General features: G+C 53.7%; 6 protein-coding genes and 1 long non-coding RNA gene across 19 annotated transcripts; 4 read left to right on the forward strand and 3 right to left on the reverse strand.

The window, feature by feature from the left end:
• Positions 1-13,813: 13,813 nt before the first annotated feature.
• Positions 13,814-41,116, reverse strand: GABBR1 (gamma-aminobutyric acid type B receptor subunit 1). 2 transcript variants are annotated; one of them, XM_027051918.2, is made up of 23 exons: positions 40,814-41,116; positions 40,393-40,483; positions 39,614-39,817; positions 38,740-38,925; positions 37,457-37,477; positions 36,188-36,348; positions 33,010-33,144; positions 32,590-32,760; positions 31,554-31,655; positions 30,831-30,896; positions 30,219-30,410; positions 22,339-22,581; positions 21,687-21,750; positions 20,247-20,324; positions 18,498-18,648; positions 17,942-18,074; positions 16,763-16,879; positions 16,565-16,672; positions 16,149-16,242; positions 15,441-15,568; positions 14,882-15,010; positions 14,601-14,744; positions 13,814-14,400 (listed from the first exon to the last, which is right to left on the reverse strand). In XM_027051918.2, the coding sequence occupies exons 2-23, from the start codon at positions 40,481-40,483 to the stop codon at positions 14,227-14,229; spliced, it is 2,892 nt and encodes a 963-aa protein (XP_026907719.1). In that variant the 5' UTR covers positions 40,814-41,116; the 3' UTR covers positions 13,814-14,226. The 2 variants fall into 2 exon arrangements, with proteins under 2 accessions (XP_026907719.1, XP_053079298.1); XM_053223323.1 differs by lacking the exon at positions 40,393-40,483.
• A 19,243-nt stretch (positions 41,117-60,359) lies between these two features.
• Positions 60,360-70,049, forward strand: MOG (myelin oligodendrocyte glycoprotein). Of its 6 annotated transcripts, none has more exons than XM_027051915.2 (8): positions 60,367-60,627; positions 61,698-62,045; positions 66,331-66,376; positions 67,288-67,308; positions 67,524-67,544; positions 68,811-68,927; positions 69,132-69,152; positions 69,430-70,049. In XM_027051915.2, the coding sequence occupies exons 1-7, from the start codon at positions 60,546-60,548 to the stop codon at positions 69,142-69,144; spliced, it is 648 nt and encodes a 215-aa protein (XP_026907716.1). In that variant the 5' UTR covers positions 60,367-60,545; the 3' UTR covers positions 69,145-69,152; positions 69,430-70,049. The 6 variants fall into 6 exon arrangements, with proteins under 6 accessions (XP_053079299.1, XP_053079302.1, XP_053079300.1 ...); XM_015082245.3 differs by having other exon boundaries at positions 60,376-60,627; positions 66,263-66,376; XM_053223325.1 differs by having other exon boundaries at positions 60,361-60,627; positions 66,263-66,376; positions 68,811-69,152.
• On the reverse strand, positions 68,392-91,335 carry ZFP57 (ZFP57 zinc finger protein). 4 transcript variants are annotated; one of them, XM_027051911.2, is made up of 6 exons: positions 91,173-91,335; positions 88,288-88,363; positions 73,504-73,947; positions 72,537-72,663; positions 72,050-72,133; positions 68,392-71,388 (listed from the first exon to the last, which is right to left on the reverse strand). In XM_027051911.2, the coding sequence occupies exons 2-6, from the start codon at positions 88,345-88,347 to the stop codon at positions 70,163-70,165; spliced, it is 1,941 nt and encodes a 646-aa protein (XP_026907712.2). In that variant the 5' UTR covers positions 88,348-88,363; positions 91,173-91,335; the 3' UTR covers positions 68,392-70,162. The 4 variants fall into 4 exon arrangements, with proteins under 4 accessions (XP_026907712.2, XP_026907713.2, XP_026907714.2 ...); XM_027051912.2 differs by lacking the exon at positions 91,173-91,335 and adding an exon at positions 90,815-91,166; XM_027051913.2 differs by lacking the exon at positions 91,173-91,335 and adding an exon at positions 90,668-90,807.
• A 45-nt stretch (positions 91,336-91,380) lies between these two features.
• Positions 91,381-93,831, forward strand: POLR1H (RNA polymerase I subunit H). The gene is made up of 4 exons (XM_027051916.2): positions 91,381-91,668; positions 91,767-91,867; positions 92,065-92,174; positions 93,617-93,831. Exons 1-4 carry the CDS (start codon positions 91,533-91,535, stop codon positions 93,639-93,641), a joined length of 372 nt encoding a protein of 123 aa, XP_026907717.1. The 5' UTR covers positions 91,381-91,532; the 3' UTR covers positions 93,642-93,831.
• A 2,200-nt stretch (positions 93,832-96,031) lies between these two features.
• On the forward strand, positions 96,032-100,183 carry PPP1R11 (protein phosphatase 1 regulatory inhibitor subunit 11). The gene is made up of 3 exons (XM_027051843.2): positions 96,032-96,306; positions 97,237-97,345; positions 99,962-100,183. The coding sequence occupies exons 1-3, from the start codon at positions 96,238-96,240 to the stop codon at positions 100,162-100,164; spliced, it is 381 nt and encodes a 126-aa protein (XP_026907644.1). The 5' UTR covers positions 96,032-96,237; the 3' UTR covers positions 100,165-100,183.
• A 908-nt stretch (positions 100,184-101,091) lies between these two features.
• On the reverse strand, positions 101,092-105,533 carry RNF39 (ring finger protein 39). The gene is made up of 4 exons (XM_027051842.2): positions 105,171-105,533; positions 103,736-103,758; positions 103,451-103,542; positions 101,092-102,351 (listed from the first exon to the last, which is right to left on the reverse strand). The coding sequence occupies exons 1-4, from the start codon at positions 105,531-105,533 to the stop codon at positions 101,777-101,779; spliced, it is 1,053 nt and encodes a 350-aa protein (XP_026907643.1). The 3' UTR covers positions 101,092-101,776.
• Positions 105,534-105,593: 60 nt separating this feature from the next.
• Positions 105,594-121,376, forward strand: LOC113596873 (uncharacterized). 4 transcript variants are annotated; one of them, XR_008298827.1, is made up of 5 exons: positions 105,594-107,569; positions 110,691-110,932; positions 113,970-114,062; positions 117,535-117,650; positions 119,589-121,376. It is a non-coding gene; the product is annotated as an uncharacterized LOC113596873 (long non-coding RNA). The 4 variants fall into 4 exon arrangements; XR_008298828.1 differs by lacking the exon at positions 117,535-117,650; XR_008298829.1 differs by lacking the exons at positions 117,535-117,650; positions 119,589-121,376 and adding an exon at positions 114,382-114,747.
• The last annotated feature ends 15,566 nt before the right edge of the window (positions 121,377-136,942 follow it).

Here is a 136,942-nt window from a genome sequence, read left to right on the forward strand (position 1 = left end):
CAAGTTCTTCTCTGCCGGGAGACACTCTGGAGTTGAGCACATTGGTTGCACACCTGGTGAACATATTATAAACCATGAAGTTGCACGCTTTAAATTGGCAAATGTATAAATATATCTCCACAGAAGAAAACAAAGGAATGGTTCATTAGAGATTCAGCGTGGTGTTTGCATCTGGGGCGTGGGCACACTTGGAACATTTGCTCAGCTCTGTAACCTAGTTGCTGGTTGACTTTCTTACTCATTGAACTGTAGACATGTGCTTACTCACACTTTCTTGAATATATAAAAATATGGAAAAAAATTAAAATATGTCCTATAAGAATGATGACAGAAAAAGAAGAAAACCAAGTATGATACAGAAACAGAAACATCCAGAAGATGTACAGCAGGCTGGGAACCAGTGTGAGGAGATGTGGAGGCTGCCCTGCCCTCCCCCTCCCTGAGTGTGGAGGTCACCTAAGGCCAGGAACCCCTGAGTACTTGTCTCTCAACTGCCCCTAGCTACAGCCTCCTGCCCCATCTGAGTCAGCCTTCTATGCCCCAATACTCCTCTTTTCTATAGAAGAAAGAGTCACCTCCTCTAGGAAGCTTTCCCTGATATATCCACCCAAAGTGGTCTTTCACCTTATTACAGACCCTATTCCCTCATTCACTCAGTATGTTGGAATTACTGACCTTTATATTTTTCAAAATGTTTATTCATTTATTTTTGTAAGGGGAGGAGTGGGAGTGAGGGGCAGAGAGAGAGGGAGACAGAGAATCCCAAGTGCCCTGGTATTACTGACCTTTAGAGCTTGGGGTCTCATCAAGATAAAAAGCTTCTGCACAGCAAAGGAAACAATCAACGAAATAAAAGGCAACCAACAGAATGGGAGAAGATATTTGCAAATGACGTATCAGATAAAGGGTTGGTATCCAAAATCTATAAAGAACTTATCAAACTTAACACCCAAGAAACAAATAATTCAGTGAAGAAGTGGGCAAAAGACATGAATAGACATTTCTCTAAAGAAGACATCCAGATGGCCAACCAACACATGAAGAAAATGCTCAATATCACTCCTCATCAGGGAAATACAAATCAAGACCACAATGAGATACCACCTCACACCTGTCAGAATGGCTAAAATTAACAACTCAGGCAACAACAGATAATGGTGAGGATGTGGAGAAAGAGGAACCCTCTTGCACTGCTGGTGGGAATGCAAACTGGTGCAGCCGCTCTGGAAAACAGTGTGGAGGTTTCTCAAAAAATTAACAATAGATCTACCCTATGACCCAGCAATAGCACTGCTAGGAATTTACCCAAGGGATACAGGAGTGCTGATTCATAGGGGCACTTGTACCCCAATGTTTATAGCAGCACTTTCAACCATAGCCAAATTATGGAAAGAACCTAAATGTCCATCAACTGATGAATGGATAAAGAAATTGTGGTTTATAAATACAATGGAATACTACTTGGCAACGAGAAAGAATGAAATCCTGCCATTTGCAGCAACGTGGATGGACCTGGAGTGTATTATGCTGAGTGAAACAAGTCAGTGAGAGAAAGATATCATATGTTTTCACTCATATGTGGATCTTGAGAAACTTAACAGAAGACCATGGGGGAGGGGGCAAAATAGTTACAAACAGAGAGGGAGGGAGACAAACCATAAGAGACTCTTGGATACAGAGAACAAACTGAGGGTTCATGGGGGTGGGGGAGAGGGAAGAGAGGGCAAAGTGGGTGATGGGCAGGGAGGAGGGCACCCGTTGGGATGAGCACTGGGTATTGTATGGAAGCCATGAACCACGGTAATCTATGCCAAAAACCAAGAGCACACTTTACATACTGTATGTTAGCCAATTTGACAATAAATTATAATTTTTTAAAAGCTTGGAGTCTTTGATAATGTTTCTATGATATTAATGACGATTTAAATGTGCTTGTGGCTTGCGTCCTGCCTGTGAGCGTTTCAGGGCAGTGACAGACCCGTCTGTGAACCGGGTCGTTAGCCGCAAAGGGAAGACCTCTCTCCTAGATACAACCTCGGTCCCTGACGAGCCCCCTCTCCCCCCCCCCCAACCCCTACAAGGAGGACGCACGGATTATAAGCAGCCCCACAAAATTCCTCTGACAAATAGAGAAATGATCCACTCCACAGACATAGCTTATAACCCAAAAATCCACTCAAAACACACATGACTTTGCTGGTTCTTCTGGCAAATGCGCAGGGAGGCACAGCTCCCCCAGCAGCACTCAGAGCACAGGGGCGGCAAGGGCACGCAGTGCTGGAAATTTCCACTAGCCTCCTTCACCCGCAGCCCGCCAGCCCCAGGCCCCGTTCGAAGTTCCACCCCTCCTTCGGGACGCCCCTCCCTGTGCCCCTCCTCCGAGATGCCTCACCACCGTGCACTCTCCTCCAGGATGCCCGCTCCCCCACCTCCGCGCGCCCCTCCTCCAGGACGCCCCACCGACCTGGTGCACCTGCCAGACCAGGTGAGTTCCGTCCAGTCGGGACAGGAACCGGCCGTGCCAGCAAGAGCTCCCCGGGGGACTTCTCTGCACACCCAGGGCCCAAAGGAACCCCCTGTGCAGACCCAGGGGGGGCAGCACCCGCATCATCCTGCTGTCAGTGCAGGCCCCCAGGCTGCACGCCCTGAACCTCTCCTTAGATCTATGCTTCAGCGCAAGCTGCACCGCCCAGATGCGGCCCACCTGGGGCGAATACTACCAGCCTCCTGGGCTGCCCATTCCTGGGGACCACAGAGTGCGTCGTCCTCACACTGATGGCCTTTGACCGCTACGTGGCCGTCCGCTGGCCCCTGCACCATGCTACCCCTGCCTGAGCCAGCAGCTGGCGGCCACCACCTGGGCCACTGGCCTGGTGGAGTCAGCGGTCCTGACACCACCCCCTCTCCGTCTGCTCTTGTGTCCCCACCGGCAGGTGGGTGATATTTTTGTGTGAGGTCCCGGCTCTGATTGCACTGTCCCGCGGAAACACCACTTACGGTGAGATGCAGGTGGCTGTCGTGGTCCCTCACTGCCCCTGCCCGAGCAGTGCTCAGGTCAAGTCTGCCACAGGGTGGAAGAAGGCATTCCGGATGCACCCCTCCCACTTCGCGGTGGTCACCCTCTTACGACTCAGTCATTACTGTCTATCTGCAGCCCCCAAATCCCGACGTTCAGCAAAGGGGCAAGTTGTCCAGTCTCTGCTATGCGGCAGGCACTCCAGCATTTAACAACCCTCTCGTTCACACCCTGAGGAACAGAGGGGTAAAGGGGGCACTTGGGACGCTGCTTGGGAGGCACAGGGACCCAAGGGAGTGCTGAGAGCTGCCTGGGTGCTTTCCAGTCCCCAGGGAATCAGCCTGCTTCTGTGGGGATGCCTTGTGCCCCACACCACGCCCTCCTCACCCAGGGCGCCACAGGGCTGGGCAGTAGCTGTGTGTGTGTTTGTGCGTGCACACACGCGTGCCTGTGTGTGCGCCCTGCGTGTGTCCGTCTGTGTGTGCGTGTCAGTCCGTGTGCGTGTCAGTCCGTGCGCATGTGTCTGTCTTTGTGTGCATGTCCGTCTGTGTGCATGTGCATCTGTGTGTGTCCATCTCTCTGTGTGCGTGTCTGTGTGTACGTGTCCATCTGTGTGTGCGTCTCCGTCTATGTGTGCATCTCCGTCTGTGTGTGTCCATCTGTGTGTGCATGTATGTGTGTGCATGTCCATCTATGTGTCTGTGTGTGCATCTCCGTCTGTGTATGTGTGTCCATCTGTGTGTGCTTATAATCATGTGCGTGTGCGTGTCCATCTATGTGTCTGTCTGTGTCTGTCCATCTGTGTGTCTGTGTGTGTCTGTGCGTCTCCGTCTGTGTGCGTGTCCATCTGTGTGTGCGTGTCTGTGTCTGTCCATAAGTGTATCTGTGTGTGCATGTCCATCTGTGTGTCTGTGTGTGGGTGTCTGTCTGTGTGTGCGTGTCCATCTGTGTCTGTCCATCTACGTGTGTGTGCATGTCTATCTGTGTGTGTGTGCATCTCCGTCTGTGTATGTGTGTCCATCCGTGTGTGTGTCCATCTGTGTGTGCTTGTAATCGTGTGCGTGTGCATGTCCATCTATGTGTCTGTCTTGTGTCTGTCCATCTATGTGTCTGTGTGTGCATGTCCATCTGTGTGTCTGTGTGTATCTGTGCGTCTCCATCTGTGTGCGTGTCCATCTGTGTGTGCGTGTCTGTGTCTGTCCATAAATGTATCTGTGTGTGCATGTCCATCTGTGTGTCTGTCTGTGTGTGGGTGTCTGTCTGTGTGTGCATCTCCATCTCTGTGTGTGTGTCCATCTGTGTGCATGTGTCTGTGTGCATGTCTGTCTGTCATGTCCGTCTGTGCGCCATGTGTGTAAGGTAGAGATGGAAAACCTGCTCAGAAGGCACACACCTCCATGCGAGGTGAGACTATAGGAACCATCATGTATCCGTCCTCTTTCCTTTCTTCCGTCCCGAACTATCCCCATCTCCACACCATGTGCCTGGATCACCGGTCATATCACTGCTTCACCCCCACGTCTGATCCCTGCCACATCATTTTGCTTCTCCCTCAAGTTGTTTCCACTTCTTTATGTGTGTTTGATATTTCCATCCATTTCACCCTCTCAGATGACAGCAGAACAGGGGAGCCTCAAGCTCTGAAACCAGCCCAGGAACACGCAGCTGACACCTAAGACCCAGGCCCCGCAACCTCTCAAAGGCACTCAAATGTCACAGCCTCCTTAGGCCTGGGGCGAGATGAAGCCCATACGCCAAGTGGGGGTGGTCACCTGGGCACCTGCACCCCGCTCCCAATGCCCATGTGTTACCTGGGCACCAGCATTTCTCCCCGCCCCCTCCCGGAGTCCACAGGTCGCCTGGGCACCAGCGTTTCTTCCCAAGCATCCAGGGGTCACCTGGGCACCTGCATCCCGCCCCCAATGCCCATGGGTTACCTGGGCACCAGCATTTCTCCCCCGCCCCCCCTTCTCCTCCCCACCCCCGCCCGGGGCCACGGGTCACCTGGGTACCTGCATTCCCCACCCCACACCCACACCCCCCACCCCCGCCACTCCCAGTGCCCAAGGGCCCTGCAAGGATCCGCAGGCCAACCTGCAAAACCCCCAGAGCCCTGGCCGCGCGGAGGCACGGGACCGTTTGCACAACGCGGGCTCTGGCGCCCTCTGCCGGCTGCACTCGGCACTGCGCCTGATGTCGGGGGAGGGACCTACCTACCTGAGGAAAGGTGTGTACAATACACGTAGCCGTACACATTTCAGGTACCATTTAAAGTAATTTACACATATTAACGCATCAATCCCTGTCACAACACCACGAAGCAGATACTAGCTTTTTCAGATGCACAAACTAAGAAAGATATTTTGGGGCGCCTGGATGGCTCAGTCATTTGAGCATCCAACTCTTGATTTCCACTCAGGTCATGATCTCAGGGTTCATTAGATCGAGTCCACCATCAGGCTCTTCGCTGATGATGCAGAATCTGATTGGAATTCTCTCTCTCCCTCTCTCTGTGCCCCTCCCCTGCTCTCTCTCTCTCTCTCTCTCTCCCTCTCTCTGCCTCTCCCCTGCTCACTCTCTCCCTCTCTCTCTGCCCCTCCCTGCTTACTCTCTGCCCCTCCCTGCTCATTCTCTCCCTCTCTCTCTGCCCCTCCCCTGCTCACTCTCTCCCTCTCTCTGCTCACTCTCTCTCTCTCCCTCTCAAAATAAATAAAAATAAGCTTTAAAAAAAAAAGTAAGGCACAGTTTAAGTAGCAGCTGAAGAAGGTCAGTGATTGGTACCCAGGTGGGTGGAGTCAAGTCTGTGTTCTTAACCCTGTGTTTTGGTACAAACAGTGCCTCTTTAGCCCAGGTAGGAAGTCTCAGCCTTTCAGCAAACTTTGAGGAAATCATCCCAATCTAGAAATCTGATTTTCCACGTGAAGGAGGTTTCCTCCTGGGAGTGAGAGTTTATCACATGCCTCAAAGCTGCTGGAAGTTTTGTTACAGCTCATGGTTTGTGTTCCTGGCTCACACACACCTCCACCCCTGGATTTCAGGCTCTCAGAAGGCAAGGACTGAAATGTTGCAGAAAATTGGCACCCAATTAATTCTATAAATGAGCAAAGGATTAAATAAATAAATATCTACCAAAAAATGTGTAAAGCTTTCTGGAAGGTCCTAATCCCACAGATGTGGTCTCTTAGCTTTTCCATGGCAATGGCAATTCCAAGTTCTCTTTGGTACATGCTGATAAGAAAAAGAAAAATCCTATGTTAATTCTAGTCCCAACACAAAGTGGCTTTGGCTGAACATGCACAGAGCAGCTGTGTTAACTCTCTCCATCCTCCTCTTTCCAGCCATCCGTCCAGAGTAATTTTATTGTCTCCTCCACCTCATGTTAGACTATGTCCTGATCTTAATGTAGATCCCCCCCATCTTATATTAATATCCTAATCTCATCCCCACAAGTAATGTTGGCCTTAATTCCACTTTTCAAATCGCTTAGGTAATTTCTTTTTCCCATAACCACGTCTGCCCTCTTCCTCTCATTGGCATCTGGAAACCTCCAGTCTTTCTGCCTCTTTATCAGCTCTGTTCACACGGAGGCCCTGGTGTGGAAATATGACAGAGAATTAAATGAAGCAGTCTAAGAAACTTTTAATGAAACCTGATTTGTTGAATAAATGCTTTAACACAGGCTTAAAACTAGCATCTCGTTCTGAATTAATTCTATGTGTAAAGTTATCTACTAGAAACTTCAGGAGAAAATCTCTACTAAGATTAGTCAACCACAATCCTCAGTGTCCAGAGAAGATACAGATGCTCAGAGGCATATTTCTAGGCTGATTAAGCACCACACAAGTGACTTCGAGGCTCTTGGCCTTAGTAAAAACTGCCAGTCATTTTACCAGCACAAGGAAAAAAGAGAATTACAATCTGGGACAAACAGGTAGGCAAGTCCAGGGGACAGAGGAGAGAGCACACATTTTAAGGACAAAAGGGATGAGGTGGATGAGAAAATGTTGGTTCAGAGCGAATGGTCAAGAAAGACTTCTTTTTAAAGCACAACTTCCCTAGAACTTAATGTAGTTGGCTTTTTTCTTTTTTACTTTTTTTAACGTTTATTTTTGAGAGAGAAACAGAGCATGAGTGGGGGAAGGGCAGAGAGAGAGGGAGACAGAACCTGAAGGAGCTGTCAGCACAGAGACTGACACAGGGCTTGGACCCATGCACCATGAGATCATGACCTGAGCTGAAGTCAGACGCTTAACCAAGTCACCCAGGCACCCCCAGGATTCTTGAGGCATCTTCAGTGTAAAAACATGGTTTTATTAAAGCACAGGAACAGGACCCATGGGCAGGAAGAGCTGCACTAGGGTTGTAAGGAGGGACTGATTATATGGTCTTAGTGGGGATAAGTAAATCTGTAAGGGATTTGGGAGCAAGGTTCCCAGGACTTTGAAGGGATAGCTCCTGTTAGGAAAAGGTCATTGACTACAGAGTAGTAAAATCTCAGTTATGAGACCCTCCAGATGTGTATCAGGGGCTATAAGCTTGGAGGATGATTGCCGGCATATACCTTGGGGCAGTTGAGATCAAGGAAGTTCCCAAAGGGATTGTTAAAGGATCCTGGGGGTTGAGATAATGTTAAAGTTTTGACATCAAGGCAGCTGAGCTCCCAGAAGAAGGTCACTGTGCGTGTCTCAAGGACTTGTCAATGGGCTGCAAGTTGCAAAGAAAATTATTTTCTTTTGTCTTTGTTCCCCACATCACGTTGAGAAGGCTGTTATGAGCTAACAGTCCACTGGAGTAAACTGGGAACTTGGGAGTGTGGTGGCTTCTCAGTGCCTGAGCTGTTGGGGGAGGGGGGCTCCTGCTGGAGTAGCTGAATGGTATCCACCTGCAAGGTCAAGCCCCCCTCTTCCTATCAGGTCTGCATTTGACCAGCAGTGCTGGGCCTGAAGCGCCCCTTGCCGGCCTCTGGACTCCATTGTGGTGAGATTTCTGTTACTAATTTTCAAAGGCAAACAAGAGGTCCAAGGAACCCAGAATAAAAGAACAAAGTGTATGAGTGCTTGGGTGCCCGGGAAGCAGAGGATTCTTCTGAGAGGTTTGAACCACGGCAGAGAGAGCAAAATTAATAGGAGATATTCACTGATTTACTGCATGCAAAGAGCTAATGCATGTTATGCATGATGGTGGGAAGATGTGGGAGGAGTTACATCAGGGACTTGAATGATTAAGGAGGAAGGTGGACATTATTTTAGGAATGCATGGAAGCTACTGAATTGGGAAAAACTGGGAAGTGGGACCCTTACAAATGCTTGAAGCCTGTAAGACTTAGGTCCCACGGGGACAGGCACTTAGCCATCCACCTGGTACAATGCTTGAGCCAGAAGTATTTACGAGTGTCATTCAAGAACCTCTGGGTTTTAGTTGCAAATTCAAGTCTGGCCACTGGTTCCCTTCTGAGGCACCCACTGGATAGTTAAGACACTAACGATGGCAGGGGTGGGGCAAGCTGAGGGCCAGGCACAAGCTAGCACCCTCTCCCCCCCCCCCACCGATGGGATACGTGCAACATTCCTCAGCTTGCACCTCCCCCCCCTCAGGTGGGATGTGTGTGCTATTCCTCAGACAGCACCACTCCCGAGGTGGGATGTGTGTGCTATTCCTCAGGTTCTCCTGCTGCCCAAGGAGGAAGAACAGAAAACAAATAGTTAAACTGATATCACCTCCATCAGTTTATAAACATTTTAGTGATATCAGGGGAAAAGGGCAAACTTATCAGTAGCCTAATCTCCAGGAACTCCCACTGTCTTATGTTGATGCTTTGCTAGGCGGAAAACAACCTTAGCCTGAAGACAGCCAGGCCTCCAGTAAGGAGTCTTCCTTAACATATGGAAATCTCTTTAAGAAAATTCGTCTTTACTTTACCTCCCCCAGCTCTGTAGCGTGTAACCAGTCACTCTTCTCAACCCCAGTGCAGCTCTTCCTGCGCATGGGTCCTGTCCTCGTGCTTTTACTATTTTATAATCACCTTTTTGCACCAAAGACGCCTTCAAGAATTCTTTGTTGGCCATCAGCTCCCAATCCCACCATCACCCCAAAACCATGCATGGGGTCCAGCTCCCACTGCATCACAGAGCCAGGCTTCCCGTTTCTCCCATGCAGAATCAATCCCTCACTCCTGAAGGGCACCAGAACCCACAACCAAAATAGGCCTCTTTGGCATATGGATTATTTCGAGCCAAGGCCGTTGAGGACCAGCGGTGCAGGAAAAGCGCTAAGCAAAGGTAGGCACAGGTCCCTTTGCATCTGTGAGGATGCCTCCCTCCCTAATTCCAAGGGGACTCCACAACTTTGATCAATGAAGTCATTGACTTAAATCTGCAAAACAAGCCTGTCTGTGCAGTCTGCTTTCATGCCTTCCCTGACTTCCTCCCCCAACGGGCTCAGAAGCCCAAGCCCCTTGCCCTTAGTGCAGCCTAGAATGGGCACTAGCGAGCTCCTAGGTCACTATGAGCATGATGCAGTCACTGTGGGAAAACGTTTGTCATTCTCTGTAAGCCTGTCTCCCGCTAGCTGGAGACCTGGAGATGGGTAGAGGAAAAAGAGAATTTTTCTTCCCCCTGTCCCCACCGCTCTCCACACACTGGGAGGGAACATTCCACCAGCCCACCCTCAAAGCCTCAGCACGTTCACGGCAGTGGCTGCCACCACCGGAGCCCGAGTTTATCTTCCAGGAGAGTCTCTAGTGTCTCCTATCTTACTCCACAGGCCATACGGCGGGCTGCCATATTGGTGACGGGTTTTGAACATCACAGCTGTTTGAGGATGAGTTGGGGGGGGGGGGACCCTTTCTCTGATTTTCCCTTATGTTAATGGACCATGAAGTGCAAAGAATTCCCTGCTCCAAAAGCCTGAGTGAACAAACCAAAAGGCACCAGTCCAGAGGGGCCCGAGGTCACAAGGACCATGGCGGCAACCAGCATTGGCAGAAAGAGCCAGTGAGGGACTCCGGCTGGCCCTGAAGCATCCAGAAGGCAAGGTCTAACAGGAGGCTGCATGATCCATCAGCTTGGGGTGCAGACAAGCAGTATGAGGAGGTACCATGAACCGTCTCTGGAGGACGCGGACCACACACAGCAGGTGATGGGTCACTCTTTCCAAAGGCAGCTTCAACAGCACATTTATCCTGTCCCATGAGCGTTTTTACAGTGTGACATTCATTCCAGGACGTGGGGCCTGTGTTTCTGGCACTTGAACGTGCAAAGCCTTGGGACGGCCTGGACCAATGGGACACGGCAGAAGTGACACCATGTGACTTTCAAGGCTGTGCCAGAAAAAAGACAGCTTCAACCTGGCCGGCTGTCTGCTCCCGTGTTTCCCAGGATGCACACCTTTGGAGCCCAGCCACCATGTCATGAGCAATCCCAGGCCACATGGAGAGGCCACGCCTAGGGCTCCACCGGACCACCCAGCTGAGGTCTCCACTGATGGACATCACCCATCTTTGGGCCCTTCTGACGACCTCAGCCCCCAGCCTTCAGCTGTCTCCAGTATCTCCCCACTCTCCCCTGCGTGAGCTCCTGACCCACAGAAACCCGGAGATCAACAATTACTCATATTTTAAGCTGCTGTTTTAGGGCAACAGGTTGTGCAGCAACGAACACCAGTACGAGGAGTCTGGCTGCTGGCTCTACTCATTAGCAGAGTGATCCCGGACCCCAGACCAGGGCCACGCTCTGCCCGAGCCACAGTGTCCTCGCCAGATGAGGGTCTCGAGAGCACGACGCCTTCCTTACGGGCTGTCCTGAGCCTCAGAGCTGTCACCTACACACCTGCCTACCTCCTTTCTGCCTCCACCTACACCCTCACTCATTAGAGAACGTGCACCCAGGAAGCCTGTGTTGCTCGCTGCGCCCAGAGGAGCTCCCGCCCACGTGTTCCCAGTCAGAACTTGTTTGTAGAAACACCACCAACATGGCATAGAGCTCTCCCGAAATTCTCTGATAGTGGGTGCCCAGGCGGGAAGCACAGTGCAGCCAGGTGGGCAGTCCAAAGCCCAGGGCACTCCAAGCTCAGCGTCAAGGTCACACGCCTGTGGGAGAATCCATCCCCACAGAGGCAGGGCTGGAAGCACCTGGCTCTTCCAACTTCCTTCCAGCAGGGCATCTGCTCAGCTGGTTTCCTGATTCCCACAGCGTTTAGCTCACCCTCGACCTCTGCAGAGCTGTGCAAAAGACATCTGAGGCAGCAATAATGGTCTTTTAGGGTCTACCCTGGGGCTGGAACAGCACATTTTCCACACCACAGGCTTGCCTACCGCACAGGCTTCTTGCCTTTCCCTGAGAAGGAGCCGCTGTGGGAGCAGGGGAACTTGCAGTGCGTGCAAATGGCCTGCAGTGAATAATCACAGTGGACTGGTGTTCAACCACTGCTCTGGGACTTAACCCACAGGAGCTCTCCTGGGACTTCAGAAAGGCCTTCCGAACAGGACGATGAAGTGAGAGGACCACCCAGGCCTCCAATCTTCCACAAAAATGTGAGCATTGCTTTAAACAAACAGTACCAAAGGGAAACACAAAAGCTGAGCTGCAAAGAATCGCTTCACTCAGACAACTCGGGGAATCATTCCCTCCTCTCAGAAAACTCGAGAAATCACCTGCTCCTCTCAGAGAACTCAGGGGATCACCCGCTCCTCTCAGAGAACTCCAGAAATCATCCACTGCTCTCAGAGATCTCAGAGACCTCAGAGCGAAATTATCCGCTCCTCTCAGAGATCTCGGGAACCACTCACTCCTCTCAGAGAACTCGAGGAGTCCGGAGTCCCCAGGGTTCCTTGCCCTAATGGACCACTCAGTACTTTCTGTTCTCTGACAGCAGTTTCCTTGCCAGCTGCTCAGGGTTCTCAGAGACTGAAGGCAGGGGGTGCTCAGGGGCCGCTAGGCCCAAGGTCACCAGCACCCGCCATTCTTCTGTGGTGCTTGATCCTTAGGAGGGAGGGTCCTCGCGTCTTCTCAGGCGTGTGCCCCAGGCTCCAGTGAGCACCCAGCACTGTCACACACGTCCTTGAACAGCAGCGACAGCGCCTGGCACTCACCAGCATCCTCCGCGGGCCAAGGACCACTCCAGGCCGCGGTCCTGGCACCACTGGACAAAGGGCTGAGTGATGATGACGAGCAGGACGAGGCAAGGAGCTCCAGGCACCTTTCCGCAAGTGGTGGTAACGGACGCTCTGCCGCGACTCCAGAGCCCCCACAGTTACGCGCTAAAGTATCACTGACTGGTCGCGGCCCAATCCTGTCCTGCTTTGAGAGGCCCTCAGTGGACCAACAAAACCTTCCTCCCACCCCTCTGCTGTGGGGCCTTTTCACCAGCACGGAGCCCCCCCGAGTTCCCCTCCTGGGACTGAAGCCCAGTGTGTTCTCAGTAAGGGATGAGCTGATGAGTCACACTGTGCACTGGTTTATTGAGATTGGGGGAGATCCCTCCCCAAGAGACACCACAGTGTGAAGGGGATGTCACCTCCTGCCCAGAGTTCCGTCTGTCCACCCGGGGAGCCTTCCTTTGGTTGGGATTCTCAACCATCACCTACAGGACACAGCCTCCCAACCTGCCCTCACTTCTTCTCCCTTAAATCCCCCCAGAAAAACGCACGACCAGAGGGAGCAGTTCTGGAAAGAAAGACTGTAAGGCCTGGGGAGGGTGAACATAAGCAGGGGGACAAGGGGAAGGGGTGACATGAGCAGAGGGTGAAGGGAAGTGGGGACATGAATGGGCGTGGGGGGGGGAGAGTTGAGGGGAGGAGGAGGGGAAGGAGGGGGGCAGAGGAGGGGAAATGAGCAGGATGGCAGGGGAGGGGGGACATGAGCATGGGGGAGGAGGGGAGACATGAGCGGGGGAGGGGGCAGGGGGAGAGGGGAGTTGAGGGGAAGAGGAGGGGGACATGAGAGAGGGCAGTTGAAGGAAGGAGGAGGGGGGAGGAGGGGACAGGAGAGGGGGGACATGAGGGGGGCAGTTGAGGGAAGGAGGAGGGGGGAGGGGGCAGGGAGGGGACATGGGGGGGGCAAGGGGAGGAGGGAGTTGAGGGGAGGAGGAGAGGGGTGGGGGGGCAGAAGAGGAGGGGACATGAGCAGGGGGGCGGGGAAGGGGGGACATGAGGGGGAGGGGGACATGAGCAGGGGGGCAGGGGGAGGGGGAGTTAAGGGAGGGAAGAGGGGTAGAAGGGGGACAGGGAGGAGGGGACATGAGCAGGGGGTGGGGAAGAGAAGGGGAGACACGAGGGGGGGTGGGGAAGGGAGTGTACATGAGCTGGGGATGGGGGGGAAGTTCGGGCAGAAACCAAGTGAGTGGGAACTGGGGACAAGGGCATCACCTTGTGCAGGGTGGGCACCTATAGCTCTGCTGGGAGGGTGCCATGATTTCCAGGTGCAGAGGGGAGGTACCCAGGCACCACAAGCACGCAGGGAATGCGTCTGGATACACACGGATGCGCCCCACTGGGAAAGACCCGCCTCAGCTACACATGCACACGGGCCAGGAGAGCTTGGGGTAGCAAGGACACGTGACCCCAGGGGGGAGGAGACAGCACCTGTGCGGAGCAGGTGTGGGCCAGCATGAGCACACGCAGGTTGAGGCGGGAAGAATGAGCGCCAGGAGGAGGCAAAATTCAAGAAGGACGAACCTAGTGTGAGGGGTGAGGAGTGAGGGGTGAGGGGAGAGGGGTGAGGGGTGAGGGGTGAGGGGTGGACCCGGGGAAGGAGATTAGGCGAAGGTGGTAGTAGGTGAGGGTGTGGCAGGAGAGGGGTGCAGAGGTGGGCGGGGCGGAAGGGAGGGAGTATCAGGAGGTGGGCGGGGACAGGGCTGAGGTGGGGGGGCGGGGGGGGCGGTCCAGGAAGGCGCGAAGGGGAGGGAGCACCAGGAGGTGGGCCCAGGCAGTCCAGGCAGAGGTGGGTGGGGGCAGGGCAGAGGTGGGCGGGAGCGGGGGGAGGGAGCATGGAGAAGTGGGCGGGGGCAGGGCGGAGGTGGGCGGGCAGGCAGGGTGGACCGGGTGGGGGGCGCAGCGGCGAGGCACAGAGGGGACAGCGGAGTCCAGTGGACGCAATTTGGTGAGGACACAAGAGACACCGCCAGTTCCCAGAGTCGGAGAGTCCGAGAGGCCACCCGGCCTCACAGAGGGGGGACTTCGTCCCGACCCTCCCCTTCCGTCCCCCCTCCGAGCCTCACTTGTACAGCAAATGAACCCGGCTCCCGTCACAGCTGAGCCGGTCAGGGGGCTCATGGGGCCCCCTGGGCAGGCCCCCAGAGGGGTCTGGGGGCGTCGGGGGGTGGCGCCGCGGGCGGAGCTGCTGCCTGGACCGGAGCTGGTGGCGCAGCTCAGAGACGCGCTCCTCCTTCTGTGGGAAGAGGACGGGAGAAGGGGGAGTGAGGAGCGAAGTCGGGGGTGGGGGTGGGCAGGGACGCAGAGGCAACAGTGGACCGAGGAATGGAGAGTCAGGAAAGAGTGCACAAGGGGGGGGGGGGGCAGGGACGAGAAGGGACCAGAGAAGTGAGGACCAGGGACGGGAGGGATGGTCCGTGCGCCCCCACCGCGCACCTCGGCAATGATCTTCTCCAGCTCCCGGTTCTCCTTCTCCAGCAGCCGGGACTTCTCCTCGTCGTTGTTGTTGGTGGAGGACCCCGTCTTCATGGTGTCCTGAGCCTCTGACTGCCACTCGCCGCGGGTGACCAGCCGGCGCACCTGGGAGGCCAGTGTGGGGGGTGTGGGGTGCTGGAGCGGGGGAGGCCACGAGGGGGGCAGGGGGGCAGGGAGCAGAGGCCCAGGATGAAGGCCGCTCGGGCCAGACCGCGGGGGGCGGGGGCCGGGGGGAGCCTGACCTTGGGCACGAACAGTACCACCAGAGTGATGTAGGAGGAGAACACTATGGCGAGGGACGCGAAGGCAAAGGCGGCGTCCTGCTGGCTGGACAAGATCATGGTGACGGGGGCGGTGATGAGGCACAGGACCTGCGGGCGAAGGAGCTTGGGACCTCCGGGCTCTCCTCCCCCAGGACGGCCCATGAGGACACATGCTGGCACAGCTACCCTGCCATAGGGGCCCAAATGTGAGGCCACCCTCTTGGGCTCTAGGTCAGCCCTTGCCTCTCCTGCTACCATTACACACATTCAGTCCCCGAGTGTCCCACACCTGGTGGCAAGCCGACCTGGCCAGGGAACCACACACAAGCCATCTAACCTTTCTGCTTCCTCGCCCGTGTAGTGGGGACAGTACTGTGTGCCTCATGGGCGGTCACAGGAAGATTAATGAGACAGTGTCTGCAGTGTGCTTTACCAACTGTAAAGTGCTTGGCAAACCTGGGGCATTAAAAACTATTTAAGACTTGCACCCACTGACCCCAGGCAGCCCCTGGGGTCAGGGCCAGGTGCTGCGGCTCACCGCCACATTGTAGATGGCCATGCCCACGGCCCTGTGGTCGTTGATCTTCTCGGTGGACACACTCTTAGTCTCATAGGCAAGAAAGATGCCCAGCAGCAGTAGCAGCCCCTTGTAACCATAGAAAATGCCTAGAACGGCAGGAATCGGTCACATGGGCAACAAGCCCTCCAAGCGTCCACCCCTGCGTCCACTCTCCGCCCACACCCCCCACCTACTGCAAACAGGGCTCCCCTCCCGTCGGCCCCTCTGACCTAGCACAGCCATCCCCGTGCATCCCCCAACCTGACCACCTGACCACCTCCTCCTGGGACACAAGTGGATGACTGCTGACAGCAGCTATCCACCAGCCCCAGGGCCACACAATGTCTCACCCCCTCACCCTCCAGGCTGAGGGTATGTTTTACGCTTTGTGGTAAAACCACAAGACCAGAGCAATGTTCAGGAGGCCAAAAGGGGCCTGCCCCAGGCCCTCACAGCTCTGGTCTTCCTATAGGGAGCAGACCAGACGGAAGGGGTCAGGCCATCCCCCCTGGTCCCTCCGCCACACCCCTGCTTTAGCCCCCCGCTCCTCCTGGAAACAGTCCAACTCTCCCCCATCCCCAGAAAGGGTCAGTGCAATGACACAGAGGAGGACACTCTTCTTCTGAAGACCCTTGTCCCCACCAGCCCGCTGTCCCTGCCCCACCCCCTCCCCCACAGCCCACACACCGAGCCACGTATTCATCTTCTTGGAGCTGCAGTGCTCCAGCTGGGGCAGGATGGACACATCAATGTCTTCCTTCGGCTCCTCCTTGGCAAAAGTCTAGTGGAGAAATTGGGCCACCAGAAGGATGGCAGTCACCCTCCCGCCCACCCCTGCCCCCCCTTTTCTAGGAGACCCTGGATACTGATGCCAGGCCCCGTGCTAGGCCCAGGGGTGTTTTCATGAACCCCAGCTTTCCACATGCCTGGAAGGTCTACACATCCCTCCTGGCTCCCCGCTACTGGCTTTCATCAAGGAACCTCGGGGCACGATGCTGGACAGCGCTCTCCCATGAGTGGCTGCACGCCTCCAGACCGTACTCAGCCCAGACACCAGCGAGCCCCACTCGGCCCTGGCCTCAGTACCTCCTCCCAACCTGTACCTCAATGGTTCGATGCAGGGGGTCCACAATCTGCCAGATGGCGAGAGTGACCACATCCATGCCCACCAGCAAGCCCACCGTGGCATACAGCTTCCAGGGCTCCAGCGTCTGCACAAACAGAGCACAGGCCAGTCGGAAGAAGCCCTCTAGGCCCCGGGAGCCAAGGACCTGAGGGCCGAGGAACAGCAAGCAGCTCACCTTCCTCCACTCCTTCTTCTCCTCCTTCTTCGTGAAGACCGTATGCACCCACCAGATCTTAGTGAACATGGAGCCGTAGCCCAGACTGAACCCCAGACCCAGGAGCCAGAGGCGGGCCTGGCACAGGACGAGAGAGCAGGGCAGTGTGGGGCAGAGCCTCGGGAGGGAACAGGGGTACAGCCGGTGGGGATGGGGGTGTGGAGGGCCAGCAAGGGAGTCCCTGCCTTCAGCAACGTCCTCCCATCCAGCAGGGCGACCGGCCACAATCTCCTGGGGTTACTGGCCAATCGGGCGGGTTACAGCCCCAGACCCTCCACAACACAGCCCCACCAACCTCTGCAGGCCCATCTACGGGGCCTTTGCTCCCCCTGCTCCAGCCACACTGACGTGCCCGCCTGAGATGCTGGCTCTTCTAACCCTGCAAACCACGTGAGTGACCACCTTTATCTCTCCAGCTGATAAAGCCCACGTGTCCTTCGATATTCAAATGCCACCCCTGCTGGGGTCCAGCCATGTCCTGAGCTGCTTCCTCTCTGCTTCCATAGCACTCTGTGCAGACACCCCTCCTAGATCCCCCTCTGTCTACCTCTCCCACTGCTTTCTCGTTTTACTGGGGACATACAGCCTCTGGCGGGGTGCACGTGCACAGCTGCAGGGTCGGGACAGGCACACAAGGAGGCGTGAGGAGGGCAGGGAAAGAAGGACTATTTCCCACCAGCATAACAGAACTACAGAAGCCAGCCTTTCCCCACAGCCCAGGACCTGCCATGCCCCGAATACCAAGAACGTCCTCCCTGCCCCCACTCCCTGCTGTTAGTTCAGGTCTCTGAACCACAACCAAGGCCACCCTGGGAACCCAGTTCCTTCTCTCAGCCCCACACAAGCTGCCATTGTTCAAGGGCTCTTTGCGCAGACCCTCCTTCACCCTCAACACCTCCCCTCTTGTCCATGAGGCCATGGCAACCTTGGAACTGACAAGAGAGCCACACAGTGAGAAGGTCTGGAGGACAGAAAGAAGGAATGGGGCCAGGCAGGGACCACAGGGGTGGCATTAGGGGGACAGGGACAGTCGAGGAACAGCAGGGACCACGGCCTTCCGGGCCGGGCTCCTGGGTGGGGGGGTGGGGGGGGGGGAGGACAGCTTCCTCCTGTAGGGTGTCCGCCCCACATCCTCCTTACCTGACAGACAAAGGGGAACTGGCTTCTGCCAATGTGGTAGCCGTCCAGCCCAAGGGGGAAGACGGCAGCCAGTGCCAGGGCACAGCCCACAGCAGTCAGATTGTTCAGGTGGGGCTGGGAGTTCTGGATGTAGCTAGGGGCAGAGGCGGGGGGGGGGGGGGAGAGTAGAATTAACCTCTTCTCCTGGGGGGTCAGCTCCTCAGTGCCGCCAGGGCCTGACCCAAGCTCAGCCACGGGCAAGGGTGCATGGTGCAGCCTGGGAGACAAGGCCGCGTGGGCGGGGGCTGGCACAGAGCTGCGGGGAGCTCCCCAGCCCAGGACACCACCTGCACACACTGTGTCCCCTGGCCCCAGAGGCTCTTGGTGTCCAGACAGCTGCTTCGGGGCTGGGATGGGGGGTTTCCAGCCCAGTGGCCACTGGGAATGCATTAGAATGAAAGCATCCACCGCCCAAGGCCTCCAGAGGGTCTTATCCTTGGTCCCTCAGGAGGGGAGGGCATGCCCGCTGTCTGGGAGGGGCAGACAGAACAAGGAAAGTGTCAGGAAAGAGACTTACCGGACATGAGAGTTGTAGATGTTAAAAGACAGACAGACCACAGCCAGGACAATGCCCAGGCTGGACAGAACAGAGACGGAGATGAAGAGTTTCTGGGACATGAAGCGAAATGTCTTGATCACCAGGGTCTGGTCAGCCGGGGGGGCCCCTCCTGCATGGCATGGGTGGTAAGAGGGGTCTGGTCAGCTAGGGGTCCCTCCTGCATGGAACTGCAGGTGGGGGGGATCTGGTCAGCTGAGGACCCCTCCTGCATGAAACTGGGGGGGTTCTGGCCAGGTGGGGGGGGGCCCTTCTGCATGGCATGAAGGGTAAGAGGGGTCTGGTCCCTCCTGCATGGAACTAGGGGAGGGGTCTGGCCAGCTGAGGACCCCTCCTGCATGGCACTGGGGGGTTCTGGTCAGGTCGGGCGGTCCCTCCTGCATGGAAATGGGGGTCTGGTCAGGTGGGGGAGTCCCTCCTGCATGGAACTGGGGATGGGGGCTCTGGCCAGCTGAGGAACCCTCCTGCATGGAACTAGAGGGGGTCTGGTCAGGTGGGGGTCCCTCCTGCATGGCACTGGGGGGGGCACGGGGGACAAGGAATGAAGATGGGGCAGGTGACACCATCCTAGCCGTGAGGACATGGGGACCCTCGCTGCCCTGGATCGGGGCCCCTCCGGGGCCCACTCCCTGCCGCAGGGGGTCAGGAAGCAGTCAGAAGTGAGGGGTGGAGCTACAGACCCAGATGTATCACCAAAGCCCTAGTCTGTTTCTGTCATTGTCTGTTCCGTGTGTTTTTCTGTCTGTTTTGCAGCAAAGGAAAGTGGGTGGGAAAGAAGGGTTGACAGAGATAAACCTCACGAGGTCTCTTATGACTCAAATCAAAAGCTGCAAAAGACAGCTGTAGAATCATAAATCCAGAAACTTCAAAGTATCCAGGCTGGTCTCCTCACCTTAGGAAAACACTGATCTGTGATTTTTACCCCTCGTAGGGTGATATACCCAAAGGTGTTTTCTGGTTATTAATAGGGGAAGCTCAAATGTGTCATCGAGTTCACAGGGGAAAAAAACGAAAAAAAAAAAAAACCAATTTCCATTTGTTTCGCTTTAAAAAGAAAAGTGTAATTTAGGCCGTGCAGCATTTATAGCAGCACAGAACACTGTCCTAAATTCAAATTATGAAGAAATGTCAGCTCACCAGCAGTGCTGGGAATCTCTAGATCCCAGCTGGGTAGGGCAGCTGTCCCCACCTCGGTCCCTCCTTTTGTCCACCTTGAGTGTCTTTCCTATTTCTGATCATTTAGCCCACAAAGCACACAAAGAGTTATTGTTTCCTTTTTCCCTTTAAAAAGCACGTTTCATTGGAAGAGAATTACATGAGGTTTCAAAGCCTCTCCTATAGTTTAAGTTTTCCTGACAGAGATGAAGAGGCCATTGTCGGCCTCAAGTAGCTGGTTCGGAGACAGCAAGGCACCAGAACAACTGGTAAACCCAGACGGGGTTTCCTGGCTGCCCCCTGTGCACCCCCACCCCTAACCCTCATACCTGAGCAATGTCCTATCCATACCAGTGCATTGCTACCAACCACCTGCCCCTCCCCAAATACACAGCTCCCCTAGCCGCGTCCTAACCTGGGCCCCCGCCCCCAGACCATGTACCCCGCGTTCTAGCCTCAGGCACCTGCCACCCCCTCGCCCCCGTTCACATGCACAAGGCTCTCCCTCAACTGCTCAGAGGCACTGAAGGAAAACATCAGCAGGGCCCTGCGTACCAATCCACTTGTCCGTTTTGGACCAGGAAAGGTCATCCTTGGTGCTGTCATAGTAGCCAATCTTCTTGTAGCTTCCACCTGGATGGGGACAAGGGGGGGAGGGGGTGGGGGGGGGTTGAGGGCCCAGCCCAGGCACCAGCTTCCCAGGGTTCTACTTCACCCTGAGCCCCTCAAGGGCACCTGGGAGGACCTGGGGGCCATCTGAACCAGCAATCTGACTGAAAGGCAGTACAGGATGGGCCCCAACGCAACGTAAATACAGAAGAACATCTTCTACGTCTAAATGGTCCGCCGCCGTGCGGCAGCCTCACACCTCTCACTGCGGATGTCTCGCACGTCGATTCTGGCTTCTAAAGCTTCCAACATCCCTGCTCATTCTCCCTCTCATGACAGACAGAATCACAGGATCTATTTTCCCAGTGGCTTTCATTTTAATTTTAGACATTTCTCTTCTGTTGGCTTGGGTTCTAATTCCTTGGAAAGTTGCATCTGCCTCTTTAAAGACCCACAAGACAAGATGGAATGCAGCATGCAGCTCCTAAGATTCCTGCTCCACATCTGGTTATGAACAGCTTCCTCCAGAAGCCAGCGCACCGCCCTCCAGCAGGGTGGGAGGAGGGGGGAGGACAGGGGGAGGAGGATGGGGTGAGGGGAGGGAAAGTGGGGGAGGGGAGGAGGATGGGGGAGGGGAGGTAGAGGGGGGAGGTGGTGCGAAGGAGGAGGATGGGAGGTGGGGGGAGGGGAAGAGGGGGATGGAGGGTGTTTGGGGGGGATGCGGTGGGGAAAGGCGGGTTTTGGGGGGATGGGGTGGGACGCGGGGAGGAGGAGGGGGGTGAGGATAGGGTATGGAGGAGGAAAGGGGGGGTGGGAGATGGGAGGAGGGGGGTGGGGGGGCAGGAGAGAGAGAAACTTCCCTCCGAAGGCCACACAATGGCTCTCTTGCAGGGGCTCTAGGAAGCTGGTTGGGGTGTGAACAGTTCAGCTCACAGAAACCTGGCAAATACACACATACATGTGGTAAATTATAAGAAAATGCAATCTAGAAAAACCAAGCTATGTACGCCACACAAAAATTAGGATGCTTGTTTATATAGCAGGGAAATTCAATAGGTTGGTTCCTTTACAAATGGTCTCTGCCAGATGCGGCTTTCCTTGAGTTGTGGGTAAGTGACCAACAAGGCGTTAGCCCCTCGTTGGCAAGCCACCCAAGGGAAATTCCTGAAATTAAATGGGAAGCCACTGGGGAAGGACGGGCTTTCACTTTGCCTGCCCCTCTCCAACTCCTGAAAACCCACCGTCCCTCAGCTTTTCACTGCTCTCATACTATAAGAGCTTGACAAGCAGATAGAGGAGAGCAGCCAGAGGTGGGAGGCCCCTAGGTCATTGAGTCTTGCCCCAGGCGGTGACCCCGAACAGCTGGCCCCTGCCCCCTGCGCTCACCCTGCAGCTGCTCGATGAGAGTCCAGGCCATCCGGGAGCCGCTGGCATCGAAGACCACATGGCCCTGAGGGAGGGAAACAGGCGGAGGCAGACAGAGGTGATAAAAGCAGGAGCGAAAAGAGACGCAGGGACTCTCTGGATCCTTATGCTTTGATGTAACTGAGCCTCTGAATGAAGCCTATTTCTGGCATTTGCCTGCATATAGGACGTACCCCAGATGCCCATACCCTAGATTTCAGACACATTATTCTGTTGAAAAGAAGCTTCACCCATGGGATTTGAGTGAGAAAGAACCCCAGGTAGAGCACCGGAGACCCGGCCCCTGGCTGTGTGACCTGGGTAGTCATGAAATCCTTCTGGACACTAATTTCCCCACTCTGAAAGGAACAGGAGACAACCTATCCGACTATTTCCTCCTCTAACGTTCTACGATTCTCATCTATTAATTCCTACACTGGAAAGAAATGAGGGAGAGGTGGACAGAAAAGGAATACACCACTTTTCCTTCTAGTCTCTTATGGGTTCTTCTGGTTTGGGGGTCCCTACCCCCCAACCCAAGACCCATTATTGCAGAGACTGACGTGCACATCCAGGAGGAGGACGCTGTGTCTGTGGGAGGATGGGGAGTGTGAAGGAGGTCACTGTAACTCACAGAGACGCCCTCGAAGGACGAGGAGTTCATCGCCCGGTAGATTTGGTCAGTAATGGTCTGGTTGTTATAGTTGAAGTCCTCCAGGCGCACCCCCGAACGGCCACCCCCTCCGGACGTCTTGTTCAGAGCCAGCGCCAAGGCCCAGATGGCGTCGTAGGCCAGAGGCGCCTCCTGGAACCCACCGGTCTCCTCGGGGTGTCTCTTGAGTCGCTTGGTCAGCTTCTCCACAAACTCCTGGGATGTCTGCGGAGGGAAGGAGGGGAGAAAGGGTTGGCGCAGGAGGGGGTAGGGGGCACGGCTTCTGATTCTGGCTCCAGAACTTCTGTTGAATGGATGGTTTGTGCTCATGACAGATGGAGCGCACGGCCCTTCGAAACCTAACCATGCCCCTGTATCTCTTAGATCAGCCGGTGAGCTGGGTCCAGGGGCTCAGCGTGCCCAGCCACTAGCTCAGAATGGGAACAGAACGTCTAAGGAACAGTCACTCTGCAGAACGAATGGCAAGAGAAAGGAGACGTGAACGACCTTCTCTCGTGCTCAGACCCAGCACCTGACAGCTCCTCCAGTTCGGAAACACCCTAGATGAGGTTCCTGCAGAGCCCTCCTCACTGGACTCACCAGGCAGGAAGGGGACTCTTCAGTGTGCTACCTGCCTTACCGTCCTCACGGGCCTTCAGCTCACAGCCCCCTGAAGGGTGTTCGAGAGACTGAGAGCCCAGAAGCAACCTTCATGTGTTTGAGGTCCAATACTCAGCCCCTACCCACACCCTCCCCACCCTCAACCTCTTTCCTCCAGAAGCTAAAGAGAATGAGATAGCTCCTGTAACTGTCAGGAGATGAATAAAGAGCCCTAAATTTCTGTACCTGGCAATGACTTCATTTGGCTAAATAACCATAGGTCAGTTGCTCAAGTTTTTGGAAATGTCTAGCACGTAATGGAGAAAAATCACATCTGTCCTCTGTTACCTCCCAGAGGCCACACAAGGAAATACCCAGAGGCTACCTCTTGGCAAAGCACAAGTAATACACAGGGCACCTCAGAACTCTGTTAGATCTGGAATGTACTAACATCCTCAGACTCTAAGGAAGAAATGAATGATGAAGTATAAATAAAAATCTGTTTCCCATGCCTTGCCCGCTTTTCTTTCTATTCAACTTTCTGAAGATACAGCAGTGGGAGGTGCAAGGGGCAGGCGTGTGGTACAGGGGAAACTGCCTCTAAAAACAGGCCAGGACCAAGTTCCATCCGTCTGCACACCCTCAGCACCCAGCCCTATGCCCAGCACACCATGAACAAGCAGCAAATGTATCCTGGATTAGGGCAGCAAAAAATACCCCACATGTAATTCTAATGGGAGATACATGTCATTGTACATTTGCCCAAACCCACAGAATACACACCCCCAAAAGCAAGCCCTTGTGTAAACTATGGGCTTTGGGTGATAATGTATCAATGTAGATTCATCAACTATAGGCACTCTGGTGGGAATGTTGAAAATGGGGGGAGATGTGCACATATGGATTCAGGAAGTATATTCTTCTCAATTCTGCTGTGAACTTGAATTACTCTAAAAAAAATAAAGTATTTTTAAAAATGTCCATTGGCACTTTTCCAAAGAAGACATCCAGATGGCCAACAGACACATGAAAAGATACTCAACATCACTCATCATCAGGGAAATACAAATCAAAACACAATGAGGTACCACCTCACACCTGTCAGTATGGCTCACATTAACAACTCAGGCAACGACAGATGTTGGCGAGGGTGTGGAGAAAGGGGAACCCTCTTGCACCGCTGGTGGGAATGCAAACTGGCGCAGCCACTCTGGAAAACAGTGTGGAGATTTCTCAAAAAATGAAAAATAGAACTGCCCTATGACCCAGCAATTGCACTACTAGGTATTTATCCCAGGGATACAGGTGTGCTGTTTCGAAGGGACACATGCACCCCAATGTTTATAGTCAGCCCTATTGACAATAGCCAAAGTATGGAAAGAGCCCAAATGTCCATCGATGGATGAATGGATAAAGAAGATGTGGTATATATATAATGGAATATCACTCAGCCATCCAAAAGAAGAAATCTTGCCATTTGCATAATGTGGATGGAGCTAGAGAGTATTATGATAAATGAAATAAGTCTGAGAAAGGCAAATATCATATGATTTCACTCAGATGTGGGATATAAGAAACAAAACAGATAAATGTATGGTGGGGGGAACAAGAGGAGAGAGGGAAACAAACCTCAAGAGACTCCTAATGACAGAGAACAAACTGAGGTTGATGGAGGGAGGGTTAGGGGGATGGGCATTAAGGAGGGCACTTGTTGGGATGAGCACCAGGTGTTGTATGTAAGTGATGAATCACAGAGTTCTCCTCCTGAAACCAATATTTCACTGTACGTTAACTAACTAGAATGTAAGTACAATTTTGGAAGAAAACAAAATAATAAAAACAACTTGAAAAAATAAAAAATAAAACTAAAAATGTCCACTGGTGGGGGGCCTGGGTGGCTCAGTCGGTTAAGCATCCAACTCTGGTTTCAGCTCAGGTCATGATCTCAGGGTTTGTGAGTTTGAACCCCACATCGGGATTCTCTCTCCCTCCCTCCCTCTCTCTCTCTCTGCCCCTCCCCTGCTCACACCCTCTCTCTTGTCTGTCAAAATAAATAAATAAGTAAACTTTTAAAAAAATGTCCATTGGATAGATCTCAATTCCAACTGACCCATCTACCTGCTGTGTAACCTGAAATGACTTATTAAACCCCACTAGTTGGTTATTCAACTTTTTTTAAGTGATCTTTAAGCTCACTGAAGAGCCCAACATGGGACTTGACCTCATGATCAAGACCTGAGCTGAGATCAAGAGTTAAACACTTAACCCACTGAGCCACACAGGCCCCCCCTGGTTATTCAACTTTAAAATGGGCATAATACTATCTTGAAGGGTTATTATATAAAATAAGAATATATATAAAATACAGGGTATAAAGTAAGTTGCAGTTTCTCTTTGTGAATCTCCTTGTCTCTTAATCTCACTGTTGTCACTGATACTCAGATCTATAATCAGGCTCAGCATTTCAGGACCTGTATCCCCAACTGTCTCTGAGGCATTTGTAACTATACGATCAGTAATCCAAAATTAAAAATATCTAAGACTAAGCTCAATTTTTCTTCACTCCCAACACTTCCCAATACATGAGACTGAAGCTTTAGAACCACCTTGGGCTCTTTCAAATCATGAAGTCCTCTCAATTCTTCTATTGAAATGTTTCATTAATAACCATCACCCCCTATGGGGCACCTGGGTGGCTCAGTCGGTTAAGCGGCCGACTTCGGCTCAGGTCATGATTTCACGGTCTGTGAGTTCGAGGCCCATGTCGGGCTCTGTGCTGACAGCTCAGAGCCTGGAGCCCGTTTCAGATTCTGTGTCTCCCTCTCTCTCTGCCCCTCCCCTGTTCATGCTCTGTCTCTCTCTGTCTCAAAAATAAATTAAAAAACGTTAAAAAAAATTAAAAAGGGGAGCCTGGGTGGCTCAGTCAGTTAAGTGGCCGACTTCGGCTCAGGTCACGATCTCGCGGTCCGTGAGTTCGAGCCCCGCGTCGGGCTCTGGGCTGATGGCTCAGAGCCTGGAGCCTGTTTCAGATCTGTGTCCCCCTCTCTCTGACCCTCCCCCATTCATGCTCTGTCTCTCTCTGTCTCAAAGATAAATAAACGTTAAAAAAAAATGTTAAAAAAAAATAACCATCAGTCCCTACACTGAAAAATGTTAATAATAATAGCTAACATTTCTATTTCCTTACAATGTACTAGGTATTTTCTAACATATTTATAAGGTATTTCTAAGGTGTATATATAAATTTATTTAATCCTCAAATAATCTAATGAGGTTTATTGCCCATTTTAGAGATAAAGAAACAGGCACAGAAAAGTTAAACTTGCCAGAAGTTATACCGCACAGCAGGGCTGGGATTCAAGGCCAGGCAGGCTGGCATCAAAGTCCTTATTCTTGGGGTGACTGGGTGGTTCAGTCAGTTAAGCGTCCAACTTTGGCTCAGGTCAAGATCTCACGGTTCGTGGGTTCGAGCCTCGCGTCGGTCTCTGTGCTGTCAGCTCAGAGCCTGGCGCCTGCTTTGGATTCTGTGTCTCCCTGTCTCTGCTCCTCCTCCGCTCTCTCTCTCTCTCTTTCTCTCTCTCTCTTTCAAAATAAATAAATAAAAACTTAAACAAAAAACAAATGTGATGGAGGGGTGCCTGGGTGGCGCAGTCGGTTGAGCATCCGACTTTGGCTCAGGTCACAATCTCACAGTTTGTGAGTTCGAGCCCCGCGTCGTTCTCTGTGCTGACAGCTCAGAGCCTGGAGCCTGCTTCAGACTCTGTGTCTCCCTCTCTCTCTGCCCCTTCCCCTGCTCACACTCTGTCTCTGTCTCTCTCTCAAAACAAAACATTAAAAAAATTTTTTTTAAAGTAGGGAAAAGCTGATAACAAACCTGGAAACAATCTCAGTGTTCATCAGTGGGGAGTGTCCAGACCCACCATGATACATATACAATGTTAGTTTAAAAGAAATAATTTAGGGGCGCCTGGGTGGCTCAGTTGGTTAAGCGTCCGACTTCGGCTCATGTCATGATCTCACGGTTCGTGAGTTCGAGCCCCGCATCGGTCTCTGTGCTGACGCTTGGAGCCTGGAGCTTGATTTGGATTCTGTGTCTCCTTCTCTCTCTGCCCCTCCCCACCTCCCCATCTTGCTCTCTATCTCCCTCTATCAAAAATAAATAAACATTAAAAAATAAAATCTTAAAAAAACACAAAGAAACAAAGTCCATAGTCCTCCTAACCACCTTGCATCACGTCTGCATGTGGACATGCCCCCTCCGAGAGCACCTGCCCAGCAGACAGCCGCTAAGCTGAGACTTTCTGAGTCATCCTCAGCCTCAAAGTCTATCCAATCTCCAGTTCAAGGTAAACACTGGATCAGGAAAATACCCAGATGGAAAGGGATTCATCTGCTAGGAATGGGGTCCCCCCTGACCACATCTTCACAATTTCTGCTGGCTCCAGGTCACTTGACAAACACACTTGACCACGGGGGGCATCGGCCCCCCCTGACTAAAGTTACCAAAAAAAATGCTTCCCCTTGGGTCAACAGAGATACAGTTGCAAATGTTCAAGTAGAAACATTACTAGGCAGCTCAAGGAGAGGCAAACAGCAAAACTTCTACAACCCATAGAAATTAATAATCAAGTATAACTTTATGACCCTAATTTTCACCAGCCCTTCTGTTACAGCCCTTTCTGGAGCTTCACACTGACCTAAAGGGTGTGTCCTGGGGCAGCTTTTGATTTTGTATTGTACCAAGATCTGATGAGACCTCTACCCCAAGAGACAGAATCTTATCCCCAGGTACGGCCACCTCCCCACTGCCCCTCTAGCCCCAGAACTGCAATATTTCCCCAAAACTACTCCAACCTACTGTCCTAAACTATGTTTCTCAACATATGCAGAAAAAGGATTCAATAAAAAGGGTATCCATTCACAATAAAATCCCTTGGCATTAAGAAAAATAAAAATAAAAATAAATAAACCAAGGTTTCGCAATCTCTGCACTATTGACATTTGGATCAGGATAATTCTTTGCTGTGGGGACTGATCTGTGCCTCATCGGATGTTTAGAAGCATCCCTGGCTTACCCATCGGAAGCCAGTCGTGACAACCAAACTTATCCTTAGATATTGCAACCTTTGGAAAACTACTGCTCGAGCCAACAGTCCTCAAGATGTGGTCTCCAACCAACAGCACCAACATCCCCAGGGCACTGGTTAGAGATGTAGGTTCCCAGGTCCACCTCAGACCCGCTGAATCTGAACTTCCAAAGGAAGAGCCCAGTAATGTGTGTCCTAATAACCCTCCAGGAAGGTGAAGCTTGAGAGCCAGTGCCCTTAAGTGACAGCCATCCTTATGGGCCAGAGGCAGTTCTGCTTTTCTCAGTCAGCATGGCTCTGGCCCCTGGGTCCAGCCTGTGCTTCTGGTCCACCCTCCTGGTCCCTGCTTGATTCATCCACCATGTCTTCCCATCAGTGGTTCAGGCTGCTTCTACCCCTGGAAAATCTCGGCTGGTCCACTTGGTGTTTCAAGCTATGAAGCAGACCTCCCGTCACCAGAACAAAGGCTATGGCCTCAAAGGCAGGCACTACCTCTCTCTAGAGACCAAGAGCCAGAAAGAGACCCTCTCGCTCATTGAGTTCCAGAGCCCAGATGTCCCTATTCTCTGCCAGGGACTCCACTGTTGCCTGCTGTGGGGCAGAAGCTGGGACGGGCAGGGCCTGGGCTCTAGGCACCAGCTCCAGTACTCCCCAGGTTCTCTCCAGGTTCCCCAGGATGGCTCGCTGCTCAGGTGCTCTGCAGGAAAGTGATCCCTGGGAACTTCCCCAGACAGAGTCCACAACTGGAGTCCACACAACACAACCCTCTGCTAGAACAGACTGACTGGACCTTCTTCCTCCCCTGCTCCAAAACTCTCACCAACTCAGGTATTAGCCAATAAAGGCACAGAGTCTTTAGTCAGAATTCATGGTTTTCCATGGAGGGGTGATGGCGCAGAGGGCCTGGGGTCAGACTCCAACAGGGGCCAACTCTGGCCTCACAACTCAGCAGGGACAGGGCCGGAGGGTGATGGGGCAGAGGGATCTGGGGTCAGACTCCAACAGGGGCCAACTCCGGCCTCACAGCTCAGCAGGGACAGGGCCGGAGGGTGATGGGGCAGAGGGGTCTGGGGTCAGACTCCAACAGGGGCCAACTCCGGCCTCACAGCTCAGCAGGGACAGGGCCGGAGGGTGATGGGGCAGAGGGGTCTGGGGTCAGACTCCAACAGGGGCCAACTCTGGCCTCACAGCTCAGCAGGGACAGGGCCGGAGGGTGATGGGGCAGAGGGGTCTGGGGTCAGACTCCAACAGAGGCCAACTCCGGCCTCACAGCTCAGCAGGGACAGGGCCGGAGGGTGATGGGGCAGAGGGGTCTGGGGTCAGACTCCAATAGGGGCCAACTCCGGCCTCACAGCTCAGAAGGGACAGGGCCCCTAGGCCAAGTCACTTAACCTCTTTGCATCAGTTTCCTGGTCGATAGAACAGAATGAAAACCCTAATCAGAGCATTGGTGGGAGGATCACTGAAATCATGTACCTAAGCTCCTGGTTTACTACACAAAAGCATTTTCACTGAACCTTTGTTTTGATGAGATATTTGGGACTTTACGACCATGAATTTGCCCCTGGCATGCTTTCCAAAACAGGTACCCCAGACCTGGAGCTACCCCTGGGAGTAATAAGCAGGCATGCAGATTGCCCTGTAAGCTGACTCAAGACGCCCATGGTGCTCGGGGTACAGCACTGAGAGGAAAGGAACGGGTGCCCCTCCCGCGGGGCCACCCCAGCCTTCCCAACCAGAGCATGCACTTCCCAGCTCCAGGTCCGCCACTATCCGTTATCCGGAAGTAACTGATTTCACAAGTCCCTTTTATATCTGAAATTCTAAAAGGGAATCATTGAAACAACATCAGGAACCAAGCTAATTGAGTATCAATCAGGAGTGAATATTAAGCAAGTGCAAAGGGCCCGGAAGTCACTAAGAGAATAAAAGGCGTTTCAGCTCAGGAACAGCTCTGCCGAGGCGCCTGCGTATACAGCATCTATATTATCATTAACGCCTCTCCTTCACTTGACTTCTTGCCAACTGCTCCTTGTTGCCATGGTAACAGCCCTTCCACTCAGGTGGGCCTAGTGAACTTGCCCCTCCCATCTCTCCTTCCCGCTCCCCTGCCCTGCCAGGCTCCCTCAGTCCTCGCCCCTGCCCAGGGGCTGGCTTCTAGGTCCCCACTCTCACCATGTTGGAGATGCTGCGGGTATTGGCTGGGTTCAGCATGACGATCTCAGTGGTGATGTGGCCTTCCACAGCCTCCGTCATCTCATCCACTGTGCAGTTGATGGACGGGTCGTAGATCTTGAACCAATTGTCAGCATACCAGCCGATGAGGAACCAGACGTACTTCTTCCCGAAAAGCCGCTCCTTGTACACCTGAATGCAGAGGAGGAGGGAGGCTGGGCCCTTCTTTCCCTTTTTCTTTTATTTCCCTTGACACTCTCCAGCCTCTTGGGAATCAGAGAAGAGCAGAGAATTGAAAAGAGGAATCTACAAGTCTCGGAGGGAGTGGGAAAGACTCGGCGATTCCTCCTTCTAAGCTCCTCCCCAGCTAGTCAGGAAAGATGGGACTCGGGCTCCTGCAGAAGCACAGAGCGTACAAAACTGAGATCTGGAGAAAGTGCTGTGTGTGAGAAGCCAAGATGGGAGGCAGAGTCAACAGACAGGAGCATCATATTACTCGTCATCTCACAGCATCTGCTATCAACCTGATCAGAGATGCAAACAGGAGACCCCACAACACACCCAACGTACAGAGCCCACCCAGACCCCTGCCTCCTCTGATTCCAACTCTACCTCACAAAAAACTTTCCGGGCTTCGGTCTCATAGAACAGTCCCACGATGATCCGGGCATCCTGGCGCTGCAGAGTGGACAGAAACAGCTGCTGAGGGAGGCCTGGAAACAGCCAGCTGCTGAGGGAGGCCTGGAAACAGCCAGCTGCTGCCACGGCATTCATCCCCTGCCCCAGAGTGCTTAATGCAGGGTTCTGCTGGAGGGGTAGCATAGAAATGTCACTGGACAATGGAAATGAACCTCCCCAGGAGATGCTACTGTCTCACAGAATCAAAATTCTGTGATGCGATAGAGATGTTAGCTGGGGGGTGGAAGAGAGGGGAAAGTGGGTGATGGGCATCGAGGAGGGCACTTGTTGGGATGAGCAGTGGGTGTTATATGGAAACCAATTTGACAATAAATTATATTCATAAAAAAAAGAGATGTTAGCTAGCATGGGTTGTAATCGTATTGCAACACATCAATGTATCATCATAGCTTATATAATATTACACATCAATTATATGCAACCTATAATATGTAACATGCAATATATAGCTGCATGCTACATATATCTATATCTATGTATGTATCAGATCAACTCGTTGCAGGCTGCAAGCTTACACAATGTTATACACTAATTATATCCCAACAACCTGCCTGTCTGGTTCTCCTCTCCAGCCCACCACTGTCCCCCCAACCCGGTCCCTCTGTAGGCTGAGCCCACCACTCCCAACCACCCCACCTTAAGGTTTTTGACAGGCACAGCTGGATCTGAGAAGAAACTCTGGCGGAAAGTAATCTCGATTCCAGCCTCCTTCACTCGTTCCTCTAGGTCGTCCAGAGTCTTGGGTGGGAATAAGAAAAAATGGAGAAAGCACAGGTGCACAGTGGCATAAAGACCGGAGATGCTACCTGGGGATCGTACACTCTGAAGTGGAGGAACCGCAGTTCTGACCCTTCCTTCAATGGCATCTGCCCCAGGGTGGGAAGAGCTCAAAGGAAAGCAGCTGGGGTCTCAGGGATGGTCCTGCGTGGGAAGGTACTTATGAGCCCCTCGCAAGGATCTGTGTCCTGGGAGGTCACCCTATCCCCCCACCCCCACCCCCCGCCAATCCCTACCAAGCAGCAAACATGGGGGAGAACAGAACAGAGGAATCGGGGAAAGATGAGACAGGGTCTGGTGTGCACACGATGGTCTCAACCTCAAGAGGCAAGTGGGCAGACAAACGGATCACAGAAGAATGTCCTGGTCACTGAGAGAAAGTCAGGGGAGGGTTGAAGGGCTGCTGAACATGAGGGCAGGTGGAGGATCCAAAGACCAGAATAAAAGGAGGGGCTGCCTCCGTCAGGTTCAGAGCCCTGAGCTTCCTCTTTTCCACCCGTGCTGTTCCAGAGACGTCTTCTGCCTCTCCTGTCCCTCCTTCTCCGTTCCCACTCACACCTGCCACCCCGAGTGTCTCTGGATTTGCTGCCTTTCTGGGTTCTTCTCTCACATTCTCTCTCTCATCTCATCTGAACTGTGGAGTGAACCTAGTTTATTAGAAACGGGTCATTTGGGTCTGTCTGGGGAAGAGAGCATCAAAGGGAAAAAATGTCCTAAAACTAAGAAGTTGGGAAGAATCTTGAAAACTCAGCTCTGCTTATTCCTCTGGCTACAGAAAGAACATGCGCTTAACCCAGTCGGAATGTGTCTGCTTTTGATAAAGAAACAGGATCTTCTCCCCAGTAAGGGATCCTGGCCGCATGTCTCCACTGGCATGTGGAAAACGCGCTCTCACCGAGGTGAAGACCTCAGTGGTCTGCTGGATGGTGGCGATCTTCCTCCAGCCCCACTTCTCAAAGAGCTTCACCCGGGTGGGATTGTGGAGTGTGGCCGACGGATGAGTTCGAAAGAACGTAGGGAAACGCTGCCGGTTGGACAGGGCCGGTGAGCTGGAGCCGTAGGAAAGCTGAGGGACAGACACAGCGCGGGGCACGCTCACGCTCCAGGCTCCCAGGAGAGGGGACCCTCACAGACCCACCGCCTGGCACAGGTGCCTGTTCCCTGATCTGACTTCACTTCCGTCTGACAAGAAGCTAAGTCAGCTGCAGCTATCAGCCCCCTGCTGCCGGGAGGCCCCAAAGGACCAGGAGTCCTGCACCTGGGTCCCTCCACAGCCCTCTTACATGCTGTCCACCCCTGTTCAGCCCCCACCTACCACAATGAGGTTCCACATCCTGGCGGCCTCGGCCACAAGTGTGGAGACAGAACTGCAGCCAGGCATGAGGATGATCTTGATGGGGTCATTGTAGAGCAGCTCGTACAGGTACTTGGTGGCTTGGCCTGGGTCACACTGGATGGGAGGGGGTAAGCGTGGGTTCTCCCGGTGCCCCCCCCCCCACATCTCCAACAACCTAGTCACTCGTCGAGGACCCATCCCACCGCTGGACCCTGTGTGCTTTCACCATTTTCTCCTGCCTACCCTCTCCTGCACGCACCTCCATCCGTGTTCATGCAGACACAATCTTCCCTCCCTTCAGCCCCTGCTCAGACAGCCCCAGCCTCACTTCCTCTAGCACCCCTGTCCCTTTTCCCCTGTGTCTCTGCTCCAAATCTCTGTGAGTCTGCAGGAATGTGAATCAACTCTCCCCGAGTCCGCAGACAGGCTCCTCAAACATGGCATGAAAATTCCTCCCTCGCCTCTCCCCACCGTCCATTTTCCCCAGGCTCTTCCCTTTCTAGGGCTAGAGATAAACAAACAAGAGAGAACAGGGAACAGGACCACTAGGGGGTCCTGCTGGGCGATCCCTCCTCTCCTGCTGGGCTCTGACATTTGACGGGTCCATTAGAAAAAGAAGCCTGGGGGGGGGGGCGGCGGAGGGAGAAACAGGTGAGGAAAGAACTGGGAGAATAAATAGAAAAGGACTCTTAACAAACCGGGTGTTTTTAGGGGTGCGTGAAGGGGAGGCAGAGAGCTGGGGAGGGCAGGGGTGCTGGGAGGATGGCACGTGGGGAGGAAGAGCCCCATGGTCTCCCCCGCCTGTTGCCCTCCTGCTGAAGTTTGACATTTCAGAAGCCGCTGGAGCCCCAAAGGAAGCAGAGAAGAAATGGAAGCCAGTGGGAAGCCAGGGCAGAGGAGAAACAGGAGGCACAGGGGACTGGGGGGGGGATGGAAAAGGGGGGGCCGGCAGTGAGCAAATAAGGAAGGCCCCCTAGAGCTGCTCGCTTCCCACTGAGGCCTGACATTTGAGACCCCGTGGGAAGCTGGAGCAGGGAGCCAAGTGGGGCAGGAAGAACAACACTTCCCCCCCGCCCCCCGCTAGGAGGGGCTTCTCCGGCAGGCCCCACCATCCTGAACTGTCCCAGGGGGCCACTGCAGATCCTACCCAGCCCGTCGCAAGGCCCCTGGGTGCCCCCTCCTGGCTTGAAGGAAGGGTAGACAGGAACACGGACATACCAGAGCGTACACACAGGGCCACTAGCCTGCCCCACGTCTCTTCCTCCGCTTCTCCTTCCTCCCCTACCTGCTCTCAAACCCTTTCCCTCCACACCCTGCTCCTCACTGCAGATTCCCTCCGTGTGATGCCCACCCCCTCCCCCATAGACTTCCTCTCAGCCTCCCCTCCGCTCTCTTCTGCAAAGGATCCGGATTTGCAGGCAGGAAACCACAGGAAAGCACACATTCCTGTTAGTCTGCTTTCCTTGTGCCTCTCTCAGGGCTCCCCCCACCTGCTTCCCAGCACCTCTGGGGAGTCACCTCTCATGGTGGAAGAGTCTGAGCCCACATCCAGGGCTCCTGGTGACCCCAGTCATGACACCTGCACCCAGCCCTCCCAGGTTCCCGCCCCAGACTCCCGCCTCCAGCAGCCCTGACCCTCTGCCCTAACTCCTAATTCTTTTCCAGCTCCCCGCTGTGCCTCCACAGGCGTCCTGGGGTCATCTACCTAGGCCTCCTGCACGACAGGATTTCGTGCTCCTTCCGGACCAGACAGTTAGAATATGTGTTTGAAACAAACTCCTCTAGCATGGAGAAGTTTAAGAGCCCCTCCCCAAGTGTCAGGAGGGATCTGAGTCCCCTCCCCAAGCTAACAGTCCCCATGCAACCCACCTTCAACCCCATTCCTGCCCCCTCTTCCCACACAAACCATTTCTAGGTGCAGATGGCTGTTGGAAAGAGTGACAATAAATCCTGAGTCCAGCCAGGTGTAAGATGACCGTTTCATCACCTCTGCACTCCACGGTCTCCCAGTCCCTCGCGTTTCCGGGGCCACACGTCAGACAGGATAAATCTGAGGCCGGAAGCCACATCCTTCCCCACGTTCCCAATTACTCAAATGGGACATAGGGTGGGGAAGGAAACTCATGGCCGACCCAAATTTTCTCACCTTCAGCCTTCCTCTGGTCCCCGCCTCCCTAACCCTTTGTGCTGGTCCTTTCTCACATCTTAGAGGCCACAGTGCTGAACAGAGGAGCCACTCCAGACCCAAGTTCCACAGGAGCCCAAGGACTGATCTTCACCCCAGCCCTCCTGCTTGCCCCCTCCCCCACTGCCCTTTTTGCTGGTTCTCTCTTCTGCCGGTTCCCAGACTCCCTCTATCCCTAGGCTCTTGTGCGGGCTCCCTGCAGACCGCTAACCCAGTTCGTTGCCCATCTCCCAACGGTTAGCCCCTCCCCAAGCACAACACGCAGTGTAACCCACAACCCAGGAACCCTCAACCCGGTTCTGGTGGAGAATGAGCAGAAACCTGGTGGAGCTCACCACTACCTGGCTGTTTCGTTGTGATACATACACGAGAGCACGCAAGTCCCTCAAAATTTCCCTTATTCAGTCCCCATTCCTCCCAGCTCCAACCTGCTGTCAAGATTTACCTTGTTACCATGGAAAACGTGAGCCGGCCTCAGCTCCTGCCTCGGACACCTCCTCCACCCCTCCACCCACCCCGGGAGGTAACGGACTCCCCAGAGGGTCAGGGTCAGCTGGTGCCCTACACCCATCCCCAGTTCCCCCATCCCCGCCCCCACGTCCAGGGGTCCTGGGGAGCGGAAGGGTCACGCTCCCAGCACGACCCACCTCCTAACCCCCTGACCCTCATCTTGAACCTCCAGCCCCTCTGACTCTCCCCAGGCTCCCACACCCCAGCCCACCTCCCTCCAGTCACACGTGGGAGGGGTCCACTTCGCCATCCCAGCGGTCACCCAGGCCAAGGCGCACGGCTGGCCTCCTGCCCCGCTGTCCCCTTGCCCCCTGTCCCCCTATCCCTGTCCCCCTGCCCCCTGCCTCGTGTCCCCTGCCCCTGTTCCCCTGCCCCTGTCTCCCTGTCCCCTGTCCCCCTGCCCCCTGTCCCCTGCCCCCCCTACCCCTGCCCCTGCCCCCTCCCCGCCCCCGCCAGGACTACCTTGCTGTCGTGGTGGATGAGCTTGAGCTCGTAGTCCGGCAGGATGTCCCTGCGGCTGTTGACGTCCTCCAGCGCCATCTCCACCGCGGGCTGGCAGGCCTGGCCCCCCGGCCAGCCCCCGCTCATGGGGAACAGCGCCCCGATGTACACTGCGCGCCGCTCTGAGGAGGGGTGCGGGGGGACCCGCGGGTGAGGCCGCGGGAGGTGAGGGGAGTGGGAGGCCCACGCCGGGGCCACCCCCGCCGCCATCACCACCAGGAGCGGCAGCGGCCACCCGGCCCGGGGAGAGGGGACCCCCGGGCCCATGGCGTGGGGGGGGGGGGGGCTGCTTGGTGGGGAGGAGCTCAGGGGGGACACTTTTCCCGGGGAGGGCTGCTGAGGGGGTGTCGAGGTGGCGCCTCCATCCCGGGTTTCGGAGGGCGCAGGGGGCCGGAGCCCCCAGGACGCGCGGAGGGCTGGCTCCCCGTGGCCCCCGCGGCTCCCGCCACCGCCGCTGCCGTGGCCACCGCGGACTCTCCTCGCGGACTGACCGACCGACCGAGGGGAGGAGGAGACGGACGGCTGGGAGGGGGCCCTGACGTCACGGGCGGCGCGCGGCGGCTGGGGGAGGGGCGGAGGGAGGCGCGCGCGCATGGGAACGCCGGGGGAGGGGAGGGGCGGGGAGGGGCGGCGGACGCGACCCCCGCGGGACACCGGGGAGGGGCGTAGAGGGGAGGGGAGGGGGCGTGCCGGGAGGGGGAAGGGGGGGTGGAGAACCGGGGCGAGAACGGGGGTGTGGACGGACGGGCGGATGGATGGGGCGGGGGCGGCCGGGGGGGGGGGGGGGGAGACAGGACGCGAAGGACCCGGGATCCGAAGAGGGAGAAGGAGGGGTGGGGAGGGCAGGGGCGGGGGTGCGGGGTCTGGGGGGGAGGGGGGCAAGGCCTGGCCCTGAGACGCGTGCGCGTGGCTGGCGGGGGCGCCTGGAGAAAGCCCGGGGAGGTCGGGGGGAGCCCCGCGGGGAGGAATTGGGGGGCCCCGCCGGGCTCTGCCCTCCGGGAGGAGCGGAGTGGGGAGGAGGCGGAGCCGAGCGCGGGGCGCCGAGCGGGGAGTCGGGAGGGACCGCAGCCTCGCAGAAAACCGGGACTGGAGGCAGAAACCAGGTAGGAAGGAGGGGCCGGCCGCAGACGGGGGCGGGGGGCGAGAAGGACGGGCCCCCACCGCCTGGGGTGCAGGGGCGCGAGTGGGGGTTCGGGGGTGCAGTGCGCGAGAGGAGGGCTGTCATCTCACCTGAGTGCGGCGTTCGATTCACTGGCAGCAGGAAAGACGGGGATCAGAGAAGAGTTACCACCGGCGCCCGGCTTCCCCGGCCTGAGCCCAGCCCCCTCCCACACCTGTCCATGCCGGGAGGCCCGCGTGCAGCAGAAGCCTGCGTCTCTGAGGGTGGGGGGAAGGGTGCCTGGGGATAAGAGCAAGGTGGGGCTGTGGGTCAGGACCTGTTGGTTTTCTTCTTTCATTGTTCATAGGACAACAGAATTTGAGACAGGACATGGGCAGATTCTGGCTTTGTGGAGCCTAAATATTATAAAATGCAGGGGTCTCTCTTTAAGAAGAAAAAACTGCAAATTACAAATACAATTGACTTTAAACTGTTGCTGTTAAAATCTTACTTTTGCATTTTTTACAAAAAGCTATGACCGTGTGAACACATTACTAGAGCACAGGAAGAGACCCTGGATAGGATTCCCAGTTTCCAGAATGGAGTGGTGAGGTATAAGCAGAGCAATGACATTAGGGGACGAAGCCAGGCCAGGACCTCCAGAAAGTCTGCAAAAGTGGGGGACGCATGAGGCCGGCCTGAATCCCGGGGACAAGAGTGCAGGGGCAGAATCTGGGTGCCCAGGACAGGGGGCATTCTGCTGAATGAAATGACAGAATAGGTGTTGGACACAAGACTGAGTGCCCTGAGGAAGGACGGAGGTTGTCCGAGACCCTCCTTTTCCCCTCCCCCATCCCCGGGTCATCCTTTAGTGCTCTGACAGTTCTGCCCCCAATTTTAAGTCTTTTTAAATTTCACCCTGATAACTTTCCACCCCAGATATTCTTTCCAATCTTAATGTTTTTTCTAAGTATGATATGATTTATTTCTGAGTCTTTACAATAATCCAGTTATATAACAAATGGAAAGGAATCAATTGTAGAAGAGGGTTATGCCTAGAAAGTTCTAAGTTTAGAGACAGGCTAGGGGAAACTGCAGTATTTAAACCTTAAGAAAGGTGATGCAGGGTGAGATTCATAACGGAAAAGAGAACATGTAGAACTGGGAGCAGGGAGGAGATCTCTAAAGAGGAAGGTAGAGGAAGGGGGCCCCAGCGTAGGCGAAGTGGACACTGATGCTGCAGAAGGGGACTGGAGAGAGGCAGGCGAGGGCAAGAGTTGGGTTTTCACCTCCACTTCCCCAAAGCCCCCCCCCCATTTTGCATGGCACCCCTTCCCTTCCCGCCATCCCTTCCACCCCGCTCCCAACCTCTGGCACGCGTCCTCAGCTGCATGCAGGCAGCCGGTCCCCTCACCCTGGCAGTGGGGCTTGGGAGCACTCCACTGGCCCTGACTACAGATGCTGCGGGAGCTGCCCACCAGATGGAAGTCAGGGTCACACCGGAAATCCACCCGGGCTCCGTCCAGAGCGGGGAGGTCCCCACCCGTCAGGAAAACCTTCCCGTTTTCCAGGGCCAAGTATGACTTGGAGCAGATTCGGACTGTGGAGAGACACGAAAAGGAAAAGAGAGGCAAGTTGGGGAAGGGGGCCTCAAGCACCCCACTCTTCAGGAAACCTGGTGTCCTCTCCTCCCTTAACCCTGGAAGCATCCACACACCACCCAAGGAAAGGGAAAAGGCATTTCCATGGTAGGAACCTGAGGTGGAGCTGTAGGTGCACAGAAGGGAATCTTTTCAAAGTCAGCGGCAGTGGGCGGTTCCCTGGCTTTGAGAGTGCGGATGTGTAACTTTAGATGCACAATTGGATTTACCTTTCTTATTATAGTTGGCTTACAGTAATGTCAAACTGGGTTTCGCTTCGTGGGTATATGGCCTCTGCGTTGGAGACAGAGGTATTCAAGACTGCAGTGAAACCATTTTACGAGGGTTTTTGCACAATCTGCCACTAGTCCTCAAAGAGAAGAACTCACAAGCAAGATGAATAATCAAGTTATTTTGTCAAGTGGTCAGTGGCCTAATGCAGGGAGGATGAGATGAGGTGATGTGTGGGCTGCTGACTTTACTGCCTCCAAGTGCGGTAGGGAAGTCCCTCTTACATGGTGTGAGCTCTGTAAATGTCCTTGTGAATTGTGACAGTGGTTGAAATTGCTGACCTAAGCAATAATGCTAAGTGTGAGGCAGGCCGAGGAATGATCTAGAAGAGAAGAGGGGCTTGGGGATGCTACTCACCGCAGCGGCTGGGAGTGTCCATGTCTGTCCAGGAGCCGTTGGCCAGGCACTTTCGGACCTTGGGCCCCACCACCTCGCGCTCCCCCCGGCACACGTACTCGATCTCATAGTCCACGGGCAGGAAGTTGATCGCCTTCACCTGGTCCCGAGTCAGGCCCCTGTACCTGATGCCCCCTTCCCAGGGCGGGTGTATGATCTGGCACCCTGAGGGGTGAGTGGAAGGCGTCAGAGAGGAATGGCGGGGAGGGGAGGGACAGAGGGCGTGGTCAGCGGGCAGGTGGCGGGCCCAGGGGAGCAGCTGCGGTGCCAGAGGGTGGGGGTCGGGACGGGTACAGAACCCGGGACGAAAGGAGAGAGAGCTCTGCGAGCTCGCCAGTGAGGAAGGAAGGGTGCAGGTTGGGGGTGATGGGCAGAATTAAGAAATGGTGAAGGGGTACACTGTGCCGGCGAGCTTGGTAAAACAGACTGGAGGAGGATTTTTGAGCGAATTAGGCTGAGAGGGCAGGGGGGGCCTTAGGCTCCCTGGGCAGCAGTGTAGGCAAGGAAAGAGGGGTGGGGTTGGGCCCATCATGCAGGGTCCCCGAAAGGTGGCCTATGCAGCAGTGTGGGGCAGACAAGAGGGGGCGCTGGGTCACAGGCGGGGGTGATGGAAAGGAGGTCAGGGATGTCACAGTGGGTCCGGCGGACGGGACAGGAATGGGGACCAGAAAAAGGGAGGGGGAGGGGCAGGGAGAGGGGGAAGGGGATGGGGGTGCCCGAGGTCGCCGGCGAAGGTGCACCTTCGGAGGTGGCGTTGGGGGTCTGCGCCCCGCCCGCGCCCGGGGGGCGGAGGAAGAGCGGCGCCAGCGGCAGCAGCAGCAGCAGCAGCATCTGAGTGACAGGAGGCCGTGAGGGCCGGGCCCCCGCCGGCCTGGCCCAACCCGGGAGGCCCGCCCGGCCTCGCCCGCCCGGCCTCCCGGGGCCCGGACCCGGCCCCGACCCGGCTCCTCCCGCCGACGAGACGCGCGCCCGGCGGAGGAGGCGGGGGCGGAGCCCCGCGCGGGGTGGGGTGGGGGGGGAGGAGAGAGCGCCGGTCCCCACCCTCCTCCTGCCTCCCTCGGCCCCCCACCCTCCCGGGACTCCACCTCTCGGCCCCCGCGCCCCGGCCCGGCCCTCCCCCGCGCGCCCCTCGCGGAGCCCGGCTGCCGGCCCGGCTCTTACCTCTGCGCCCGGCAGGGCTCCCCGGCTCCGCGGCTCCCCGGCTCCCCGGGCCTGCAGGCCCCAGGCCCGGCCGCTCCTCCCGCTCCCCTCCGGTCTCCCCGACCGTCCCCTCCGCCCGGCCCTCCTCCCGGCGAATCCGCGCTCCGGCCCGGGTCGCCCTGCCCTCGCGCTCCCCCAAACCCCACCCCGGTCTCTGCTTCCCGGGGCGGCGGCGGCCGCGGGAGCGGGAGCCGGGAGCGAAGGAGGCGGCGCCGGGGACCGGGGGAGGCTCCGGGCGGAGGGAAGAAGGAGGGTGCGGAGCCGGCAGGGCGTTGGGGGGGGAGGGCGGGGGAGCCCGAGGAGCGGGCGCCTCCCACAAGCAGAGCCCCGGGAGCCGCCCCGGATCCCGGCCCCTCCCTGGACCGCCCCCGGCGCCGGGGGGTAGGGGGCTCGGGCGCGCACGCACCCCGGGCGGGGACCGGCGGACGGGCCTCGGGGCACCGGGGCGGGCTGGGGGGGTGGGGGGGGGGGAACCGAGGGGCCGCGAGCCGCAGGCGGGGACGCAGGGATGCAGGGTTGCAGGTGGAGGAGGCGGCCCGGATCGCGGTGAGAGGAGGGAGGCGGGGGCCGCGAGGGGAGGAGGAGAGCCAGGCAGGTGGGAGGGAAGGAGAGCTGAGGTCAGAGCGGGAAGGGCGGAGGAGAAGGGGGGCGGGGGGGTGAAGACCGGGCGACCTGAGCGGCCCCCCGAGGCCCAGCAGCTTAGCCTGGCTGTCCTGGGAAGGCCCCTCGGAGAAAGGGCTGGAAGCTAGAGCCGGGGAGAGGAGCACCCTGAGAGAAGCTGAGGCGGCGGGAGCAAACAAGGGATATAGGGGGGCCTCCAGCGGAGCCGGGCCCAGCGGCCTGTCTACTCCAGCGGGGCCCAGCGGCACCCTGTCTACTCCAGTGGGGCCCCAGGCCCAGTGTTTCCTGAATGATGGAGAGGCACAGGCCTAGGGACTAGCCCGTGGCCGTGGCCTTTGTGCAGTGGTGAAGGCTGTGTGTGCGTGTGTGTGTGTGTACGTGTGTGCATGGTCGTATGAATGTGCGTGTTCGTGTGTGCGCACGCATGTGCGCATGTGGTTCTGTTCGTATGCGTGTGTTCGTGTGCCTGCACTTGTGTTTATGTGTGCGCACGTGCGTGTGTGTGCGTGGGAGTGAGTGTGGGCTGCTGGAGGAGACGGGATTCCTAATGGGGGACAGGCAAACAGTATGTAACTGATCTGACCTGAGGGTCTCATCCTTTAGCCCTTCTTATAGCAGGTATCTTCCAACGAATCTTTTACTGTGCAGAATTGAAATTCATAGATGATACAACCTACCTACACACAGAACTTAAAAATCAACGTGCTTCCCTGTCCATACTATAGAGGAGAAATGACAAAGAATAATTTGTGATAAAATAACATAAACATGTTAATGTGTGACTGTTGAGGCCCCACCACACTGGCCACACCTGTCCACACAAGCACAGGCCGATGCAGGTGCTGAGGCAGTGACTCACCTACCTCCAGCATGTTGCCATCGATGAAGTGATTTAAGGAAATGTTGGACAACTCTTGGTACCAAAGTGAACCTTCCCTAGATTTACACAGGACTGTAATTGTGTTCCTAGAAAGTTCATTGTATATTAATACCATTTTTTTAAACACTATTAATTTCCAGGCTCAGATAATTAAACACAGGTTTTCACCTACATGAATGTCCTAGGGGACACTTGGGAATCTGGATGAGGGACAATTTATTGTGCCCGCTATGTTTGGAAGAATATCTTATTTCCCTGCCCTGCTCATAACTGCCAACAATGGCCCCTCATCACTGTAAGCACAGAAGAAAACACCACAGATTGTTTTTTGATGTTCTCTAGGGAGTGTTTGAGACCCTTTGAGCTAGAAGTTGGGCAGAAGGGAGGAAGAGAGTGGGGCAGCATTTCTAACCACTCAAAGCAATAGACACCCTCCTCAGCGTGGCCTGATGTCCTCTCAGCAGGGTGGAACCAAAAAATGTGGGTGTCGACTGAAATAAAGTTACTGACCCCAGGACAACATGTGGATGAGGAATTTCCTAGACTGCTTTGAAAAGAGTTTCCTGTCTGCCTGGTCTGAAGGCTAGTTCAGCTGTCTGGCCAGCAGAGCACCCTCTCTCTGTGCTTCTGTGTGGCCCTGGCAAAGCTGATGCCCAGGAGGACACCCCTCCCAGACCCAGCATGGCCTCTCTCTGGAGGGGTGAATCTGCATAGGCACCCTCTCAGGAGCCCCCAAAGGAGTTCTCAAAGCCCTCATCTAAACCTTCACTCTGGCAGCCTCTCTCTGGCTTCCCTGAAGTCCTGACCCCTTTGCTGGTCTGAGTTGAGGGGGACAGAAGGGTGGAGTGCCCCCCTGGAAAAAAGCAGTCTGTGATTTCGTGAAATTGAACATTATTTTGGTGTTATTTATCGCCACACTGCTGGTGCTAAATCAGAAAAGGAAACACCTTTAATGTCCATATCACAGAGTATTGGTTTAGTACATTGGAATGTATTCATTCCATGTTTAAAACAGCAGCCAATGATATTAACTTGGGAAAATATGAGAATTTGAGGCGGGGAGACAGAGTACAAAATTTGTACAGTTGTGGTATATATGTGTTTAAAAGCTGGAAGAAAATACATCAAGGGGCACCTGGCTGGCTCAGTCAGAAAAGCAAGTGACTCTTGATCTTGGGGTCATGAGCTTGAGCTCCACGTTGGGTGTAGAGGTGACTTAAATAAATCTTTAAAAAAAGACATCAAAATGTTAGCAGTAATTGCCTCTGGGGCCATGAATAATTGGGCACCTTTTTTTCTTGACGTTTGTTTTTAATTTAAGTTCCAATGCATTACAAGTGTTAGCTTTACAATCCCTTTTTAAGCTTTCCTTTTAACTGTCCTCAGGACTCTGAAACTGCTCACCTTTTTCCACCAGCACCTACAACTGCATCCTCCGGAGTCGCTGCCCAGATTCCCCAGGACACTTACCAAAGCCCACCCCCCACCAGTACCCAACGCCCATCCACTGCTCTTCCTTCCACCAAGCACCAAACTCTTCTCCTCCAGGGAGGACACACTCAATCCCGTCCCCTCTGCTTTGCGCCCTTGCTGACATGTCCTCCTTTTACAGTTTCTGACCATCTCTGACTCCTGACAACGGTGCCAGTCTTCCCATTCCTGTTATTTCTCGTGCTCCCAGCTCCTTCCCTGTCTTCCGCCTCAATTTCTGCCTGGCATGGAGAGCATAGAGCCCAGAACTTAACACACCACACACCCCACAAACATATTAGCCCAAGTAACCCAATTCACTCATGGTCTGCTGGGCGCTACGTGCCCTCAGTGGGCATCTAACTTCATTCTCACCCAGCCATGCAAAGTAGGTATAACGTCCTTCTTTTGGAGCCCAGTAAGCTGCAATTTGAGGACAGTAAGTACGAATCGGAGGTCACCGGCTATGCAGTTGACAGAGCCAATAGTGGAAACAGTGCGGTTCCAAATTCTTTCCACAGTGTCAGGAGATTTGGTTTCAAGGCCCTCCTCTTAGCCAACGTCCACCGTAGGGCGTTCCTTATCAGAGGTCACGCAGCATCTCAGTTTCCCATCCGAATTAGCAGCGGGTGGCGGGTATGCGAGGGGGGTGTTCACGTCCACCTGCCCCTCCTCTTGCATTGGGGTGAAAGTCCTGGCCTCAGGGAAGCCCTTCTGTCCTACGCAGCTCTTGTGATTTAGAAAAGCATATGGGACAAAGGCTTAAAATTCAAACATTTACGTTGCCAGGCTTCACCCTGGTGTTTCAGTGACGGCTTGAACCTTCCTCCATACCGCCAAGACTTTCTTGTTGGACCCTTCCCATCGTGTTCCATTTCCATGTCCTCCCTCCTCCTCTAATGGGACAGTCTCACAGAGCTGTGGGGCCTGGAGAGGGCAGGGGCGGGGGTAACCATTCTTTAACAAATCTTCTCCACTGCCCCCCACACAGTTCTCTCTCACTGTATGTTCTTGACACTGCTGGCCTTGGTGCTTTTGAGCCAAGAGAAGGAAACACGAAAATTATAAGGTCATTTCTATTATGTCTTTACAGGCACATCCAGGGGAACGGAGCGTGGAGCTCAAAAAACTTCGGTGAAATAAAAAAGGGCCACACACCCCTCCACCCCCGCTTCCCACAAGGTGCTCTGGGCCAGGGGCAGCTGTCTCCCAGGTGCTCTGAGCCAACAGCCAGATTACAAAGCTGACAGTGGGGTGCCTGGGGAGCTCAGTAGGTTAAGCTTCGGCTCAGATCATGATCTCGCAGTTCAGAGGTCACGATCTCCTGGTTGGTGGGTTCCAGACCCGCGTCAGGCCCTGTGCTGACAGATCAGAGCCTGGAGCCTGCTTTGGATTCTGTGTCTCCCTCTCTCTCTGTGCCCCCCCCAAAATAAATAAACATTTTAAAAAGTTTTTTAAAAAGCTGACACTGCCCATTGCTTCTGTAAATAATTCCTTCATAAGAGAGCCCTTCTGTAATAAGCAGATGAACACGAGGTGCTGAAATGCTAGGTTAGCCTAAACAACAAACAGGAAAATAATTAGCTTGTCTGTCCCTCCTTCTACAGGGTATACGTGGTCAGGTTAACAGATGTAGAAAAGATTCAGTTCTCACAGACACATTTAGTGAGTATTTCTACTCCTGGAACAAGAGACTCAGATTTTTAAGGATTTCAACGCAAACATGTTTACTAAACTGTGTTTAGTTAAATATATGTAATTGAGTATATACCAGATATGAATATACATAAATTCATAGCAATCCAAAAAGCATATGTATCATAATGCATGTATGCTTTTGGGCATTTGGTTGGTGGGGTGTGTGTTTGTTCATTTCGCTGCAAAATATTTCTCTCCCATTATGTCCCGTTCAGGATCCGATAATGACTGTTCATTTATCCAGAGAACACTAGCACAATACTGAATAATACTAAGAGAAGAAGACACATCTCCACAGTTTTCTATTAGAAACTACAGAACGTGGAGGACTCTGTTATTTGACACGTGTTGCAGGTGTAACATCCATAATAAAGTACAATCTTGTTTCTGCAGTAAAATACATGACTATTAACATTAGGTGCAGTAAATAAAGACCATAAATAGCTTCACGTCTGGTCTTGCCACCAAATGAGTTAGAAACAATTTTTTTTCTTACTTTCGGAGCACTGTGGATTTTAGAAGTACAGAAAAGGATGTGTGGAGGTGAGTGCACAAACATGAAAAAATATTCACAAATAGATGTTTTAGGAGTCAAATGAACAAATCTGAGGCAACAGACTAGAGATTCTATTCATGGAAATCCCATAAAAACACGAGTTTTATTGAAGTATTATTGAAAGTTTTATTGAAAAACACAAGTGTTATTGAAGGCATGACCTGCACTGAACAGCATAAAGTAACTGAATAAACCAAAGAGGTAAAAGAGGTAAAAGATCTGTACGCTGAAAACTACAGAAAAGCTTATGAAAGAAATTGAAGAAGACACCAAGAAATGGAAAAATATCCCATGATCCTGGGTTGAGAGAACAAATCTTGTTAAAATGTAGATACTACCCAAAGCAATCTACACATTGTGCAATCCCAGTCAAAATAACACCAGCTTTCTCCACAGAGCTAGAACAAACAATCCTAAAGTTTGTATGGAACCAGAAAAGACCCTGAATAGACAAAGGAATCCTGAAAAAGAAAACCAAAGCAGGAGGCATCACAATCCCAGTCTTCAAGCTGTATTACAAAGCTGTAATCATCAAGACAGTAAGGTACTGGCACAAAAACAGACACTCAGATCAATGGAACAGAATTGAGAACCTAGAAATGGACCCACAAATGTATGGCCAACTAATCTTTGACAAAGCAGGAAAGACTATCCAATGGAATAAAGACAGTCTCTTCAGCAAGTGGTGCTGGGAAAACTGGACAGCGACATGCAGAAGAATGAACCTGGACCACTTTCTTACACCAGACACAAAAATAAACTCAAAATGGAGGAAAGACCTCAATGTAAGACAGGAAGCCATCAAAATCCTCGAGGAGAAAACAGGCAACAACCTTTTTGGCCTCGGCCACAGCAACTTCTTACTCAACTTGTCTCCAAAGGCAAGGGAAATAAAAGCAAAAATGAACTATTGGGACCTCATCAAGATAAAAAAAAACTTCTGTTCCGCAAAGAAAACAATCAATAAAACTAAAAGGCAACCAATGGAATGGGAGAAGATATTTGCAAATGACATATCAGATAAAGAGTTAGTAGCCAAAATCTACAAAGAGCTTCTCAAACTCAACACCCAAAAAACAAATAATCCAGGGAAGAAATGAGCAAAAGACATGAATAGACACTTCTCCAAAGAAGACATCCAGATGGCTCACAGATACATGAAAAGATGCTCAACATCACTCATCATCAGGGAAATACTAATTAAAACCACAATGAGATACCACCCCACACCAGTCAGAATGGCTAACATTAACAACTCAGGCAATGACAGATGTTGGCGAGGATGCGGAGAAAGAGGAACCCTCTTGCACTGCTGGTGGGAATGCAAACTGGTGCAGCCGCTCTGGAAAACAGTGTGTAGGTCCCTCAAAAAATTAAAAGTAGAACTACCCTACGACCCAGCAATTGCACTACTAGGTATTTATCCAAAGGATACAGGAGTGCTGATTCGAAGGGATACATGCATCCCAATATTCACAGCAGCACTATCAACAATAGCCAAAGTATGGAAAGAGCCCAAATGTCCATCGATGGATGAATGGATAAAGAAGATGTGGTTTATATGTATACAATGGAATATTACTCTGCCATCAAAAAGAATGAAATCTTGACATTTGCAACAACGTGAATGGAACTAGAATATGTTAGGCTAAGTGAAATAAGTCTGTCACAGAAAGACAAATATATGATTTCACTTATATGTGGAATTTAAGAAACACAACAGATGAACATAGGGGAATGAAAGGAAAAATAAGATATTAAGATAAAACCAGGGAGGGAGGCAAACCATAAGAGACTCTTAAATACAAAGAACAGGGTTGTTGGAGGGGAGGCGGATGTAGGAATGGGCTGGATGGGTGATGGGTACTCAGGAGGGTACTTGTGATGAGCACTGGATGTCATATGTAAGTGATGAATCAGTAAATTCTACTCCTGAAACCAATATATCACTGTATGTTAATTAGCTTGGATTTAAATTAAAAAAAAAAAAAAGCAAGTATAACCCTGTTACAGTGGGTGGGATGGGGCTGCCCCATCCAGGGACCAAAATGGACAATTCAATCTGAGCAGAAAGGGAAGTCTGGAACGGATGTGAAGCTGGCTCTGCTATCATATCAGAGTCTGAAGGCCGACATGACTCAGACACACCTTTGGATGCTTCAGTGTTTATTACGCTTCGATCAGAGCAGAAACACACTACCTTAGTGGTGCATAACCTACAAACAGTTCACGTTATCTCCCTTAATCCTTCCAGCTGTCCCTGTGTGGTGTGCTATTATTATGATGCATTTTCAGAAGAGAAAACCACATCTCAGAAAGGTGGCTGAGCCAGCCCCAGGTCACCCAGCCAATGCCAGCACAGCTGGGGCTGCAGCCTAGATCCCTGGACCTCCTCCTTGTCACTCATGGTGCTACAGCCACACTGGCCTGATTGCATTCTTGAACTTGTCCAGATACTCTCCGCCAGGAAGCAAGCAGCCCGGACATGCCCTCTTTGGCCTGCACTCCCCATGCCACCCTCACCTGTTTAAACTTAAACATCATCTGCAGAGAAGCCTCCCCTGAATTGCCCAGACTGACCTAGGCCCCGCCCCACCCTGCAGGTGCTCTCCCAGCTCACGACCTTCGCCATGCAAAACACTCATCTCAGTGGCCACTTTTTTTAAAATTATGGAACCATTTATTTAATGATACGCCTTCCTGAGCAGCCCTCAAGCTCCACGGGAGCCAGGACCCTGAGTGTCGTGCTCATTTTCTCCCCCCACAGGAGCTGCACAGCACCTGCTGCCTGGTTTGAAGCTCAAGGGAAGATCAATCAACAAAACATCTGACTCAAACCTCAGCTGTCACCCCACTCACTGCGTGGAATTATCTCACCACTTCTCAAGCCTGGTCTCTACTGTTTGGCAAAGATCTCCTAGGCATTGGTGAAGTGAGATACTTTCTTCCAGGGGACACATCCTCCACACATTTAAATCCTACCACTATGAGCCTGCAGCAGCTCTACAGGGTCGATGTCTGGTGCATGCACGAGTTCTTGTCCACGGGGCAGCACTAGCGGTGGTTAGTGGGCCACATCAGGCTGTCAGCACAGTGAGATGTCACCAGCAAGATTGTCCTGCTGCTCTTAAGACAGTGTCTTTCCTAAGACCAGCCTCCCTGGTCTTATCCCCAAGATCCTGTTATGAAACAGGGGCAAAGGTGGAGAATTTCCAGCTGTGTCTAGAGGAAACTTTTACTCTGTCTGGATAATCATAAGTAGGATGTGGGAAGAGACAAGAAGAAAGAAAGAAAGAAAGAAAGAAAGAAAGAAAGAAAGAAAGAAAGGAAGGAAGGAAGGAAGGAAGGAGAAAGAAAGGAAGAAGAAAGAAAGGCTAAGAGCCGATGGACCCCAAAAAAAGGGTTGGTGGCCCTAATGTCGCTGATTGTTGTCAAGCAGCCAGCACTAAACAGTTATGAGACTCAAACAAGGTCAAGAGCTCTGGAAGCCTGAAGCATTGCCAAGTATTAGTACTTAAAATTGTATTATGGGAGGGGGCACCTGGGGGGCTCAGTCGGTTGGGCGTCCGACTTCGACTCAGGTCATGATCTCATGGTTCATGGGTTCGAGTCCCACGTAAGGCTCTGCGCTGAGCCTGAGCTCGGAGCCTGGTGCCTGTTTCAGATTCTGTGTCTCCCTCTCTCTCTGCCCCTCCCCTGCTCAAGCTCTGTCTCTCTCTCAAAAATAAACATTAAAATAAGAAATTTAAAAAATTGTATTACGGGAGAGAAGTGGGTTTGAGAATGATTCTCTTACGGAATGAGAATGGGTTTGTGTATCATGTGATAAAGGTAGGAGGCACTCGCGAACGTTGTGTCCTTGGTTTAGAAACAGAAACATGGAGTTTTTCCGCTTTCCCAGCCCACAGCGGGTCCTTTCTTGCCACCCTCCACTAGGAACTTTCTGGAAAGCCCCAGGTGTGGGCAGTGGTAAGTTCAGAGGCACTGCTCCTCTCACAGCAGAGGCTGCAGACTACATTGCAGTCGGTCCTGAACCCACCAGGAAGTGCCTGTCTGTGCCTCACCTTCCTCACTCTTGAAATGGGGATAATAACATACTCTCCTGGAGTTGTAGGGATTAACTGAGATAATCACACGTGTGCAAGTTTCTAGCCCATGAATGGGTAACTCCCTTTACACCCCTAAATCCCCCTCGGACATGTCTCAGCCCAGCCCCCTGACCATGGATGCCAGGCCTCACGATGGACAGGATGGGCTTTTTATGTATTCTTCCAGAGATAGACTATGGCTGTGTAAACAAATAAGTTTCCCCTTTATGACACAATAGTAGCATACTATAGTTGAGGGGGTATTCCGTATCGATACTCAGGGGGCTCCCCCTTGCCTCATTATAGCTAAATAATATTCCACTGGCTGGCTGGCTTGGAGAAAATTTATGCGGTCCACTTTTGATAGACCCTGACATGTTTATAGCCTTCTGCAATTACAAACAATACTGCATTGAATAACTTTGTACATGTATCATTTCCCACATGTGGGAGTCTCTCTGTGGAATCACTTCCTATGCAGTAAAACTGGGTGAATTGTGTACACATTCACCAATTGTGTATGGCATTACCAAACTAAATCCAAACGGAACTCTTGGGGCACCCAGCTGGCTCAGTGAGAGGAGCACGAGACTGTTGATATTGGGGTTGTGAGTTTGAGCCCTATGTTGGGTGTAGAGATTACTTACAAATAAATAAACTTAAGGGATGCCTGCTGGCTCAGTCAGTTAAGCATCTGACTCTTGCTTTCAGCTCAGGTAATGATCTCATGGTTAGTGAGATCAAACCCAGCCATCGGGCTCTGCACTGACAGCACAGAACCTGCTTGGGATTCTCTCTCTCTCTCTCTCTCTCTCTCTCTCTCTCTCTCTCTCTCTCTCCCCCTCCTCCCCTCACTCTCTCTCTCCCTCTAAAATAAAAAAAAAAATTTTTTAACTTAAAAAGGGGTGCCTGAGTGGCTCAGTCGGTTAAGTTCCCAACTCTTGATTTGGGCTCGGGCCATGATTTCACTGTTGGTGGGATTGAGCCCTGCGCTGGGCTCTGCACTGACAGTGTGGAGCCTGCTTGGGATTCTGTCTCCTCTCTCTCTGCCCCTCTCCTGCTCTGGCATGTCTTCTCTTTTTCTCTCAAAATAAATAAACTTTAAAAATATATTTTTTAAAGTATAAAATAAAGTATAAAATAAATATATATAAACTTAAAAAAATAAAAATAAATAAACTTAAAAATATATAAATATATATATATTTATCAAGGGGGGAGTCTTGGCTGACAAAGAGAACATTGTCAAGAGGTCTGCTCAGAAAGATGAAAACAAAGGATTCAGAATGCTTTTCCTACAGATGTGCTGACATTGCTGGCAAGTGGCCCATAAGAAAGTCCTATTATTGGTCGATATCTCCCATAGCTACCATTGAAAGTATTACAGGTACATAAAGGAAACTTGGTTGGCTGAAGTTTTGTTTGTTTTTCATGAGAAGACAAGCTGTCAGCCTTCATAATCTTTGCAGTCTGGTAAGGTAGTCTTAAAGCCAGAATCCACATTGGGGCACCTGGGTGGCACAGTCGGTTAAGCATCCAACTTCAGCCAGGTCACGATCTCGCGGTCCTTGAGTTTGAGCCCCGTGTCAGGCTCTGGGCTGATGGCTCAGAGCCTGGAGCCTGTTTCCGATTCTGTGTCTCCCTCTCTCTCTGCCCCTCCCCTGTTCATGCTCTGTCTCTCTCTGTCCCAAAATAAATAAAAAACGTTGAAAAAAAAAATTTAAAGCTGGAATCCACAAAGACAGAAAAATAAATCCATGCTTTCATTTTATTATGTAAAAAGCAAAACAGGGGCGCCTGGGTGGCTCAGTCGGTTAAGCGTCTGACTTCGGCTCAGGTCATGATCTCACGGTCTGTGAGTTCAAGCCCCGCGTCGGGCCCTGTGCTGACAGCTCAGAGCCTGGAGCCTGTTTCAGATTCTGTGTCTCCCTCTCTCTGACCCTCCCCCGTTCATGCTCTGTCTCTCTCTCTGTCTCAAAAATCAATAAACATTAAAAAAAATTTTTTTAAGCAAAACAGATACATATATTCTCTTTTTTAATTTTTTTAATGTTTATTTTTGAGACAGAGAGACATAGTGCGAGTGGAGAGGGGCAGAGAAAGAGGGAGACACAGAATCTGAAGCCGGCTCCAGGCTCCGAGCTGTCGGCACAGAGCCAGACATAGGGCTTAAACTAGCGAACCATGAGATCATGACCTGAGCTGAAGTCGGTCGCTTAACCGACTGAGCCACCCAGGCGCCCCCAGCTACAGCTACTCTTATGGCCACTAACTAAAATATCAAGTCTCCTTAGTGGTGGAGCAAAGGTGGAGTTATTCAGATGCTTAAGCACATGGTGCTGACTAGTAGAGGAAGTTACAATTTAAAATATGGTTAATAACAAAAATGAAATGAATTCTGCATAAATTTAGCTTTGTTGATAAGAACCTCTCCAAACAGCTTTCAGGTCGGGACAAATAATGAAAAGGTATAGAAACCAACACAAAGCTATACAAATGGTAGAGAAAAGTTGGAGGACGGGTAGGTCATGGTTCCCAGTAGAGCACCTGAATGTCCCCACGAAGCAGTGTTTGGAAAAGGACACTGGTCCGTAGTCTGCGGCCCAGGCCTCCAGGTCTGGCCGGCCTTGGGCTCCTCACGACTCCTGTGGCCTCAGGCTCATCATCCCAATACAGGTATTTGATCCACTTATGTCGTGTGTTACTGTGAGGGACAAATACTATCATGGAAAATGTTCTGAGGTTAAAAACTCCACATGAACGTAAATTAGTATTTCCTGCATTGATTGGCATCCGATATCCGTGTCACACACGATCAGGTCCTTAAACTGAGTTCACCCATGGAGCACTGTCTCGGTAAGTATAAACCGTGTGCAGCTTTGGCGAACGCCTGGGTGCTCCCGGCTCCAGCTCCTCCCCGCGGACTTCTGGCCGAGTCCCCCACCAGAGCAGTAATTCCGCGCAACCACCAGATGGCGCTCGTTACCAGACGAGCCTGAGGTCCCTTCAGAAATTGAGCATTTTCCCTAAGGAGCTTTTGTTCAGGTTTGCTCATTTTGTTGTTTGTTTGTTTGTTTGTTTGTTTAGGTTTCTTCATTTTGTAACTGAAAAAACAATCATTATTATAAAGACCATGTGGGGACTGTGAAAATATACCAAACAGTGTAAGAAACAACAAGGAAATCTCCCGTCTCTGGGAAGGCTCGTAAGCGGTGTCCTTCCCTGGTTTGAATGCAATAGTGTGTAGCCCCACTGGCTGCTTGAAATCACCCCAAAATTACAACCAGACCAACACAAAGCCACTGTGCCCACGTCTACCCATCCCAGACACGCACGCATCCACATCCAGCTCCGTGCTCACCAAGTTTAAGGCCATTACCCCTTGTCACTTGCTGGCTTCTTGCTGAGGCCTCATCCTTCCAGAGGGAATAGCATTACCAGACTGGCTGAGCCAGCTAGACTTCAGGGTGTTAGCAGGTCAGTAACTGAATCAACAGTTTCAACAAGCATATGAAACATCTTGCAGGCAAATATATTAACATATAGTTTACACACACACACACACACACACAATGTTTTTTCTGGGATAAAACTGTAACGACGTTTGCCTCCTTTATCCAGCGACTTAGCAATACCAACTACTCCCCGTGCGGCCAAGAACCAACAGCAAAGGGGAGCCAAAACCCTGGTTGGTCATAAGGTTCATTCAACAAAAGGACACAGTTTAATTCAATTTGATTTGGCTCAAGTTTTTATTTTTTTAAATGTTTAGTTATTTATTTTGAGAAAGAAAGAGCACGAGCTAGGAGGGGTAGAGAGAGAGGGAGCAGACTTCGCACTGTCAGAGCAGAGCCCTATGTGGGGCTCAAGCTCACGAACCGTGACGTCATGACCTGAGCCGAAATCAAGAGTTGGATGCTTAACTGACTGAGCCACCCAGGTGCCCCTTAGCTCAAGTTTTTAAAGTCCGGACCCCAGTTGTCTCATTCGGCACTCAGAGGGTCCCTGAGCGCCCCAGCCTGGGCACTGTGGGTGCAGAAGCACCAGTGACCTCTGGCACGTACACAATGTCACTGGTGGGGAAAACCAGTGTGTCCCCTTCCGGGAGCAGGAGGGAAGATGGAGCTGAAGCAGCACTCATTTCCTGGACCTGAGGGTCTTGGAAGCTGTGCAAATGGCCAGTGAACAGGGAGCAGGGAGGGGAGGAGACCCTGGTTCAGTGACCTACGGTGTGCCTGGCCCCTGAAAGGCAGCAAATCCATTTCCTCCCCCTCACGATTGCTCCCTTTAGGCCCGCAGACACCTGAAGCCCCTCACCCGCACACAAAGCCTTTAATCCAGAATTCAAGATCCAAAGTCAACAACAGTAACATCTGAGTTAACACACTGGTATGATCTAGATGAAGTACAAGGGTAAATATTGAGCTGGTGGGGCTACAGTGCGGGAAGTGTGCCCACAGCCTGAGAAGGAGGAGAACACAGGGGCTGGGGGCCCAGGCTGGCGTCCCCTTTGTCATTCATTCTTTCAACATGCTCCCTCTACTGTGAAGCCTGCACTTGCACCTGGGAGGGAGCAGGGAAAACAAGAGAAACCCTGCCCTCCCGGCCCAACTTCCTGGGCACAGGCCCTGCACAGCGGTGCTGTTGTGGTCCTAACGGCGCCAGACACAGGCCAAGCACCAGACACAGGCCAAGCACCTTACGGCCCTGTGTCATTTACTCCTCACAGCAGGCCATGAGGTGGGCAGGATAATCCCCAGTCCCAGGTAAAGACACTGAGGCTGGACTTTGCACCTGACCGCTCGGATGCGAGCTTCCGCCCATCTTCCTCTAGGTGAAGACGCTGGAAGGGGACCCCCTGGGCCAGAGCCCCACCCCCCACCCCCCACCCCCCAATGCCGACTGCCCTTCCACCCAGGTTCCTCTGCTGGGAAAGCCTGTGATGGCCAGGCAGCGAGGTGACGGGCAGAACGACAGGTGCCCCGTTCCAGACGCCCAGCAGCGCGTTTGCCCAGCGTCGGGGAGGCACGTGGGGACCAGCGGGCCCTGGGCATCTGGGTGCGGCCGGGCCGGTGCACTACCTGCCGGCCCGACCGCAACGCGGAGACCAGCGCGCCGCTGCACCTGCGCCGGGCCCCGCCTCCTCTGCCCCGCCCCCAGAGACCCGGCAACCAATTGTTGGCGGCGGCTTCGTGACGTCCCTGTTGCCCTGCAAACCTGGGGGCGCGTCCGGGCCTTCCCCTGCGGATCCTGCAGGGATGCGGGAGAAAAGGGAGGGGCCGGGGGAGCTGAAAGAAGCCAAGGGCGGGGGGGGGGGGGGGGGCGAGATCGGTACAAAAGGTGCGTATATTCTTGCAGGACCACAGGTTACCTGGGCTTGGCCGTCCGGAGGCGGGAAGGACGGGGAGCTGGCCCCAGCGCCCCGGGGCAGAGAAGATTCCTCGTGGTCCTGAGCCGCAGTCCGCCTTCGAGGCCTTGCACCGGCTGTGCTGCCCCGCGAGGACGCAGGACACGGCTCCGTGCCGCCTGCACGGACCGCGCACGACCGTTTGGTCAAACCCGAGCTGCATGCGTGCCCGCCGCACCCAAGTGCCTCCCCCGATAGCTGGACGACTTTCTGCACGAAAGAGGGAAACATCGCTGCGTTCCAGAGTGGTAGCGGGGAAGACACAGACGTGGGGAAACGACGTGGATGGTTACAACGTAACCCCCTGGCAGAAGACTGCTGTCCGCGTCTTCCTCCGCCTTTTCAGCACTCAGGTGAACACACCTGGCCGCAACACAGCGCGCGTGCGCACAGGCTCCCGGCGCGCGCTCCCGGATGAGCTGTGCCGGGGCCAGTGCTCTCCTGCCCCCAGCCTGCCTGTGACACACCTGGTTACATGGGCCCAAGTGAGACCTGGGTCTATCAGTCACCGAGTCTCCGGGGACTCTGCAGACCAACTTCAACACAAATACCATGGAAGCTGGGCCACAAGGGTGGAAAAGAAAATGTCAAATTCCTCTTGGTATTTACAGCACTAGAGGGTCGCAGAAGGAAGGTCGCCGCAGGGTGAACACAGCGCCCTTCACAGGGAGGTACACGTAACTCCCAGCGCTCCTGGGTGGACGTGGTCATGCCCCCACTGACAACGGAGAAGCTGAGACACAGTGGGTACCCTGGGACAACAGACACACTGCGTGCAATTTCCCAGTGTTTATTAGAATGGCAAACGCACAGGCTCCACTCTGCGGAAGGCACTGAAGTCCGTGGGCACATGGCCGGGACGCTCACACCACCCCGTGCTTAGCAGGGACCCCTCCGGCTCCTCGTGCTCTGTGTCCTCACCTTGAAGTTCCTAACAGTCTTATCTCTCAATCTGTGTTTTGTAAGTGAAGTCCGAGGAGACTGAGCTGGGGGCCCAGAGCCCAGGCTCCAGGTTGTTCTTGCCCTTCAGTTGTCCCCGCATCCGCAGGACAGCCTCCCAGGCCCCCAGGAGACACCCTCTGTGCTGTGCTTTCCCAGGAGGGGCCGGGCAAAGAGGAAAGGAAGGGTCAGGCAGGCACACCCGTCAGGGCAAGTCTGAGGTGGGGCCTCAGGACGTGTGAAGGGCTGCCCTCAGCCCCTAAGTATCTGTTCCCGGAAAGAATGTGACGTTAAATAACAAAAACAAAAACATGCCACCAAGACACATCAAGGGTGAACCCACACAACAAAGGGAGTCCTTCCCTGGTGTTTGGACAAGGTGCCTCAGAGTTCCACTTTGTATGGGGACCCTCACATTACGTCGCTGGCCCTGGCAGACCAATATCCAAATTATACGTCAGAGCACAATGAAAACGGAGTCACGATACTCACTGACTTGTGCTCCCAGGTGACGTATGACCAGAATATAGCCTCAGGGTGATTGGAATGTGACACACATGAAAGCAAGAGCCTTGTCTGTCTTGCTGAAACTTGTATTATGAGACCCTAATATGAAGCGTGACACAGAGGGTTTTTCCTACGAAATATTTGTTCGTTTATATTAGCTGAATACATAGACACTTAAAAAGCTGAAATAACCTGAATGTTCTGGGAAAGGTAAGTTTGATACATCCATGCAATTGAATACTGTGTAGCTGTAGGGCATGAGTTTGTTCTTCAGGCACTTGTATGGAAAGATCTCTGAGATAAATTGTTACCATTCATGGAGCACCTGGCTGCCATAGTTGGTAGAGCATGGGACTCTTGATCTTGGGGTAGTGAGTTCAAGCCCCATGTTGAGCATGTGGCGAAGGGGAACAAGGTGGTTCTGGATGGCTGGGGGCGGGGGGAGGTTTTCAAGGTATGTTATTTTGTACCTTTGGATTTTGAAACAAATGCTTATGAATAACCAAATAAACAAGAATTAATACTTGGAAGACCCGAGAGAGCTCGGGTATTCATTAATGTGGGATTACACATTGCTCAGCAAACACAAGAAGCAGAGCAGTGCCTCTAGGGTCCTTCGTGTAGGATACATGTTTACATACTTTGCACGTGGTCCGGAGGACTTTACAGCGCACGGCGTTCCTAGACATCCACGTAGCGAGTGCTGCGTGTTTCGCCTGCAGACAGCAGCTTGCTTAACACACACAGATGCTGTATTTAGGGTGTGTTTCTGCACACGTGACCGTGGACCTGGCCTGTTAGCAAACATGGGGAGAGGCGTAGACTGAATGGAAATACTACAGAGAGATGCATACAAAAACAACCCGAGGATGCCTGTGAGGTCACATAATGTGTGCTGCGCAAACTCAGGGAAGGTGACAGTTAAGTGCTGAGAGGAATGCCCGGCTCTGACCAACACAGGGCGGCTTCACCTCATGGGCCTGATGCCCCCACACCCACACTTCTGCAAATGGCGACACTACTGGCCTCCTTTCTGCCGGTGGCCCCTCCCCTTGTTGAGGTCACCTCTGCCCCAAGACCCCGTCGTCCACGGGATAGCTGCCCAGCTCCAGGACCTCAGGTAGTCGAGGGCTCGCAGGTGAGTGAGGTGACGTGACTGGCTTTGGGATAGAACACCCGGCTCGACGCCAGCCCGAGGTGCGTGACCCTGAGCGCCTCACTTAACTTGGGTGCTTCCATTTCCTCATCTGTGAAGACAAGTGATAATAATCTAACATTGTGTTACTGTTTAAGGGTCGGATGCATTAACACATAGAAACCACTTAGGGCACCGCCACGTGGAGGCATTCGGTAAGGGTTTTGTGGTGTTTGCTGTTAGTTCTCCAAAGTGGCTTTGATGGCCTGGCTTCTCTGCTCTCCAGACCCTGCAGCCTACCTGATCTCCCACCCAGCTTTGACAGCGGGTGATTTCAGGCACCCCATGACCCCAAGCTCCGCCCTGGGAATGAGCTTGGGCTCAGCTCTCCCTCCCGGATGTGCAGGAGGAAGAGCATTGTTGCAGGATACTTTGGTTTCAGAAAGGGAGAACCCCACTGAGGAGGCAGTGGGGCAAGCACAGAGGCTCCTCTTCCCATCTGACTCACCCCTGCAACCCTGGACTCTCACGCCCCCCACCCCCAGCCCCAGAGCAGCCCAATCCAGCTGCCTTGCAGTGGGAAGGGACCCAGCCTCCCCCACCCCCTACCAGTCTGTTCTCCCAGCTCCTGGGGCTCACCTCCCACAAAACCAGAAAGCAGTGCTGCCCAATATAACTTTTTTTAAATGTTTTTTTAACGTTTATTTTTGAGATAGAGAGAGACAGAGCATGAACAAGGGAGGGGCAGAGAGAGAGGGAGACACAGAATTGGAAGCAGGCTCCAGGCTCTGAGCTGTCAGCACAGAGCCCGACACAGGGCTCGAACTCACGAACCGTGAGATCGTGACCTGAGCTGAAGTCGGACGCCCAACTGACTGAGCCACCCAGGCGCACCCAATATAACTTTTTGTGATGATGGAAATAGTCCCTATTTGTGCTGTCTGATGTGTTAGCCACTAGCTGCATGTTTGAAACAAGGCTAGTGAATCAGGGAATTGAATTTTAAATTTTATTTCATTTTAATTCGAATGACCACTTGTGGCTAGTGATTACTGTATTGGACAACATGGCTTTGAACTGTCCCTCCTGACCTTGTTTTCTTATTGGTGAGCCAGCCTTGCTTCAAGATTGGCAAATATGTTTTTCAAATTTGGTGACTGATGTGGAAATGTTGGGGTGAGGGGTGAACAGTCCAGAAAGAAAAAAAGAAGATGGTTTCATGAAAGCACGAGGACAGGACCCGTGGGCGGTTGGGGGGTTGTGAGGAGTGACAGGTTACATACCCTCAGGTTGGGAGGGGGTCAGGGACAGCGTAAGTCTGTAAGGAATTTGGGAGCAAGGTTCCCAGGGCCTTGAGGGGCTAGCTGCTGTTAGGTCACTGACAACAGTGGAGTGAAACCTGGGTCCTGAGACCCTCCCGCTGTGTATCAGTGGCCATGAGCCTGGAGGATGATTGCAGGCATATACCTTGGGGGGGGAGGGGTGGAGGTAAAGGAGGTTCGCAAAGAAATTTTATATGTCAAAGTGGATGTTGGCTGATGTCCAGCTAAGGTTGCCTTTTGCCTCCAGCAAAGTAGGAACCTGGGGGCCGCTGAGCTTCCAGAGGAAGGTGGCTGTTTCAAGTACTTGTCGATGGGCTGCAATTGTAAGGAAGTTTAATTTTTTTCCTCTTGTTTTTGTTCTCCAATCAGTGATGATACTAGTTTCACCCTTCAGTGAGCAGCTGCTTCTGAGGATAAGGAGAAAGGTGTATTCCATTCAACGTCTCCCCTTTCCCCAGTGGCACAGAGGCCATCAGAGCATGATGCCAAGCCTGGGGGACGGGTCCTGGGCGGCTACACTGACTGCCGGCCACCGACCTCCGCGAACTTCCTTCTTCCACGTCGGCCTCTCTGAGCTCAGGCCACCTTCATGGCGCTCGTTCATGACCTTCTAAAACATATTCTCTGGGAATGGGTCGGGCACACACCTGAGAGTGAGGCAGGAGCTTGGGTTTGTGTCGGAGAGAGGAGCTGAGAAGGCAGGGAGAGAGGCCTGGCCATGACCTCATGAGGCAGCAGAAATGTCCTTCCTTTTCCAAAAGCCAATGATAACCCTCTGCCCCTGCTGGCCAGGAAGAGGGGGCTTGCAGGAGCCTCACTGGCCTGCGGACAAGCCTTTGTGGCGGGAGGGGCAGGCAGAGGCCCAGTACCAGGCAGCCTCTGCTCCGCGGCTCGGAAGGGGTGGGGAAGGCTGACCCTGGCGTCCCCTGGTCAGTAGCCCTTTTGTGTAAGTGCCTGGCAGGGGCGACTCCGGGGCTGCTCCGGGCTGCCCGCCGGGTCCTCCCCTTGGGCTCTGTCAGAGGAAGGGGACACCTCTCTGCAGGGGCTCTCTGTCCCCAGTCACAGTGCAGATGGCAAGCGCATGGAGCTCCCCTCCACCCAGCCTTCCCTCCCTCCTCCTCCTCCTCCTCCAGCTGTCCTTTAGCTATGCAGGTAAGTGTTCTCTTTATTTCTGGGGAGGCCCAGGGAGACCAACAGCAGAACATCTGCTTTCCCGGGGCTCACCTCCTTCAGTCATCCTCACGTTGTCTGTCCAGCGCGGCCATGCTGACCCGGCCCCCTCCCTGGAAAGCCTCTCTGGCCGGCTGCAGCTTCAGAAGAGACCCCAGAGCCCACAGCGCGGCCTTCACTCGGGCCTTCCTTGACCTCTTTCTGACCCAACTTTCCAGCTGGGGTCTCTTGCCAACCGAATGGGCAGACACTGGTAACAGCTCCTGGATTGCTGTCCAGGCACGATGAGGTATATGACACAGTAGTTCCCGTCCCCTGAGAAATCTTTGCCAGTGTCCGGAGGCATGCTGTTGTCGTGCTCGAGAACCCTCCTGCACACATTTGAGCGCTGGCCGGGGTTTATAGCGGAGCCCGGCTGTCCTGTGCTGGCAGAAATAGAGAGACAGAAGACAGACGCGTGACCTCAGGGAGCCGCCAACGGGGAGGCCCAGTCCTGCTCTCCCTGGCCAAGTCCTTGCATGTGTCGTGGAGGAAGCAGCAGCTGGGAGGCTGGCTGACACCTTCCAAGGGGAGAGGTTTGGGAGCGTGGGCTGAGGCACAGACCGGAGGGAGGCCGTGGAACCAGCTCCGGGCACAGGGTGTGGACAAGGACGAAGGACCGAGAGGCAGTGGGCGGGGGGGGGTGGGGGGGGTGGGGGGAGGCAAACCCTCCAGGGGAGAGTGGGGACAGCTTAGTTTGGTTCAAACAGGGGGCTCCCCACCCCCCTCCTGAGAGGGAAACCGCCAGGTGCTGGGCCACTGCCCGCGACGGGACCCACAGACCAGGCTCGAGAGTCCACGATGCCCATGCCAGCAGGAGGGTGACCACACGCCAGAACGTCCCTCCCGCCCGGGGCCCCTCTGGCTCCTCTGTAGGCCGCGGCTCCCTGCTTCCAGGATCCCATGTAAAAGCCGGCGTCTCCCCTCAGTGCTGCAGAGGGGCCCCCCGAGACTGGCCCGTGCGTCACGGTTCCCTCTGACACCCACTCTCTTCTCTTGGGTGTCTTGGACAGGACAGTTCAGGGTCATAGGACCCGGCCACCCCATCCGGGCTCTGGTGGGGGATGAAGCAGAGCTGCCGTGCCGCATGCACCCGGGGAAGAACGCCACGGGCATGGAGGTGGGGTGGTACCGGCCCCCCTTCTCCAGGGTGGTCCATCTCTACCGCAACGGCCGGGATCAGGACGTGGAGCAGGCCCCCGAGTACCGAGGGCGGACGGAGCTGCTGAAGGACAACATGGGCGAGGGCAAGGTGACCCTCAGGATCCGGAAGGTCAGGTTCTCAGATGAAGGAGGCTTCACCTGCTTCTTCCGGGACCATTCCTACCAGGAGGAGGCCGCGATGGAGCTCAAAGTGGAGGGTGAGTGGTGTCCCAACCGCCGGGGCGGGGACTCCAGTCCTCCTCCCAGCTGACATGAGATCCCCCAACCAAGCACCTCAGTCCCGGGAGAGGCATCACGTGCCTGGGAGGCTCAGTCGGATACGCGTCCAACTCTTGACTTGGGCTCAGGTCACGATCTCACAGTTTGTGAGTTCAAGCCCCAAGTCAGGCTCTCCGCTGACAGCACGGAGCCTGCTTGGGACTCTCTCTCTCTCTCTCTCTCTCTCTCTCTCTCTCTCTCTCTTTCTGTTCCTCCCCCTCTCACTCTATCTCTGTGTCTCTCAAAATAATAACTGAATAAACCTAAAAGAAAGGAAAAGAAAATACTGTTTCAGGACCACGCTGCTGGCTTTGAGGCCATTACATACTGCTGAATGATACAAGCAAGCTACGAAATGTAGGAAACAAACGCAGGACCTCATGGTTTGAGTGTAGATGTAGATACAGATGTATTGCAGTAAGATATGAGAGAAAACCCATAAGAAAGTTCAGGGAATGTGGGTCACTTTGGGGGATGAGGGGAGAGGAGGGAGAACACAGTGAGATCCAAGCAAAGGGGAGACCATAATTTTCCACGTGATCATATTTATGCACCCGTATAAAAGAGCTTCTAGTATGTGGGTATGTAGAGAGAAAATTTAAGAAGTTTTTTTAAGTTTATTTATTTATTTTGAGAGAGACAGAGACAGCACAAGCTGGCGAGGGGCAGAGAGAGAGAGAGAGAGAGAGAGAATCCCAAGCAGGATCAGCACAGAGCCCAACCTGGGGTTTCATCCCGCAAACTGTGAGTTCACGACCTGAGCCAAAATCATGAGTTGGATGCTTAACCAACCAAACCACTCAGGCACCCCTAAAGAAAAGTTTTTTAAAAGCCCTTTTGAAAACTTTTTTTAATGTTTATTTTTGAGAGGGACAGAGACAGAGTGTGAGCAGGGGAGGGGCAGAGAGAGAGGGAGACACAGAGTCTGAAGCAGGCTCCAGGCTCCCAGCTGTCAGCACAGAGCCCGACACAGAGCTTGAACTCACAAACCATGAGATCATGACCTGAGCCAAAGTCAGACGTTTAACCAACTGAGCCACCCAGGCGCCCCTAAAGAAAAGTTTTTTAGATAAAGAAAACCCAAAATAAAAAACCTGAGAAATAGAGGCAGCAAAATCCAAAATAATTCATTTCTGATTATTTCGTGCCACCAAATGGGATTGTGAATAATCTGGAAGTTGGTCAGGAGTGTTTGGAATGTTTCCCTGCATTTGTTATAAACAAAGGCGTCATTCCTAACAAGTCAAAATGACCCAACCCCAGTAGAATGAATGCCTCAGTGGATGTGTTTGTGGTGTTTCCTCAGACAAGGAACATCACTGAAAACCCCATGCTTGGCAAACGTGGTCCAGGTGGATAAGCAAACGAAGTGAGCGCGACCCCTGGAAGTGACAGCCGTGCCTTGAGCACGACCCCTCCTCAGAGCCTCCTCTCCCATTTGTATGACGGGTGACTCGGCATTTGTTCTCTGGTGTTATCACAGGCTGGTGAAGACGTGGACAGGGTGAGGCAGAGAGAGAGGGGGCTTTCCTGTTGAAGAACAAAAATGTTTCAAGGGCCCGCGCTTCAGGCCCTTCCCCTCCTCCCCACCGGCTCTTCAGACAATCGTTTACTTTTGTGTGCTGTGCCGGGACCAGGAGGTGGCATTGTATGCGTGATAACAAAGCACTGTTTCTGGAGAAGAGGCAGGGATGTGAAGATGGCTTTGTGAGCCACAGATTGTTGTGCACACAGCTGGTCTACTGGGGGGTTGTACCTGCGGGGAAGGGGAGTCTGCTGCCTTCCATCCTTCCCCCTCCTGTCTGCCTCCCCCACAGGAAAGGAAGGATGAAAACAAGAGAAAGAATGGGGGTGAGAAAGGAAGGGAGGAAGGGAGGGAGGGAGGAGGGAGAAAGAAACAAAGAAAGAAGAAAAGAAAGAGAGAGAGATGAGGGGTGAGAAAGGAAGGAAGGGAGGGAGGGAGGGAGAAAGAAATAAAGAAGAGAATGAAAGGAAAGAAGAGAAAGAAAGAAAGAAAGAAAGAAAGAAAGAAAGAAAGAAAGAAGGAAAGAAGAAAAGAAAGAGAGAGAAGGGGGTGAGAAAGGAAGGAATGGAGGGAGAAAGAAAGAAGAGAAAGAAAGGGAAGGAAGAGAAAGAAGAAAGAAAAGAAAGAGAGAGAGATGAGGGGTGAGAAAGGAAGGAAGGGAGGGAGGGAGGGAGGGAGGGAGGGAGGGAGAAAGAAATAAAGAAGAGAAAGAAAAGGAAAGAAGAGAGAAAGAAAGAAAGAAGAGAAAGAAGAAAAGAAAGAGAGAGAAGGGGGTGAGAAAGGAAGGAATGGAGGGAGAAAGAAAGAAGAGAAAGGGAAGGAAGAGAAAGAAGAAAGAAAAGAAAGAGAGAAGGGGATGAGAAAGGAAGGGAGGGTGGGAGGGAGAAAGAAAGAAAGAAGAAAGAAGAGAAAGAAAGGGAAGGAAGAGAAAGAGAGAAAGACAGACAGAAAAGAAAGAAAGGAAAGAAAGAAAGGAAAGAAAGAAAGAAAGAAAGAAAGAAAGAAAGAAAGAAAGAAAGAAAGAAAAAGAAAGAAAGAAAGGAGAGAAAAGAAGGGAAAGGAGAGAAAAGAAGGGAAAGGAGAGAAAAGAAGGGAAAGGAGAGAAACCAAAACTGCCTCGGGGGAGAAAGTTTTCCTTTGATCCTCACATTCCAGCCCCCTCTCCCAGCCCAGAGTCCGCAGGCCCCAGAGTCTAAAAAAAGACTGATTTACAAGTGAATGCGGCCGCCTGCCTCGCCTGGGGAGCCAGGAATCCGAGAATCTAGGACTGAAAGGAAACCCCCTCCTTCTCCAGCCTTTTATCCCTCTTTCCAGCTTTATTTTTTTCTTGTCATTTTTGGTGGTTTTACTACTTGTCTCTGACCCTGTCTTTGAACTCTCCAGTGTTGCAAGTCGGGGGCACACGAAGCAGACAAATACTGCAGTGACCGCACCACCTTTCGGCAAGAATCGGCCGGCTTCACACGGCCCCACTCAGCCCCCCACCCCAGGCGGATCCTAGGCGGCATTCTCATCCCGTGGCTAAAGGCTCGGGAATGTAGGAGAATGGAGTAGGGGAGCAGCACGTGACGTGACTCGGGTCGTGAGCCCCACGTGCAGGTGGAGTTCACCTGGGGAAAACTATCACTCGAATGAGAGATAAAGCAATACTCTTATCATATCTTCTAAAATTAACAAAAATTCCTTAACATCACCAATGCCCACTCTGTGTTCGGATTCCCCCGACTGCCTCACAAACATATCTTCATGTTGCTTAGTTTGAGTCCGACCCCAACGGACCCACCGCTCGCCTGTGTCCTGTGGGGTCTCCCACACCGTTCATCACGTGGTCTGCCTGCGCTTTTCTTGTGAACCAGGGAAGTTCACTCCGATTCCGGTTTAATTTTTCAGGCATTCAGAGTCTTTACTGCTTCACTTCAGAAAGGCTGGTATCACTCCCTTTCTTGTCTGTGGTTCTAACCCCGTGGGAAGGGACAGAGGTGGGCAAAGCACAAGCTGCTAACCAAACCACTGCAGGTGGCTGCTGGTGAGAACTTTGAGAGAGGGACTGGCACTTCCTTCTGGTCAGCGTAGCAATTTGCGCAGCCTAACCTGCAGCTCCAAGGGTTTTCTTCCTAAGAAGCCTCCTGGACCAGCTGCCTGCAGTGACTTAGCCCCACCTTTGACAGCAGGGTCTTTATCTGGCCCCCCAGAGGGGGTAGCAAGAAGAAAAGGGCTGGACCCCAGCTGGGCACACTGAGATCAGCCCGGCCCAAAGGGTCCCAAGGAACAAGATCCCAGGAAGGAGCCAGAGGCCGGCCCTCCTACGGTGCTACCACATCCCTACTCATAAACCCTGTGGGTGCTACTTTCTCAAACCCTCCACAAGACGGGTTCTTAACCTTCCTCTGCGTAACCCCCGCGGCCTCGAGGCCCAGCCCCGAGTCTTAGCTGGTTCTCAGAACTCTGCGACTGGCCTAGGGAACAGCCCTGCCAATAACCAGCCCTTCCTGGAAGCAAACCTGCCTTTCCTTTGAGGCCAAGCTCAGCTCTGCCATCTTCTTTGACCCCAGGAGATGCTTGTTCCTGGCCCGCTGGACGCACGCAGGTGCTGTGCTGGTGTTGCGTGTGCAGCCTGGTTCTGCCTTTCAGATCCCTTCTACTGGATCAACCCCGGGGTGCTGGTCCTGATGGCTGTCCTCCCCGTGCTCCTCCTGCAGATCTCGCTGGGCCTCGTCTACCTCTGCCTGCAGCACAGACTGAGAGGTACAGGCTGCACGGTGGGCTGTTGGGACCCTTCCCTGAACCCAGCTGGCCTCTAGAGCTTGGTTGGCTGATGTGTGGTTTTGAGTGAGTTCTGGGTTCAAAACTCCACGATGACAAGTTTTACGTCTTGCCCGGTGCTTTCGTTTGTGTAACAGGACCTTGCATTTCCTTCTGAGGTAGGCCCGATGTAGGATGGCCCATTTTACAGAGGACTCACTGAGGCCCGGACAGCTTCGGTATTTACTGAGGCTGACCGCCTTGTAGGGGGCAGAGCTGGCCTCACCCGAACCACACCGGGAGACTGAGCTGCAGGGTTGGACGGGTCTGTGTCTGGAGGAGGGTTAGTAAGGACCCGCCGCGTACTAGATGCTCAAGACACTTCCTCCTTCTTCTCCGTCCAACACTGTCCGAGAAGTCCCTTTGTGCCCCGAGTGTCTGTGCAGAGCCTTCTCTTCCAGGTGTCCTCAAAGCCAACACACAGGACCCTGTCCCCCTTCCCACCCCTGGGGAGGGCACGCTGGCAGGAGCAATGAAGGGGTCCTCTGTCCCCTTGAATTCTCCTGGGTACCCGGTGACCTCCATTCACGTGGCAGAGCAGGAACAGCCTGGGGTGGAAGCCGCCCGTCCGCCCCAGGGGATATTGTGATGCAAAGCGTCCAGTTGGGACCCCGCCTCTAAGTACCAGTCCTCCTGAAGGTTTCCTACCTCCCATCCCCATTCAGACAGGAAGTGGCTTTAGATTTACAAAGTGACAGCCCTGAGGGGCCAAGGGGCCTCAGAACGGAGAAACTTCCGGGGGAGGGTCGACAGTAAAGCCAGGCCCCCCCCCCCCCCACCCGGCTGCCATGGGCCAAAGGGGCCCCGTCCAATGCCAGCGCCGGCACTAAAAATGCTGCCTTTCTCTGTTTTAGGAAAACTTCGGGCAGAGATAGGTGAGTTTCAGTCTTGCTCCATCTGCCACCCCTCCCTTTGGTTTTGGCCATTTTCTCTGATATCCTCCCAGTGCCCCCTTCCCACGGAAAGGCTGTGGCATTTAAATTGCGCCAACTTGGCTTCCCCAACCTGCTGTCAGCCGGGGTGGAGGCAGTCCCTCCCTGTATCACTAGAAACAGTTTTAAGTAACACAGGCTCATGTGTTCCCTTTCAGAGAATCTCCACCGGACTTTCGGTAAGTGCTGGGGCCCCGGTCCCCCGGGTCACCCGGGTGATAAGAGGCCTGGCTCCTGGCTGGCCTCCTGTCCGCCCTCTGCCTCTCCTCTCTCTGCGTAAGTCACATCTGTCTGCATGTAGGATTGGTGCTGACAGCAAATTCTTCTGTTACATTTCTGTCCCAAACGTGCTAATAGCCTTCCGTGCTAACCCGTTCTGTAGGAATCGCAGGGACTTTCTGCACATCACTTCCCTTTTCAGACATTACAGAGGGGAGGTAAGCCGATCTTTCGTACATACACTTGAGGTCTAGTTGGGGAGGCGACAGAATCGACTGGAGAACAAAGTACTTATGTGTCACCGCCTGAGCTCACACGGTGGAAATGAGCTTTCCAGAGCACAGAACAAGCCACCGTACCTGACGGCTTCGGGAGACAGAAGCCAGCAAGGCCTGACAGAACGCTGGCCCCTCAAGAACAGTCTCTGTCCTTTCTGTCCACTGCAGGCTGCCCAGGGCCTCAGGAGAGCGCCTGCAACAGAAGGGCCCAAACAGTAGTTGTGTGGACGTTGCAGAAATTGGAAGATGCCATAAGCAAAGCACAGGGCCCTGCTCTGAGCAGCCTTCGCGGCCGCGAGCAGGCAATGCGAGCATCCAGGGCATCGCGTCAGCGTGCAGGCCACACGCCCACGTGCACGCACAGACGCATCTTTGCAACCCAAACAGGGAGGACCAAGATCTTTGTTTTGTAGGGTTCACGCAGATTCTTTCTGTCCCGTGAATCTCCTCGGCATTCTGGCAAAGTCTAAGGGACCCTCTTCCAGAAAAATGTTTTTAAACGTACACATAAACCATAACACAGAGGACAGCAAAGAGAACCACTGAATTGAAATACAGGCATCAAAATATAAACACATTTGCATTTAGTAACATGTGACCTGTAATATAGTAACGAATGTTTCTTTAAATAACAAAAATGCTTTAAATAAGAATGTAGCAGCAGGTCTAAAAGTTACAATTTCAAAACACTGGCAAACATCTTGAGAATTCAGCAACAACCCCAATGGGAATGAAAGTCATCTGTGGTTTCCACCGGCGATAAAGGCACAGGCACTGCTGATGACATACTGCTTTTCTCCCCGAAGTTCACAAACGCCCTGAGCTCTCTGCAGACCCCTGTGGGTTCCTGGAGCCCAGGTTGAGAATGCCGACAATGAAAGGAGTGCGGGTGGGTGGGGCTCAAAGGACACACAGTAGTTAATCCCGTTTGTTCTGTGACCCACCCAGACCCGCACTTCCTGAGGGTGCCCTGCTGGAAGATCACCCTGTTCACGCTGGTGCCGGTGCTCGGACCCCTGCTTGCCCTGGTCATCTGCTACAACTGGCTGCATCGGAGACTGGCAGGTGCACAGGGCCACAAGGGTGACCAGAGCAATGGGGCACCAGGTCATCCCCGAACAGGGAAAGAGTGGGACCAGGGCTTAAGATGCAGGGAACCGGATTTTGTCGCCCCTGTGTCCCCAAGGCCAACCTCAGACTCCTCAGGGACTATGTGGGGAGGGGGCCCATCATCTTCCACCGGTCACCCATTTCTCTCTCTTTTTTCAGGGCAATTTCTTGAAGAGCTAAGTAAGTTTTCTTCCTTTCTTCCTTTTGTAAGCTGAGAACCAAAGGCCAGGAAGGCAGAAAAAGGAAGTGGGGGCAGCTGAGCGACCCCAAGGGGGAGGCAGGGGCCTCTCCCACGCACTGCCCAATTCCCACACTGTCCAGCAGCCACCTGGCACCTCACCTCCAAGACCAACCATGGAGGAGAGAGGCTTCGCCAGGGCTTTCCCTGTCCTCGGGTTTAATGGGTTGGTGATCGTAACCACTGACAGATTTTCAAGTCACTGTCTCCTCTTTCCAGGAAACCCCTTCTGAGCTGGACTGGCCCATGGACCGGCCCTCAGGATGCAGATCCCCCATGTTGAACACTCATTGGCCTCCTCGCTGCAGGGACTTTCCAATCTGCGTTTCCAGGAATGCTCGGAGTTGCCAATGGGATTGTGTTTCCTTCTGTCGTGGCCTTTCTGTCCCCTCGTCTCTCCTGTCCTGTCTTCCGTCTGGAAGCCCCCTCTGGCCACAGCCAGGCGGGCGCTCCTCTCCCCGATGAGGTCACCTGAGCTGGACAGCGACACAGGCAGCAGGCTCTCAGCCTCGGACTGTGACCAGGACCCCCCTGTTGCACATTCCAGTGCTCTAACCTCGAAAATGGTGGTTGTTTCTTCCAAGATGCCAGTCCTGAGGGGCAGGGCAGAGAGGTGGAGGGCTGCGGGAAGGGGTAGGAAGGGTCCAAACCATGAGAGCTGAGTGAGCGAGCTGCTGGAGACCCTGGGGAGCCCGGACGTGGCCCGCAGCCCCCTTCCCTCCCGTCCATCAGAGCCTCCACTGTTTTCTGCAACAATTACTACTTGATGGTCTGTCAGACACAAAGAAACAAGCAGGTGCTAAGTAATGATAATACAGGTTTCCGTGAACCACTGCTCACCCCTGTTCCTTTCTGCATTTCCCTCATGACCCCTCACCCCTTCCTGTGCCCGGAGGTCAGGACTAGGAAACGCAAGCGCACAGAACGGCTGCTTCTTCATGTCCCGAGACCCTCATGGCCTCACTTGCTTTCTCGGCTCTGCATCCCCTCTCCCCTCCCCCCTGCCCTCTCCTGGGGGCCCAGGGCCCAGATCCCGGGGCACAACCGGCTCCTTTCCTGCCAAAGGGGAGGTGTCTCGGAAGAAGCCAAGCCACTGGGCCAGGATCGCCCGGCACGCGTGGGGGCTGCCCAGACACGGGTCCTTGCCTTTGGAAGCCCCCCAGTGGCCCACGAGGCCCTCCTTGTCCCCGAAGCAGACGTCACAGGCGGGGCAGCGGTACACCTGCTGCCTCCAGTGCGTGTGCTGGTGTCTGGCCAGCCCCGACAGGGACCCGAAGGCCTTGCCACAGCGGAAGCAGCAGCGTGGCTCGGTGACGTGGGCCTTGTGGTGGCTGGACGGACAGGCTCTCCCGCTCAGCGTCGGGGCGCAGTGAGGGCCAGAGGAGACCTGGAGTCCTGAAGGCTTCGCTGGGGGACTGGTATCCAGGCAGGGGGCTCTGCTGTCAGGCTCCTGGGTCCCGGTCTCAGGCCCCGGGGTTGCCGTGGCCGGTGGCCGAGGCTTCACAGCGATCGCCTGCTTCCTGTCTGCAGGTGGCTGGGTCTGAGCTACAGGACCCTTGGTTCCAAATACAGGTTTTCGGGTCCCAGCCGCGGGCTCCCGGCTGCTCGCCTGGCTCCTGTCCAGGGGCTCCCAAGACAGAGAGCTGGAGCCTGGAGGGCTCACAACATGCTTCCAGTCCCTGGCCACCGGCTTCCGGTTTTGGTGGGTCTTCTGGTGGCGTTTGAGCTCAGACTGGTCCCGGAAGCCCTTTCCACAGAGGGCACAGGAGTGGGGCCGGTAGCCCAGGTGCACACGGCGGTGACGGCTCAGCCCCGAGGCGTCGCAGTAGGTCTTGTCACAGAGCGGGCAGCAGAAGGGCCTCTCCCCCAGGTGCATGCGCCTGTGGTAGCTGAGGTCCCTGGGGTTCCGGAACGACCTCCCACACTGGCCGCAGCTATTAGTCTTGTGGGGATTGTGCACAAACTGGTGGCTGTGCAGGTTGGAGTGCTTCCTGAAAGTCCTGCCACACACGTGGCAGGTGAACGGTGGCCCGGCCTGGGAAGCTGAACACTCAGGGGCCCTGGGCCCAGAACCCACAGGGGCACAGGGTCGTCCTGAGCCTTTGCAAGCAAGGGGGACCTCCTCATCTCTGCCCCTGCTGCTTGGACTCCCTTCTGGAAGCTCCTGCTTCCTGCTTCCTGCAGTGGGGGGGGGGGGGGAGGGGGGCGCGGGGGGGGCAGGTTAACAAGACCCACTCACCAGAGGGCCCCTGGCCCGCCCTCCCTCCCTCTCCTACTCCGGGCCTCACAGGCTAGAGCCAGAGCAGACGTCTGGGTTTCCAAATTCAAAGCAAATTAAAATTTTAAAGTGGAATCTTCCAGTAAGATCAGAGATCAGAACTTTGGGCTACACCTACATTTCTGGAAATCCACTTTCCAGAAGCTCCCACTGACTCCTATAGGTGACCTCATGTGTCATATAAACGGGGACACCAAAGTGAAGGGTGGTGCCCTCACTACTCAAGCTGGGATGAGAGGCGCGAGCCGGAGCATGCGGTCAGCACAAGTGTCCCCTGCGTGAGCTCAGCACTGAGCTCATGTCCCTTCCTGTCTGCTCTCTCGGAAGGAGCGTAAGCAGTCTATGTATGGCCCAATCCTAGAGACTCCAGATGCTCGCTTGTCCCAAACAGTTTAGGTATTCCTCTGGAGCCACGGGCGTGAGCGAATGGCCCCAGCTCTCCTGGAAGGATGCGGGCCAGGGGAGGGTGCCTGAACCCTGGCGCCCTGGGTCAGCTTCCCAGCCACCCAGGGCATGTCCTGGCCCCTACCTTCCTCCCGCCTTCACCTTCGCCACACTTACCTGAAGGGAGGCCTTCTCCATTTGGGGGTTGGAGCTGGAGCTCGGTCCTCCACTGTTCTTCTTCTTCAAGCTTCGTGACCAGATCTGGGTTAGACAGAAAGATGCCGACAGAAAGATGAGGCCCAGGCCTGGCCCTTTCCTATCCAATGGGAACAACAGGCTACCTCCTTCCATATCCTTGGTTTAAGGACCACAATGTGGGACACTTAGGTGAGGAGGAGACCCCTAGCAAAGTCCCCGGCACACGATAGGAGCAACTCAGTCAACACTGCTCAGATAAATGGGTACATTTTCCAACTGTCATCAAGTTACAAGTATTATCTTTGCCTTCATAAAGGCTTTTATTTCTTCTTTTACCCCAAGCTTAGTGACCTCCACCTTTCACACCTGTAAGGTAAGGAAGATACGGGGTCAGTAAAGCCAACTGGGAGCTGCGTGCTGAGGGAAACCAGATGTCCCAAGAGCCCTGTGAGCCCCAGGCTCTCACCTACAGACATCAGGTTTCTGACGATCTCTGACATAACGTCCTGGTACAGGGCCCTCTGACTGGCATCTAGATACATCCACTCCTCCTGGGTGAAGTTCACTGCCACGTCCTCAAAGGTGACTGGCTTCTGGAAGAGCAGGAGAGACTCAGGGAGTCTGTAATGAGACAGGCATCCAAGGACGAGGCTTAAAAACTGAGGGAAGGGGAGTGCCCGCTGGCTCAGTCAGGAGAGTGGGTGACGCTTGATTTTGGGGTTCTGGGTCTGCACCACACACTGGGTGCAGAGATATCTTTAAAAAAAAAAAAAAAGAAAGAAAATCATGGAAGGGGGGCAGAAATAGGAAAAGACCAATGCAAAGCCAGCAACATTGATCTAACAGAAAGGAAGGCGGGGCCCCTGGGTGGCTCAGTGGGTTGTGTGTCCGACTCTTGATTTTGGCCCAGGTCATGATCTTATAGTTGGTGAGATCAGTCTCCACATCAGGCTCTGCACTGACAGTGAGGAGCCTGCTTGGGATTCTCTCTCTCCTCTCTTTCTGCCCCTCCTCTGCTCAGGTGCACATGCTCTCTTATGCTCTCTCTCAAATTAAATATATATATATATAGACAGAGAGAGAGAGAGAGAGAGAGAGAGAGAGAGAGAGAGGGAGAGAGGGAGAGAATAGAGAGGAGGGAAGAAAAGATGTGTGTGTGTGGGGGGGGGTAGGGGGCACATACGCTGAATATACAAAAAAAGCGAACGTAGACAAAAAGGGCCGTCACTCCCCGATTTCTAGGAAGGGCTCCTGGGTGGGGTGGAGGCTCAGACAGTCCTGGCAGCCCGTGTCCTGGAGTTGTGGAGCTTGGGACAGTCGGAAACTCCGCTGGACCACAGACGGGGACCACAGATGGAGACCACAGACTGGGGACAGACAGAAGTGCTCCAGGGTCCAGGACAGCCCCGCCCTCCCCAGCTGGGGGTCCTCACCTGCACCCACGCCCTCCACCTGCACTCTCTCCGTGCGGCTTCCTGCTGGGCATCTTCCTCCACCCGAGGGAGCAGTTTCTGCACACGCTGGACGGGCTTCTCCATGGTGTCTGTTTCCGGCTCTCTCCCCTCCTGGCCCGGCCCCCCAGGCTGGCCACACTCCTTCCCGGGGCTTTTGGTCTCCGGGAAACGCAGCAGATGGAGGGGCTCTGCAGATGCCTCCGGCTTCGGCATGGCTTCTCCAAGGCCAAGGTCTCTGCCCCAAGGGGCTGTCGTCCGGTGTGAAGTCCCCTCTTTCACAACGCAGCGCACCTTTGGTTCAGGCTTCAGAGGCCGGTCACCAGGGCTCAGCCACCAGCGTCCGGGGACACCAGGCTGAGGCTCCGAAGACACCGGCCCTCGGTTCCTGCTCCGAGTCACTGGCTGGCGCCCACCTCTAGGAACCTGCGGTCAGAGGGAAAGAAGACGAGGCAGCAAGAGGGGAACTGAGTGACCACAGTGCCTTCTCTGGACCACAGGACCCTCTCCACACGGCCGGGATGTGACAATCACCCACGCTAAGGAACCTGAATCCCAGAGGTGCCTGCAAGCTTGGCCCCAGCACAGTTGTGTTGGAAGCCTCTGCACCACTGAGGAAATGGTTCCTGGGCAGCACAAGCTCTGGATGGGTCACAAACCCCTTGTGCAAGCCCCCGGCCCCCACTTCCCCCCCCCACCCCCCCGACTGCACCCTTGGCCCAGCAGAGCCCAACAGCAAGGCCTGGCTTCCCTGCGCTGCACGAGCGGTGGGAACAGCATCTGCTGGGGTTCAGGGAAGAGGCCCCCGGATCGGCCCAGCACTGACCACATCCACACCCTCGGAGGGGAAAGAGGCCGGCTGGGGGAGGCTCAGCACACCTCGCGGCCCGGGTCCAGCCCTCCCAGGAGGCAGATCCCCCGAGGGAAGTGTCGCCAGCTCCCTATCCCCAGGCTGCACCCTGTCTCTCTCTCGACCCCCAAACCGTTGTCTGTCCCACAGCAATTCTGCCAGCGACCCAAACCCGGACTCACCCACCAAGCTACAGCTGGTGAGCTTTGGGCCCTTGAGGCCTCGAGGCGGGCAGAGCCCCTGCACGCCCCCCCCCCCGCAACTGCACTTGTCCCCCCACCGCCCGCCCCTGCATGCGCCCCCAGCTCGGCCCTCCAGAACCCTTTCGGGCCTTTGCCCAGCCCTGCGACCTCGGGGTGAAGCCTCCCACCAGTGGGGAACAACACAGAAGGCTCAGCGCCATGTGGCACAGCGTGTCCCCTTAACTCCCCCGGCAGGGGCTGAGGAGGTCCCCCTATCCACCCAGACCGCACTGAACAGGCCCTGATGCCCCAGCACCGCGGGCCACACCCGGACACCCAGGTTTACCCTGGGGTCCCCGCGGTGCGGAGCTCCTCCAGGGTGAGGGGCGCGATGCCCGCCTGCCCGCTGAGGTCTGGGCAGACGAGTGAGGGACAGAGACCCCGCAGGTGCCTCTATCCACGCGGGCTCCACACCCCCCCGCCCCACTCACCCACCGCGCACTGGGGACGGGGACTCCGGGGCGTGGGGTGCCTCCGAGCCCGCCGCCCCGCTCCCCCAGCCAGGCTGCACAAGCCCACCGCCCAGTGGCCCAGCCAAGGTCAAGGGTTCACCGTCTGAGAAGCCAGAAAGGAAGAGAGCCCGCCCCCTCAGCAGCCCACCCTCCCACCCGCAGTCACCGTTGGTCCCACCCAGCACCGGCACCTCGCCTCATTCCCAACCTTCCTTTGCTCTTGAAAAAAGAGGATTAAATGATCTCTGATTAAAACTCACAACCTCCCACCACCATCTAGAGCCCAAAGGAGAAAAACGAGACCCACAGGCCCCCAGAAGGAGAGGTGCAAACACAGGTAAACAGCATCATAGAAAAAGGAAGGCCAGGTGCCTGGAGGATCAGTGGGGCTGAACATCCGATCTGGGCTCAGGTTGTGATCTCCAGCCCGTGAGTTCAAGCCCCCAGTAGCGCTCTGAGCCGACAGCTCGGAGCCCAGAGCCTGCTTCGGATTCTGTGTCTCCCTCTCTCTCTGCCCCTCTCCTGCTGGCACTCTGAATCTCTCTCTCTCAAAAATAAATGAACATTAAAAAGATTTTTAAATAATAAAATAAAAATAACAATGATGGCAAAGGGCAGATCACACATGGGGACTTCAACGCTGGAGCCCGGGGAGCAGAGGACCCTGTGGGGTGGGACTCTGCTGGCCTGGGCCACTTACCCTGACTCAGTTCAACCTTCTCAAGTGGTATCTCTCTTTTTTGCAATCAGTCCAACAGATACCACATTTATTTTCTCCACTCGACTGGCACTTATTCCATTTTGTATTACTATCATCTTTTATGTTTCACATCGGCACGGGCTTTACAAAGTACTTTTGTAAACATGGCCTCCTCCACTGAATCCTTAAAACATCCCCTCAGGTAGACTAGTTACTCTGGCTGTACAGGTGAGAAAGGGTCCCAAAGCCCGCCTGCATGGGGCCTGAAAGCAGACGCCTTGCTCCCGGTCTCCAGGGCCAGCACTGTGTGGCTGGCAGGCGCCCAACCTTAAATCTCTTCCAGGAGCCCCTGGGCACACACCATCCCAGTCTGCCTGCAGAGTCAGATAGGCTGCTGGGGATGGGGGCTGGGCGGGAGGGAAAGTGGGAGGGGCTCCTGCGGACTTGCGGCCGTCCTAAGGCCAGGGGAAAGGCTGCCTAGGGTGCTTTCCATTAAGCCTGAGAAAACAAAAGCAGCCTTTCAATAGACAGGATCTGACCCTGCACGTGCAGACATGCCTCTCTTCCCTTGCTCGAATCCCAGCCCTGGTTACACGTCACCTCATTTGGAAAACAAGGCAGCTGGACCCCAGACCCCATAGTTTGCCACTTTGATCTGATCCTCAAGTCTTGAGGGTCAGCAAGGAGACAAGGGAACGAACGAATAGGGAGTTCGTGCCGTGCGTGTATTCAACATGCACTGGACCACAGGTTTGGGGAGGGGGTTGGGAGAGCCCTAGTCTTGGTCACCAGCAGCACTCAGTGCTGTAGACGCTCAATTGAGTAGCAGGAGTGCATAACCTGGACAGAGAGCAGCACCGGATGCACCATGATGAGAAGAAACCAGGTAGGGGAAACCAAGTTAGCTCTGCTGACAGAGGCAGAGGAACATTCTGAAATGTGGGGAGGGGTGGGACAGGGGCAACAGCAATGTGGAACAAGATAGGACGCAGACACTGAGGTTCAACAGGTGTGGAGAGAAGGACTGGGAGGAGGACTGGAATTGGGGCCACCTCTGCGCATGGAGCCTGGGGCCTGGGTTTGGTACAGCTGAAGGCTGACGAGAAGGGAACAAGGGAGAAACCCTTCTGCTTCTCATCTGTGTGGTTCCAAACACCGACACAAACCCTTGAGCTGAGCACCAGCCTGGTGACGCAGACCCTGGTCTGGAATCTAGCAATAACCAGGACGCCATTTTGGTAGCCGCCTTTGAGGATTTAGTGGAGGCCATGTTTACAAACAGATTTTGCAAACTGTAAAGGCCCGTGCCGACTTCCTGGTTCTCGTCTATAACCACTGCCCAACCTCCTCGTTCACACACAGGCAATAAAGTGAAAGACCTCTGCACCGATCTAGCAAGCTGTGGCAAGCACTCTGCCAACGGAGCCACTGTTGGAGAAGCTCATCCAGAGGACGTGACCAATGGCTGACCAGAGAGCAGGCCCTGGGCAATCAGAGGGTCCTCACTTGCTCTCTGTCCTTGGGATGCACTCACAAGGGGGGCTGTTTCAGGGACACAGTCTTGAGGGAGCAGGTGGTGTTGACACCACGTGGATTGAATACATGACCAAACCCAGTCAAGGTCTCTATATAAACTTTTAGATTCTGGTGGACAGGTGTGTGGGCACCCAATACTAAGTTCATATGTGAGTCCCTTGCTTATTAAAACTGCCACCTACCAACCTGGAGTGGCCTGCCTTTTTCTTCAGTCACTCCTTGCCCTCCATGTATGGTGGCCTGTTTCAGATCCCACTCCCCACCCCCACCCCACCGAGGAAAATTCCTGAGGTTTCAAACCAACAGCAACAAGTCTCTGTGACTGAGGATCTTGCTGACAAAGGCTCTAACCCAATAGTGGCACCCTCAGTTTTGGACCCACCACCTTCCTGACATGGTCACTGGATACATTCCTTTTGAAAGGAAGATGCACTTTGTTATTGGGCTCCTGTTAAAACTAAACACCTGACCCAAGGAAGCTTGGACATTTTGGCTTCATAGTCACATTTGCGGGTTGATCAACTTGGACTCAACTTCTCACCAAGTGGGAGGGATCTGATAAGCCCTGCTTGTCACAGGGGGATGGTACATTTAGGGGTGCAGCTGGCCTGGCCCAAATGTCTCAGTTCTACGTGGAAAAGTGGCAGATGTCCCTTTGGGGAGGATTTATCCCCCAGTCTGCCGTCTGAAGCAAAGTGCTGGCTCAGCAGCGCTCTCAGGTCACGGGACCTGGACCACTGGGGTTCAGTGAAGCTAGAACCCAGTGCTGTCTCTGGCTGATGCAGACATTCAGCCTCAGAGCCAGTTACTCACAGCCGGACATGGAGGCTGTCATTCTACTTGGGGGGCAGAACTCAGGGCCATTGTCATGGCTCTCACCAACAGATCAGCCTTCCTGTAATTCTATTGACCCTTGGGCTGTGCCAATGGCCTAGCTATTCGGTCGGGCACTTGGAAAGCTACGCTGGTTACAAATCTCTCCTTGGAGAGAGAAATAAAGCCAACTGCTGACCTAACATCTGAGGAGCCTGTTGTCTGATGAGACGGGCCTGGAATCAATGTGCTGAGGGAGAATTACCCCCATTGCTGCCTGGATCCATCATCATCCCGGATGCAGCAAGACGTGCACCATCATCGACTGGGCACGAAGTAAAGGGTCAGGATCTGATTTGGGCTTGTGACTGTTCCATTTGTCTTGCAAGGAGGGAGGCCACATAGCAAGGGGCATTTTCCACACCTGCTCCTGGCAGATGGACTTGATTGGATCTCTGACCTTCTCTGAGAGCAGCGGTGCCTCACCACTGCTGACACTTTTTTAGGGTACATGTTTCTTTTCTGGTCCAATCAACCTACTCCAGCAATAGCACTGTGGCCCTTGAAACTAGTCTGCCTCATGTTTTGGCTTTTCATGCCATTTTTAGTCTGACAATGGTGTGCTTTTTATTGTAAAGCCTCTTGACAGTGGGCTGATACTCAAGGTAATTAGTGGATCTTTCATGCTTCCTACCACACCATTCAAGGCTGAACAGCCTTGTCAAAAGTTGACTGAAAGGGATGTTTTTTAGTCTTTTCCCCTCACCTCCTCCTAGTCTGCCTTAGTAAGGCAGCTTTGGTCGCCTTGTGCTCCTATCCCCCTAAAAGCATAATCTCGTCTTGGCTACTTCCTGAGTAATGATCCGGACAGGTTATACAGACCTGTTTTGGAAATTCCTGGACACGATGCTTCTTTCTTTTCCCTCACAGCCTAATGACACCCCCAGGCTGGCCAGGCTGGTACCTCCCCTTGGCAGCAGCCCAGCCAAAAGAGGGAGGGGAGGCGCTAAGAGATTCAAACTTATTCTGGCTCAGTACTCAACTAGGATTCTGGGATTTACTTGGTCCTAGATTATAAGGGTAATGACCGCTTGATTGAATACATTGCTCACTAAGTCCCAAGGCCCACACACACATAATGGATTTCCATACATTTTATAAAAATGTTCTTGTTTTGGGGCGCCTGGGTGGCTCAGGCAGTTGAGTGTCCAACTTCAGCTCAGGTTATATCTCACAGCTTGTGGGTTTGAGTTCCGCATTGGGCTCTATGCTGACCGGTCAGAGGCTGGAGCCTGCTTCAGAATCTGTGTCTCTCTCTCTCTGCCCCTCCCCTGCTCATGCTCTCTCTCTCTCTCAAAAATAAATAAACATTTAAAAAAAATGTTCTTGTTTCTCCTGTTGAAACATGAAAGGATGCTGATTGGTGCCATTCAGGTCACATGCCAACCACTGTAGCCTACCACTGGCTACACTGATGTCAATCACTATTCCAAGAGAGTAGGGTGGTACAGTTGGCTGGGACTGGGGGGAAGCAACTGTGTAAGACAAGGAGGGTGGGATTTCGCTTACCAGAAAAAGAGAGCTTGGACAAGCAAAAAGGGACAGACCCCCACACTTACAGAACACAACTTTACATGTATAAAATATGTATATAAACATAAAGGAATATCTGGATATGTTACATGTGCACCCCAGAAAGTTTGAGAAATATCTATTGGCTAAATTTCTTCTTCCTGTCAACAAAATTCTATGTCAATATGTGAGACTTTAGATAGTTCATTCTTAACTAAGTCAGGATATGTTAATCACCCTGGGTTCAGTAAGTGTTCATGATTAAATGAAAAAATTGTTTGATGCATGGCAGACACTTAATAAGTGTTATATCTCCCCTGCACCACTATCCTTCTAGTCTCTATGATGTTACCAACAAAAACATGATTTTTGATAGGTGAGGTACAGCTTACTCACTATTTGAATTGGCAGTAGGTAACAGGTAAATTTTAGAAAGCCTATGCTAGCAAAGCATTGCTGACCTACTTACCATCCTCCTCGAGGGGATGTACCCTTGTTCGGCCTTATTCTGATTTGTGATGCTAACGCAATGGAAGGCTTTATAATTAGACCCACATAAAACAACACGCCAATCTTGTAAACCTTACATCCTGAAGCACTTTAACCTCATGGCTAAAGTCACTATCAGACATGCTTCAATGAGTTCAAAGTCTTATTTCATATACCTGACTCAGTAGGAGGGTTATTGTAATTGTCTGCTTTGTCTTCTGCCCCTGTAACCTTACAACCTGTTTCTGTTTTGGGCTTCCTTAACTCTCAACTGTTGGTTGCCCATCCCTGGTGGAATCCAAGATGGCAGTTCAGTTTTGTCAACCTTTCTACTCTTAGTCTGGTCTCTTATCCTGAGTATTCCAACTGTTCACTTATCTGGTTCCTTTGGCCCCAACTCTGGTTCCTTGAATGGGCTCCCCTAGTTCCCTACCCATCTCCTACTCCTCAGGATTATTGATTTCCTTGCCCTCCTGTTTCCTAAGGACAGGATTCCAGCACTCAAGGTGTCGATGCTCCTTCCATGCTGTCTTTGCTGCCAATGCCTGTCAGGTCTTGTGTCTGTTGTTGGCACCTTCCCTTTTTTCCACTCCACCCTTAAATGTCCATTGAATTTAGCTGCATGGAGCTCTTTGATGACTCAGTGAAAGGGGGCCTGGTGAAGTGATGGGCAGAGAGGCCAGAATGCAGGCAGCTGATACAGACTTTTTAAGGGATGTGGCTTTGAAGGACTGCAAAGGACCAGCACAGCTGACTTAGATGGGAGAGAGCTGAGGGTACCTATAGGTCACTCAGAGTGATCCAGTTGGGAGGGAGCAGTCGGATATAGAGAGAGAAAGAAGAGGTGATAGCCTGAGGTTGTGGGGATGCAGAGATGCCATTTTCCACTGTGAGAACAGAGAGAGAGAGAGCGAGCAACAGTGAGCGGAAAAAGAGAATGAGCACATACACGAAGATGCAGAAACAAGAGTTGGCAGGTATGCTTACTGCCTTGGCTCTAGTCTCTTGTAAGGCCCAGTGGTTTGAGAGACTTTAAAAATTTAAGATACTTTCTACTGAATTTTTTTTTCTTTATACTCACCCAAGTAAGTTTCTAAGGCTTGCAAGCAAGAAAATTTGACCATGACATTGCTGATTTCAACTCATCAAAATTTTCAGCATTATTTTTTTAAAGTTTCTATTTACTTATTTTGAGGGGGGTAAAGGGCAGAGAGAGGGAGAGAGAGAGAATCCCAAGCAGGCTCCTCACTGTCAGCACAGAGCCCGATGTGGGGCTTAATCCCATGAACTGTGAGATAATGACCTGAGCCAAAATCAAGAGGTGGACACTTAACCAACTGGGCAACCCAGGTGCCTCCAGCATTATTTTTTAAAGTGTGAGTATGGTTGACACACGATGGTACATTAGTTTCAGATGTACAACACATGATTCAACAACCCTATGCCTTCTGCTGTGCTCACCACAAACGCAGCCACCATGGGTCACCATACAATGCTATTACCATAGTCTTGACCATATTCCCTGTGCTTTTATCCCTGTGACCAACATTATTTCTACAGGGCAGACTCTTGACCTGAGCTTATTATAAGAAACTCCAGAGTCCCTAGTATACTTGGAACCCACCACTCACGACTTGTTTTTTCTGTCTCTAAACAGCTCACCTGGCCTCCTGCTACACACAGAAAATAAGCCATGTGAAGGAAACACCTTTCTTCACATATGTGTATTTTTTCCCTGTGCCTTACCTCCTTGGAATTTCTGCCACATCTGCATGGGGAAAACTTGGGGGGAAAACAGTATCAGCTGGGGGTACTCCTCCAGTAACAAGTTTCCTGGTTTTCTTATCTTCTTGAGATACAACTTATCAATCCATCTGATGCATTTGTTGGGCGTCTTTGGTTTTGGAGAGAAATTATCACTGTAAAAACGTAATCACGTGGAGAACCCTAACAGTTTGCAACTACACCGTTTGCACACAGCCACCAAGTCTGCTGCTTGGGCTAAACTTACCCAAGTATTGGAAAATACCAACATTCACAAACTATTTAGTGGCCCTCTCTTGGCAATTGCTTGTCAACTCAGAAACCATGAGGGTACGGTGATCAAAGGCCACCTCCCCAAGATCTGACTCCACCGGTCTTCCTTGTTCTCCCAACAAAATGCATGCTTCCGCCACTTTCTGAAGGCTTGCATCAGACTGCTTCCCTGTTAGCAAAGACCTGTAAGTACAAGTAGTGACTGTTTTCATAAAGGCCAAAATCCTCTTCAGGTTTTTTTCAGTTAGGGAGAACAAGTGCTCATGCAGGTCTTTTGTAAAAACCAAGTGGTGTGACAGGAGCATTTGGAAAACAGGGCTTACTCTTTGTTTATGTCATGTCAGCTGATGTAGGTTCCATAGCAATGCTCCCGGCTGGGAGGGGACACCTGCATCCTTTGTGCAAGGGATCACCCCATAATGACAGTGGAGTGGGGCACATGTGCAAGGGACTGGGGAGGCTTCTCAACCAGCTGCACTTTAGATCCACGTGGGGCTGGTTACCATCAGAGATGTACCAGTACACATCCCTATCAACTTTTTTTTTTTTTTTTTCCTGGCTCCAGCCTGTTTTCTGGTGACTTCTCCTTTGAATAGTTCTGGCTGGATGAGAACTGTACGCCCATGCCTTTTTGTGCCAACAACTATATTCTTTGTGGCACTTCCTGATCCATTTTCATCTTGTTAAAACTCAACTTTTGCCCTCAATTTCCAAGCCCATGTTTTAAATGTTTTTTTGGGGGCGGGGGAGAGGCAGAGAGACACAGAATCTGAATCAGGCTTTAGGCTCTGAGCTGTCAACACAGAGCCCGACATGGGGCTTGAACTCACAAACTGTGAGATCATGACCTGAGCAGAAGTTGGACGCTTAACTAATGACTAAGCCACCCAGGTGCCCCTCCAAGCCTATTTTAATGAAGTGTGGATGCCAGTGTTATCAGCACAAACACTGAATGGCAGATTCTTAATGCTATTGTATTGATTCAGTAATCTCCATGTTCTTTTGCCCATCCTTGTTCTTCTGCACGTCCCAACTGAGCCGGACTGCTGCTGCACAATCCCCACCTGTCCAGACAGGGAAGCTCTTCCTGGCTGCAGGCACCGCCCTAGCCTTCACCCAGAGTCACTCACGTGTGGGTCCTGTGCACCTGCTGTTCCCTGGGCCCACGTGCTCTTTCTCACCTGCTTATCAAACTTCTCCCCTTCAGCACGAGCATCCACCTATTCCGTAAAGCTGTAAACCTTCACGAAGGGGCTCTTTAGCTCTAGTCCAAAGGGCCAGTCCTTCTCCACAGTTTCTGAGGCACTTAGATGTTTCTATTAGCTTTATTACTTCTGTACTAGGATTATCGATCCCCATCTGGACCATGAGATTGCAAGCTCACACGATGAGGAGGAGCCTGCCCTACCCACCCTTCCATCAGTCAGTCAGCACAGTGTGGACTAACAAGATTCAGTACGTGTGGAATGAATCAGTCAATGGGCCTCCAGTGTCTCGCATCTCCTCTGAAGCCACGGAGTGCTCAGGGCTGGAAAGCTGGACTCCTGTCCCAGACAACAGAGAACTGCTAGAGGTCCTGACCACTGTCTCCAGGGATGTGAGCTCCCTGTCCTCCTCCTCTGGGAACCCTTTTATCCAGACTTCAGTGAAACTTTATGATGATGCCAGGTGCCTTGAGAAGAGAAAATGGGGTGACCTTGTCTGGAAGGCATCAAAGATAGTTCTGGAGAGGGGATAAATAAAATCATGAATGTTACTGAAGGGTATTAAAAAACAAATTAAGGTATTTTAGTACCTCAAATCAAATGTAAGAACAAAGAAAGACAGGGACAAAGAAAGACGCACGGACAGGACCTAAGAGGGTAGAGTGGCACATCATCAACTGTTCCTGTATTTGGGGGCTTGGCCCTCTTGGACACAGCTGTTTCCAGCAGTTAACAAATGTCCTTCCTTCTTTCAACACATATTTGAACAGACTCTACAGAACAAGCCTGCGGGCACAAAACCAGTGGAATGAAAACAAGCCCCAGGAACAGGCTTGTCATGTGAAGGTCCCACAACCTAGATGCCCTGGAGACTCCTGCACACTGTGCCCCAGAAACACGCTTAAACAAAAATGTTTACAGAAGTACAATTTGTAGAATAAAAAACACAAAAACAGGGGCGCCTGGGTGGCTCACTTGGTTGAGCGTCCGACTCTTGATTTCAGCTCAAGTCCTGATCTCTTGGTTCATGGAACTGGGCCCAGGTCGGGCTCCACACTGACCTTGGGGAGGCTGCTTGGGCTTCTCTCTCTGCCCCTCCCCCACTCACTCTCTCTCAAATAAACGTGAAAAACCCCCACAAAACCAAAAATTGGAAATGACCTCAACAATACAGCAGGTAATTAAGATGTGGTATATTCATGTCATGGAATGAACTACCCAAGAAGTACACACTTAGATGGTGGAGATTCAGGGAACAGACCATGTAGAGCTCGTGAGGCTTGTGGAGATGAGTCACTCTGACGCACCCCCAGCACCAGGAGACTGGGGAGGGGAGGAGGACAACCACGGAGCCTCAGAAGGGAAACCAGTGAGGCTGGAGAAAACCCAGGAGAATATGTTATCCAGGAAGTCATGCAAATCAGAGGCGCCTGGGGGCTCAGTCCATCGGGTATCTGACTTCTGCTCAGGTCATGATCTCGCAGTTGGTGAGTTTGAGCACCACGTGGGACACTGTGCTGATAGCTCGGAGCCTGGCGCCTGCTTGAGATTCTGTGTCTCCCTCTCTCTCTGCCTCTTCCCTGTTCATGCTCTCTCCCTTTCAAAAATAAATAAACGTTAAAAATTTTTAAAAGACGTGCTTCAAAGAGGAAAAAAAGAAAGGAAATGAAATAGTGTTTCACATCAACATGGGTGAATTAAAAAATATTAATGAACAAAAGTAAATTATATAATTTTCATCTATATACATGCCATCAACAGGTAACTATGCACAATTATGTCACTTAGGAATACATACATAGATGACGAAAACTACAGAAAGGTGTTAATTACCACAAAATTCAGGCCAGTGACTGCCTCTAGGGATGAGGGAGGGGTGTAAATGGGAGCACAGGGGGTTCCAGGTCTCAGCCTCAGCAGTGGGTGCCTGGACATAGACATTTTCATTTGTATATTCACTTTGCACTGAGAAGATGAAAGAATACAGAAGAAAAGCATTAAGTGTGACTCATGATTCGTGGTTGCTTGGGGTAAAGATGGTTGTTCACACACCGTTCAAGGAGACGAAAGGTGAGTTATGAGGTAGGCATGACGGAGTCAGGTCTGGCCAAACTTACCCTCTTACCAGACTTTTACTCTGAGATGGATGAGCTGTGAAAGTGCCTTGCAATCACCAGCTGCTTTTACACTAGATTTGGAGGAGAAAGAGGGAGGCCAACCTCACCGTGGCTAGCACTGAAAACCTTCATGGTAAACAATCCCTTACAGTTATGTATTTCTTTAAATGTTTATTTATTTTGAGAGAGAGAGAGAGAGAACGGGGAGGGGCAGAGAGAAAACCCCAAGCAGTCTCCACGCTGTCAGCGCAGAGCCCAACGTGGGGCTCAATCCTATGAAGTGTGAGATCCTGACCTGAACTGAAAACAAGAGTTGGACACTTAAGCAACCAACTGAGCCACGAGGTGTCCCTGGATTTTTTTTTTTTTTTTTTAAGTAATCTGTACACCCAACGTGGGGCTCGAACTCATGACCCTGAGATCAAGAGTCACCTGCTCCACTGACTGAGCCAGCCAGGCGCCCCTACAGTTGTGTACCAGGTTTCTTTTCAGTCCCACTCAACTCAAAGGGCTTACCCTAGCCCTACTGGTTGGGGTTTCTAAGTTGGACAATACACCCTGTTACAAGGCTGAGGGTCCGCCACTGGGACATGGTGACGCAAGGCCAGAAAAGGCGAGGGCGGTGTGCAGCAGGCACAGGTGGGAGGTGGCTATCATGCTGAGGAGCAGCAGTGCAGGACAGCCCCATCACTGGGGGATGCAAGAGGCAGGCCCAGGAGGGGGGCATCAGGACCCCCACAGCCGAAAGGTGACACTCCCCACGGTGTGCCTTTTCCATGTCTCTGATTCTCTACTCACCACCTCTGAACGCCTACTTTCCCAACTTTTAGGTATCTGGGAAGAAAATGAACTGAAAATGAAATCAATAAATTTCATTCTGCTTGGCTACTGAAATTCCCACTAAATGCATAAATTTGTTTTCTGAGTTATCAATGAGTGTTAGAGGACATGTGTTTGAGAGAGAGTTTGCTTTACCTCTGAGTGGATCCAATGCTGGGAAGATGTTGCTTTCATGGCCACGTGTGGAGCTGGAGGCAACCTGAGAAACCACTCCCCTCCCACGGGCTCCCTCCTTGCTCAGCTGGGCTTGGCCAGGTGCCCTCCTTTGCACAGGGCCTGTGCACGCCTCCAGCATTACCCAGGCCACGTTGTGAGTGGGGAGTGGTCTATGCCATTACTCGTGAACCAATCAAGGGCAGGGACCTCTTTTCATTCACTCCCAGTAACTAATAATACCTGGCATATAGGAGGCTGTCAGAATTAAGTTCCTCAAACAAACAAAACTGTAGGGTCCCATTAGTGGCTCCCTGATAAAATTATGAATGTGAAATCAAAGACCCAACACTGACCTTCAGCAGTCTCATCAGGACACCCGTCAAGGGCTGGGGCAGGGGCAAGGTGGGAGGTGTCTGAGAACAACCCCTCACTCAGATCATTGACCAACCACCCAACACAGGAGAAAAACAACATCAGAGGATTAGCAACCTGAGCAGAGAGGCCAACTAAAAACAGTCAGGTTTCAAGTCCAGAACCATGTGATACAGATGCGATCTCACCCAACTCTGGGGAGAGATGGGAAATAGTTCAAAAAACAAAGTCCACTTCGGAGACATGATTTTATTCTAAAAGCGCTGAAACTCGACTAGTCTTTTATTTTTCCCACTTGGCTTCTCAAAAAGGGCGGCATAGTTAGGAATTCTCTTTGATGTGGTTTTACGGCAGTATTCCCTTCTTCTCTATTCTTTTCCACGAGAACATTCACTTTGATCCGACTTCTACTGCATGGCTGCAGGAGTGGATATGCAGTGATGCTTTCAAACTCCTTCACCTCTCTCTTTGCTCTCCTGTGTCTCCCATGGGTCAGCGGCGTGTTCTGGCCTTTTCTCAAGACTCCCTCCTTGAGTCTCTGTTTTCCCAGCTCTCTGCCCCGCAGCATGCGTTCCTGGTGACCTTTAATTTGTACCTGCTCCCTCTGGCTCACTTGCTTTCTCCTCTGTGCGCTCAGGATGCTGTGCTCCTCTGGCACAATTCTGGGGAAGGTGGTTTCACCAGGAGCCTGTAGTAATGGCCTACATGTCTTATTCTTAACCTCTTTGACCTGACCTGCTCTCTGGATGTGACTTTCTATGTGTCCCCCCTCCCTCGCAGGAACCAAATAATACCGTTTTTGTCTCTCCACGCTTTGGGTTGTTTCCCCCTTCAATTTCTTCTCCATTTCACACCCTGTCTCTTGTTCCCTCATCTCCAGTATTCTTTTATTATAGTAAGACTCTGTTTTGGCAAGCCAGTAGTCATGAGAAAGAGCCTGCTCCCTACACAGTGTCTCGTACTCCTCCTGGTATTTCTGAGTTATCAGTTGTCTTGTCGCTGTTGTATGCACACCACCCAGACTCTGTCAAAGTGAGGTAGAGGATTTCATAATGGGACCATCTTTTCACTCTGAACACATTTAAACAGGAGCATACCCTCATTACTGACAGCCAGAAAAGATATGTGGGTGTAATAATTGTGATTTCTACTCCCATCACTCCTAGGTGAACCCATGAGCTCTGAAAGTTAAATTACCCCACCAAAATCAATAACTAGTGCTTTAAAAATATAGTATTGGGTGCTTTCAACATAGTATTTTGTTTTGCAAGCATAGATATAGTGAAACACATCTGCCAGTGTAGACAGGGGTCACCTGGGCAGGGTTTTAAACCCAAGGCTCCTCTCCTAGTAGTTCCAAACCATATGACGTGAAGATTACTTACCAAGATTTTCTTCTCCAGTGGGGACAGCTGACCTGTAGCAATCCTGGGGTCTGTAGACATTTTAGCCCAGGACAATCTGGAAGATAAAAAGGCAGAGGTAGATTGGCACATAAGCAGTGTCAGAACATATCTACTCACTTACTGACTGAACCAAAAAACCGAAGTGTTTTGGTCAAGGCCAAGGGCATGTCCCCCCAGAAAGAGAAAACCTGCTAAGAGGCAGGGCTACTCCAGGGCCATGTCCTCCATGGGAAACCACTGCATCCCTGTGGTGGAGAATTTAATAAGAGCATAAAATCTTCTCATAGAAACAAAAGGCACACATGTCCCGTGGATTCCACGTGAGCCACTCTGAGTCTCGAATCTGGGACTGGGAGGGGGAAGAGACCCGCTCCTTGGTGAGGCGCTGCACAGGCACATCTCCGCTGGACGGCTCAGTGTCCCAGCCGCCCTCTCTGGGGACAGTCCCACACCGCAGGGTCAGGAGTCTGTTCTCTTTCCGCAGTTTCTCGGTCCGGGCCCTCTCCGCCTCTATCAGCACATACAGCATCTCTGCCTTCCAACCTTTTGTTCTGAAACTCTGTTCTCATCTGATTGCCCACCCCTCCACACCTGCCGGCCTTACACTGCCACTCATCCTTCACCCCAGATCCATTATGAGACCATTCCCCATTGAACCCCCTTAGGATAGGAATTTGGGGTGACTTTTTGTAATTGGTCAGGCTGATGGCTACACAAGGCTGCCAACGTTTCATGTGTCATTCCTGGTCTGAGTCACTATGAGGTCGTAGTGGAGCCACTGGGGGTGTCTGGCACATCACCTCTGTGCCTCTGTTTGTGGTATTTATGGTAAAGAGCATGGGCTCTGAAGCCTGCCCAAGCTGTTTGAGCCCTAATTCCATGGCTTCTGAGGTGTGTGACTCAGGGCAAGTAGCCATCTCTAAGTCAGGTTCCTCATCTATAAAATGGAGATGTAAGACAAAAACCTGCTTCTCAGGGGTCATAAAGAACAAAGGTGGTTTAGATGGAAGAGCCTCGCACAATGCTTGACATATGGTAAGTCCCTATAAGATGGCAGTCATCTCTCTTCCACAGGTCAAGCCCTGGCTCTCTATAAAGTCTTTCTGGATGATTCTGTGTAACAGTGATTTTGCCTTCTGAACACTTAACATTTTCTACTTCTACGATTCATTTGAAAACCAATCGGGGTTTACACCGAGACACCCATATTCCTGTATCATTTTTAACATTTTCATGCTGAAATTTAGACTCTTAAAGGGTGTAACTACAATTTATATCTACAAACACAATGTGGTTATATTATTGTAATGAATCTGGTATCAAACATTGGATCTCCCTGACCTCTTAGGCACATTCCTGTTTGCCTATAAATACCTTTTTATATTGTTTTAATTTAACTTTTAGGTAACATACATTGCAATGACCCATGTTGATATTTTAAAAATATGACCACCTTACTTATTTCTCCATACACAGAATCTAGCACAGCACCTAACATGAGTATGTGATCCCAAGTGCTCAAAATGATCTGTTGGTTGATCATCCCTATCACATGACATGGGCATCTTCCTCTCTTACATTCCCTGTACTGCCGTATCTCCCTTTTCACTGGGACACTTGCTAGTCTCCCTTAAGGTGTACAAGCACTTCCGTGTCCTGTGCTGGTCCTTGACTCTCACTCTGCCCTCCCAGTACTCGGACTGCATTCTAATCCTTTGTGCTCCTGATGGTCAGATAATAGTCTGCAACTTTGCAGCCCAGCCTTGGCCTAAAGACTGGGCATAAGTGCCTCACCAGTGAGGTTGTGTTGGGAAAGGGCCACGCCTCACAACTCTGGCACATGAGGACAGTATTCAGCTCACGGTGGTTGGGCACTGAATACTGGTCAAAGTGAAAAGGGAGAGAGAGAGGGGAAGAGCTCATTTCGATGTCCATTTCCAAAGGACACACATAGAAACTGCCTACACAATGGGCTCAGCACCAGACCCCCTTAAGACCACGTGACAGCCAGGTAAGTGAAATTATGGGGCCTGTCTTGCTCAGTAGCTTGCTCCGAGTTTCAATCCCTTCACTACTGTGTGTTTCCATTACTGCAGAAAACGGTGGAGCGGGGCCCTTCCCGAGGAGGGAATCACAGCTCATCTCCAGAAGGTACAGAAGGTACAGCTCATCTCCAGAAGTGGCTCCACCACTCCGTATGTAAAGGACTCGGCACAGCCGTCCGCTTGGCTGGGCTGGTGGGCTGGGAGGGAAGTAGGACCGCCAACGAGAGGCCGTCCCTTCAGGATCACGAGTTTCTACTTTAGACTGTAGGTTACAGACGAATGAAAACAGCTCGGTCTTGTGTGGTTTAACTCACGTATTACGGAAATGTCTGCTGTCTACCCAGTGGACGTCGGCAATTCGCAGTTGGCTGGACAGGAGCCGGAGGCCCCGGTGGAGGTGGGTCCCAGACCCGAAGTCAGCCTACGGCATGGGGAAACGCTACCCACGGCCGTGGCCTCACCTGGGAGGCGTGTCAGGACCTGTCCCGCTTCCCCAGATCCACCCGCAGCACCTCCTGCGCCTCAAGAAGCCCGCTCACTCCTCCTCGGGCCCAGGGCAGCCCCCGAGGCGGGCGTGCGGGGCAGGAGGCCCCGGGAGCGCAGGAACCTGACGGTCCGGACTCCGAGCTGAGCTTTCATCCTCAGCGCAGCCCCAAGAGGGAAATTCCGGCTCTAGGGCCGCACAGTCCCAAGAAATCAAGTATTCGGGAAGGCTCCTTCGTTTTTCAGGGGCAGCGCCCCAACGATTGAGCCAAGAAAACAACTATCCCAGGACTGGATCCTCAGGGGGGGAGCGACCGGAGGCGCAATGCTCATTACCCAGTTTCCCGAACCCGCAGAACCAGGGGGAAGGCAGCGCCCCTACGTCCTCCGCAGACGTCCTGATCCTGCTCGGGGAACCTCCGGCCACAGCCGCGCTCACTTATGACGTCACAGCAAATGGCGCCTGCAGCTGGGTCGCGGGGACAGGCCGGTCGCGGTCGCGCTCACGTATGACGTCACAACCAATGGCGCTCGCCTCGCGTTGCGCGACACGCTTTGCGCAGTCGCGGTCGGGCGGAGAGGAGGAGGGCTCGGTGGAGGGCACCGGCGAGGCCCGCCCACGTCCAGGGACCGACAAGGAGACCGGCGGGGAGACCGGCCGCTAGCGCGCGCACAGACCCCTACCTCGTGTGGCTCATGGACTCTGGGCGCTCCCGCTCCCACTTCCAGTCGGACCTGGACTTCTGTCCGGACTGCGGCTCCATCCTGCCCCTGCCCGGGGTTGAGGACACGGTCACCTGTATCCGCTGTGGCTTTTCCGTCGACGTGCGAGGTGAGGGGCTGGCGCGGCGGCCGGAGCCTGCGGGCGCGGGGAGTGGGGTCAGCGCCCCCTCCCCGCCCATGTCCATAACCCGTTCTCGCTGCGCGCAGACTTCGAGCAGAAGGTGGTCAGGACCACGTTTGTGTTCCACAAGGTGGGGACGGCGGTGCCCGTGGCGGCGGACGAGGGGCCTGAGTTCCAGGGGCCCGTGGTAAGTAACCGACGTCGCGGACTGGCCCCAGCAGGGAGCGCGGGGAGGAAATGCAGGCGTGAGCGCAGAGATCGGGACCCAGATCCCGGAGAGGGAAGCGGGGTGTCTGCAGCAGCAGCGTGTGGTGTGAGGACCGTGGACTCTGGTTCCGGGTGGGCCCCCCAGGACCCCCTGACACGCCCGTGCTGACCCGCCAGGTGGACCGGCGCTGCTCGCGATGCGGCCACGAGGGAATGGCATACCACACCCGGCAGATGCGCTCAGCCGACGAAGGGCAGACCGTCTTCTACACCTGCACCAGCTGCAGGTGCGTGTCCTGCTGCCTTCTGCCCCTTCTCTGTTCGCTAACCACACTGATGCGCTGATTTGCTCCCTGTGCGGGATAAACCGTTAGTTTCTCTGTTCCCATCCCTTATTTCTGTTCAGTTCAGGTAATAGGGGGATTTGTGGGGTTTTATTTTTGAAAATTACATTTCTCTTAGCCTTTTTATAGCCAGTGAACTAACCCTTTTGAGATATGTAAAAGCAAAAGGAAAACTGGAAGGCGAGTATTGCTCGCATGTTATGTTGGAATTTCCCCTACACTCGAGTTAGTTTTCCTTTTCTGAGCATTAATCGCGTGTGCCTTCAGTCCTTCGTCTTTGGTGTTCTGTAGTTTCACCAAAGTATATCAGGATGTGCTTTCTTTTCTTGATCCTGTGCTGGACTTTCTAAAACAGGATTATTTTCCTCCGTCATCCTTGGAAAATTATCAGCCATTATCTCACTAAATATCGCTTTTACCCCATGTTCTCAACTTTCACATTCTAGAGCTCTAATCAGTTTATTAAGCCCCCTTCTGTGTTTCATTTTTTTCCCATCCCTTTTCTCATCATGCTGCCTCTGGGTTAATTCTTACAGCCTCCTACAGTTCACTAATTCTGTCTTCAGTTTATTCCAATTATTGTTACTTAAAAATTTTTTTTGAGTTCTACTTATTTTTCAAATATCTTCTGTCATAATTAATAATTCCCAATTTCTAAATCATACTTTATTTATTTATTTTTAAAATTTTATTTTAGAGCGCAAGTGGGAGAGAGAGGGGCAGAGGGACAGAGGGAATCTCAAGCAGGCTCCATGCTCAGCGCAGAGCCCAATACAGGGCTTGATCCCATGACCCTGAGATCATGCCCTCAGCCGAAATCAAGAGTCAGATGCTCCAGTTAATACGTCCCGCTTCTGATTTCGGCTTAGGTCGTGATCTCAGGGTTCCAGACTTCCAGCCCCACGTTGGGATCTGTGTGCAGAGCCTGCTTATGATTCTCTCTGTCTGCCCCTCCCCCGCCTTGCTCTCTCTCAAACTAAACAAATAAACTTAAAAGAAGAGATGCTCCACCGATTGAACCACCCAACCTTAGGAAGTGCTCCTAAGATTTTATTTTTAAGTGACCTCTACACCCAATATGGGGCTCAAACTCAGAACCCTGAGATCAAGAGTGACATGCACCTGGAATCAGCCAGCCAGGTGCCCCATTTGTTAACTTTTTTTTTTAGTTGTTTATTTTTGAAAGAGAGAGTGTGAGCAGAGGAGGGGCAGAGAGAGAGGGAGACAGAGTCCCAAGCAGGCTCCACGCTGTCAACTGAGCCTGATGCTCAACCGACTGAGCCACCCAGGTGTCCCTCCTCCTTTGATCTTTTAATTGAATGTCTTGTCTTATGCTGGAGCCTCTTCTTTTGCTCAAATATAATGACTCCTTTCTTTCTCCATAGGTTTCAGGAGAAAGAAGACTCTTGATTTTTTTTTCCTGGGCGACTCAGCGATCCCTCCCTCTTCTCTTCCTTGGAAGGTGAAGGATATTGGGTTCTTAGATCCCTTGTCCATCCTAGGTGCAATGGTTTGCTCCCATAGGACATTATTATGTGTCATTGTCCCCAGAGTACACTTACTCTATTTTTCCTTATTAAAGTTATATTTTTTTATATAAGCCAGACATCTGTATGTTATTTATAATATGTCTTGTTCTGACAGGAATTTAAATGAACTTACAGAGATATATTTGTTCTTTCAGTGAGTATATGAGCTACAAAAAATAATATAAATTAGAACAAGAAAGAAAAAAAAAGAGCCAAGAATGGGACTAATATAAAAAAGTAATTATAAGTCTTCCATCACTAAATGTATTTGGTTCCTGAGTTTAGGGAAACAAACATAGGAGTTGGGAGAGTGGGATATTCAACAGGTAACTTAACCAGATCTCTTGACATGTGAATTTGGACAACAAAACATCTGTTACCAAGGGATAACAGTATGTACTTGGTACCAATGGACACTTTGAAAATTGTTTTGCTATTGCCCTTGAGATAAATGTAATACATATTCATCATAATCATATATAGAGAGGCAAAAAGAAAAGAGTATTTTTTTGTGAATCCCACTGCACAGAGATACTGTCTTTTTTAATGGGCTTTACTATACATGCTGAGTTGTATCTTGATTTTTATCAGTTTGAACCAAAAACTTGTAGTTCAAACACAACATATTCAGATTTACTCTGGAAATCTGTATTTTTGCATTCCTTGGCTTAAATGGTGATCAAAGGGTGATAGTAACCATGATTACCTTGTAATTGTATGGCCTTTATATGTTCAGGGCTCTCAAACTTACCCTGTCTTGTTGTTTGTTTTTAATTTTTTTTTTAAAGTTTATTTTTGAGAGAGAAACAGTGTGACTAGGGGAGGGGCAGAGAGAGGGAGACACACAATCAGAAGCAGGCTCCAGGCTCCGAGCTATCAGCACAGAGCCCGATTTGGGGCTCAAACTCACCAACCATGAGATCATGACCTGAGCCGAAGTCAGACACTTAGCCGACTGAGCCACCCAGGTGCCCCTACCCTGTCTTGTTTGACCCTCATAGCAACTTGGAGGGATGCACAGGGCAGACTTCACCCTGCATCTGAACTTTCCCACCCCACTTCTGAAATCTGAAACAAATCTGTTTTATCTACCCCATTTTAAGCCTTCCCTGGCCCATAACACCGACTGGGTAAGGTCCAAGTTTCTGAGCAACATACGGGACCTCCTGCATAAGCGCACCTACCTGCCAAGCCTCACCTGATACTCCTCTTACATCCCAAGCAACGCAAAACTGCGTTTTCTTCAGCGCACACACTGAATTTGTAAACAGCTCTCTACCAAACAAAAAGCCATTTGCCGCCTTCCAGTTCCTTTTACCCCTCTTTGCTGCCTTAGAAACATGCACCTGTTTCTATCATAACACAAACTTACGACCATTTCTGTGCTTGATCGTACTCCCCTCCACCCCAGAGAGCGTGCTGGCAAGAAATAAGTAAATTCAGTTTCACAGAAGAGATTAGTATCTTTCAGTGTCTAAGATGTTAGTCCTACAGCTTCCCCATCAGGCTGGGAGCTGTAAGGCCGAACACAGAGCCAGCAACAATCCCAGTTGAAGGCCCCATTAAGGACCTTGCCCCAACACCTGCACACACAGGGCGACCGCCAGAACCCATTCTTTTATTTACTTTATTTTTTAAGGTTTATTTATATTGAGAGACAGAGAAGTTCACACAAGGTCTGCGCTGTGAGTGCGGAGCCCCACGAAGGACTCCATCCCACGATCCTGGGATCATGACCCAACTGGTAATCAAGGGTCTGGCGCTCCAGGACTGAGCCACTCAGGTGCCCCCCACCCCACAACCCATTCGTGATCGAGTGCTTCTCCCTGCTCCTGGGGCCCAATTCTCCATTCCCAGAGGCAAGGAAACGGAAGACCGGCTCAGGCGGGGTGGTTACTACCGCCAGGACAGATGTTCTCCCCTGCACCTGCACCCCCATCCCGTACCCCCAACCCCACTGCACCGGCCAGCAACCGCATCCGCACCCACTGCACCGGGGGCCGCACCCCTATCCCGCATCCCCACACCCGCGCTGCGGCGCCCCACGGGCTCTGCCCTTCCGGACCGCCCCTCCTGGCGCTACTCCGCAGCGCTTGCGCCCCGCCGCCCACGCGCCACACCCGCAGTGACGCCTCTTCCGCCAAGTCAGTGGCTTCTGCTGGCGGCGCCTGCGCACTGTCACGTTACGGCGGAACTAATCCGGCGACGCCTGCGCTTAGACGCGTGCAGTGCCGTGGAAGGGAGAAGGGGAATTACGGAGTGCGTCACACCCGGAAGCAGCGGGCCGGAAGTGGGGTTGGACAGGTTCTCCCCAGGGGTGGGGAAACGGAGGCCCAGGAGGAGGGGGAAAAAAGAAGGTGGAGGATCCTGGCTGCCACCCTGAGTCCGGCCCGGCCCGCTTAGAACCCTGAGACACAGAGAAAAGGAAGGGCGTGTCGTCCCCCTTCCTCCCCTCCTTCCTGTCCTCAGCCTTAGCCATGGCCGAGGCAGGGGCCGGGCTGAGTGAGACCGTCACTGAGACAACGGTTACCGTGACAACCGAGCCCGTGAGAAAGGCGGGAGGGGGGGGGGCGGTGATACCGGGAGGGAGAGGATAGGGCTGTGGGCCGAGTGGGGTCGGATACCTGGGCCGGGGACAGTCGCCAGTACTGGGGCTTTGGGCAGCGGTAGAGATGCTGCCGGAGGCTACTAAGGCGACACGTGACAGAGAGTTACCGTCGGGGCGCAGGAGCTGCTGCGCGCGGGCGGGGCTGGAGACCCAGGGACCGGAGCTCGGGGTGTCGGGGTGAGGGGGGCGGGGGGATCGAAGGGCTCCATGCGAAGGCTTGGCTGCAGGCAGGCTGGCCGCCCGCACAGCTGCCAGCACGTGTTTGTGCAAGGGGTGGGCGTGAAGGGAGGTGCAGTGGTCGCGGGAAGGAGAAGGGCGAGATGGGAGAACTGTTGAGAAATAGAGACACAAGTAGCCTGCCTGCAAGAACGGGTTGAGTTGCTTTCAGAAAGAGAGGGTGTAGTCGTTACCCCCGGGTTATGGGGGGACGCGTGGGTGCGAGGGGGTAGGTAGGTAGGTAAGAAGAGGGGAGCGCCAGGCTTGAGGATGGGAGAGATCAGGACTGGTTCTTTCTCTATGGGAGTCAAGGGTTAGGTACTGGGGACTGAGGAGATCGTGCTCAGGTACTAATACCACCGAGGAGGATTTGGGGAGGAAGACGGAGAAACAGCGAGGATTATGTTTTCCTTTGAAGACTTGCTGGGACCTTCCCTAGGTTAGGAACTGTGTCTTCCCCATGTCCTAGCAGTTGTCACAACCCCCCAAGGGTCTCCTTGAGGTCAGAGACCTGCTCCAGTTGCCCTTTCCCTGCACTCGGCTCCTCTGTTGGTCTGTCTGGGACACTAACTGAACCGGGCCCCCGGGAGGGAGCTGGGCAGGTCAGGAGGAGGGGGCTAGCTGTGTCTGTCCGTCCTTCTTAACCTTCCAGGAGAACCGGAGCCTGACCATCAAATTACGGAAGCGGAAGCCAGAGAAGAAGGTAGAATGGACGAGTGACACTGTGGACAATGAGCACATGGGACGCCGCTCATCAAAGTGTGAGTGTTTCCCTCTTCCATCTGTTCACACCTGCCCACAGGCCTGTCTGCCACCTGCTCACACCGGCTCCCAGGCCTGTCTGCCACCTGCTCACACCTGCTCACACCTGCCCACAGGTCTGTCTGCCACCTGCTCACACCTGCCCCCAGGCCTTTGCTGCCACCTTCTCATATCGGCTCACATCTGCCCACAGACCTGTCTGCCACCTGCTCACACCTGCCCAGGGGCCTGTCACTGCCACCTGCTCACACCTACCCACAGGCCTGTCTGCCACCTGCTCACACCTGCCTACAGGCCTGTCTGCCACCTGCTCACACCTGCCTACAGGCCTGTCTGCCACCTGCTCACACCTGCCCAGGGGCCTGTCACTGCCACCTGCTCACACCTACCCACAGGCCTGTCTGCCACCTGCTCACACCTGCTCACACATGCCCACAGGCCTGTCTGCCATCTGCTCACACCTGCCCACAGGCCTGTTGCTGCCACCTTCTCACACCTGCTCACACCTACCCACAGGCCCATCTGCCACCTGCTCACACCTGCCCCCAGGCCTGTCTGCCACCTGCTCACACCTGCTCATACCTGCCCACAGGTCTGTCTGCCACCTGCTCACACCTGCCCAGGGGCCTGTCACTGCCACCTGCTCACACCTGCCCCAGGCGTGTCTGCCACCTGCTCACACCTGCTCACACCTGCCCACAGGTCTGTCTGCCACCTGCTCGCCCCTGCCCAGGGGCCTGTCACTGCCACCTGCTCACACCTGCTCACACCTGCCCCAGGCCTGTCTGCCACCTGCTCACACCTGCCCCAGGCCTGTCTGCCACCTGCTCACACCTGCTCACACCTGCCCACAGGTCTGTCTGCCACCTGCTCACACCTGCGCAGGGGCCTGTCACTGCCACCTGCTCACACCTGCTCACACCTGCCCATAGGTCTGTCTGCCACCTGCTCACACCTGCCCCCAGGCCTGTTGCTGCCACCTTCTCATATCGGCTCACATCTGCCCACAGACCTGTCTGCCACCTGCTCACACCTGCCCAGGGGCCTGTCACTGCCACCTGCTCACACCTACCCACAGGCCTGTCTGCCACCTGCTCACACCTGCCTACAGGCCTGTCTGCCACCTGCTCACACATGCCCACAGACCTGTCTGCCACCTGCTCACACCTGCCCAGGGGCCTGTCACTGCCACCTGCTCACACCTACCCACAGGCCTGTCTGCCACCTGCTCACACCTGCCTACAGGCCTGTCTGCCACCTGCTCACACATGCCCACAGACCTGTCTGCCACCTGCTCACACCTGCCCAGGGGCCTGTCACTGCCACCTGCTCACACCTACCCACAGGCCTGTCTGCCACCTGCTCACATCTGCTCACACATGCCCACAGGCCTGTCTGCCATCTGCTCACACCTGCCCACAGGCCTGTTGCTGCCACCTTCTCACACCTGCTCACACCTACCCACAGGCCCATCTGCCACCTGCTCACACCTGCTCACACCTGCCCACAGGTCTGTCTACCACCTGCTCACACCTGCCCAGGGGCCTGTCACTGCCACCTGCTCACACCTGCCCCAGGCCTGTCTGCCACCTGCTCACACCTGCTCACACCTGCCCACAGGTCTGTCTGCCACCTGCTCGCCCCTGCCCGGGGGCCTGTCACTGCCACCTGCTCACACCTGCTCACACCTGCCCCCAGGCCTGTCTGCCACCTGCTCACACCTGCCCCCAGGCCTGTCTGCCACCTGCTCACACCTGCCCCAGGCCTGTCTGCCACCTGCTCACACCTGCTCACACCTGCCCACAGGTCTGTCTGCCACCTGCTCGCACCTGCCCAGGGGCCTGTCACTGCCACCTGCTCACACCTGCCCCAGGCCTGTCTGCCACCTGCTCACACCTGCTCATACCTGCCCACAGGTCTATCTGCCACCTGCTCACACCTGCCCCCAGGCCTGTTGCTGCCACCTTCTAATACTAGCTCACATCTGCCCACAGACCTGTCTGCCACCTGCTCACACCTGCTCACACCTACCCACAGGCCCCTCTGCCACCTGCTCACACCTGCCCCCAGGCCTGTTGCTGCCACCTTCTCATACCGGCTCACATCTGCCCACAGACCTGTCTGCCACCTGCTTATACCTGCTCACACCTGCCCAGGGGCCTGTCTGCCACCTGCTCACACCTGCTCATACATGCCCATAGGCCTGTCTGCCACCTGCTCACACCTACCCACAGGCCCATCTGCCACCTTCTCACACCTGCCCACAGCCTGTCACTGTCTACTTCTCACACCTGTTCACACCTGCCCAGGGGCCTGTCACTGCCTCAGTGATTCCAGGCATCGGGGACATGAGGCTAAGACTGGAGGAAAAGGGAGGGAGGGCTTGTCCTGGGACAGACCAGGGCCTGAAATCAGGAGGCATCAGCGGGCAGAAGCGAGGCTTTAGACCCTGGCCAACAGGAGGAGGGTTTGGAGGCCTGAGTCCCCGGGGGGTGGGCCTGGGGAAGCTGGGTCTTGCACGGTGGAAGCAGTTGTTACTGAGATCTGGTGGGTGAGGAACTGACTGTATCTTAACTTTTGTCCCTTTTTTACTGGGCTCCTCCCTCCAAATCCAGGCTGCTGTATTTATGAGAAACCTCGGGCCTTTGGCGAGAGCTCCACTGAGAGCGATGAGGAAGAAGAAGAGGGCTGTGGTCATACACACTGTGTACGGGGCCACCGCAAGGGACGGCGTCGTGCAACCCCAGGACCGAGCCCCAGCACCCCTCCCCAGCCTCCTGACCCCTCCCAGCCTCCTCCAGGGCCAATGCAGCACTAAATTCCTCTCTGCCCCACCATTCCTGTGTCTGTCTGGCCCTGAATGTATTCATGTGGCTACTTGGGGACTAAACCCATGGTTTGACCCCTTCTCCAGCCCCCTCCTGCCCTCTCCTCTGCCTGACGGAGGGAGGAGGAGAGGAGGGTGAACAGAGATCCTGGAATTCTGACTTGCTGCTATTCCAGAACCCAGGCTTCTGGGTTCTCCCAGCCCTCATTTCTCCTTCCGGTCCTCATCCTCTGCTCTCCTGGGATCCAGGCGTCTTGGTTCCAGTCTCTTCCCTTTGTTCTCACTGCCAAACTGCCTGTCCTGGGATCCAGGTCTCTTGGCCCCTTGCATTCTCTATTTGAGTCCCAAACACTTAAATTGGGTTTTCACCAGTCCCATCTTTCACTGCCAGAGTCCCAGTTAGATTCCGGGCAATCTTGCCCTAGCTATGCTTGTTAATCCTGGCTTGGAGCTCTTCCAGTAATGTATTTATATAAGCCTATGGGATGTGTGGGCTCCCAACCCTACCCCCTCATGTCCTCCAGAGGGGCTGGGAGAGAGAGAGGTCTTTGCTTTATCACCTTTAATGGAAAAGGACATAGTGATGGCCTCTCCTCACCCTTCTCACGTGATACAGGATCTGACAAAGCTGGCTTGGGGATTGGCCACTTAGAGCCAGCCTTCTCCTGCATCTTGTGGCTTCAGAGACAGATCCAGCTTTGTCCCAGGGACCTGGGTCCCTGGGAGAGGAAGCGAAAGGGAGGGAGCAAAGAGATGGGGATACGTCCCCTACACTACACTCTTACCCCTTCCTTCCTAGGCTTTGATGTTTCTGCCAGCCCAGATGCCCAGCTCCCAGCCCTCCCCACTCCTTACTGGGATCTTGAGATCATTTCCTAGGCCTCTTGCCATGCACAGTTGCAGAGATGAGTCAAATCATACCACCACTGAGATCTCATTTATTGCCACAGATGCACAAAATAAATAACCCAACATCTCAAAAAGTGTTAAATATGGGCCCATTTATACATATGGGGAAAGATGAGATGCTGTGTACAGGGATGGTTTGGGGGTGTTTGGGCCAACCCCCCCTGCTGAGGAGAGGAAAGGGAGGTAGCAGCCCTGGCTTACTGTGTGTGCAGGGGGGAGTCAGGAAGGTTCCTAATGGGACAAGGCTGTGAGCGAAGGAAGCAGTCACCATGGAGTAGAGCTGGCCTGCCCCCTCCCCAGAACAGCATTGAGCTCCATGGAGGGCTCTGAGACCCAGGCCAGAGTCTGGTGAATAAACCCCAGATTGGGCAGGGAAGTCGGAACCATGGCCCGAGGTGAAGGCACTGGGCCCTCTGAGACCAGCAGAGGCAGGGGTGGGAGGGGAACGCTTGGCTAGCGGGGCCTCTGCGTAGCGGACACCACCGTTGCCCAGTATTGGGGGGCAGGGCCTGTTCCCCAGCTCAGGTCCAGGGTAGCAGGCAGCCGTGGAGAGGCAGGTGGCAAGCGTCCCAGAGGGAGGGGCAGGAAGCCGGAGGCCAGCCAAGATCTTCCCGCTTGGGAGAAAAGAGACAGTGTGGCTGGGTGGGGGTGTGTGTGGGCGAGGCGGCTCCCGGCACAGGCGGGGGGAGGCGGCTCAGCCCTCTGCCGGCACGATGCGCAGCGGGGCGCGGGCGTCACGCGTGCAGAGCAGCGGGAAGACGCGCTGCCCCAGCGGCCCGGGCGCCTGGAAGGCGAAGAGCAGGTCGAGCGAGCGCCCGTCGTAGAAGGCCACTCGGCCGCGCTCCCAGTCCACGTCCACGCGGATGCGCCGCGGCGGGGGCCCCGTGCCGCCCACCGGGGTGGGCTCGGGCTCCGTGAGCGCCCACAGGCGGCCGGCGCGGCCCTCCACGGCCCACACGGCCCCCGCCGGGCACAGCCCCACGCGGCCCTTGCGTCGCACCGACTCGCCGGCCGCGCCCACGGCGTAGCGGGCTTCGCCGCTGTCCTGGTCCCCGTCCTCCCGGTCCCCGGCGGCGGCCGCGGTCTCCACCTCCCAGCAGTGCCGGCCAGCCCCGAAACCCTGCGCGCCCAGCACCGCCGGGAGCTGGTCGAAGCGCGCGGGGCCGTCGGGGGGCGCGGGCGTCCCCGGCGGGGCCAGCCGGACGCTGCGGCGGTCCGCTGAGATGAGCAGCTGGCGGTGTGCGGTGCCCGGGTCCAGGGTCAGGTCGGCTACGGAGGGGAAGAGGGGGGCCGGGTCAGGGTCAGGGGGGTCTGCGCAGCAGAGGGCACCAAAGAGGCCTCCCAACTGCTCCAGAGGCAGCTGTGGGGCCAGAGCGGGAGGAGACAACTGCCGCAGGGACGGGCCGCTTCCGTAGAACCGTCCTGGAGAAGCCCTGGCCGGCCTGGCGAAGGCGGCACAGGGCGAAGATCATGGAGAGGCTGCTTGGGTTGGGGGTTGGGAGAAGAGTGGGGCTGATCCAACTTCCAGGGAGGAGTGAGGACCGATACCTCATCTACTGTGGTGGTGGTGGGGCGTGGGAACTGGGTCAGCAGGATGCGGAAGGAAGGTGGCCCTGAGGAGGAGGACTGGCAGGGGGTGCTGGGACCCCAGGCAAAAGTGGGAGTGGCCTGGGGCAGAGGAGGAGAGAGAAACAATCCCGGCCCTGTGTGTATGGTTTGCTTTTGAGGAAAGGTTTCTGGATTGGGGTGCTAGAAGTATCCTGGGATATGGGGTACGGTAGGTAACAGGAGGGTGGGGCACCTTTCCTGGCAGGCTTTTTTTTTTTTTTTTTTTTTAAGAGTTCTTTTGTAGGTAATGTCTAGACCCTATGTGGGGCTAGAGCTCACAACCCGAAGATCAAGAGTTGCATGCTCAAAAAAAAGAGGGGGAGGGGGCGCCTGGGTGATGGCTCAGTCAGTTGAGTGGCTGACTCTTGATTTCAGCTTAGGTCATGATCCCAGGGTCGTGGGATCACGCCCTGAATCCGTCAGGCTCTGCACTGAATGTGGAGCCTGCTTGAGATTTATTCTCTCTCTCTTCCCCTCTACCCCTCCCCCCCCAAAACTGAAAACAAAACAAAACAAAAGCCCATGCATGTTGAGAAGACAACAGAGAGGACATCTGAGGGGGAAGGCTGGGAGAGAGGCAGGCCCATCCCACCAACACCAGCCTCGACTCCCAGAGCTGACACGGTGGGTTTCTGTGGTCCAGCCCCTCAGCGTGTGCTGCTTAGTGCTGCCTCAGGGAAGTCCCACAGACCCCAGAAGAGACTCGATCTTGTCTGAGAGGGAAGACTGTCACTCAGTGCATCCCTCCCTCCCCCCTTACCCGTCAGTCTGTGCAGCATGTTTTTGACCACTGGATAATCTTCGGGGACGTCGTCGTCTGAGTTAGATGACTTGGGTGTTGGGGCGTCAAGTCTGGACAGATGAGGGAGAAGGGTCAGGAAGTCCGTAGACACCCTCTGCCCTCTGACACCCCCACCCCGACCTCACTGACATCTCTGGGGCCCGGAAAAGCTGTGTGTGAGTGAGGACAGAGAGGAGCCCACGGAAAAGGTGACGGATGTGGCAGCTGGTGGTAGAAAGGAAGGAGCAGTAAAGCGGAACTCACCTCCTCCATGTCTTCCTCGTGTCCTGGGGTGGGCAGAAGAGAACATGGATGTGAGCTCTGGGCTTCGTCCTTGGGCGGCCCTCCCTATCCTCCCCTCCCTCAGGTAGCTGGGACTCGGTTGGTGAGCCCTGGCACCTCTCACAGTGACCTCTTCACCCCTGGGCTCCCCCTTTCCTCAGTCTTCCCTTGTCCTTTCATGGCCCTCCTTCCCCTCCATCACCGCCCACCGCCCTCCTCCCCTTCCCCAGCTTCATCCACACCTGGGACTTGCCCCCTTCACCCTTCAGAGTTCCCCGCCTGGCCTCATTCTGTGTCTCCTAATTTACCTTCCTGAGGGTGTCCCTCTCCTCCATCACTCTGACCAAACCCCCGAGCCCTGGGGCTAAGAGTTGGTGTATAAAAGCCTTGTAATAAAGCTGCTTCCCCTGTTGCCATAAAAGCCCAGTGGCGTTTATTGGGCCCTTGGCTTTGTGTCTCTACCCTGGCTTAGGCGGCAGCTGGACTCCAATGTGTCCCAGGAGGCCCAGCAGCTCAGGACACCGCGCTGGATGCCCTCCAAACACCAGGAACTCCCCTCCCCCCTCACTGTCCAGTGGGGATGACTGGAGCGGCCCAGTGTGGTGGCGAAGGGAGGGGCAATTTGCCTAATCACGCCAATTACACCTGGACTAATTAGGTCTATGTAGACTTCAAAGTGTGGAAGCAAGACCTGAGACCGGCTAGGCTGCTGGGGAGAAGCCAGTCAGGAGTCCCGGACGCCTGGGGGTCGGGCAGGGAGTAGGGGCAGGGAAGGTTAGGGTTAGGGCTAGGGTTAGGGTTAGGGGAGGGGCCCGGCCAGAGGCCGGGCTGCAGGCTCACGGGCCCCGCCTCCGCCGTCGCCTCTCCCGGCCAGGGGCCCTGGGAGGAGTGGAACAGGACGCTCACCAACAGCACGGCGAACGCTGCCCTCCTCCACTGATGGCCCCTGGCCGCCCTTCTCTCCGCTCCGGCTTCTCGCGCCCCGCCCCCCCACCAGATCCCGCCTTCCCCCCCCTCCCGCATCCTCCCCCAGGTTGGTTCCGACACCCACCGTCCCCCTCCCAAGACCCCGCCGTCCCCCTCGCGCCCTCCCCCAGGCTGTTTCCCACCCCCGCCATCCCTCCCCCAGACCCCACCGTCCTCCTCCCCCTGAGACCCCGCCGTCCCCCTCCCAAGACCCCGCCGTCCCCCTCGCGCCCTCCCCCAGGCTGTTTCCCACCCCGCCGTCCCCCCCCCCCAGACCTCACAGTCCCCCTCCCCTCAGACCCCGCCCCTCCACATTTCCCGCGCTCCGCGTCCCGTCTCCTTTCCTCTGCGCGCCTGAGACCCGCTCCCTTCTTGCTTCCCCACGTACTGCTGTCACCCCGCCCCGTTCCTCGGCCCCCACAGCCCCAGCGCGCCCCCAGCCCCGCCTCACCTCTCCGCGCGGGTCCAGGCAGCCCATGGTGGGGATGCGGCCCCCCCTGCGCCTCCCCGCGCGGGCGCCCGCCTCGGCCAGCTTGTCGCGCAGCCCCCGGCTGATGCGCACCTCCACCGCCAGCCGCACGTTAGACCTCAGGCTGCGGCGGGGGCACGGCTGGCCGCAGCGGGGGCAGGCGGGGGCGGGCGCCGGGTCGCCGCTGGCCGGAGGGGCGCCCCAGCGGCGGGCGAGGCACGCGCGGCAGAAGCTGTGCTCGCACGCCAGCAGCACCGGGTCCTCGAAGGGGCCCCCGCACAGCGGGCACGTCGCCAGCTGCTCCAGACGCTGCACCAGCCCCGGGCCCAGCTCGGGCGCCTCCATGGGAAGCGCGACCCCCGCCCGCGGGCCGCGCCTGCTGCGAGCCGAGCGCGGGGCCCTGTCCCCGCCCGGCGCATGAACCTTCGGGCGCGCTGTGGCCCCTCTCCGAGCAGTGGCGGCCTCCACCGCCCTCCCCGCCGCGACAGGCTTTATAGGGAGGAGGAGGCCCCCGCGGCAGGTAAACACCGGGCCTTGCGCAACAGCTCACCTGGTTCTCCAGCTTCCCAGCTCGGGTCTGGGGGAGGAGGGCGGGGGACGCGCGCGCCGGGGTCCTCGGGGCGAGCAGGTGCTCGGGAGGGGGCGCTCTGGGGGCAAGGCCACACCATGGGGGCGGGGGTCGCCTCCTTGTCACCCCTCCGGCGCCCCAATCTCATATCCGCCCCGGGCCTGTGCTGAGCCGGTGGGCAGAGCGCCCGGGCTCGCTTTCGGCGTGTGCGCCCACATCGCCGGGGTGTGAGTCACTCCAGGCGGCCGGCACACCCACTTCCCCGGAGTTGGAGGCGGGAGCGAGGATCCAGGCCTTGGTCTGGTGTGTGCTGTCACTGCTGGTGAGTCTTTCCTTTCCTCCCTGCTTGCTGCCTTACCTATTAAGGGCTTAAGAACCCTCTGAAGCTGTGGGGTAAGGGAGGGGGGAGCAGGCGCCCCCGCTCAGGTCTCCGGGAGTCAGTTCTACATCTGGCTGGGCCTCCCCTACTTCTACTCTCTCCCCACCTGTCTCTAGTTCTTTCTCTCAGTTTTTCCCGGTGTGGGTTTTTATTTCCACTTTTCACCCTTCTTTGGGGTGTACCTAGGGTTCATCTATTTCAAGTCTCTTGGTAAACAGTGGCCCAGAGAGCTGGCCTTGCCAAGGTCACAAAGGCCGGGAATAAGCAGAAGCGGGGCCGTAGCCAGCCCTGATCTGTGCCCTAGCTGTGACGCCCCGCTGCCTCTGTTTCATTTGAGATCCCCAAAACCTCCCCTCTGCTTTCCAAAATCTTCCCTCTGATCTTTCCTCTCCCTCCCCTCTCATCCATCTCCTGGCTCTTCCCTCCTCTCCTCTCTTCCCACGCCCTCCACCTGCTAGTTCCTCTGCCGCTCTCACGGGAGGCCTGTCTGTCTGCCTGCCCTGCAGGGTTTGTGGGGAAGTAAACATCTGTCCACGAGTGTGCTCGCACACACTGTTGTACAGACCTGTCTGCTCACCCATCACGTCCAAATTCCCCACGGACAGAGGCGTTCACATAATGCAGAGGCCACAGATGTACGCAGTCTCAGACACACTGAATACCACTGGGTTGGACAGCGAGGGTTTCTCAGGGACACAGAGACGTACTCAAAGAAAACACGCAAAGAGACGCTGTCATTAGTTTTATTGTCAATAAGAACAATGCGGCAGCCGTAGGTCTTTGGGGAGCAGCAGCTCAACCACAAACATAATAAAGATCAGGCAGCCCTTGAGGCACCCTTCTCCCCACCTCTGCTCCACGCTTACCAGGGAGACACTCAAATTGGACACCGTGATAAACCCTCACAAATAAACACATGTGTATTTATCTTGGAACAAAGCTCTCAGCTCAGTGCTCATAAGACCTACAGCTACAGATATGACCCAAACCTGTTTTGTAAAACGGGCTTTCGTGCTGTGGAAGATGGAGTCACAGTCCCCCAAGATGTCCACATCTTAATTCCTGGAACCTGTAAATCTGTTACCTTCCAGGGCAAAGGGGAATTAAGTTTGCAGATGGACTTAGGGTTGCTGATCACTGGGTTCGAAACAGGGAGATTTCTCTAGATTATCCACAGGGGTTCAAGGTCCACAACATCCTTAAAGGTGGAGGACAGAAGCAGGAGAGAACAACCAGCGAGAGACGTGTGAGAAGCACTCAGCCTAACACTGTTGACTTTGAACACTGAGGAAAGGGCTGCGTGCAGAGGAAGCGGACGGCCCCTCGGAGCCGGAAAAGGAAGGCAATGGACTCCAGGAGGCCTCCAGTCCTGAGGATGGCTTGATTTTCACCCAGTAGGACCCACTTTCGACTTCTGAACTGCAGGACTGTGAGGTAAGGGTGCGCGATTTGCGTTTGTGATCACGGCAGGCTCTGCTTCCCCTGTCCCACAAATCTCTGACCCTTGGGGACTCTCTGCACCTGTTTGTTTTTGCCCCTTCAATCTGTCACATGTTCTGGAGTTCCTTGTGTCTCTTGGTGTTCTTGCCCATTCTCTTTCTGTCTTCCTTCGGATTGCTTCATCTTCTTGGTTCCATCCCCTCCTCAGGGCCTTTCAGACATTGGGTCCTTTCCAGATCTGGGCCTGGAGAGGTGGGGAAATGGCATGCGAGTGTGTTCAGAGAGCTGGCGTTCACAGCACAAGTGCCTGCTGCGGCCTGCAAGGTCTGCTCTGCAGTTCCGTTCATGTTCACGTGAGAATGATCTGGGCAGCTTTTAGGTTCCCGATGTCCAGGAGACACCGCAGGTCAACTGTACAGAATCTCTGTGGATGGGGGGAGGAGGTAGGCATCAGGAGTTTTGAAAGCTTTCCAGGAGATCCCAATGTTTAGGCACGTGGTGACCCCACAGTGTGACGTGATGAGGGTGAAGTGTGCAGATGGACCTACCCTCCCCAAATCAGCCCCCATTTCGCTGTGCTAGACGCAGGGCTCACATTGTTTGCTCCCTGAGCATACGCGGGCTGATCTCCCTGCCAGGTGTGTGCACTTGCTCGGGCCCCGCTTCCTCCAGAGCTGGCCGAGGCTGTGTCCGTCTTGTCATCCAGGGCTCAAGCCACATGGAACACTTCAAGAGAGGATGTCTTTCCCCCATTGTATCTCAAGTTGCTTTCCTCATCTTTACCCAGATGTACTGTCTTTGTGGTATTTATCACCATCTGAAATGGTCTGCTTATCTGTTTTGAGCTGTTTCTGTTCAATAGAAGGTAGTTTTATAGGAACAGGAACCTAGCCTTTATTATGTTCACCATGCTTTCCCTGAACCTGGAAAGGTGCCTGGCACTCAGCAGGTCTCAATAAATAGACAGTAGAACCTTGACTGCGAGTATCTTGTTCTGCAAGACAAGCAAACATTTCTGATAAGTTTTAACTTGATAAACGAGTGATGTCTTGCAATACAAGTAGTACGAGATGTGGAATGTCACATGATCAACACTGAGCCAATGTTCTCTCTCTCTCTCTCTCCCTCTCCGCGCCTCCCCCCCCCCGCCCCCGGGTTGTGGGTGATCGTCTCCCATGCTCGGATGCTCAGTCTCAGGCCGAGGTGTTTGGCAGAAATCACTGATTTTTCAGCACGTTGGAAGGTGCCCGTAACTGGCACTAGTGTATTTTTTGTTACTTCCAAGCACCTGTGGACAGTCCTTTGCTTTTCCAGAAAAGTGAGCTTAGGAATGCTTTGCTTCATTCTAGGTCAGGCTGCCTGCAGATATAGGCCCTTTCCTCTGCTGCCTCGTCACCAGTTACATTAAATACAGTATATGACAAGAGTTTATCGACACTGCACTGTAGTCAACATCCGTGCGAGCGTATACAATGGCCCCCATGCAGAGAAAGATTCCGTTGAGCCAACAGGTGGCTCTGTGAAACAGAAACAGGTGATTCTGTCAGTGATAGTGAAAGTCTTTCTACATAAGAACCCTCCTCTCTCTTGCCTCCCTCACACCAGCCGTGAAAGTTTTCAAAGGGAAGTGCAGGTTAATTTGTTTATTTTTCTTTATATTTTCTTGATTTTTTTTGTATTATATTACAATATTGTAATCATTTTTATATGAATGATGGGTTGTGGAACGAATCACCTGAGTTTCCATTATTTCTTATGGGGAAATTCACTTTGATATGCAAGTGTTTGGATTACAAGCATAATTGTGAACAAATTATACTCGCAAACCAAGGTTTTACTGTACACCCAGCCATTGAACTGCCTGCCACCTCTTGGGCAAACTGAAGTGTCTTCTGGCACACTCTGCTTAGACCTTCTAAATGTGCACAATATTCTTCTCCTCGGTCAGCAATCATTGCACACTGGCAGAGGCCAGGCATGGTGCTGGGGGACACCCACATAGTATGTGGCATGGCATTCAGCCTGTGCTCCGGAAGCTCATGGTCTAGTCATCACATGCCTTCTAGAAACAAACGTCAGGGACTCCTGCTAACAGTGCTTCTGCTCAGCCTCTACCCGGTGCTCCCCATGAGCCCACACCTAGTGGCTTCCAGACACATAGTGCAGGGGTGGACATTTGGAGACGGGTATTGCCGGGAAATGTCTCACTTCTCAAGGCTTTCTCCCTCCCCTGCCAGAATCCCTAACAACTCTGCCTGAACCCTCTGATCCCTGTTCTGGGCTCATTCTACCTCCAGAGAGCTACATGGGTGGAGGTGACCCTTGGTATGTGCTGGGTTGGCTTTGTGGGCCGACTGACCGCGACTGGATCCCGCCTCCCTCATACCAGTCCCCACCCCTTTCCAGCTGCTTCCAGGAGGTCTCCCCTCTCACTGTGGAAAGTGAGAACCTGCACTGGGAGGTGGTGGAGGTGGGGCAGGCCTTAGCCCATCTGCTACTTTCTTTCTTTCTCTTCTGCTTCTTTCTCATTTCGTTTATTCTTCAGCCTGGCTCTCCTCCATTTCCATGACATCTCCATCCGGTCAAAGAGTTCACAAGTCTTTAGGGGGTGTTAAGGCGGAGAGAGGTGTTTGGGAGATTGAGGACCAGACAGTCCAGGTCTTTGCCCTCAGGGAATGTGACAAGGCAGATGACGCTTTGTCCCTCATCCACCAGAATCCACCACTGCCGAGTTAGGGAGTGTGATGGTGCACAAAGGTGTACCCATCATCCACCCAGAGCTGTCATTACTGAGTTGTAAAGGTGGACTGAGGATTATGTTGACAGATTGTAGGATGAGTGGGAATGATTTCAGGAAGGCCTCCTGGAGGCCGTGACTTGTAAACAAAGGGCAGGTTGGGTTGAGTGGGAAAGAAATGGAAAAGCCTGAACCAAAATCGTGAAGCATCTTTGGGGAGAAAACTGGAGAAAGAGATCTCAGGGGATAAGAAGCCTAATTAAGGAAGCGCAGTTCTTTCTCAGGCCTCACTCACTGTGCCCTGTTGCCCAAGACTTTCTTCAATGTCGGTTGCTTCTATAAGGACTTGTGTTTTTTGTTTTTTTGTTTTTTTTAAAGACTCCGCTGTTTACAATGTGCAGCCGTCCCAAGAATTGCTGCACATACTCTGGGGAGACAGCCCTGATGGGAAGGGGGCTCGAGGCAGACAGAGGATGAAGTTTCCAGCAGATCAGCCTGATACTCATGGACATGACCCCGGTTGCAAGGCCGGCACCCTCCCAGCCCGCGCTCTGTAGCTCTGTAGCAGCTCTGAGCTGAGAGGATGACTCAAATTCCTGGGGTTGAGGATTTGCTTTCAGGTAGAGCTGCTGAAATTCAGACCCACTGCCTCCACCCCTGTGTTCTTTCCCTGAGGCGTTATGTCCTGTCTTCTGAGACTTGATTTTCTCTTTCCTGTCCCCCTCCTTGAAGCCCCTGCTCAGGGCTAATGGTGCCTGTGGCGGGGGGTGGGGGGGGTGGGGGGGGGTTCCTCCCTCACCTTTATCCTGGATGCTTATTTGTTCTGTGTCCTTCTGACCACCCCCCCCCCCACACAGCAATGTCACTTTATCCACCCTTTAAACTGCCCTACAACATTCCATACTCATTCTTCCCTCCAGTGTGTCCCCAGACCTCCTCATCCCGCCTCCCCCCCCCCCCGCCCCCAGCAGAGTCCCCTTAGGGGTCATGCATTTGCTCCTGCATTCAGATGGGCTCCCAGCAAGTACTTGCTGAGTCCAGCACTGTGCTGGGAACTCTGGTACAGGGTGAGCAGGCCAGCCATGGTCCCTTGTCCTCTGGCAAATTAGATTCTGTTGGGAAAGACTAACCATAAGCAAGTAAACAAATAAATGAACAAGATAATTATAGATGTGATAAGTGCTTTGAAGAATATAAAGCGGGTAATATAAGAGGAATTAAGTGGAGGAGGTGTGCACGACTTTGACAGGGTGTTAGAAAACGCTTCTCTGAGGGGTGATGTGTGGGCCAAGCTCTGGGTGGTGAGAGGGAGCCCCCAGGCTGGGGGGCAGGGGGGCAGTTCTTAATGCTCTGAGTGTGACCAGTGGTGTGGTAGGAGGTGCACAGGCCCTGACAGGTGACAGGCGCTGGGCCGTGTTCTAAGAGCCAGGATTACAGGGTCGGTCTGTGCATTCACAGACCCAGCAGCCTTCACCTCCCTTCCTGCTGTAAGTCTGGTCCTCCTCTGCCCCCTCACATTCGGGATGAGAATCCGTTTCCATGTCCACCCCCCGCAGCGAGAACAAGCCTTCCAAACAGACCATTTCCTATGCTGTGCCGGGCACCAGATGCAGCTAACTGGCTTCTGTTCTCACACTTTGAGGTCACAGAATCCCAGATGGGTAGAGCGTTAGAACTGACAGGGACGTTATCAGTACGTAGCCTAATGCTTACATTGCAGATGAGAAAACGGGCCCACAGGGGTGACTGTGCTCATCCAGGGTAGCTGGGGTGCAAGCGGGCCAGCCCTTCTAGTCCCCATCCCTCAAGAGTGCAGGAAGGTTGCTGCCTGTCTCTTCTGCACTCATTTCAAATAAAGAGGTGCTCACTGACCACTCTTGTATGTTCAGGGTGAAGCCCTGCTTGACCAGGAGTAGAAGGAGTGAATGATGAGGTCCAGGCACACTAACACTGATGTATGACAATCAGCATGACGGCCACAGCCTGTGGACAGCAAGAGAGACACCAGACAGTCATGTGCATGTCCACACAGTGCCGTGAAGGGAGCTGCAGGTGCTGAGGACCAGGTCAGGGAGAGAAACTACTCTCTGTCTGGTCTGGTCGGCGGCAAGGGATCCAATACAAGGAACCACGTGATAAGAGAATCATGGAAAGGCCTGGAAGGTCACAAGGCTCTAGCTGGACTCTTGGTTTCAAGGTCAGTCAGAAGCACTCCCAGAAGCACTGCCCCCACTCCCACGTGTCTGCTGGAGCTCGGCCACCTCATCTGCTGTAGGAAGGGGGCCTCCCTCACTCTTGTCTCTTGAATGTCATACAACTACATCCAACTGGGGAAACCCTAGCTGCAAAAGTTCCTGAGAAGTAGAGTTTGTTTTACTTTCCAACCTCTCCAAATAGAAGGGGAGGGACATCATTCCACATATCTAGAGTTGCTAGATAAAATATGGGACGTCCAGGGGCGCCTGGGTGACTCAGTTAAGCGTCCAATTTCAGCTCAAGTCATGATCTCGCAGTCCCTAAGTTCGAGCCCTGTATCAGGCTCTGTGCTGACAGCTCAGAGTCTGGAGCCTGCTTTGGATTCTGTGTCCCCCTCTCTCTGCCCCTGCCCTGCTCATGCTCTGTCTCTCTCTGTCTCAAAAATAAATAAAAACATTAATATATATATATATGTATATATATACATATGTGTATATATATATACACATATATATGTGTGTATATGTGTATATATATATGGGATGTCCAGCTAAATATGAATTTCAGATAAACAATGAATTCTCTTAGCATCAATATCTCCCAAATACTGTATGGGGAATACTTATACTAAAAAATGATTGATTATTTATCTGGGATTTAGATTTAAGTAGATGTCTTGTGTTTCTGTTTGCTGAATCTGGTGAGCCCACAAAGACCTGGCACAGGGCTCTGGTTTAGATGGGGGTGTTGAGGAAGGCCCCTCTGGGGAGCCAACATTCAAGAGGAGACCGGAGAGATGAATAGAAGTTCGTCAGGCACAGAGAGGAGGGAAGGGCATTCATTCCAGGGGCAGAGAACAGCTTTACAAAGACTCTGAGGAAAGGGCCAATGAGGGCCGATTTCAGGAAAGCTGGTATATGGTGAGCTGCAGGTGAAGGTAGTGCCAGTAGATGAAGACTCAGGCAGAGACCAGACCACACAGGGTCTCCAGTTAGAAGGAGCTGAACGAGACAGGTGTGGAATAAGAGTGACCCAGGGCCTCTGCAAGCCGGTGGTGGCCCCCAGAGTCTTGTGGGTTGGTTGTCCTGAAGAAAGAACGTGCTCCAATGATCTAGGTGGCAGGCGGTGACCCTGGAAAGGAGCAGGCCAGCTTCAAGTGTTTTGTAGATGGAAGCACCATCCTGGTCACTGGGGTTCAGGGGAATCAAGGTTGAGTTCCTGGCTCTGGGAATGGACTAGGTTCATGCAAAGTGAGCTTTGGGTGTTGACATGGGACTGCAGAAGAGGAGGCCAGGACAGAGGGACACCAGGGCACCTCCTCTGGGTCTCTCTATAGAGCACCCCCTCCCCTGCACTTACCGCTTGGTCCTTCTCTCCCTCCCTACGTGTCCGCACCTCCACCTTATCTGCTTTCCTATTCTTGCTCTCCCTCTGCTTGTCCTCATCCCATTTCCTGGACAGAATCAAGCTCAGTCAGTGCGGTGGACGGAGTGTAGAAGCCAGAAACGGAAAGCTTTCCCACGGCCCTGTGGTCCACAGTCTCCCAGCGGACCGGTAAGCCATTAAATCTCTTCCTGGTTCCAGGAAGGACTAAGGCTGGACTCAGGCAGCCAGGGAGGTTGGAGACATCCTCTAGCAGATGGGAAACCCATCAGTCCAGACCCCCCATTTTGGATCTTTGCCCATTGTGACTAAACTAGGTAAGATCCTGCCCAGTGTGGAGGAATGCACACCCTATGCAGAAACAGTGGGATTTCCAAGATTTGACTCACTTCTTGTCAGTTTTGTGATTACAGAGTGGAGACATTTATATTGATGTCAGAGACTTGTTTTAATGATCAAAGGAAATCATTTGTATTCATTTATTCAACAGATATTTATGAAGCCTCGACAATGTTTCAGAGACTGTGTTGGGAGCTGGGGCCTCAGAGAGGATGAGGCAGACAAGAATGTGCCCTCGTGGGGATTCCATTCTGATGGGGAAGACAGGTCGATAAAAATGGGAAATGCCTGACAGGAAGCTGGGAAGGAAGGGAGGGAGTAGTGTGTAGGTGGGTCTGGGTTACAGTTTCAGCGGGTGGTATTTGAGCAAGGATTTGAGGAAGGTGAAGGGATTGGCCAGGCACTAGGAGAAAAGTGGTGCCGATTGAGGGAGAGGTGGGGCAAAGGCCCTGAGGCAACACTGTCGTGGGTGGGATGTAGCCTGAAGGCCTGGTGGCTGGAGCTGGAAGGAGGGATCCCTGGGGCCGGGTGGGGGTGGGGAGGGTGGGAGGTGGCGGGGGCGGGCAGGGTCTCCAGGACTCTGGCTCCAGGGGAGGCGAGCCTGGCTCAGGAGGCAGATGGCAGGAAGAGGCTGCTGGTGTGGGTGGAGGCAGAGGGGCAGGAGGTGGGATGTGGGAGCAGGGAAGGGCCCCTTGACTGAGGGCACTGCCAGGGCTGCGTGGTGGGTCGTCAGGGGTCAAGTGTGAACTGTCAGCGCCCAGTAAACATGTGCCATCGTGAGCCAAGGAAGACCAGTCTTCACCACCTCTTCATTCTTGGGTCTCACTAACCACTCCCGAAGCGTGTGTGACAGTGTCACAAGGAAGAGACTGGGCCAGAGGGTGGGGCCTCAGTGCTTCTGCCCCCAGCTGACCCCCAGGGACATGGAGGCACAGAGAGTAGGGGCAGGGGCCATGAGTCAGAGACACCAGGCGGAACTGGCAGGGGAAACCAGAGGGAGGCAGCCGCAGAGGGTGACCCAGAAAAGCCAACCGAGCCGGAGGGGCCCCACGTGACACGCTGTCCCTCCTCTTCCCGGGTGACCTGTCACCAAAACATCACTGGCATGCTGCTGGCACCCAGCCTACCAATTAGTGCAGGCGCCTCTCCCTCTGACTTCCTGAGGAGCCTCGACGCACCCCGCAGCCCTCCACCCGGCTCTGCATGCACCACCCGCCTGCGGGTCTGGGGGCAGCTGGCCCGGTCCTGCGGCCCCTCCTGGAGCCCCTCCCAGAGCTGCTCCCGGTGCTGAGTGTCCTCGAAACCCAAACTCGGGCTGCGAGGAGGACGCACCTGCACCACCACGTCCCGCGCCCGGCTGGGGGGGGTGGTGGAGGGAGGGGGGACTCAGGAGGGGTTTTAACCAGGCATGCAGGTTCCCCCCACCTAAGAGGGCGGGAGCTGCAGACAAGTGGGCCCTGAATCAGGGCACAGCAGGGCTCACCAGACTGGATGGACAGACCCGGACCCGCCTGTACAGGGACGGTGGGGGACGGGGTGGAGACAGGGACCTCGGACCGCCTGCACCGGGACGGTGGGGGAGAGTGGGGGACCCTGGACCGCCAGCACGGGGGACAGTGGGGGATGGGGTGCAGACAGGGACCCTAGACCACCTACACTGGGGACGGTGGGGGACCGTGTTGGACCGGGTGGAGGCAGGGACCCCCGACCACCTGAACCGGGACGGTGGGGGATGGGGTGGAGGCAGGGACCCCGGACCACCTGGACCACCTACACTGGGGACGTGTTGGACAGGGTGGACACAGGGATCCCGGACGCCTGCTCCCGGCCACTGGGGGCCCAAGGGGTTGCCCAGGGTTCTGTGCTGCGAGGGTGGGGGCAGCATTCCCGCAGGAAGGGACGAGTCTGGTCCTAGAGGGACATATTCCCCCAGTGGGTGGCAGGACAGGGTGTGAGAGGGCTTCAGGGTGAGACCCAGCAAGGAGGGTGTGTGCGAGAGCTCCAGGGAGCCGGGTGTGTGAACTGGGATGTGAAGCTGTGATGGACTTAGTGAGGGGGGAGGGGGCCTTAGGACTAGCATCTGTCCTGGGTGTCTGTCCTTTGTGCTGGAGGAATAGGAGCTCCAGGGAAGGAAGCAGACATTCCCTGCGCGTTCCCACGTGCCGGGAAGCATGCAGAGTGCTTTTGCATACGTTACCAAATCTAATTCATGCATCAGTTAAACACAAGGAAGACCTATTTGACACGAGATAATTTCTAAGACCCATGTTTAAAAGACAAGCAAGTGCAGAATTGTTTTGTGCTCTGAGCTGCGATCCGTATTAAAGACACACGCACACGGGGAGGATTTTGTTGAGGGAGCAGGGAGCATGGAGTTGGGAAGGTCCAGGAGGTGTGTCTGCAGCCCGCGGGCAGTTCAGCAAGCTGAGATCCGGGGTGTAGTGAGGCTGGGGGTCCTGCCCTCTGCCCTGGGCTGCAGCTCAGACGAATGCTGAGCTGGTCCTTCTAAACTTAATGTTGGCCCGGCTCTCCTGGGTGAGGTTCAGAGGTGGTCTGGCTGCAGGGGTAGTGTGGGAGGGGGGAGAGAGGCAGGGAGGTGGGGGGCTGCACCCGCTGGGCTGTGGGAATGGACTGGAGGAAGGGGGAGGAAGGGAGGGTGTGGTACGCTCTGAGGGAGGGGTGGGCAGCAGGTCTCCATGGGGCTGGTGGGAAAAACAGGAACACAGAACACCAGTTATTTTTCAGGATGTGAATCAAAGTTACACATGCACATAGAAAGTCCACTAACCAGAGGGACCAGGGAGAAAAACTAGCAGCCCACCCCATCTCCACCACTGTAGCTCTTAGTTGATTTTGCTTTGTGGGGTTTGCCTGTGTGTCTGTAAACGCTGTAAATGGTCTTGCAATTGTAGCATTATCTATTGATTAGTTTTAATAAAAACGACAGCCTTTATTGTTAACCACCAACCTCTCTCGGACCTGTCTCGGGTCCACAAACAGACCTCTTCATCATCTCCACCATACTCATTTTATAGCTATTTCAGTAATACACATATGTATACTCACACATATTTCCATCATATCTCCATATGTACACAGATAGCTATGGAAATGCACAAATATCCTGAGGGACCACATCAAACGCGGATTCAGGGAGACAGTGGCTGAAAGAGACTTTCATTCTACATGTCTGGTGTAAATTCTTTATAAATGAATGTATACATTAATTGCTTGTTCAGTAAAGAAACAAAACCAGAAAAAGAATCCATACAGCATAGTAAAAAGTAATTATCATTACCCACAGTTTACAGATGCAAAAACAGAAGCCCAGAGACTTAAGTCATTTGTTCAAGATCTTAAAGCAAGTGCAACTGGCAGAACCCAGATCTAACCCTCCAGGAAGAGGAGGAGGAGAACAAGGTCTGGGGCAGGAGAGCCCTGGCGCTGGGGGGAGCAGGGGAGGGGGGCAGGAGAGCCCTGGCACTGGGGGGTGGCAGGGGAGGGGGGCAGGAGAGCCCTGGCGCTGGGGGAGCAGGGGAGGGGGGCAGGAGAGCCCTGGCGCTGGGGGAGCAGGGGAGGGGGGCAGGAGAGCCCTGGCGCTGGGGGGAGCAGGGGAGGGGGGCAGGAGAGCCCTGGCGCTGGGGGGAGCAGGGGAGGGGGGCAGGAGAGCCCTGGCGCTGGGGGGGCAGGGGAGGGGGCAGGAGAGCCCTGGCGCTGGGGGTGGCAGGGGAGGGGGGCAGGAGAGCCCTGGCGCTGGGGGGTGGCAGGGGAGGGGGGCAGGAGAGCCCTGGCGCTGGGGGGTGGCAGGGGAGGGGGGCAGGAGAGCCCTGGCGCTGGGGGGGCAGGGGAGGGGGCAGGAGAGCCCTGGCGCTGGGGGGAGCAGGGGAGGGGGCAGGAGAGCCCTGGCGCTGGGGGGAGCAGGGGAGGGGGCAGGAGAGCCCTGGCGCTGGGGGGAGCAGGGGAGGGGGCAGGAGAGCCCTGGCGCTGGGGGGAGCAGGGGAGGGGGCAGGAGAGCCCTGGCGCTGGGGGGGGCAGGGGAGGGGCAGGAGAGCCCTGGCGCTGGGGGGCAGGGGAGGGGGCAGGAGAGCCCTGGCGCTGGGGGGAGCAGGGGAGGGGGCAGGAGAGCCCTGGCGCTGGGGGAGCAGGGGAGGGGGCAGGAGAGCCCTGGCGCTGGGGGGAGCAGGGGAGGGGGGCAGGAGAGCCCTGGCGCTGGGGTGGCAGGGAGGGGCAGGAGAGCGGGGGGCAGGAGAGCCCTGGCGCTGGGGGGGCAGGGGAGGGGGCAGGAGAGCCCTGGCGCTGGGGGGGGCAGGGGAGGGGGCAGGAGAGCCCTGGCGCTGGGGGGAGCAGGGGAGGGGGCAGGAGAGCCCTGGCGCTGGGGGGAGCAGGGGAGGGGGCAGGAGAGCCCTGGCGCTGGGGGGAGCAGGGGAGGGGGCAGGAGAGCCCTGGCGCTGGGGGGAGCAGGGGAGGGGGCAGGAGAGCCCTGGCGCTGGGGGGAGCAGGGGAGGGGGCAGGAGAGCCCTGGCGCTGGGGGGAGGCAGGGGAGGGGGCAGGAGAGCCCTGGCGCTGGGGGGAGCAGGGGAGGGGGGCAGGAGAGCCCTGGCGCTGGGGGGAGCAGGGGAGGGGGGCAGGAGAGCCCTGGCGCTGGGGGGAGCAGGGGAGGGGGGCAGGAGAGCCCTGGCGCTGGGGGGAGCAGGGGAGGGGGCAGGAGAGCCCTGGCGCTGGGGGGAGCAGGGGAGGGGGGCAGGAGAGCCCTGGCGCTGGGGGGAGCAGGGGAGGGGGGCAGGAGAGAGCCCTGGCGCTGGGGGAGCAGGGGGGGGGCAGGAGAGCCCTGGCGCAGGGGGGCAGGGGGGGGCAGGAGAGCCCTGGCGCTGGGGGGTGGCAGGGGAGGGGGGCAGGAGAGCCCTGGCGCTGGGGGGAGCAGGGGAGGGGGGCAGGAGAGCCCTGGCGCTGGGGGGAGCAGGGGAGGGGGCAGGAGAGCCCTGGCGCTGGGAGGGGGGCAGGAACCCGAACTGAAGAGACCCCAGCTCTGGCAGAGAGGGAGAGTGCAGGAGGCAGTCACCACAAGTGCTGATCTGAAGGAGGCAGGAGTGCCCCCAGATAGAGAAGAATGGCTAACAGGGAGAAGCTCTGGACTGGAGGACGAAAGGTCACGGTCCGTGTCCTTAGACAGCATCCCAGAGACCTCAGGTGCCGGGCATCTGCAGTGAGTCACTGGATCCCAGAAACTGATGGCAAGGGTGAGGTCATCACCCCAAAAGGCAGGGAGTAGAGACAACAAGGCTCTTGGGGGCCGGGGAGCTGAGTCTGTCTGGTCAGAGGCCACTGTCACAAAACCAACGAAGAATTCCTATCTAATAGGTTTTCCTCGGGGCTCAAATGAGTAGCTGTGGGAGTCATTTGGGAGGCTTTGATACCAGGCAGGATGACAAAGAAAGCATTCTGGCCAAGAGGACCGACTGCCTGCAGAGTTTCTGCCCTGGGAGAATGGGAGACGTCTGCAGAGCAAAAATCCTGCCCAGGCTGCAGCCAAGGCAGCTGGCCTCCCTGCTCACGGCCTCCCCTGTCCCCTGTCCCCTCCCATGGCTGTGGTGGTGCTAACCAAGACGGCTGAATGCAGAGGGTCTGGGTTGGGGGTCAGACACTTTGCAGATTCACTTGAGACTTGCTCTACTGGAAAGGTATTTTACCTTGAAAGGAACTCCTCACGGACACGCACACACCCCAGCCGCCCCGTATTCATCCTTTCCCTCCTCCCCACTGAGGAGGAACAGAGGAGCCCCGCCTGACAAGTCCCAACAAAGCCTGGATCCTACAGCCCTGTTGAGGAGGAAGCTCTCCTGTGCCCTTGAAGGTCCTCTGGCTGGACTGAGTCAAACTGACCCGAGACAGATTAACGGGAGAAAACGAAATTCAATCGTGTGCAATGGGCTTCCACACAGACATTCAAATTCCAACGACGATGAAGCAACATGGAGCTTCTGTGAGCTAAGTTGGGGGTCAGGGTCTGAGGATACAAGGCGGGGAAGGACCTCACAGGAAGGTGGTAGATATTTGGAAAACCAAAGTTTGCCTTCTCAAGCAGATAAGTTTCTGAGATAAAGGGAAGTCTCAAGCTCTCCTTTCCCATGTAAATTTAGGCAGGTGATGACAGGAAGAGAGTTTTTCCTGCATTTTGCTGTGTTTTGATGACTTTTAACTCAAGATAACGTTCGTGCCTCAGCAGCCCACTTAGTGGCGGCCTGCCCTTGGCCCCTGCACTGGAGAGATGCTGGCCAGTTGCCTGTGCTGTGTGTTCTGTCTTGCCGCTAGGAAAAATAAGCCCAGCTTGTTTAACTACGGGTGTGTTTCTGGAGGTCTTTGGCGAGAGGACACTGGTAACGTCCTGGGTTCTGTTCTTCATTCTTGCCCTCTGGGATCCACGTTGAGGGTCTGGACCTAGGCCATGTGGGCGAAGATGGCCAGAAGTGCTGTCACAAGGGACAGAACCAGTTATGCATTCACTCAACAAGTATTTATGGGCCACCCACACACACCACAGACGGTTCCAGGTGCCAAGGACAAGAGGCAAATGAAGTGGGAGTCCTGATTTTGGGGGAACCTCTCAGATGGTTGTGATTCATGGAGATAGTGGGGTGATTGAGGTAAGGCCTGGGGGCTGCTACATGCTCACGAGGAGGTGCCCCTGAGCCAGTCCAGTCAACAACCCTAGCGGGATGTCAGGAAAGGCTTTCTGGGGACAATCTTGTGAGAAGGGACAAGAGCTGGTCAAGGAGACAGCACACAGCATGGGGAGTGGGCACTGTCACATACAGTCGATCTTTTTTGTTTTGTTTTGTTTTTAAAATTATTTTATTTATTTTTTTAGAGAGACAGAAAGAGTGAGTAGGGCAGGGGCAGAGGGGTGGGTGGAGAAAGAATCCCAAGCAGACTCCACACTGTTAGTGTGAAACCTGGTGTGGGGCTTGAACTCACAATCCATGAGATCATGACCTGAGCCAAAACCAAGAGTCGGACGCTTAACCGACTGAGCCACCCAGGCACCCAACAGTCAATCTTACTTGAGTGAAATCTAGGAGGCCAGTTGAGGGGGGAGGTCCAAAATCAAATGCACAAGACAAGGCACAGACGGAAAAGACCGACTTTCATCTCTTCCACCTGCCCTTTCCTCCCCCCACAGGTAACTGTTAGCCTTTCGATTATATTTCCACATATAAAAAAATAAGTGATGAGGGATCGTGGAGAGAGCTGAGGACAGAGGGCAGGCTAACAGCACCCCCCCCCCCCAAGGTGGGACATTTGTGATATTCCTTGGACACTCCCAGCTACCCAAGAACAGGAAAGGACACACACACACACACACACACACACACACACACAAATGATTAAACTGATAAGAGTCTCCACCAGTTTACCAGGAAAAGGCAGTCCCATCACAGCCTGAAGTCCAGGAACCCCTTACTATCTTAATGTTGATGCTTTGCTAGAGGGAGAAACAACCTTAGCGTGACCATAGCTAGGCCTCTGGTAAGTCTTGAGCTTGTGAAAGTCTCTTTGGAAACTTCCCTTTTGACTTTACCTCCCCCAAGTCCATGGCGTATAACCAGCCCTTCTACACGACCCCAGTGCAGCTCTCCCTGCCCGCGGGTCCTGGCCCGCGCTTTAATAAAATCACCTTTTTGCAGTAAAGACGTTTTCAACAATTCTTTCTTGGCTGTCGGCTCCAAACCCCACGAACCCTCCATCAACCCAAAACCTCATCAATAAGTATAAGCAAACAAATATGTATATTTACATCTGCCTGGGGATCTTCCCCCCTCCCCCCCTGCCTAGTTTGTTTCTTTTTCCACTTAATATATCCTGGGGGTCATCCTAGAATAAAGCATAGATACTCTTCATTTGCAAACTGGATAGATGGTGAGGGGCAGCTCAGCCGATTGGCCTGGAGAGATCTTGTTCAGCGTCAGATCCTCAGGAAGGTGGAGATCCAGGTGGGCCAAAGCTGCGTTCAGTGTGGCATGGGGACCTGGGGAAATGAGGTGGAGGAGGAGAAAGCGAGGCCCCGGTCTGCTGTCCAGTCCTCTGCCTGCCAATCAACCAGAATGCGGCAGGATTCTCTCTCTGGGGCGGTGTCTTCACCCGTAACCCCGATTTCCATTTGGGTGGCGTCCAGCCTGCGCAGTCCTATTACAAGACACGCTGCAATGAAGGGCCTTGTGTGGAGTCTTCGTGTATTTCAGGCTTTCCTGCCGACACAGGCATCGTGGGGAAAAGGGGATCGGAAGGACGAAGGAAAATTTAAGGCCGGTCAGAGACGTCAGGCCTGGCCGGGGAAGCGGGAAGAGTGTGTAACCTCCCTTAAGGGGCTCCCGGAAGCCTGGCTTCCACCCTGCCAGCGATGGCACATCCGGAAGTGAGGGGACCGCGGGGAGGAGGCGGAGAAATAACCCTAAGGCTCAGGACTTGGGGACACCGCGAAACAGGAGCCCGCGAACGGGAAGGAGCAGATGCAAGGCCGCCTCCTCGCGCGGGTGATCCGCCCGGACGCCCGGGGAGATCCCCGGAGGGCAGGCCAGGGCGGGAACCTGAGACCCCCGGGCTCCAGCGCCAGGAAGCCCCGCCCAGAGCCAGCCAGAGACCACGCCCACCATGCAGGTCCCGCCCCCGGCCCTCGGAGCTCCGCCTCCCCGTCTTGGGGCGGAAGAGCAGGGGCGGGCCTCGCGCGGGGTTGGCAGGTGCATCCGAGACGCGCGAGGACGGAGGTCCTGAGCCACTGTCTTCACACCCTGGGAACTGACGCGGTCCGGGCGAGCCGAGGTCGCTCCCAGAGTTCTGGGGGCCGCGGCATGAGGAGGGGGAGAACTGGGGAAGCCCTGGGTCCAGTGGTCCAGCCCCCTGCCCCCGAGCTGCAGCCGGGAGGGGCTCTCCCTTCCCAGTCACGCCCCTCCCCCTCCTTGACATCAGTCCCTAAACTCACCACGGACGGGGGGAGCTCCCCGCTGGTGGGGGGTTCGTTCCAGCGCCCAGAGCTGACCTGTCTCCTGTCTTCTGTTCCTTCCCCTTTTCCGGGGATCCCTGATTCGCACATGTAACACGGTATCTGGGGCTCAGACTTCCTCAACTCCAGTACTTTTCCAAGGTGGAGCCCCTCAGAGACAGGGATGCGTGCAGGGCGGTGCGTCCGCCACTCGGCCGCGCGCGCGCGGTGATTGCGTTTGAGCTCGGAGCCCGCGTCTACGTCCACCTTCCTCAGGGCTTGAGTGGCGGGGCTGCAGCCTGGGTTAGGGCGTAGGAACGGGGCCTCATCGTGCCTCCTGCAACGACCTCACGCCTTCTCGCTGCAGCATTAATACTCCTCTGCTGGCTGTGAGGGGCGGGGCGGGGGGCGCAGGGTGTGACCCGGGCCGTAGTGTTTATGGCCCCAGGCCCGGCTCCACAGCCGCTCGGCAAATCACTGTTTGAACCGAGTGAGGATTTTGCTAAGCCACCGGGGCGCACCACCGCCCAAGCGGGGGGGGGAGCGCCGGGGTCGTCTTTCCCCGCTGTGCTCAGGCCCACCCGGGTCCCTGCTCCCTCCGGGCTCCGCAGCCCGGGCTAGTCCCCACCCCTGCACACCCGGGTCCCGGCTCCGAGTCCTCACGCCCGCCCGGGCTCCGCAGCCTCGGCTTGTTGCTCCCCTCTCCCCCCCCCCCCCAACGCTCCCTGAGCCCGAGCCCCCTGCCCCGAAGGAGCAGGGCTGGAGGGGTGGTCTTCCCAGCAAGGGAGGCCCACAGGAGAGGACGGAACGGGGACTTGAGAGGTGGGGCTTGGCGAGAAGGAAAGGAGGAAAGAGGTCGGTGGGAGCAAAGCAGTAAAAATGCTCCAGTGCGGGGAAAGTGCCGCTGAGCTCCACACACAGCGCGAGGGACGGAGGCTTCCCGTCTCCGGTGGCGGGGCTGTCTCCGATGGTTCGCAAAAGCTGCTGTTCTGGTGGGTCTCCGTGCCCTGAGCTGTCCTGGCTTCACACCCGGAGGGCCTGGTGCAGAAACCCGGCACGTGGCTGAGCTGCCCGCCCCTCCTCCTTGTCCCGCCTTCTCCTCTCTTACCCCAGTTGCTTAAGTTTCAAATAATGAAGCATATCCGTGTGCCCGTTCCTCCCAGCTGGCCGAGGAAAGCGCACGCACCCAAATCTGGCTTTCCCGGGACCCTCGAGACAGAGCTCTTTCCGGTTGCCCTTCGCACTTTCCCCAAATGGCAGAGACAACCACCAGACCCCAAGCACAGCTCCTGATGTGGTTTCTTCACACTTTTGAAGACTCTGCCTTTCTCTTTCTTTCTATCAGCGCGGATGTGTCTGTGGGGAGAGCTGAAATGAGATGGAGACAGTCCCAAGAGGCTGAGCGGGGCACCCAGGACCGCGTAGCAGGGCCATGATTTGCAAAGCTGTGGGCAAATGGGAGCTGGATTTCTCTTCCTTTGGCTCTTAGTGGACCAAGAAGGTAGACAACACTGAGCGATGTCTTCTCTGCTTCTCTGAGTTACCTGTCTAGCCCAGCACTGTCCAGTAGAAATACAATGTAGGCCACAAATATCATTTAGAATTTTTAGTAGTTATATCAACATAAAGTAAAAAGAAACCTGTTTTAAAATTAAAACCGGGCACCTAGGTGGCTCGGTTGACTAAATGCCCGACTTCGATTCAGGTCATGATCTCATGGTTCGTGGGTTCAAGCCCCGTGTCCGGCTCTGTGCTGACAGCTCAGAGCCCGGAGCCTGTTTCAGATTCTGTGTCTCCCTCTCTCTCTGCCACTCCCCACTTGTGCTCTCTCTCTCTCTCTCTCTCTCTCTCAAAGATGAATAAACATTAAAAAATGTTAATAAAATTAATTTTAATACTTTAAAAATTTATTTTCAGTAATCTCTACACCTAGTGTAGGGCTCAAACCCATGACCCCGAGATCAAGAGTTGCATGCTCTTCTGACTGAGCCAGCCAGGAGCCCCTAAAATTAGTTTTAGTTGTATATACTATGTAACCCAGTATTTTAAAAATATTGTCATTTCTACAGACAGAGTGAGAAATCATTGTTATATTTTACATTCTAGTTCATACTAATTCTTGTGAAATCTAATGTGCATTCTTCACTAACAGCACACTTGAATTTGGACTGGCCGCGTGTCAAGCACCCACCTGCAATTGTGGCTAGCGGCCACCCAGCTGGTCAGCAGGGACTGGTCCCTTCCTCACCATCTGATAACCAGTGAGAAAGTGCTGAGGACAGAACTGCTTAGGGGCCTCACGCTTTAGCTTCAAAAGAAGTGGCTAGGAGTGGGGTGTGGTGAGAGAGGGTCCCACCCCTAAAGCCTGGAGGGCAGTCCATGTGGGGCCCGGACATCCATGGGGGACCACTTTGCCTATAAGGTCCAGCCCCCCCACCCCCACCCCCACTGGGTTCCCATCCCCCCATCAGGGAGCACTGTGCCTACAAGGTCCAGCCCCTCCTCCCCCCCCATTTCCCATCCCTGCCTACAAGGTCCACTCCCCACCCCCACCCCCTGCTGGGTTCCCATCCCGCATCAGGGAGCATGGTGCCTGCAAAGTCCAGCAACCCTTTCCCCCCATTTCCCATCCCCCATCAAGGAAAACAACCCTCAGACTAGGGGTTGTGGAGCCTGGACCAGGTGGGATCACACCTGGAGGGTGGGCAGAAAAACAAACCTGCGCGTCTTGGAGCCTACCGCACCCCCCTCCCCCCCCCCCCCCACCGGCTGAAGTGTGAAGTGGCAGCAGCATCGCCCTGGCCGTCCTTTTCCTCAGGCACGTGGGAAGGCTTTTGTGATATTTCCAGGGAGAAAACCATCCAGCTGAGCTGGCTCCGGGCTTAGACCAGCACAGTCCTTACAGATATTGAACTGGTTACACACCCAGACTAGTTTTTAAAAAAAACATCTGACCAAACATCCAAGGCCCAAGGCATCCGCTTCTGTTCTGGCTGATTTCTGTTTTCCTGCAAGGCTGGAAGAGGGATTTCCCCAGATTGTCAGTGACTTTGACTCTATTTTCTCTTTTTCTGTAGGAAGAGACAGAGCTCTGCTGTGCAGCAAGGACACACATGTCACTTGCTGGAGATCACACAGTCCCCGTCAAGGGTCCTGGGAAGGCAGGGCCCAGCTCCTCTCTGGTCCCCCAAGAGCCACCTGCCCAGGCAAGGGCGCCTCTGTGGCTCTCACAGGAGTCAGGGAGGCAGACAAATACAACATGATGGAGACAGTATGTAAGAATGCCTGAAAGGAAGCAGGGGTGCACTCGGCAGAAAGCTTGGCTTCAGGAGCACCTGTCATTATTACCAGCACATAGGAATCACAGGCCCGTTTCTGTGGGATTCCAGAGGAATCCCCTAGAGGAAGGTGAATGGAGGAGACAGACTCTTCCTTACCTGTGCTCCAGGCTCTCTGTGACAGAGACTGAGTTTTTCTCCAGGTCACAGGAACAGGGTGTCAAGGTGAAAGCCTTTGTTCCTAGGAAGGTGTGGCTAAGCTGGAGGGTGAGATCAGGGGATGGGGCGTGGGGGAGGGGAAGGCTGAGGCGACAGGGGTCCTGGGTGGGGAGGTTGTTGGGGGTCAGGAGGCCAGTGCTAGCAATGGGGGGCCATGAGGTGGGGTGCAGGGAGATGGAGAAGGGGGCCAGGAGCCATCCAGGTGAGCAGGAGCCGTGCAGGAGCTGCAGGAAAATAGGGAATTCTCTCTACCAGCAAGCCTACTTGCTGTTATGCTCAGCTTGGGTGCCCCCCAGTATCTGGCTGCCATGTAGGGGACGTTGTGAGGGAGGAGAGTGCACTGGAGGGCCAGCATCCTGCACAAGCCACCTCTCCTGTTCCAGAAGAGAGACTGGCAGTACTGGTCTGATGGCTTCGAGGAGGAAGTGCTGGCTCTGGGGGCGGGGGGCAGTAGAGGGGGAGCCCCCGCCCCTCCACCCCCCTGGGAAGATGTGCCAGCGGGAAAGGGCTGAATGCTGGGGACCAGGCAGGGGTTCGGCATCCAGGGTGGACTCTGTCTCTGGGACTGGACCCGAGGCAACACTGGGGCTGGGTCCGCACGACCCTCTGGGAACAGAGATAGATTTCTGGACTGGTGACAGTGGGGGGGCGAATTCTAGAGGGTTCCCAGCTTGATTTGTACGTCAGGGTGGTAGCCGCGAGCCTGAACACTTGAAGGCGTGGTTGCTGTGATGTGGCACCAGATTTGTAATGTTGCCGAATTTTCAGTAACCACCAAAACTGACTCAGTGCCACCCACACGCGTCTCCACTAAAGGCAAGCGTACTGATCGGGTAGGGCTATATGTAATTGCAATCACTGGATCTGGATTGAGGTCCGCTGGTGTAAAATATATACCAGGTTTCAAAGACTCGGTACCAAAAAAATCCCCCGAGACCCTAAAATATTTCATTAATATCTTAAAAATATTGGTTAACCGGTTGAAATGGTAATATTTTGATATAATAGGTTAAATGAAATATTTTGTTACAATTAATTTGGCCTGTTTCTTTTTTATCTTTTTAATGTGGCTACTAGAAAAAAAATGTTAAATCACATGTGTGGCTTGCAATATAATTCTAAATTACATACATGGCTTGCAATATATTCCTAAATTATATATGTGGTGCTCATTCTACTTGTAAATTGCACACATGGCTCACATATATCTCCTGGGCTGGGCGGGCAGACAGCTGTCCTGCCAGGTGGCCAGAGCTCCCGCCTGTGACCAGGGCTCTCCCAGGAGCAGCGGGCTGGCAGCCAGCCCTTCTGGGCCTTCAGGGAGTCAGTCAGCTTCCTGACAGGGCTCAGCTGCTCCCGTGAAATTACTAGCCTCTTTCCCTTCACTGCCTCCTGAGCCAGCCAGTTCACCCTGACAGGTGGACATTCTCCTGCCTTAGGACCTGATGTGGCAGCCGCTTGTGTCCTGTGACAATTGCTTGCTTCGCGGGTTCTGGCTGGGCCTGTGCTCAAGGAAGCCGGACACTCAGCAGATGAAGGGGTGGCCTCACAGGTCCCTCCAGCGCATGGGTTCCATTTTCCAATTGCATTGAGTTTGCACTGGGGACCGTGCCCATCAGTGTGCTGGGGCGGACCTAGAGGGAAGGAAAGGCAAGGAGGAGGAGGAAGTCATTAAAGGACTTGTTGTGTGCTCGGTTTTACTTTTAGGTTGTTTATATTTTATGATTTTCGCCTTTGAGGACCTCAGTACCCAGTACTTAGTATCTAAGGGTCTAGTGCTCACATTTCCAGAGGATTTTCAGTTTGTAATCTGCTTTCCTACAAACCCACAAACCCCCGGTAAAGAGGCTGGTGGTTTCACAGAGTCCTCATTTTCTAATGGGGGAGCCTCTCTCCAGTTAGTGGGGAGCTGTGAGGGGCAGAGCTGGGTCCTAACGATGGTATTTCTGATTCTATGGCTGGCACTGGTATCCCTGGGTGGAGGAGACTGAGGCAGGAATACAAGACTGGATGTGGAAGGAGCTATACCCTGACCCACTAGGCCACCATTCTCTCTGCCCCTCCCAGCCTGCCCCTCCAACACCGCATCCCGTCCCGGTCTCTGAGTGTCCATTAGGGGGCTTTTCCTACGTGGCCAGCGGGACAAGGGAGCCCCTGGGACAGGGAGACGGGGGGACCCACAGCCAATTCTTCTACCGTGAAGACCTTAATCCTGTCACCTTCATTGGATGGTGGCTTTTTCCTTTTCCTGCAAGTCCTTGAACCTGTGACATCAGCCCTGTGGGGAGAGAGTTTGGCAGGTGTGCCTGGAGCTCTCTGGGCTTCATTGCAGCGTCTGACCTACCAGGATGGTGCTGAGACTCACCGGGGGGAGTCCAGGGCCATTGCTAGCAGAGCCCCCTTGACCCACAGGCGATGAATGTTGTCGTCAATTGTAACTAATTCGTTATGGCTAATGTTTGGACGGTGCTTTGGGATTACTTGGAACCTCCACAAACTGCCCTCATTTATCACACCAACAATCTGGAGGGTTGCTCTGGCCCCACGTGCAGGGTGAGGTGCTCCACTCTCGGGGAGGTGAAGCGATTCCATGAAGGTCACACGGTGAACTCAGGAGTCTGAACTCGAGCCCAAACCTTCTCACTCAAAATTCCACGTCCTTCCCATTCTCCATTATGCCTTGATTTCAACAGGTCTCAGTTGTCTAAACTCTGGCCTCTGAGCCATGGAACCCTGGTCTGATGGGGGTGGGGGAAGGGCTCACCGGCTTTCCTGTAACACTGACTGCTTCTACCCAAGCTGTGTGGTCCTTGGACACGGCACACCTAACAGAGGAGCTTCTGGTGTTTGCCCAGAGCCTGTTTCTTCCTGGCTGCACGACTGAGGGCTCCAGGGCTTGGATTTGCTCCAGCAGATTCGGCAACAGCATCTTCTCAGAGCCAGGACCGTCTGAGACTGCCCATTCTGAGGGATGCATCTGAGGAGGAAGTGTTTCCCGTTGGAAGGACAAGGGAGCAATCATCTCCTGGTGCAGCAGGTAGAGCAGGGGACTCACCCCGCCCCAGCCCTGGGGGCAGCCTGCCTTCCTTGGGGATTTCCCTCCTTCCCTACTGAGGGTCTGCGCCCCGTTTTTGGTTTGGTCTGTGTTTCCTCTTGCTTCTCAGCGCTTCGCTGATCCCCCCTGCCCTGCCATGTGGCGTGTCTGGACGAGGAAAATACCAGCCTCACCAACCCTCTCCTGCCCTCTGTGTTGAGGGAAAAGGGCCCCAATCAGAGCAAGAGCCAGAAGCCGAGGCTTTCAGAAATGTTTTGAAAAGGGACAGAGAGAAGAGACATTTGTTTTCTTTGAGGGTTAGCTAAAGCATCTTAACATCTGTATGATATTTTACAGTTGAGGCTCACCCTAACTTCTGGCCCCTGGAGGCAGAATTTAACTTTTAGACAGATTTTGCTTGACTGGCATCATGATTTTAAAACTAATGATAATTTGGGGGGTGCCGGGTGGCTCAATCAGTTAAGCTTCCCACTTCAGCTCAGGCCATGATCTCACAGTTTGTGAGTTCAAGCCCCGTGTCGAGCTCTGTGCTGGCAGTGTGGAGCCTGGAGCCTGCTTTGGATTCTGTGCCTCCCTCATTCTCTGCAACTTCTCTGCTCATGCTCTGTCTCTCTCTCTCTCTCTCTCTCTCTCTCTCTCTCTCAAAAATAAATGCTAAATAAAAATAAAAATAATGATAATTGTGGGGGCCACGAAGGCCCAGTCCGTTCAGCGTCAGACTCTTGATCTCGGTTCAGGCTGTGAACTCAGGGTCGTGAGTTCGAGCCTTACGTTGGTCCCCACATTGGGTGTAAAGCCACTTAAAAAAATAAATAAAAATAACGATAATTTAAGTGCCTTTAGAGAAGGTGGCTATTTTCCTCATGACTCCCTATTACCTCTTGTCTGCCCAGGCCCTGAAGGCATTTGACTTTTTTTCTCCAGCTTTATTGAGATATAATTGACATATTATATCCTCTAAGTTTAAGGTGCACAACGTTACGATTTGATACACGCATATATTGTGAAATGTTTATGACAGATTAATTAATGTTCTTCACCTCACATAATTAGCATTTTGTTATTGTTATGGTCAGAACACTAACAATGTGTTCTTGCAGCAACTTTCAGGTATAAGGTAGATATTGTTGGCTACACTCACCAGCCGTACACACATCCCTGGAATTTACTCATCTTCTTTTCTTTTCTTTCTTTTTTTTTTTAGTGTTTATTTAGTTTTGAGAGAGAGAGACTGACAGACTACGAGGGGGGAGGGGCAGAGAGAGAGGGAGACACAGAATCCAAAGCAGGCTCCAGGCTCCGAGCTGTCAGCACAGAGCCTGATGCGGGGCTCGAACCCATGAACGGTAAGATCATGGCCCGAGCCAAAGTCAGACGCGCAACCGACTGAGTCACCCAGGTGTCCCTACCCATCTTCCAATGGGAGGATTGTACCTTCCCACCGACATCTTCCCATCCCCCAGCCCCCACTCCCACCCGCCAACCACTGCCTCTCTGTTTCTCCAAGTGTGATGTTTTTAGGCTCCGCATCCAAGTGAGACCATACAGGATTTCTCTTTGTCTGAAATTTCGCTCAGCACAAAGCCCTCAGGTTCCATCCATGTTGTTGCAAATGGCAGGATTTCCTTCCTTTTTAAAATGGCTGAATAATATTCACATATACACATGCATGTAGATCATTTTTTTCGAGAGTTCTGTACATTTTGCAGTGCTCACCACTCTAGGTATAGTCACCGTGTGTCACCACACGTTTTTATGGTGTCATTCACTATGTTCCCCATGCTGTACTTCTTGTCCCTGTGACCCACTTACTTTATAACTGGGAGTTTATGCTTCATAATCCCCTTCACATTTTGTCCATCCCCCCACCTCCCTCCTCACTGGCAACCATGAGTTTGTTCTCTATATTTACGAGTATGCTTCTGTTTGTTTTGTTTTTACAGCGTGTAAGTGAAGTCATATAGTGTTAGTATTTCTCTGACTCCTTTCACTTGATGTGATATCCCTAGGTTCATCCCTGTTGTTGCAAATGGCAAGATCTCATCTTTTTAGTGGCTGGGTAACATTCCATCAAACACACGGCGTCTTCTTTATTGACTCATCTGTCGTGGACACCTGGCCTGCTTCCGTATCTTTGCTATTGTGAATGATGCTGCAGTAAACGTAAGAGTGCGTATGTCTTTTCCAATGACTGTTTTCATTTTCCTAGGGTAAATACTCAGCAATGGAATTACTGGATTGTATGGTGTTTCTATTTTTAATTCTGTGAGGCACCCCTGTATAGTTTTCCACACTGGCTCCCGCCAACATGGGAGTCTCCTGTAGGCAGCATTGATCACTGGGTCTTATTTATTGATCCAGTAATGCCACTCTGGGCCTTTTGATTGAATAATTTAATCTGTTTCCATTTAAAATGATTGTTGATAGATAAGGAGTTAGTATTCCCATCTTGTTAATTGCTCTTTGGCTGCTTGATATCTCCCCTTTCCCTGTCTTGCTTCCTTCCTCTGTAAACTGATGATTTTCCACAGTGGTACACTCTATTCCCTTCCCTACTACAAGTTTTTAGCCTACACTTAGGCTCACTTGAAACATCTTATAGATGTAATAGTCTAGTCTGTTTCATCTTATAATATCAACTTATTTTTGATATTTTTTAAAAATCACAACTTATTTTTGTTCACATACAAAACTCTACCCTTTACTCCCCCTTCTATGTTTTTTGATGTCACATTTTGCATATTTTAATATTGTGTATCCATTAACCAGTTACTGTAGTTCTAGTTATTCTTTAATACTTTTGTCCTTTTTAAAATTTTTCAAAAATTTTTCAAAAATTTTTCTTTTTAATTTTTTAAAATTTACATCCAAATTAGTTAGCATATAGTGCAACATTGATTTCGGGAGCACAGAGCCTGATGCAGGGCTCGAACTCACAATGCGGGGTTTGAACTCACAAATCATGAGATTATGACCTGAGCGGAAGTCAGACACTCAGCCGACTGAACCACCCAGGTGCCCCAATACTTTTGTCCTTTAGGGGCACCTGGGTGGCTCAGTTGGTTAAGCATCAGACTCTTGGTTTAGACTCAGGTCATGATCTCACAGTTTGTGGGATCCAGCCTCATATCGGGCTCTGTGCTGACAGTGTGGAGCCTGCTTGGGGTTCTTTCTCTTCTCTTTCTTCTCCACCCCAACTTGTGCTCTCTGTCAAAATAGATAAACTTAGAAAATAATACTTTTGTCTTTTAACCTTTATGCTGGTGGTAAGTGGTGAACACACCGCTGTTACATTGTGAGGATATTCCGAATCTATGTCTGCATCTTTCCCAGCGTGCTGTACGCTTTCATATGTCTTCATGTTACTCACTAGTGGTCCTTCCTTTCTGCCCTGGGGGACAAAGCCTCTGGTCGAAAACCTTGGTTCTGCATTTATTCATATGGCAGGTTTCAAACAGTAACAAGCGTGAGGTCATTTATACACATCTACAAACACACCAAGCACTGCATAGGGCTGTGGTTTCATGTGTATGTGACGGAGGCACAGGTGCATGCCTAGGCAGGCACATGCTCAGTGCGCAGGTGCGTTTCCTCTTGGGGACAGAGGGAGAGGAGCAGAGCCTCCAATTTATCTCTAACATTTCATTTTATTTGACAAAAATCTAAAGCAAATTTGGCAAATGTTTACATTTGTTAATTCTAGCCTATGGTTACAAGGGTTCTTATTACTATTTTCTATTCTTCTCCATATTTTTTTCCAAAATAAAACAATTTAGTTAAAAAGAAAAAACATAAGAAACGAATACAGGATATAAATATATATTCAAAGCAATTCTTAAATTTTAAAATAAAGAAGTTCAAACTCCCTACTACTCAGGAAAATACAAACAATGAGATACAGACATAATAATGAGATAAAACTTTGTACTCCCCAGATTGGCAATTTTTTTTTTAAACTTCCAAAGCTGTTAAGGATGTGGGGGGAAAAGGGCCCTTCATACATTGCTGGTAGGAATGTGAATGGTGTCTTATATCAGAAAGCATGAAGGCAAGTGATATAAAATGCAATCAACTGGAAACTAGAAAGCATGTTATCGGAAAAGTAAAATGTAAGCCAGATTCCGAAAAGGGTTTCAGAGTCCAGGTAAGTCAAGGACTGTGGAGGAGTAATAAGGTAAGAGGACAGAGACTCCCTGCACCTGGTTTCCCTAGGAGAGAGAGATTGTGCTTAGTTGAAAATAGGAATTAGAAATTGAAATAAATAAAAACATCTCTGTTTAAAATACCTTGATAATTAAAATGACTTGGTAGATTGAGTGAGGTTATCACATGACCCCGCTTAACAGGAGTACAAAGTTTAAAGTCCTCTACAAAAACCAGGCCTGTTAAAACAAACAACAGAGAAAAACAACCCTAAAAATAAGTGCATGGAGTAATGAAGTCCATTTGTAAGTAATAGTTAATGCATGCTATACAACATGGGCCTGAATTGCTCACAAACAAATAAATTATGCGACTAAAAAGAATCCAACAAAATGTGACGTTCCTTTTACTCCCTTGAGAGGCGCATTAAAAGATATGAGCATAAATGTAGGGGCGGCTGGGCCAGTGCAGGTGGGGAGACACCCTGGCAGGCTCCCTCTTGCTGGGAGAAACCCCCAGCTGCCTGAACCCCCTGCCCCAGGTGCAGGAGTGGGGTGGGGGGTGAGGGGGAGAATCCAGAGAGACCTCGTCCTCACTTGACTCATTTGTTCATTTTTATTTTTTTTCAGTGTTTTATTTTAATTCCAGTTAGTTAACATAGTGTTATGTTATGTAATATTAGTTTCAGGTATACAATACAGTGATTCCACATGTCCATACAACACCCAGTGCTCATGACCGGAGCATCCTTAATCCCCATCACCCATTTCCCCCCCATCCCCCCACCTCCCCCCTGGTCACCACCAGTATGTTCTCTGCAGTTAAGAGTCTGTTTCTTGGTTTGCCTCTCTCTCTTTTTTTCCCTTTGCTCATTTGTTTTGTTTCTTAAATTCCCCCTATGAGTGAAATCATAAGAGTTAGTATCTAAAATATGTTAAGAACTTATACAACTCAATGCCTAAAACCCAAATAATCCAATTAAAAATGGGCAGAAGATGGGGTACTTGGGTGGCTCAGTCGGTTAAGCATCCGTCTTCAGCTCAGGTCATGATCTCGCAGTTTGTGGGTTCGAGCCCCGTGTCGGGCTCTGTGCTGACAGCTCGGAGCCTGGAGCCTGTTTCAGATTCTGTGCCTCCTTCTCCCTCTGCCCCTCCCCTGCTTGCACTGTATCTCTGTCCGTCTCAAAAATAAATAAACATAAAATTTTTTTTAAAATGGGCAGAAGACATGAACAGACATTTCTCCAAAGAAGGAATATAGTGTTTCAATCATTGGATTGGCCTACGTGAGGGCCTGGTTAATTAGTTTCGTGTGTCAATTTAGCCAAACTTCAGTACCCAGATATTTGGTCAAGGCTAGTGTAGATGCTGCTGTGAAGATACGTTTAGGTGAGTAAAGCAGATGAGCCTCCCTAGTGTGGGTGGGCTTCATCAATCAGTTGAGTTTCCCCTGGAAAAGAGAATTCTGCCTCCAGGCGCTACATCAACGGGTTCCACCTGCCGGCCGGCCCCACGGAATTCCAGCCTGCCAGCCCCACAGTGGTATGAGCCAGTCTTCTAAAGCTCTCTCTATGCTCTCTGGAGAACCTGAACACAGTCTGTCTACCCTCCATAATTATGCTATTTGTGCAATATATGACATCAGAGAACAGTGGTCAGAAATATAAATATGATTGCAGCTGAGGATCTAAACAGACCCCTGTCAGAAGACTTCGGACTGTTTTAGCTTTTTGTACCACAGAATTGCTGTGCCCGGATCCCAGCACAGAGACCTTTGTAATTCCCCACTCTGAGAGCCACATCTTGACAAAGACACCCACAGACTGGACCGCCTTCCAGGAGGAACCCAGGACAGTAGCTGGAAAATCCTGTGGCGGGAGGTGTTAGCAGAGGGGACTCAGGTGTGCAGGACACCTGCCTTCTGAACGCTAGGCTGGTGCCGAGGCCTGCCTCTCCCATGGCCTCCACACTTCAGATCTTTTTGGGCTGAAATGCACCTGCTGGAGCCCTAACCCTACTACTTCTCCATGCAGCTGCCGCCTGGAGGCATGGTAACACCGCCAGGGTGGGCTCTAATCTGGTCTGACTGGCGTCCTCACGAGCGAGGATTAGGACACAGAGATATCAGAGATGCCCCGTACAGAGCAAAGTCCATGTGAGGACATAGCAAGAAACTGGACAGTGGCAAGCCAAGGGGAGGGGCCCCAAACCACACTCATCATGGACTTGTAACCCCCACAGCTGGGAGACAGTAAGTATGCCGCTTGCACCGCCCAGACTAACTCCTGTATGGCTCGGGAGCCGTCCTCTGTCTCACCCCCAGCTCTGAGTTCCCAGGTCCTCACCAGCGTGTGTGTGAGCGTGGGGGGGGGGGGTTCTCCCCACCTCTTGCACCTCCCTCCAGACACATCACAAACTCTCCATGCAGGCAACTTCATGACCCTCAGGTGGGCGGGGCCCTGGCAATCTCTCTGGGCTGCGTGCTGGCAGCTCTGAGAACATTCAGAGAAAACGACTGTGCACCTGATCACAGGTGTTCAGCATTTCCACGTGCCAGACGCAGTTCTAAGCACTGGTGACATCACCCACCAGGGACAGCCAGACTGGGCTAACCAGACGCCATGCACGTTAGAAGATAGTACGGATCATGGAGGAAAAGTAGAGCAGGAGGGGGTAGGAGGTAGGGGCCCAGGTTCCAGTAGAGCGTGAATCAGGCCCGGCGAGTACTGATTACGCGACACCCCTGCGGACAGTTAACAGTGAGATGTCACAGCTGCCCCTGCTGCCTGGCGGGTGCACAGCTAACCTACACTCTTCTGTGCTGTCCACGTATATTGCAGTTAGCACACTTGCTTTTACAACTAGACAAACCCTCAATATTACTGAAAAACCAAATCACCTCCTATTTCCTCCAGGATGGAGTCTGAAGTTCTGCTGGTGTTTACAGGCCACCAGGGGCCCCTGCCCTCCACCTGAACCCCCTCTCAGGGCACACTACCTTCTCCAGTCAGACAGATATTCTGGACCCACATTTGACAAGTAGG

This window comes from Acinonyx jubatus, chromosome B2, assembly GCF_027475565.1.
Source record: "Acinonyx jubatus isolate Ajub_Pintada_27869175 chromosome B2, VMU_Ajub_asm_v1.0, whole genome shotgun sequence".
Lineage (NCBI taxonomy): Eukaryota > Metazoa > Chordata > Mammalia > Carnivora > Felidae > Acinonyx > Acinonyx jubatus.

Bases quoted from the DNA above. Each gene is read 5' to 3' on its own strand.
- GABBR1 (XM_027051918.2), bottom strand. From the start codon at position 40,483: ATGCTGCTGCTGCTGCTGCTGCCGCTGGCGCCGCTCTTCCTCCGCCCC. The intron at 30,897-31,553 runs GTGGGGTGGTTG...TCCACTCTGCAG, and splicing joins TGCCTGTCAAAAACCTTAAG to CGCCAGGATGCCCGGATCAT. The intron at 22,582-30,218 runs GTGAGAGTGGGG...TTCCCTCCGCAG, and splicing joins CCCGCAGCATCTCCAACATG to ACATCCCAGGAGTTTGTGGA.
- MOG (XM_053223324.1), top strand. From the start codon at position 60,546: ATGGCAAGCGCATGGAGCTCCCCTCCACCCAGCCTTCCCTCCCTCCTC. The intron at 67,309-67,523 runs GTGAGTTTCAGT...GTTCCCTTTCAG, and splicing joins AAAACTTCGGGCAGAGATAG to AGAATCTCCACCGGACTTTC. The intron at 67,545-68,810 runs GTAAGTGCTGGG...TGACCCACCCAG, and splicing joins GAATCTCCACCGGACTTTCG to ACCCGCACTTCCTGAGGGTG.
- ZFP57 (XM_027051909.2), bottom strand. From the start codon at position 88,837: ATGCTGTATGTGCTGATAGAGGCGGAGAGGGCCCGGACCGAGAAACTG. The intron at 88,364-88,610 runs GTGTGCCTTTTG...TTTATCTTCCAG, and splicing joins ACGTGGAATCCACGGGACAT to ATTGTCCTGGGCTAAAATGT. The intron at 72,134-72,536 runs GTGAGAGCCTGG...TGTCTAACCCAG, and splicing joins CAGAAACCTGATGTCTGTAG to ATCTGGTCACGAAGCTTGAA.
- POLR1H (XM_027051916.2), top strand. From the start codon at position 91,533: ATGGACTCTGGGCGCTCCCGCTCCCACTTCCAGTCGGACCTGGACTTC. The intron at 91,868-92,064 runs GTAAGTAACCGA...CTGACCCGCCAG, and splicing joins CTGAGTTCCAGGGGCCCGTG to GTGGACCGGCGCTGCTCGCG. The intron at 92,175-93,616 runs GTGCGTGTCCTG...CTTTCTCCATAG, and splicing joins TACACCTGCACCAGCTGCAG to GTTTCAGGAGAAAGAAGACT.
- PPP1R11 (XM_027051843.2), top strand. From the start codon at position 96,238: ATGGCCGAGGCAGGGGCCGGGCTGAGTGAGACCGTCACTGAGACAACG. The intron at 96,307-97,236 runs GTGAGAAAGGCG...TTAACCTTCCAG, and splicing joins TTACCGTGACAACCGAGCCC to GAGAACCGGAGCCTGACCAT. The intron at 97,346-99,961 runs GTGAGTGTTTCC...CTCCAAATCCAG, and splicing joins GGGACGCCGCTCATCAAAGT to GCTGCTGTATTTATGAGAAA.
- RNF39 (XM_027051842.2), bottom strand. From the start codon at position 105,533: ATGGAGGCGCCCGAGCTGGGCCCGGGGCTGGTGCAGCGTCTGGAGCAG. The intron at 103,543-103,735 runs GTGAGTTCCGCT...TCATCTGTCCAG, and splicing joins ACGAGGAAGACATGGAGGAG to ACTTGACGCCCCAACACCCA. The intron at 102,352-103,450 runs GTAAGGGGGGAG...TCCCCTCCGTAG, and splicing joins CATGCTGCACAGACTGACGG to CCGACCTGACCCTGGACCCG.